Source organism: Panicum hallii, chromosome 6, assembly GCF_002211085.1.
Source record: "Panicum hallii strain FIL2 chromosome 6, PHallii_v3.1, whole genome shotgun sequence".
Taxonomy (NCBI): domain Eukaryota; kingdom Viridiplantae; phylum Streptophyta; class Magnoliopsida; order Poales; family Poaceae; genus Panicum; species Panicum hallii.
The window spans coordinates 42773118-42889973 of NC_038047.1; the positions used below are offsets into that span (position 1 = coordinate 42773118).

A 116856-nucleotide genomic window follows, 5' to 3' on the forward strand; every position below is an offset into this window, starting at 1 on the left:
AAGTACTTTGGAGGCTGTAGACGATGCGAGATGCATGGGGACACGGGCATGTGTGCTGCACAGCAGTGCAGGTGCAGCCATGCATCTTCCAGTAGGGCAGACAATGCAAGAATGTGCGCACACCATGGCAATGGTAGCTGCCTTTGGATGCATGGAGGCAAACCTGGGAACGAAAAAGGCGACGCATGGGAGTTGGGAGATGGACGTACCTGCACCGTGCGCTTTCCAGCAGATCACAGCACGTACGAACGGGGGCTGCTGCTTGTTGGGCCGCATGCACGCAGAGGCAGGACTGATGGATATGGTCTCCTCTCGCTTCCCTGATGGCTGGGCTGACCAGAGATGCCGCCGGGACGACGGTGGCCCGACCGATCTGCAATCATTCATTCGGCCAACACAGAGGGAAATAAGATCTAGCTAGCACCAGAGATCGACTCAGCGGGCGATCTGGGCCCTGGCCCATGGCTGAAGCGCGCGCAGGCAGGCTTCCTCCGAGAAGCAGCGGGCCCGTGACGACGGACAGTGCATTTGGCCCGGTTAACCTCGGCTTCCAACGGGTCGGGCCACACTAACCGGTACGATTGCCATTCGGCCCGGCACTGAGTTAGTCTCGCGCCGTTTCCTTTTCTGGCATTTTTTTTTCTTTTCATTTTGAAGGCGCGGCTCAAGAGAGGAGGGGGGGGGGGGGGGGGGGGGGCGGGGGGGGGAACACCCGGCAAAGCTGCTTCCGCGGCAGCAAGAGCGAAACCCCGTGCGAATTGCAGCGGCGCATCTGGATGAGCAAAAACCGGCTGCCAAAAGAAGAATCTCACACGCAGCACAGACAGTCGCAGCCGCTTGGCTCTGAACCTCCGCCGAATCCTGTCTGAACCTGTGAACCAGGCGAGGCGATGGAGCACCATCATCGGCTAGCAACAACTTGCCAACAAGGTCACCACCGCTAAGCACACGGATAACTAACTGATCAGCACATCCTCGTCGCAGGCCGGCCGGCCAGCGGCCAAGTCAGACCTCGAAAGTCGAAAGGGAAGCAGTGGCTGCCGTGCTGCCCCCGCGGCGACCGGCGGCTGAATGATTCAGCTGGGCCGCGCGTCTCGTGTCATGTCCACTCACTCGATCGATCGCTCTCTCTGTCTCCCTCTCTCCCTCTCACTGGTCGCAGGCCTTCGTATCATGCCCCAGATCTTCCAGGCAAATTCCGCTCGCTCTCTCCTCGACCCGTGCCGTGCCGTGCCCAAGAACCACGAGACCAACCGCTTCCAGCCAAGCCTTTCGTTCGCTCCCGCCAAATATCGCGACCAACCAACCAAACCGCCAAAAGAGACCACCCGCAGGAAGGCCGCTTTTCGTTCGTGGATCAATGGCGATGATGAAGCTGATGATGTGGTTGGAGGCGAGAGGCCGGCCGAGAATATCCGGCGAGATCCCCCCCCCCCCCCCCCCTATCTGCTGGACGGCGAGCCGGACGGCGACGGGGACCCGGGCCGCGCGCGGCATGTGACAGCAACAGCAAGGGGACAAGGGCAATAATATCGGCAGGCTCATCCCCTCGCGATCCGGGAGCGAGCAAAGGGACAAACGGCATCAGTCCCCGTCCCGTTTCGCCACGATTCTTCTTCAGGCCACGTCCATGTCTTCCATGCCATGCTGCCACCTCTCCTATTTCTTCCTCCTCCTCCTCCTCTTCTCCAGATCTGCAGCTCCGTTTTGGAAGAGGGGTTGGGTAAGATTGGTGGTGCAGGGTTCTTCCCGCCGATGCCGGTGCCCGCTCGCATCTTTGACCATCCAACAGATGCGTACAACGGATTTTCTAGGGCTGGGATATTTTGGATCAAAAGTGTGGGGGGCAAAAAAGGCCGACCAGTGACTGATCTCGGCACGTCCTCCGCTCAGCCGCAGCCGCACGTTCCGCCGAGATATTTCGTCGTCGGGCATCGGACTCTCAGTGCAGGAACCTGGCTTCCGGGACGAAGCGCGCCAAAGGGTGTCCATGTTATACGTCACCGGGATATTTCTTGCTAAGCTTTGCCCGGAAACATCACTGGAGCCGCGCACATATTGTTGCGGTGTCTAATCCTCTGTTTTTATTTGCATATTTTTATCCTAAGTTAAATTTGATCAACTTTGACCAGAGCGGCCGGTAGTTACAAGGTGGACAACCGTGACAAAAGATAGAGAAGACTGCAGCAGTCAGCAGGGACTAGCGGCTGACCTGTATTTGTTTTTGTTGGCGGCATATAGGCACTGATGAACTGCAGGCCAATTGAGAGCTATCTCCCATGCACGGCGTCCGGCCGGCCGGCGCGATAAGAGTAACGTAACGGTGTGCAGATTGCTGTACATGTTGGGGATAAGTGGGGACGAATTAAGCAAAACCATGCATGGGACGCATGTACGGGCCACCACCACCTCTCAAAACAGCTGCTTCTTCTCGTCAAAACCTCATCAAGCTGAAGAAAAGAGTACCACAAGTTGGAAACCCGGCTAGTCGACAAGAAAAGGCTGCACACCGCGCAAGTGGCGGCACGTAGCAACGTCTACGTGGTGCATGAAGTGGATAAAGCATGCGATTAAATTTTGATGAAGCCAAAACTAAAGTAATCACCTTTGTTTGGAGGCCGGCCGATCGCATGCATGCATTTACGGCAACAACCACAGGATGACGATGATTGGTGATCCATCGGTTGTGTCTTTTTCTGCCCTAGTGTGCTGCGTTGGCACCGCTCTCTCACTCCCAAGTCCCAATGGAAGCAACAGATACCACCCACGCACATGCATGCAAAAAGACACCCCTCATTTGGCCGCAACTAACACATACTATCTGTCACAGTTGTGTGTGTTTGCTTGCTTTAGCTAGGGATCGGATGAAGAATTTTGAAGCACAACTTGCACATTATAAATTGCGAAACCTGGATTGTGAAAAGATGACGGCCCAGAAGGACAGAAGAAGGTGATGTCTGCCTACATTGGTTCTAGCATGCTTACGGCGTCTTTCTCTCACTTATTACACGCTGGCAAAACAGCATGCATGCTAGTTAATAAGGTAAATATGCGTGTCACGATTTAGCAGAAAACTAGTGGACAGTGGAATGAACTTGTAGTGGCAGAGATCGTGAAAGCTGTTGGGATCGGGAAAAAAAAAGGATACTCCTTTATTTGTTTCCACTTCCGCTCGTAAAAAGCTGCTTTAATTTTCACGATCTCGCAGCTGCTTAGTAGTTAGCTAGTGTGGCGTTCTACCAGCGGCCGCCCCCAATAAGCATCATCATCATTATCAGCGACCAACTAGCGAGGATGCCTTTGTTAATTGCGGTTGTTCGCGAATCCTGATCTATCCACATCTATCCTTGACCAAAAACCTATAGCCCCACAGGGAAATTAAAGGGATTAATTCCTTTCTCTCTCGACAGCTCCACTGGGGCTCAAGATCGATCGATCGATTATTCAAACACGAGATGCCTAGAATATCTCTTTGGCCAATACAGGCAGGCAGGATAAGTTATTAACTTTACGACCACGCTTTAACTTTGCTTTGCCCATCTCGTAGCGTTTGACTTTTTAATTATAATACATGCAAAGCAGCATACACTACGTACCGGAAAGTCTGTCTTCAATCTAAATTCATCTGTGAAATTATATGGTTTTTTTTCACTTAACTTTTCCCAAACCTTGTGCATGACCAAGAACGAATAAATATATTTATCGCTAAGCACATATAAGGAATTCTCACGATTAGTAATTATCTTTTCAACAAGTCGGTAATGTCTGGGTAAAGTTCTGGTTTTTTCTTCAATAAATCCATAACAACCGCTAGGCGCATATCAGAAATTATGTTAATTAGTATCCGGTGATTTCCGCAAGATTATACAGAGCCACTTTTTGTTAGGGTCGGAAAAATTCAATTATACAAAAGTAAAATGGTTACATGACAGAAAACACTATCTGAAAGTAGTTTCTGCTTGTAATGCTAAATGGATAAGAACTTATTATGAAATATTTCTTAAGGGTTGTCCTTTAGAGTAACGCAATTCATAACCACTGGGTCGACGAAGCCCAAGTAAAAGTAGTCATTCTTCTTGCAAGTTTGAACATCCATTCTACATGATACAAAAGAAACAAAGAATCTATAGATTGAGAGCATGTAATAAGATTCACTAATTATATAAATAAAATTTAAAGGAAACCACTTACAGAAGCCAGGTGCTGACGAAACTGATGTCAAGGGCATCTTGATGGTATAGTTGGTATAATTCTTCAAAATATAACCACATCACATCCTCGTCACGAAAGTAATCTTCATCTTTAATCCGTACACCTAGCATGCAGCCGTTACGGTTAGACGCGAGCATGTAGTAATTATGTAGCCTGCGCATTTGCGTTGGAAGCACAAGCACGAACTCCAGGGGAACAAGGCTCTTGCGAAACTCATATTTCCCTCTAGCAACTCTGGGGTGTGTTTCAATTTCATCACACCCTGCAACCTAAGCCGCTGAGAGACGAGAGGTGCCCAGAAAAGCAATTAGCCCTTGTTGTTCCGTTGATAGCATGATGAGCGGTTCAATTGATTGCTTCTTTTAAGCACTAAGCTGTGGAACATCAGACGACCCAGCAGATTTCTTCTTCTTCTCGTATGACTTGGTAATTGAGCGGTCGTAGTCTGATGGTGGAATGAATTTCCTCCTATTTGCATCGGTCATTTTTAAGAAAAAGGCTGAATCTGCTGGATTTATGGGTACCTTCTTCTCTGGTTTCTTCGGTTTGAAGTGCTCGTCAACTGCTTTCTTAGCTTCCTCACGGCATTCCTCATAAGTTTTCTCCCGCGGTAGCTTAGCAGTCTCCTTAGCTTTCTTCTTTGTCTGCTTCTTTTTCTTCGGAGGAGGCTCTTTAACTGATGATTGCTTCTTCGGCAGTTGCTTTTGCTTCTTTGCTGGCGGCGGAGGAGGTGAAGGAGGAAACCGCTGCCTAGGGGGAGGTGACTGAGGAGAAACCAGCCGCCCAGGAGATGAAGCAGGTGACCGTGGACTTATGGTAGGTGCCCTTGAAGGAGAATGTTGTGGTGTAGATGGCGGAGACGGTGGACTCCTACTGTGTGCCCTTGGAGAAGGCCTTGCCGACCAGCGACCGCGAGGCTGCATGGTGCCCACAGATGCCAGCGTGGATCTCCAAGAGGAGTTGCTTGCCTTGTTGGGTCGAGATGCATTTCATGAGCATCCCTATGGGCGACGAGCTCCGCTTGTATAGCTCGTTGTCGATGGCGACTAACATCTTGGCGCACCAGGCGATCCTTCGCGCCTCGGTTCTGTCGGCTGGAAGGACCTCATCGAGGAGGTAGGCCAAAAGAGACGCCCTCTAGTCGGTTACCGCTGCATCGACTGCGGAAGTCGCGACCTTCATCACAAGGCAGTTAGAGCCCCCGAGTGCTTGGTCGGAGTCGTTTGTTCAAGGGAGACCTGGCTGGGCCCTTGGGTATCGGGTTGGACGGCCTTGGAGGCGGATCCGGCTTAATGCAGATCGAAGGTGCGTGGAGGTCGTTGGCGAAGACTCCACTGGGGGCGGGATCCTGCTGAGCTACCATCTTAGCGAGTGCATCTGCATCATTGTTGTCCTTCCACGGGACATAATGCAACTTGATTCCTCGAAACTTGTCCTCCAGTCTGTGCACCTCCAGGCAGTACGCGTTCATGAGGGAGCTCTCACAGTTGGACTCCTTCATGACTTGCTCCACTACCAGCTTAGAGTCGCCGTAGACGTCGAGCCGAGTGGCCTCGAGCTCGATAGCAATGCGGAGGCCATTGATGAGGCCCTTGTATTTGGCGACGTTGTTTGAAGCTGGGAAGTGGAGGCGGATGGCGTAGCGGAGCCTGTTCCCCTCGGGCGAGATCAGCACCACATACCCGGACACTATGCCATGCTCGGACACTATGTGCCCGAGTAGCTTCCCCTTTGGAACCCCGAAAGTGCATTTTTCGGGATTCAATTTGACGCTAAACCTTCAAAGGTTAGCAAACGTGACGTCTAGCGTGGCGATCAGATCTCCCGTGCAAGGTGCTTTCGCCACTGTGTCGTCCACGTAGACCGCGATCGTGGGCTTCGGTGGTTCGAGCTGGTCGGGCTGCTGGGGCAGGTCGATCTGATCAGCAAAACACTTCTGCATGCAACGCTGGTAGGTGGCACCGATGTTTTTCAGGCCGAACGGCACGGTGAGGTAGCAGTATGTGCTGAACGGGGTGATGAAAGAGGTCGCGAGCTGGTCGGGCTCTTTTATCGCAATCCGGTTAGTGGCTCCAGCCGGGATAAATGGGCCCGTGGGCCTCTAGTCCTGGGTGGAACCATCAATAGGAACAATGAGGGACTTTTAGTTCCGGTTGGAACCAAGTTCCGGTTGGTAGCTACAACCGGGACTAAATATCCCCCCACCCTCCAGACAGGCCCCTAGCCGTTGGATCCGAGACTAATGCTTTCGTTAATCTCAGATCCGAAACTGATTAGAATAAATGAGAAAGATGAAAGATGGTTTCTACAGCAGTTTACCCACACATACATGCCTCGACAAGAGCACGCCGATTATAATACTGCCTCGAGGGGATTCTCCTCCAGATCTCCGTGCCAACAACATTAGGCAGCGCACCACACCTAATACGCAGCACGCCCGGCCGGCTCACTGCATCTTACCACCAGCTGCTATACTCCTCACTAGCTATATATCCCAAAGGGCTACGTTGATTTTGATTGGGAGCTTTACTAGACGACGACCAAGACCTAAGCACTCTCGCTCGCAGATAATGCTACCACCAGCTCCATCTGGTCAACGTCGACCGACAGCATGGTGCGTGCCTGGACACGAGGATTAATTAGCGCTCGCTCGGTCGTTATCTCTAACGATCCATGTCGACCCATCTCCTAGCTGTAGTCATGCATGCTACAAAAATTATTGCAATTTTCTGGAACCACGCACCGTGCCGGGCAACTGGCTAGGTGTTTCTTAATTGCTAGCTGCTTGGTGTTTGTTTACTGGCCGGATAGCTCTGCCGAAGTTTACTTCCAACTTTGCTTTCTATTAGCGCGGGTTTACTTTGAGCCTCGCGCGGTCCATTTGGAGAGGAAAAGGAAAGGAGGCCAAACGGTTCTTTGAATCCTTTTCCTCCTCGGTTGGAGTACTCAAATTGATCCGCGTCGTCGTTCACCGTTACCGGTCGTACCATGTTCACCATTTGTCCGTACAAGTTTAAGCCACGTGCTCCCTGCCCACAGGTTGCCTAGTAGTATACCGGCCGTGGATCGCCGTGGCTGAAGCCGCCGCTCATTCCCCCCCGCCGGAGCAAACGACGGCGATGGATGGATACCGGTGAATAATCCAAGCGGCGGCGCCTGGAAACCTGTCCCCCGCCGTCGCTGTCTCCTCCTCCCTCCCTCGCTCCCACGTCAGGACGCACGCCACCGCACACGTCCACCCGGGCTCGCCACAGCCACGAACTCCAGAGGACCGGCCACGTCACGCGGACTGCACGCACACCACGTACAGATACGGCGAGGCCCGTACTGTGCATCGTATACCTACGTGTCGTACGCGGGCCGGTGGGCCACACCATACCATACGGAGCATGTGGAAATTTCCGAATTTAATGCTGTCTCGGGCTCCACCTGGCAGACCGGTCCAGCTCGCCTTTCCCCTGGGCCGAGCCCACGGGGCCATGCCGGGCCGGCTCCCCCCGCCCACCACAGGGGCGGGCCCCGCGCGGCAGCGGCGGCGGGGCCGACAGGGACGCGCCACCTCATCCCCCACCGCACGCGGCCGCGTCAGGCCCGCGCGCCCGCCTGGACCAGGTGCATTGCACATTTGCACCTCGCCGCCGGTCTCCGTCTCTCTCTCCGTCTCTCTCTCTGTCTCTCTCTCTCATCCGGCGAGTATACAATTCACCTCGGTGGTCAGGTCCAGCTCCTTATCCTGTCCCCTTTCCCTTCCCTCCCCTCTCTCTCTCTCTCTCCCTCCCCCTCTTGCTCGCTCGCGCACCGAGATTTCTTGTCCTGTGCTACCAGCCTGGTTCCGCGCGGCGTCGCTTCCTCCTGCCGCCGATCGATCCGGGGCGCCGGAGTCCGAGATTCGCCGGAGCCTTGGCCTGGCTGGGTGGCTGGTTGGTTGATTGATTGATTGTGTTGGTTTGGTTGGTTGCGGTTATGTCCACGGCGGTGGCGGCGGGGATCCCGCCGGCGCACGGCGGCTTCCGGGGGTCAGAGAAGGGGAAGCCGGATCCGGACGACGCGGACAGCAGGAGGAGGAGGAATACTAATGGATTCTTTGCGGAAGAGGAGGATGAGGAGGAGGAGGAGGAGGAGGAGGAGGAGGAGGAGGGGGTTGGTGAGGCGGCGGTGAGGAGGAGGGGGGACGAAGAAGAGGAGGAGGAGGCGCTGTCGGAGAGCTCGTCGATCGGGGCGGCGTCGTCGGACAGCTCGTCCATCGGGGAGAACTCGGCGTCGGACAAGGAGGACGACGGGGACGAGGAGGTGGAGAGCAAGGTCGAGGGGCTCGGCATGATGGGGCTCGGGACGCTCGAGTCCTTGGAGGACGCCCTGCCCATCAAGTAAGCTGCTAATCCCCTTCCTCTTTCGTCTTGATCTACTCGGTGACTCTGTTCCCTTCCCTTCAGTAGTAGAAAGCTGATACTCACTGATTTTTTATCTTAAAAATCTATTTTTGAGCGGTTAGTGTTCTTCTGGTGGAATTATCAAGGTTTAGATCCCAGTAATGGTAGAGTTAGCCTGAAAAAAAGGGTGTCTTTTCCCATCCTAGGTTGTACCATCCGTGGTCAAACTTAGCATCTTGTTGCCATGTTCATACTGATAAAGCTTATGGATTTGGTGTGTCAGCTACAAATGCAATACTCCTTTTGTATTAGCAAGCAATGCATCCCGAGCTATCTCGATCGACCAGATTCCTTTTGCTCCAACTCTGAACTGACCAGAATGAATCTGCGTGTGATGCGTGAACCCGCAGGCGCGGCCTCTCCAACTTCTACGCGGGCAAGTCCAAGTCGTTCACGAGCCTGGCGGAGGCCGCGGCGACGGCGGCGGCCAAGGAGATCGCCAAGCCGGAGAACCCGTTCAACAAGCGCCGCCGCGTGCTGGCGGCGTGGAACCGGCGGCGCGCGTCCTGCAGCGCGCTGGCCACGGCGTACCTCCCGCCGCTCCTCGCCCCCGACCACGCCGTGGTGGAGGAGGAGGACGAGGAGGGCGCGGACGACGACGACGACGACGACGAGGACCAGCAGCCGGGCGGCTCCCGCGGCGGGCTCAGGAGCAGGAGGCCGCCGACGTTCCCGTCCCCGCGGCTGAGCGTGCACACCACCGGCGGCCAGATGGGGAGGAACCCGCACGCGAGCTCGTTCAGGTCCCCGAGGTCCTTCTCCATGACCGACCTCCAAAACGCGGGCTAACTAGCAGCAAAGATTGGAGCAGCTTCCTCCTCCTCCTCCTCCTCTCTTGATCTTTAGGCGTGAGAGATGTTGTTACTGCTACTGGTGCTACTGCCACTGCTACTATATAATCAAGATATATATAAGAAGAAACTCCATTCCTTGTGCTTGTTGCCGGTCCGGCTGTTGAATGCCGATGAGTCCTCGCTACTGATTGAATCTCGCATGAACATTGCTCTGAACCAGTACCAAGATTCTGCCGAACAACCGGCATGATGTATGCTTGCTCACCTTGACATTAGGAGTGAGCAATCATGCTTGCTGAGAAAAAGAGAATATTTCAAGGGATGATGGCGATGAGCGGTTTGTTCCTCTCCTGTAGGTGATGATGCTGTTGTTGGTGTGTGGCCTTGTGGGAGCAGACAGAAACGGTGGGTGAAGAGTCTGTCCTAGGCCTAATCCAATGATCTGATCTGGTCTGATCAGCCATGGATCTTAGTAGCACCATCCATCCAGTTGATGGGAGGGGGAAAAACCTCTTTTTGGTTTACTTTACACCATAATTTAGCTCAACTTAAACAAATAAAATGAACGAGGCAGCGACAAATCTAAGCATGGAGCACGAGGAAAGGCCGAAAGGGTTCTTTTCTCAGAAGGTAGCTTTCGCTCGAAAAGAAGTCCCAAGCTGCCAAGCATATACAAGTATCAATCAAACAAGCAAGCTTCATTGAAATGGAACATGGAAGGTAGCTTCATTTCCACAAAAACAGAAGGTAAAAAAAAAACAAACAGATCGGCCTCGCAAGTCGCAACAGCGAGTCGCCACGTAAAAGAGTTGTTCTCCACGCAATGCGTGAGTGAAGGAACGCCAGGAGGATCCCCAGATCGCGGCCGCCGGCCTTGCTCTCGCTTCGTGTCCCGCGGCGTCGGTTCCGTCCCCGGAGGGGCGGCGGCGGCGGCGAGGTGTCGCGTGAGCGCCTCCGTTTTTTTAATGAGGGATTAGTACGATGATGAGGATGCTAATGCCGGTGCTGTTTGAGGTTTCCAAGGGACGGGACGAGCTCGGCGATGCTGCTGGACCGTGATGGGGGCATGGAGCATCCTATGACTGTACGCCAAACTGTTTTCTTTTTGCTAATGGCGAGTGCTCTGTATTTGGGTTTTGGTGTGTGGGCAAGTGTGTGTGTGGATTAATAAGAAATTTCTGCACAGTACGTAGTATGCATTTATTAGGAGAGAGAGTAGAGAGAGAGATGGGGATAAGATGTGGGCCAGGAGAGAGAGAGAGAGAGAGAGAGAATAGACTAATCTTATCTTATCCTGTTTCGCTAAAATATTCGGCATCCGTACGGCGGGCGAGCTGGGCGAGGAGGACTGAGGAGTCGGTCGCTTGCTCCGGACTCGCAGCCTGCCTGGCTCGGGGGCCCACCTGCCAGCCTATCTTTCCAGCCACGGCAAGGCAAAAAAAAAAAAGAACAATCTGCAAGCCAGGTGGGATTAGTAAAAAAGAAGCTTATCGTTCCCTCCCACTGTTTTTTTTTTGTTTTCGGCAACGAATTTCCATGCTTGCTACGTCTTTGTATTTGCAAATGTTTGAGACGTCATTTCTGGTCCGTCCATACAATTTTGGAGTGAAGAAAATAGTTCTACGAATTTTTGGCCGTCAGGTCAAATTTCTGCTTCCCGATCTACCGCAGCTTCCTCCTCTCGTCTTCCATAGTCTCTTATTTCAGTGGGCCTGGTGGTATACGTGCCAGGCTCCAGCCCACGACGCGCTCTCTATCTGACGTCGAGCAGCAACCAGGCCGAAGCCCAACCAAGCTTTCAGGCCCATATAACGCGGAGAGTTGGCCGTTGAGCTTTCCCATTTGAGACCCCTTCGGCCGCCCTCCTGAATTGGCAGCAGCACGCGTAGCCGTTGAGCTCCCCATTCCCGGCCACGAACCGGCTGGCGGCGTGCGTATATAAACGGCGGCGTATCTCCTCCAAATCTTGCAAAGATCCCCGGAAATCTTAGCGACACCTCGCGGCGAGATCCTTCGCGATCTCCGCTATATTCTCATGTCGTCCTCCGCCGGCGGCAATATGGAAGAAGTGGTGGAGCACCAGCAGCAGCTGGACTACGGCGGCGGCGGTGGCGGGAGCAACAACCCGCGGAGGTGCGCCGCGTGCAAGTACCTGCGGCGGCGGTGCGCCCCCGACTGCGTGCTCGCACCCTACTTCCGGGCGTCGCAGCCTCGGCGGTACGCCGACGTGCACGCCGTCTTCGGCACCAGCAACGTCACCAAGGTGCTCCAGGTAGTTATTAGCTACTAGCTACTACTAGTAGTTGATCATCGTCATGAGACAGGGAGAGAGCTAGCTTAACGGGATGTGACGGCTGATATGCGGGCGCCATTTCTGGGCGCTGCTGCTGTGCTTGTGTGCAGGGCCTGCCGGTGCAGGAGCGGGGGCGGGCGGCGGACACGATGGCGACGGAGGCGCGGTGGCGGGTGCAGGACCCGTTGTAAGGCTGCACGGGGTCATCGACCGCCTGCAGCAGGAGATCCGCGCCGTGAAGCATAAGCTCGCCAGGACGCGGGCGCAGCTCGCCGTGCATGCGCGCGGCGCGCCGCCGCCGCCGCCGGGAACGCAGCAGCCGATGCTGTCTCTTCCTCCTCCTCCTCCGCAGCCTCTTGCTGCCGCTGCTGCGGCGGCGGTGCACGCCGGCGCTCATGGCGTCGCCGTGCACGACGGCGACGACGAGGCGCCGTTGATGGACCCCGACGAGTTCCTCGACCTCGACGGCCGGTTCTGAGCTGTGGACGATCGATCAGGAGTGCCCTAGCTTGTAGCTTCCATTGGGTCGTAGCATTTTAAAATCAAATCGAAATACGTGACAGCAATTGTCTGGAGGTGCATGCAGCTATGCATGTCCATGTATGGCATGGCAATGCGTTTGAATGGCTTGACATATATAAATAGTAGATGGAATGACTGTCGTGAGCGAACACAAGTCCTACAAGGAAACTACAAATTGTTTGCCGCTCAGTATTTCAACTGCACCCTTCAAATAATTGGTGCTTCTTAATTAGTTTATTAAGCCAACAGAAGTCCTAGCTATCTAGTAGCTACATCAAAATTATCTGCAGGTAGAATCCTGAGTCAAACAATTTAGACTCAACATGTTTTGCAGATGTGCCGAGGCTGGCCTATCAGAGTCAAACATTTTGTGCAGGGATCAAAATTTAAAAGTGGTCGTCCACAGTTTCTACTTGATCAGCTAAAATTTTTTTTTAAAAAAAACACAGAGACAGCAGGCATCCCTTTCAGTATATCATATAATTTTATCTTTTTTTATTATTCTTTCCAATATACCTTGGTAATTCTCTTTCTGCTTTCTTTATTAAATGTCTATCACAAAACTGCAAGAACAGTTCATGATCTAAGCACACTTATAGCAAGTATATTGAGGAGCTTACATAGCAGCTATTGGCAAAGGTTTATTGATAGACTGCTAGAGATGCTCTTTGAGTGATACTATTTGGTAATTATACTATTGCAAAAAAGAAAAATAATAAGACTCTATTCAAGCTATGAATTAGCCACATTTCATGATTATACACGTTCAAACTTAATTAATGTCATCTAAATACATTTAGATAAGGAGCTAATGACCGTATCGACATAGTCGAGTGAGCTTAATGGCCGCAATTTGTACTTTTCTAAATATGATGGTCCAACTAAACATGAAAACAAGGAATGATGATTTATCTATTTTACTCTTTAGGTAAACCATCTTGTTTAGATAATCCATACTTAACTTATTGAGAGGGATTGAGGTGAAAATTAACTCATATTTCACTCAAATCCACGTGCATTGAGAATGAATGTGTTTGGGGGATCATATAATGTAGGTGACCTACTTTTTATTCACAAACAAGTTCACCAAGCAAATCAAAGGAGGGCAGAAGTGGACTATTAGTATGTCCATAAATAAAGATGTAAAAAATTATGAGCATAAGGAAAAGATGTTTAAAGATGAAAATTATAAATTCTTTTGAAACAAGTAAAAATATTCCAAGAAAAAAAATGGTTCCAAGAAATAGGAATGTTCCATCAATAATAGAAATTGTTATGAGACCAAAAAAAAATGCTCCATTCAAACAAGAAATTATTCTAGAAAAATAAAAAGTGTTTAGAAAAAACAAAATAGGATCTTCTTTTGGCCAGTCTTAATGGGAGTGTCATTAAGAATTTTATAAGCATTAAATAATATGCAACTCATCAATTTTATTGACTTGACAGTGTTATTATTAGGAGAGATAGAGAGTTTCATGAGATGAGAGAGAAGTTTCTTCCCTATAATTTTTTTCTCAAAACCGTAGGAGCACTGTGCATCAATATATTAAGAAGAAAGAAGGGGTAAAAACCTCAAGTTGTACAGATAGAGTCTGTACCATACCCATAAAAAACCCCGTACGCTATTACATATAACACTGAAAGGATGAGATCTGATCAGGCTAAGCTAAGAACTGGCACCTGGACCACCTTGGGATCCTAGGGCGAGGACGTGTGACACTCGTCGAGCCCCAGCAAAGGACCACTGGTGCAGATCTTCTTTGATGACCGAAACTACACAAGAAACATTAGGAATAATCCCATAGAAGACGTAGCGGTTGCGATGCTTCCAGATGGTCAAGGCTCTCAAAATAAGAAGGGAGTCAAAACCTTTTTTAACCAGGTCATCCACTCTGGTGCTAGCGGCTATCCACCACTCAAAGAAGAAAAAGATCATTTTCTGAAGATAAGGTTTGTACGTTACCAAATTAACTGTACATAAAACTATGCACTCAAGACTAGCCTGAGAAAAATAGGGTGTGGACCACGTGGTCGAACCACAACCACCCAAGCCCTTCTCCCACTGCCAGGTTGTTGCAGCCCCCTTGTGTTACCATTGAGACGCCTCGAACGAATAACAAGTTAACAAACAATAGCTCTGAATACAAAGATCAGTTGCTAATGCGTGAAGCAGGAGATAAGCAAACGTGGATGATGAAGTTTTGAGCAACGCTGAATTCATGCTGTGTTTTCTCTTTGGAGTTACAGTAAGCAAGTGTCGAATTTCCAAAGTTTTTCTGATGACGAGACCGCATAAGTCTTCAGGATTCAGTTTGTCAGTGTCGGAGATTCAATTCAGAGCCCTCCCAGAGCTCAGGGTTCCGAGTTCTCTGCTGCCACAGCGCTCGGCGTCGGCGCCGGTGCCACTGCCTCACTTGCTTGCACCAGCACCAGATGCTAGCTGACTAGCTCTGCAAGGTTGCCATCTCCGATCGCTGCCACGTTAGTAATTTCTTTTTCTTTCCACATCCAACACAAAGGGGCATGTAATTTCTGTCATGGCGTCTGTCGACGCCAAACCAAACACTACAGTACATGCAGGCCACAGGGATTAGCTTCTTTTAAACCTGTTCTTTTGACTGTATTTTTGTAAGGTGCATAATAACAGATAAATACATAAGCAATAGCATCTAGTAGCAGATAAGAATTTACAAATTTACAGTCAGGTTGCCAGAAAAAATGGTTAGATCGCAAGCTAGAGCTGCTTTAGGTTATACCGTCGCAAGTCCATACAAAACTAGTAGCTCCGATTGTGCTCGAGCTTTCGCTGCCGCATAGCATAGCACACCACCTGGTAGGCCAGTAGCCTAGAACAGGAGTTTGGCTGCTGTACAGTTTCCCACTGCATTTCCTGTCGAAGAAACTAGGAAAACTACCGGGCCGGCTTTGTTGGCAGCTTATACATTCTCCAAGCGGCTGCTCCCGTGGAACCAGTAGAATTTATCCTCTTCTTATGACATGGCTATTTACACTGGCTACTCGTTGCGCCCTACGTCTGTCCGCCTTCCTCCTCGTCTGCATTAACGATCAATTGAATTCCTGAGCTCTTTGGATCATAATAAACGCAGAGAAAGGTCAAAAGCTCGCTCATGGAGACTCACCACGGCGTGTTTTCCGGCAACAACGGGGTTTGAAATAGTCCTGGAGTGGTCTTACGGGCACCGGAATGAATTTTCCGAGATATGCTAGGGGCCAACTGGAAGCATCACATAAGAAAGAATCACACCAAAATTATTCCTCGCGGAATGAGCCCAACATTTAATTTCACAACAAAACTGCAGGCAATATGGAAACAGTGGATCTGATGTCATGCTTCTCAATGTTTATAAATGCATTTCAGGGTTCAAACTAGGAAGAAGTCTACATACCCCCCCCCCCCCCCCACAACTATTAGGGTCCGACCACATCACCATCCAAACTAAAAAACCGGATATTTAGCCCCTCCAACTTCGCAAAACCATTTACTTAGCCCCCTCAGCTGGTTTTGCACAGCGGTTTTAGCCACGTGGCTTGCTGAGGTGGACAAAGATGCTAATGTGGACCTGCTGACATGTGGGGCCCGCTTGTAAGTGAGATGCCCTTCTCTTCTCTTCTCTCTTCTTCTCCCCCTTCCCTCCTGGCTCCGGACCAGAGGGGACGACCGCAACCCTACGCCGCTGCTGGACCTGGAGCACGGGGGCCCCGCCCAAGCATGGACGAGGCGCCGCACCGGGCACGGCGGGTGCCCACGCCATCGACCTCCGCGGCGAGCTCAAGGAGGTGGAGCCGGACGCTAGAAGGGGAAGAGGACGCATGATGTCAAGAAAGAGGATTGGCGAGAGGGGAAGGGGAGAACAAGAGATGGTGGCGGCGGGCGAAGGGTCCGAGCCCCTCCTCCTCGTCGCCATCTTCTTGCAGTAGCCGGTCTTCATCCATGGCGTGGGTGCAACATTCGCCGTCGTTGTGCTCGCCGTCGCGGGTCGACTGCCCCTCCACCACTGGCCGCCGCCACCAAGGACGGGGGCGACGCTTCCCCCGCTAGGGTGGGCAGGGCGCGTACCGCGGCGTCACGGCTCCTCGTCCTCACTGCCGTCGGCCTGCACGGACTTGGCGCAGGGAGAAAGAAGAGGGGAAGAAGAAGAGAGGATAGGACATCTCATTTACAAGCAGGCCCCACATGTCAGCAGGTCCACATCAGCATTTTTGTCGAGCTCAGCATGCCATGTGGCTAAAACCGCTATACAAAACCAGCTTGGGGGGGGGGGGGGTTAAGTAAACGGTTTTGCAAAGTTGGGGGAGTTAAATATCCGGTTTTTTAGTTTGGGGGGTGATGTGGTCCGACCCCAATAGTTTGGGGGGGGGGGTTATATAGACTTCTTCCTTCAACTACTGTGTGGTGCATTGCATTTAAAGGCTTGATAAACTTTGCAAAACCAAGAAGTTGCTATGTTTAATAAGTGCATACCTTACAACGCCAATAGCAACTGAAACCAGCCATAGTCTCCAATCAAGTCTCACTGTTTTGAAGAACTTCCCCAGGAACTGAATTATCAGTATCTGCCAGAGGAGAGCAACTTCATAACTACCTCATGGACAAGGGTGTTTGAGAATACAGAGAATAAGTTCTATATCGCCTGTACCTGAAATATTGTTGTTATACCGATTATTCCCATGAATAGGTGGTTCTTTGTTACACCTTTGAAGACATTCCTCTCCTCGGGTTTGCGTGCATTGAACTCGTTGAAAATCTAGAGTCAAAAGCACATCAAAGTTAGCAAAAACATATTTTTCAGATATACATAGTCTCAACTCTGAAGTAAATTATCAAAATGATGTAAAATATTCAAGGTAACTTCGCTTGGGTTAGTCTGACTATACAGGCAAAAGCATTGTCAGTCAAGGGCCTAAAGTCCAGGAGTTTCTAATCGGTCTCGTTAAATTACTGGCACAGATAGAAATGCAAAGAAAGATAGCAACTCACTGAAAATTGATAAAAGAAAAACATTCCAGATTTCTCAGACCCTGATCCATTTTTGTCCAGGTACCAGGTCAAGATACATAGCTTAGAAACAATTTCCTTATGCCATACATGGAACTTGAATATGATCAAGCATAAATAGCCTATTAGAAGAGCTAATATGAGGTACAACCTCCATGGAAATATCTACTAGTTCCTTTTGTGGAAATATCAACTTCAAATTGATTTATTTTTTCTTTTGAAAATTGTCCACCATTAGTAAACATTTGTCTAAAAGGCGAGACAAGACCTGTCTCCAGCCATGTTCTGCTATGATTCTTAAATAAACAATCAAACTAATAACCCACCTGGCAAAAGACAAATGTATTAAAGATGAAGGTGTTCGTTATCCTCTCTGCATTATCTCGGCTTTCATTCTGCAGCCGCAGAATTCTTACTCCAGCAAAATCGAAGATGAGAAGAACTGCTACTTGGTAAAGGGCCTGCACGAAATTCTAAATGTATTAGAAAAAAAAAAGATTAAGCAGAATCCAATTGTATAACACAGGAATACTAACCTGGACAAACAAGTTTCTCCACATGATATTTGTAACAAGAGGTTCCCTGCAGAAGAATATTTTAAATTCAAAATGCATAGTACTATGCACTGGAACACATTACACACGATGTTGTCAACAATAAATTCTGACACTTTTACTTGCCTTCGACCAACAGGATTTCTCTTCATAAGGTTGTCAGTTGGTGGTTCGGTGGCTAATGCAAGAGCTCCCAATGTGTCCATGATAAGGTTCACCCAGAGAAGCTGAAAAGTGAAAGAAAGGAAGAATGAAGTACGAAGTACATGAGAGGCACAGCCTGGGTGCACAAGGGTCTCAGGGAATCTGGTGCATCACTGTTAGCTATATGTCTTGAGCTGTATATTAATTGTTTACCAGAAAGGTTCAAATTTCCAGTAATATTGGACATGATAGTAAAATTTTCTGCACATCTTTCATGGAACATGACAAGTAACTAATTTAATAGAAGCAGCAATGGCTGTAGTAGAGCAAATTGCACAAAACAAGGAAAACTGTCCCAACCTCAACAGCATTTAGGGGCACATCACCAGAGGACACAGCAGCAACCACATTAATCACAAGTGCAGCAACATTAACAGTAAGCTGGAACTGAATGAATTTCTGTATATTTGCATAGACAGACCGTCCCCAACGAACAACCTGAAAGGGAAAGAAGAGATTGAAATCCATAAATTTTAACACAAATCTCACCAAAAGCAGCGGTTATGCAACCATAATTATTGCCTAAAAAATGCACTTTCGTCCAAGGACTACACATGTGTCCGTACTGCCATGTTCAAGACTTGATTGTCAACTGGGATAATTTAGTAAGAAGCACAATATAACATCCTTAAAGGTACATTTATCAACGCAGATGGATAGCTGTAAGTAAAATTATTTACAATGAAAAAAAAATCACTCTTCATAGCAGTAAGCCAGTTAAGTTCTCTCTTCTATAATTCTATCTACTAAACAAACCTTGACAACTGATGTGAAGTCATCATCCAGGATTATAATGTCAGAGCTTTCTTTAGCAACTTCTGTCCCTGAAATGCCCATTGAAAGGCCTATATCGGCCTAGACGATAAATCAAGCAGCAATTAGGAACAATGAACTCATCAATGTCAAAAGAAGTGACAATATGTAATGACTCCTCAATGTCTTGAGCTAAACATGTCACCTCGTGCAATGCAGGGGCGTCATTTGTGCCATCACCAGTAACAGCTACAACATGTCCCTTTCTTTTTAAAGCTTGGACAAGCAAAAGTTTATCATTTGGAGATGATCTTCCCATCACCTGGAACAAGGTAATTAGATCTACAGCACTAAAAACTTTGAAAGAACTTAAGAACAGCTCCTGAGGACAAAAATTCTATAATGACATAAAAACTGCTCCTGAGGACAAAAGGTCTATAATGACAATGCATTGGAGGGAGGGAGGGAGGGAGTTACAATTATCTTGTCAGCAGCATCTGCTCTCCCACTTTCAGACATCTCACGGAACACTTTTCCCTCAATTACAACTGGCTCCGAAATAAGACCTTTTGCATCTAGTATTCCACACTCCAAAGCTATAGCCTTAGCAGTTTCGATATTGTCTCCTGTAACCATGCGCACCTGAATTGCAAGCACAGTGGCTTATTTATCAGATAATAAGAGCGGCATCATTTCCCAGGGGAAAAACAGAAAGACTATCCACCTAGTAATAAAACAAGATGGATGGATGTCTGGACGTAATCTAGCGCACAGTATTTGGTTAATGAGCAGTTACAGTGCTTAATAAGGTGTAAGTCACATAGGAGTGGACAATGACTTTTAGGAAGGGATTGCCGTAACTAACCACAGTGCAAAGGCTAGTATTTTTTTTCTTCATGCTCAAACATGGGTAGATAACATTTGTAATCCTTCTTTTTTTTGTCAATTTCTATATTATTATTATATAATTACGGTATGATCATTTCCTCCTGTTAATATTAGTTCCAATTCATTCCATTTTATTTGTTCTGTGAGTTCTAAAAAAACAAACAAAAAGCCTAAGCGATCCTTAATAATGAAAGGTAAGTGATACAGGAAGAATAAAAAACAATACAAGTAAAACAAACCTTTACACCAGCAGTAGTGCATAGTCGTACAGCATCCCTCACTCCTGGGCGACAGGGGTCCTACAGAACAATAAACTCTTTATAAACAAGTTACTGTTGAATGCTACCACCAATTACGCATTTATGATTAAATACAGTTGCATGGAGTGACTGAAGAGGAGGTATTATTATGCAAGCTCATGGATACAGGAAGAAAATCATTCGAAGAATGCCCTGGTGAATAATAAATAGTATACATAAGATTGAAGTACAGGATTGTACTGAGTTGGCGAATCATGCATATTATGTTTCCTCTCTTTGTTAAAACAAGACACCACGTTTATGAGAAAAGCAACTACGAAACAGAAGAACTCAGACTGTACTGCCTTATACTCTTTTTTTAGAGTACTGTCTTGTACTCAAGTATTTGAACATAGGGCTTGACTCCCTCATATCTGTCAAACACAGACCGAGTTGAACTTAAAATGAGTCAACATAATAACAGTAACCAACCTTTATTCCTACTATGCCAAGTAGAGTCAGGTCATCCTCAGGCAACTTCCAGTTTGCTATGTCTTCCTTTGGAATCATTTCAATGTCAGAAGCACAATATGCAAAAGCAACACAGCGTAATGAATTCGCTGCCATGTGTTCAATTGATTTCTTGTATTCATCATGCTGCAAATGCTTAAAAGTCCAAGTGAGTCTCACAGAAACCAGTACTTTAAAAATTCAGGTGGGTTTCAGAGTAACCAACAAACAAGTTAGGAGAGGATATTACCTTCTCAGCAGTCATTGGCTGAACTGAACCGTCGACAGAAAGCCAGCTTTTGCAAGAAGATAACACTATTTCAGCTGCACCTTTCCAGTGCACGTGAACACCTTCATCTGACTGCAATTCAAGGAATCAGACAGCACCATGATAACACAAATTATAGAAACAATGCGGCATAGAAGATTTCATCAATGCAAGTCATGAACAAACATGTTATAGATCTTTGCACAAAGACAAGATTAAGAAAAAACTATCCTGATGCAAGGATGACAAGGAAATGGGCAATGAAACCTAATGATTAAAACCCTGGAGGCAATTGACCGGTAAGCAGTCACCCACGCAAGGAGAGTGGTGTCTCCAGAACTGGCTGATTTAGAAATATATTACAATCCAAATTATGCTCGAAACACATCCTGAGGCAGTTCACAACTGGCTGGCAGTAACCATTTGACAAGTTTTTGCTAGTTTCAGCAGCAATCCACCCGGAAAACAATATCAGCCCACTGACAAATATGAAATGTTATCTAAAAATTTGCTGATCAACTCCCACTAGCAATGGTATTAAACATCAATTAAAGATTACTTGAAACATAAAAAATATTGCAAAAAATGTAAAAATCAATAGGAAAACTCAGGTGTACAATTTCAAATTATTTGATGCCCCCATGACAAGTGTTACATGTACTAAGATAAAGCAGTGGAAAAGAAGGTGAGTCAAAGATTTAACACAAATATTCATAGCCACATTTTTTTCTTGAACAACGCAGGAGAAACTGCGTGCCATTTCACTAAGAGACATAGGCACATTCTTCACGTTAAGGTCTGATATACACAAATTGCATACTACCTGTACTGCAACAGCACCACGTTTCTTCTCCGAGTTAAATGGGAAAACATGAATAATTGCAGATTTTGACCTCATTTCATGGAAATCCATCCCTATCTGTGCAAGGTAGAAGGTCAAGTCAACAAAAAAGCGGTTGAAGAAATACTGAAGACTGAAGCAGACTTTAGTAATAATACCTTAAGACCCCAAGAAAGAATGGCCTTTTCAGTTGGTGAACCCATAAGTTCCGCCTCTCCCCCATCCTGTACAAAGGAAAAGCATGGATGTAACTGTGTCATACATTGATTGGTAATTGCTATAGACAAGTGCTATAAATGATACTTAACAGTATCCCTAGACTGCCTCCAGGAGGCTGCCCAGTTCAAGTTTCCAAAATTTTAAGGGCAAGTACCAGTGACATTAGATAACCCTGATTGTTTTAGATCTTAAACTAGTGATGAACTTGTTGCCTCCCAGTTTCACACTTTAAAAACAGTGCTTGAAACTCATGCAATTTTCATTTAATTGGTCAAATTTACAAACCGTTAACCACTGACAGTGCTGGACACTGAACCTGTTATTTTCTGAACTATCAACAATGCAGACAGCCAGGCATGAGTTTCCATAAATGATCTTGATAACAAGGAGAGTTTTCTATACCTCAGGCAAAAATACAGTTCCTGTTGTGTTCTGTGCAATTCCTTCAATAATAAGTGCCACTGAATCCTCTGATATCTGGCTAAAATCATCACAGGGATCCAACTTTGTTCCAGAAAAATATGCTTCCACAACTGTCATCTGCACGTTCAATTTCATACAAGTTACCAAACAAATTGTGGTGCCATCGTTTATGAAATTTCACAACTAAACACATCAGAGCATATGCGCATTGTTATAGATGACAGTGAATATATGCATGTTCAAGCATTTTAATTAAATGGAAAGTCTTGAACAAGCATTATGTCAGCACAACATCTTGGGAAAATATCATGACCGAATTTTGAATGGACAGTGGACTGGTAAATGACTTCACAGACCTTATTCAGGGTAAGAGTTCCTGTCTTGTCGCTGCATATTGTAGTAGCTGATCCCATCGTTTCACATGATGAGAGCCGCCTCACCTATTTAGACAAAAGTAAAAAAATCATGATCATCCTCTTGTCAAACTTTTTCGTGAATATAGGCATAAAAGTGTTTTTTATCTACCAGCGCTTTGTCTCGCATCATCTTTTTCATTGAATATGCAAGCCTGAAAAAATTACAGATAGTCAAAGCTCTGAAAAATCAATATAATTCACACAAGGGATTCATACGTCAGAGTTACTGCCAATGGGAGTCCCTCAGGCACAGCAACAACTACAATAGTCACCTGTGGATAAAAAAAGAGAGAAAAGAATCAGTGAAGTCTTAAAAACTGTTCATGGTACTAGGTTTACACTAATGAGATTAAGAATTTAAGATTACATACAGCAATGGTCAAAATTCTAATTGCCCCCATAAATCCTTGTTTCACACCAGTAGACCCAGCAACAAATTGAGTAGTCCCATCAGGATTCTCGGTATGGCCAGTAAAATATCTGTAGTTCAATTTAAAGCCAGTAAGAGCAAGAGACATTTGTGATAATTGCAGTATGAAGTAAAAATAAAATACCTTATCCAAAGCACAACAAGTACTGCACCAGCAACAGACAAGCCTACCAAACCAATAAAAGTTGCAACACCATTCAGGCGAACCTAATAAGTACGAAAGCGTGAATCAGAAAAGGCTGTCAGTATTAGTCCATTCAAGAATATGGACTACCATTAAAGACAATAACCTGTAATGGTGTTTCTTCACCATTATCTTCTGAAAGGTTAGCCATCAACTGACCCCATTCAGTATTGATACCCACGCCTGTTACCTTTTTTTGATAAGCAAAGTTACAATTAGTTTAATTGGCAATATTAAAATAAATAATAAATAAGAAAAATTCCAGTGCCCAGTGACATGGAAGATAGGCGTGCTCGTTTCCAGATGTGTCAAAATCCTTGAGATTGCCGGACTCACCAGCATAGAACCATAGCCATCTGCAACCTTGCAGCCAGACATCAAGAATGGTGCCTTTTGATCCTTGTGAACCTAAAATAACACTGCATCATGAAAATCCAACAAAGGCAGATTTGAAAACAGCCACTGGCTCTTCCAATAGACTTACAATTTTTGACTCTCCAGTCATACTCGATTCATCTATTGCAAGAGAATGGCCAGATATCAGGACACCATCAGCAGGAACCTGGAGGTGAAAAAACTGATAAGCAGATTCTACACAAAAAATAAAAAAGCAGATGAAAAAATAATATACCATCTTACTTGGTCACCGATTTTGAGTGGAACCACATCACCAACAACAATGTCAAATATTGAAGCTGTAGATCTTTTACCACCTCTAACAACCTAACCAAAAGGGATAGCAAATCAGAAATACAATCAATGAATTGTTCACACTTGGTACCTAGAGCTACAAACGAAAATGGTCAGATGTGGTGGTCATACTCACCTCCACTTGTATGTTCTGTTTCTCCTCATTCAGATGTCGAAACTGAAGAGATTGTCTATAATCACTGATTGCTGGAGAAATGACAATGATAAACATTAGAAAATAGCACACAGCTATGCTACTAAAAAAAGATTAACTTGCAATCAAAATCCATTACCAGTAACAAGTATCACAAGGAAGACAGCTAAAAAGATACTTCCACCATCATACCATCCTTCATCAACACCCTAAATGAATAATGTTAAAGAAAAGCAAGTAAGGTAATATGTACTATAAAGGACAGCAGTATTTTTTTAGTTCAAAACTGCCAGGAGAGCGAGGAAAAGTGAAAATGCAGTCTAGTAGATGGTATAACATAATACCTCTGTGGTCATGCCCAATGTCAGTGATATGGCAGCAGCTACCATTAGAATGACAAGAGTTAAATCTTGGCATGCTTCAAATACAAAACGCTGTGAAGGAACACAATGGAATTAAAATTTGAAACTGCAAAAATTGGAGCTAAGAGATTCACGTAGTGTTACGAAAAATAGCAAATTTTGGTAGGACCATGTTCTAGTTTAATTTTACCATAAAAAAAAACGTCTACCTTGATTTAAGGATCAAGTTCCTCTCTACCATTGCTTTCGAAATATATCTCCTTTCAAAAAAATTCCTCCTTTTTGCCACTGAGCGTCCCACGAAATGTGGTCCCAAACCCCCTCCAGTGGCAAATAGGAGACATGTTTTCAATCAAACTAGGTGAAAGTTTAAGCAGAGAAATTATGTTAAATATATGTAGGATAAAAGGCTAAAAAAGAAAATTAAAGAACAAAGGCAACATACGTAAAAGTAGGGACTTGCAACCACATGAATTAATGGCAGGACATTGTAACTGTATATGATTATTTAAAATGCTTGAAAATAATATGTGAATCTTATGTGATTTACTTATAGCATACCAGTATGTTTTTCCTTTTCTTGCGTGGATATGTATTTGCTCCATAGATATTCCTCCTTTGTAACAATTCATCCTCGTTTGGACTAGCTCCCTTGTCTAAATTACTCTTCAATAAATCTGACAGGCCCTTGACCTGAACAGATTTTAGTGACACAAACGGAGTTTAAAATGAGAAGATGTTAACGAAAAAAAATGATAATCTAGCTCAGTATTAACTTACTCCTCCAACTTCTTGAAGAAGAACACTATCATGATCCCTGTTTAATGTGGTAAGCTTTTCCAGTTCAATTGGAAAACTGCGAGAGGCCGTTGCAAGATTTATACCACTATAAGCTTCTGCTTCGTGCAAGGACATTAAACATAACACAAGAATATAAATAAATTGTATGTAAAACAAGCATATAAATGAGCATACAAGCATTAAGCACAAGTATAAACAAACAGAGAAGCAGCAAAGTTTAGATAGTGTGAGTGGACTATCTAGTGTCCAAGCAGATATACCATGAGGAAAATACTATACAGCTGGAGGGAGGGAGAGAACCTGAATTTTATGAACAAATGGGATGGATTTTTAATGAACTAATGGATGGATTAAATAACAAAATGATTTGAATAAAAAATATTGAAATGGTAAAATTAGTGAAATGAATTATTATGGCTGTTATTGCAATGCGAGGGCATCATTACATCTTAATTGATTAAATAGAATTGAACCTTTGCTACATTGCCACCAGAAAACTGCTATGGTATTTAAGAAGGAAGCAGGAAAACGTACGTCACCCTTTTTTTATCACTAATGTTCAGTACAAGGATGGAATGAAGACTGATGACATGTTTACATGAAACATCCATCATGAATTTCACCAACAAAGCCCGACATATTAAAAGAATTAAAGTTACTCAACTTTAGAGTGATGTAATCATCCAGTTGGGTAAATATGAGCAGTAAAACGAAGTTTAACATAACAGTATGGAGTAGTAGCCATACCTCTAATATCTTTTTGACCAGCTTCTTTGAAAAGAAATGCTGCCTGGAGAATACAAATTTAGAATACAAAAAACGAAACAGCCAAAAGAGAACATAGAATATCTCAGCAGGCAAATGACACTGTACCCGTATAACTTGTGCATGGGACCGGATCTTCCTTCTTATAATCTCTTTCTCTTCCTCCTTTTTAAGGTCTAGAGTATATCGAAAGCGCCGTGAAGCATTGAGCACAAGAGCAGCTTGCTGAAAGTAGAGAATAACCATATTTGTTAGAACTCAATACTAGGAGCTTGTGTTGATCCACAATACACGATTTACTTCTATATCCCAAAGGCCTCATCACCCATCTTCATATTTACCACGACTAGTTCCCACATGAGCAACTTACCCTATTAAGTAAAACTAGTGGAGTCCCACTGTTGTAAAAAAAATGATGTTTCTCTTCATAATTTCCCCATTGTACTGACAGGGCAAACCAGTCAAACTACATACACTACCCTAGCTTGAATATGAGCATCAATAAATGGACGAATGCAAGGCAAACCTCTAGTGTCAGTACTCCACTTTCAGTTACCAATTTAGTAAGACTTGTGGCCACACGAATATCCACAGTAACAGAGGGGACCAGGTACTGTGTTTGTTGTCAAACAGACTACAATGCCTTTGTAGGAATCCAGAAAGAAAAAAATATACAATACGCAAAACCCAATCAGAATCAGCAATGCATCAAGGCATTCCACTGAAGTATAATTCTTCAATGAAATGCTAGAAAAAACATATTTCTTCAACGGCAAACTTGTTCATCACAAATGCCATTCCCCTTCTCTCCATGTGGAGCAGAGATTCAGGTAAACTGCCCAGGCCTCGAACCTCGGAATGGCAGCTCCACACTCCACTCCACACTCCAGTCACGAGCATCCATACATTGCTTGTTCTATTCTCCGTGCATACGCAGACAATCAGAGAACGGCACGCACGCGAACCATTTCCAAATCCAAGGAGAGCGCACGCATCACGCAACCCAGATCCCCGACCTACCCGGCCCGCCGAAGATCCAAATTCGAAGGGAACACAATCGGAGAAGGGCGAGTCGATCACGGACGTACCCTCCACCGGCGCAGCCGGTCGTGCGGCGCGTTCTTATGCGGTATGTCGAACGCATCGTCGAAGACCTCCTCCTCCGCCTCGGCCTCCGCGCCGTCCTCCGCGGCGTCCGGCGAGCGGATCTCCGGCGGTGGCGACCTCCCCAGCGCCATCCCGCCCGATCACAGCAGCAGCCGCAGGCAGGCAGCCCACCTTCGCCGCGGCCTTCGCAGGAGAGACGACACCGGCGCTCGCAGCTGCAGCCCCTGCGCGCCACACAGACGAGATGAGAGCGCACCCGTGTCATGTCATCACGAGATCGCCGTGGAGGCGGGAAGGTCAACCAATCGGCTCACCTTGGCTCCGCAAAGCTTCTAGAACATCCGGCGGCCGGGCCTGCTCAACCCCAGCTGCCTCGCCGCTTCGCCCCTCTCTCTCCCTCTCGTGCTCTCTGGGAAAGCGTTTTGTTCTCTTCTTCCTCTGCCCGGTTTTGCGGTCGGGAATGGGGACTCGTTCTCGAGGCTGTTGCGGGGGCGGCATGAAGCTTCCACGAAGCTTCTTGCGTGGCGTTACGCTGCCACGCGGGCCCGAGGCCAGAACCGGGAGCTCGCCCCCGCGTGACGTGGTGGCGGCCCACACGTCAGCGGGGGGTGCCGTATCTGGCGGGAAGCAACGACCGGATCGGGTGGACTACGCAGTTGAGCTTGGCGCGGCGCGTTTGAAATGGAGGTGGAAAAGTTCAGGTAGGAGTGGATACCTGGTATTACTGTCAGAGTGTCAGTGGGGGGAATTTTGGTCGGCGCCTCGCTGAGTTTTATAAATTAGGAAGAAGTACACAGGGCAATGGGAATCTGATGTGGGATCGTCGTGTGGTAAATATAGTATTCCTCTTAGGGGGCAAAAAGTAACTTTTACCTGATATTATCCTCATTTTGCTATGGTACTGAGCAACATTACGGCAGTCCTTTTGTTGTGAGGTCAGTGGACTGTGCTTGACGGGTACTCCTACATGTCACGCTTCTCACTCATTAGTGATGTCGACATGCCAACGTGCGAAGGGTTTCTTCGAGAGTTAATAATTGGTCTACGGGTCTTTAGATTGGCCCAAAATACTTGGGATTATTTGACCTGAGTTCGTACTCTTCGGAGAGCATCGCAGTCGGATGAATCCGTGTAAACATAGTTAAAGCCACACCTCATCTGCCATCAAGCACACAGACATACTGGCTTCTTCACCGAGTAGCACCAAGAAAAATGTTAGCACCGGCAGCAACCACACATCTACGGTTGCCCAGGCGCGGCGACAGAAGGAATGCTGACGGCGCAGCATCCCATCATTGGCAACATTATTCGATCCAATTTGATCCGTCCAGGATACCCCGCTGCGGTCAGTCCACGTTGCGTGCCCCCCACTTCGCCGCGAACCCGGGCTCAGCTCAGCTCACACGTGCTCCCACAGCTCCCCGCTACCCTCTCTCTCGCCTCCTTTTCGGGCCGGTCCACCTCACCGCTTGCTTGCACGCCGGGCGGGAGGACGAAAGCTCCGGCGACGCGGCAGGTGGCCGACAGCGGCCGGGGCTCCTGCGTCCTGCCCTGCCGCCGCCAGCCGGTAAGGAAGCGTGCCGCGTGCCCGCCCGTTCACCGAATCACAGTATCACACACACACTCAGCTGCGTGGTTGGTTTACAAGAGGAGATCCCAGGATGTCGCCCGAGCCATGCGATCACAGTCAGCACTGCTGAGTCAGCAGTGCAATTAGTTCCACATGGTTTCCAGATCCGGTCAGCAGATGCAAACAGACTAGCTAGACGGGATCGGGGTCCAGCAGGGGACTTGGCTTTCCGAACAGTTTCCATCCACGAGCTGGACCAGCACCAGCATCAGTATCTGCCCGCTAGCTAGACCAGCATGCTTGCCAGCTCCGGCGGATCAGAATTCTGGAAACAGCTTCAGGCACTGATAAGCTGCAAGCACAGGCACCAGATCCCAACCCCACTTGCCATTTGCATGTGCAGGTGAGTACTATGGAGTACATACAGGACATACACGGTGACCAACAGATCATGTTAGGGCTGACAGGGATCGAGGGCAAACGTACTTGGCACCTACGAGAACATAAAATGAACATCTTTCGCATCGTAGACATTGTACAAAGTTGCAGGTAGCACTGAAATGATGAGGTGGTTCCTTGTTTCATGGCCAATTCCTCTGTTTCATTTTACAGACACTGAGAAGAGACAGAGTCGAGACACAAAATGCCTACTAGGGTTCCTCCGCAGTAATTCTAGATGGCGAGGAGTTGCCCCGCTGTAATGTTACCTACAAGTATCAGGAGGCACATGGAGCGGGGAAGTCCTACAAGCTTCGGTAGTCCATGACAGTCACTTCGTCTTCAGGAGCATCAAGGTCTTGGTAGCTGCAATCAGGGTAAGACGAGAACTGGTGAAAAGGTGTACCAAAAAGACGAATAGAAAGTGCATGGGAAAAATATTTCTGAAACATCTATTGGTAGTTCCATCAACATTCAAATCCAGGGCGTAAAGCTTATACACACGCAAGAAATTTGCATTGTTAGCATACACAATGGAAGAACAATATCTGGAAAGACATCTCCTAGCCAAGCATACATATCATAATATCTGGAAAGGAATAATGATGTCAAAGAAAAGCTGGCAACAAATAATCAAGAATGCCTTTTTCTACCGTTCAGGATCTTCAGTTGCTATTGAACGCAATTCAGAATGTTGGAAATGAATTGTTTACACTGAATAGTAACGACTTCAGGGAAAACTTGTGCAAACTGCAACAAATTTGAGATATAAAGTACTAACCTTCGTATTCTTCGAGGATCATGCATATGAGGAGGCGGCGGAGCGCTGAAGATCGGGGATGGACCATGCATTGGGGGGCCACCACCCCTTCCTGCTTTCCTAGGATGTGGACCTCCAGCTGGCTCAAAAGGTGGTGGCCCACCCTGATCCCTCAACATATGCATGGCAACTTCCGGGGGTGCAGGAATAAATGGTCCTAGGGGACTGCAATGGAGATGAACTGACAATGAGTAAAACCAGTCAAATTTCAAAACAAGCAAGCTGAAGTTGCAGACTTACCCAGCACCAGGCACAGGCATTAGAATCGGGGGAGCAGGAATATCTGGAGGGAAGGCACCATGCATAATTGGATCACCAAATGAATCATATATAGCATCCTCAGGGTTTTCACCAGACCCATCACGTGGTGGTGAATCAACATTTCCGTCAAACCTACGATTCCCACGCTCATCTCTCAGCCGACTCTCTATTGGTGGCCTTTGCCTGCCTTTTCCCCTCTGAACATGGATCACTACAAAGAATTACACAAGAAAGCCACCAATTTGTAAGTGAGTACAAACTTAGTGACGAGGCTTACTGGAGCAGGTTGCTGCATGAGAGGTGTTCCACCAGGCGCCTTTGGATCACTGCATTCAAGATAAATGCCTCATAATCATCTTGCAATTTTAAAAACTGGCTTAATCAAAAGGATGAGAGTGCAGAAACATACTTCATATAGTTCTCAAAGTATATATCATCTCTCACTTTCGAAGTTAGCTCAACTACCACATCTGGATGCTTGAGTTTAAGATGCTTCTGGACAAACTCAGCAGCATGGAAAAGCTTAGTGCAACCCTTGGCTCCACAACCATACTTCCACCCATACTTCTCATCCCTTATTTTCCTCACATATGGATCCAAGACTTCAGTAGCAGCTGCATCAATCTTCTCCTTTGCTTTCAGTATTTCTAACGGATCCTGACCTTGAATCCTGTCTTGCCAGAATGAATCAAGTTTATTCTCCCATTCAGTTGCATTTGAGCTAGCCCCATTATATGTCCTCGCATCAGCTTTCACATGCCTAAGGCCTTTAGGCTCGTTTGTCTCAGACATACCATAATAATCCACACCATGAATACGCCATAAATAAGTAACAAGAGTGTCCAGCAACTCAGCACCTTCAAGACCCTTCACAGTAGATGATCCCCGTATTATAACAATTGGCCCCACTGAACCGTGTGACTTATCCCTGTCTGGCTTGTCATGGTCACTACTTGAGAGAACATTGTTCTCAATACCCTTCTCAGAATCAAGTTTACAAATGAGAGCTTGAGCTTGCTCAATGTCAATTCGGATTCGCCGAGCCTCGGAACTAACTGGGTGAGCCTTGGGAGCAGCATAGTATAAATCCTCAGGGCCATTTCCATGTTTCCCTTTTTTACCATCTGATGAGTCCACAAGATTTTTACTACTATTATTTCCCGATTTGCTTGCTGCCGAACCTGTTAACCCTGGGCCACTGCACAGTACCAAAAACGAATAATGATTAATACAAACTCTTGATGAGAGAGAGAGAGAGAGAGAATCTCACGTGTCCAGACTTCCACTCGGTAAATCATGGAAGAATTCATTTGCAGTAGTTCTTGCCAGTTCATTCCTTCTGTTTTGTAATAAAAGATAATTACAGCTCAGATGGGCAAGAACATCAAAGAAACAATATTGCAAAAATGCAGAACATTTGCACAAGGGAGACTAGAGTATGGCTGAAATAGACTAAGAAAGTAGCAAACCTTTCTATGACAACTTCAAGGTTTGTAGGATGGTACTTGTTTCTTAACCTAAAAGCACGGGAGCAAAATTAATAAGATACTGAAGAAAATAAGATAGTAAATCACAATGTTGTAATATAAAAGAACAGTTACCAATCTTCATCCTTATGGAGGTCAAAGTATGCTTTCTTCTGAGTTGTGATGTACTCTGACTTGTACTCCTCGTATCTATAAATATAATGAACTAAAATGTCAAACTGTTTCCACATCAACCATACATAAAGTGTACCACACACAGCATACATAAAGTGTACCCCACACACAGCAGAAATGATTCTTTAGATGAAAAGGGGCAAAGTCTGGTTCTAGTTGAAATATATGCCTGCCAGAAATTTGCACTAAAAAAAAGGAGGAAGTCTAGCACAGTGCACCTGCTTTGAGCTTCAACTGGTGAAACATCATCCTCGAGCTCCTGAATGAACTGCTTGTATGACATCAGACCTTCCCTGTAGAAACATCAGTGTTGCTCACTGGTTATTTCCCATATCGTGTTCGTGTCGAAATAAAAGTAATACTAGTAGCCAACAAAACTAAGGTAAAAATGTCAATTAGGTCCTCTGTTTCAGCAATACATTAATGTTGTTTCTCTTCTTTAAAATTAGCCAATTTGACACTACAATGCTTTCAAATCTGGTCCCCCTTCACCACCTTTAGAGAGATCAGAAACTAATATGCAAGTTCTATATGGTTGATCCAAGAGGAGTTGTGATGAGGATGAAAAAAATGAATTTGTAGTGTTTACGTGACATTGTCAGTGATGACTGATGACTATAAATCCTTTAATGCGACCATCTTTCTTCGATTATTTACTACAGACCGCATAGAGAGTAGACTGTCAAGAGTCCATTAGTCTTTAACGTTACAACAAATGGGATGTTTGGGTGTATACAGTATACTCCACCACATAGGTTCAAGTCCCCTTTGGCTCAAATTGGGTGTCTACTTTCCTCTCAATATGAAGTCACATAGTTCCTCCTAAGTGGTCTAGTCTTCTTTTTCACACTACACAGGCCAATCACATATTCACATGTACATGCATTACATCCAAAACTTCTTTTTGAGAGCTATTACATGCTCGGCTGCTCGTCGCTTCAATGACGGACCAATTAGTTCTGAAATGGTAAAATATGTAATATAGTGCAAACCATCATGTTGCAGGGTTTGTCGGCATCACCTCACACCACATAACATGGTGGCATCACGCTGTTACAGCACAGCAGCAGAGGGACTCAGCTCCATCATTCTGGAAGCTTGTTACTATCTGGGAGCACCGGATCATATGTGTTTTTGGGGGTGCGACATCAGATGTTTGAGCAGCAATGTGCACAGCATACGTCCTTGGTGCACAGTGAGTGCTAAGGAGTTATCAAAGCTTCTGCTCTGATCCTGCTGTTGATTTTTTTTCTTTTCTGTTGTGTGTGTGTGTGCGTGTGTTGGCATGTTTTTCTTATTAGTGTGTGTTTTTATGCTTCCCTTCTCCTTTCCTTTTTTTAGCAGCTCTTCTCACCCTTGTACTAGAAACTTAGATTCCTTCTATTACTGTGTGTTTGAGGAAAAGATATAAAATACATGGGTGGCACTTAAACTTGTCACACTGTGAACTCTAGCTCCACGATTCCCAAAATGCATCTTTGCCCCCCTAGTCGTGTCAAGTGATGCACCGAGCTCCATACCTTCCATGTAGGCACTTCTCAGCATTTTCTTGCTTGTGTGGCACCAACCTGGCATGCATTCCTCCTCTACTCCCTTACGTTGCGGCAAACTGGGAGGCCACTCATTCTCTCCCTCCTTTCCTTTTCTCTCACATCTCTAGCCACCCGGTAGTGGCGGCAGCCATGGAATCAGCCAGCATGGGTGTGAGGGCCAAAGGATCAGATCTGCCTGTTGCTGCCCGGTACGAGTCAAATGTGGCAACATGCAACGAATGGCCGTGTGGCGGCTCGTGGGGCTGAGGGGGTGAGCGTAGCACGGGACCAATTGAATGAGCTCGGTGGCACGGGGCGGGACCTAGGGAACGAGCTCGGTGGCACGGGTGGTCCTCACAGAGGCTGATGGAGCGATTCGGCGTATTTGGAATTGCTTTCCCTCATACTTTTCCGCGCCGTAGGGGTGTAGGGAACGAGTGCATGCCACATTGGTGCCATAAGCAAGAAGATGCTAGATGTGCCTATGTAGAAGGGTATGGACCTATAGTGCATCACTTCACAAGATTGTGGGAGGTGGGGGCAAAAATGTATTTTCAGATTTCATGGACCTAGATGACATAGTATGACAGGTTTAAGGCCCACCCATGTATTTTACTCAGAAGATAATATTAGAGCATCTCCAATAGGAGTCCTAAATTGGGTTCTATCTTGAAATATAGGGCTTAAGAGAAAAAAATAGCCTCCAACAGGAGTCCTATTTTACAAAAAACTGGCAAATCAATTTATGACTCAGTCTCCCAGGTCCTAGATATAGGACTCAATTGGTTGGGTCCTATCTCCCTTTTGCCACGAAATCTAACTGATAGAGACTTCTTTCCCCAATGCCTCCGCTCCAATCTTTCCCCAATTAGTTGTAAATGACATGATTTGAGACCCCGCTGTTGGAGTATAAGCTTTTTTTTGGGCCCTAAACACATCAAATATGTCCCTAATACAAATTATAGGACCCAAATATAGGACTCATGGTTGGAGATGCTCTTATGCAACTGCAAACCATGTACAATCCTGACAGGAGTTGCTCCCCAGAGGGTATATTTTCTCAGCAAAGAAAGGAAATAATAGAAGTACATGAAGCCAATCCAGATTTATATATGTACCTACGACCGTTCCCAGGGCCTTCATTCCACCCACCACGTCCAGAATCCGACCAATCTATACAAATAAGATTACAATTAAAGGAACATCACAACTAAGAAATTCTGTCCGTACATACTAAGTAGCTTGAACTGATAAGATACTTAGTAGCACATATGCTTTACTCAATGCCAAATTGTGTTTCTAATACCATATACATTTCAAGATTTTCTTAGAAAGAAACATGTGCTATGAGTTATGATCCAGCCCAAAGTGTATATATTGTGTTGTATGCTTGACAGACTTGGCAAAGATAACGAGAAGAAATCATATCAACTACAGGTATAATGAACTAGATCAATGCTACCTTTTCAATCTCCTGTTGAGCTTACAACTTAGTATCTGTATTAAATATGACATCTAGCTGATAATGGTAAACCCAGCTCATTAATTCATACCTGGTGCACGATTCACATATCGACCATCACCACCTCTTCCTCCTATGCCACCATGACCGTTTCCATACCTAGGACACAAAAGGCAGCAACTTCAAAAACTGACACAAAACTCAAATCAATGGGCAATAGAAAAAATTGGAGACTAAGATTTTTTTTAAAAAGAGCTACCAAACATCTACAATAGTTGCAAAAAATCAAGAAATATAGTTGCTTCACATGAAAAAAGGAGCACCATAAGCATTTGAATACACAAATTATTAAAAGTACATTCAGTTGACTAGAAAGCATTGTCATTGCAGGAAGCTTCAGCAATTGATGGAACTGTAGCCATTCAGTATAGAAACCACAGAACAGTCTCCTAATGTAATGAAGCAAGGCCCTTAGCCAAATAGCCTAGAAATCGTAAAACTGTAACAGTCATTTTCTCTTACTTTACTCTAATTCTAACACCACTGTTACAACAAATAGCACGCACGGAAACCTCATGTCACAGTATCGCGCTGCAGCGTCCAATCAGCATAGCTAAACCAAACAAAAACTGCAATACCAGTACACACCAACCGATTCCAAGTGACAACGACATGCAATGCACCTAGAAAGCTCTGATCTGCTCATGTCAACTATCAAGCTAAACTCTCCATCCGCCCACTCTCTTCCTATGCCACCATGATCATTTCCATACCTAGGAGAGAAATCTCAACAACTACAAAAACTGCCACAGTGCTCAAATCAATGTGCAAGGGGGGAAGAAACCATCGGACAACAAAAACATCAAATATTTTACTTCCTTTTTGCTTATAGCTACAGACCGCCTAGAGTTCTCAAATGGGGAAAACAAAGCCATGCAGACAAGGTTGTGAAAGGATATTACAGTTGCAACGCATCAACAAATATGCTACCTTCACGTTGACAAAAAAGGGGAGGGGGACATCATAAGAATTTGAATATACAAATTATTGATGGCATATTCAGTTCAACAGAAAGCACAGTCACTGCAGGAAGCTCAGGTCACTGATAGTGTTAAAGGGATACAGGAGCTAAAACAGAGGAACTAAGAATCCCTAATGCGATGGATCCTCACATCGCAAACTGCAAAGCCGCAACCTCTAATCAGCATAGCTAAACCAAGCTAAAACAGTGATTGCCAATAAGAACCGACCAACTACGACCGACCGCAACAAGCAGAACACCTAGCAAGCTCTGATCTGCTCGCTCTCAGCTACCAGCTAAAACTCCCGAATCCGCCCACTCACCTCCTGTCGTCCTGGTCGTGCCCTCCTCCGCCGACTGGCCCGAGCCGGCGCCGGTCGAACCCGCCGCCACCGCCCTCCTCCCTCCGATGCCTCTTGTGCGGCCCCGGCGGCGGCGGCCCGGGGGGCGGCGGCGGGAGCACGGGCGAGGCGTGGCGGCGCTTGCGGTCGCCGCCGCCGCCGCCGGTGGGGGGAGGGGACGCGTCCGCGTCCTCGGCCATGGCTGCGCGAGGCGGGATCCTAGCTAGGGCAGCCTCGCCTGCCTCGATCTGGAGGGAGAGCCTCCCGGGTCGGGTCGGCTCGGGAAGGGAACCAACCGGAAGCGGAAACGAAGAGCCCGGAAGAGGGTGGTGGGTGGGGGTTCTGGGGACGCGTAGTGAAATGTCCCCTGAGTCGTGTCCGCGCGTGGGGTCCGGATTGACTTGCCCCGGTGAGGCCTGCCGGTGGGCCCGCTCGTGTTGTGGGTCCCGGTTGGCAGAGGGATGCGACTTGGTCTCACCCTACTTGGCCTTCATGGTTTTGGTTGAAAGAAAACAGTGCGGACGGCATATGAAGATCTTTCGCATAAAGTATAGAAATTCGATGCCTTTATCTTTATCTTAGTCTGAAGTGTTAAAGTGTCTTTACGACAAGCCTACGTAGGAGTAAAAGGTTTTGCAAAGGTAGATAATTCTGAACCTAAAAAGTTCCATTTCGACTTGAGGCTTCGTTTGGAACATGTGAATTTCATGACATTCTTTCAAGTTTCAAAATATTATTATGTTTGCTGCAAAACTTCACAGTCTTTTCCAAATGTTATTACCTGAATCTAAAACATTCGTGCAATCCAAACAGCAAAACATGAGCCGACTTTTCGGCGGACTACGACTCATGGACCATGGGTCATTGCAGGTGGGTAGCACCAACAAGGCAACACTATCATTCTCATGGAGAAGAGACAGCATCACCGGTGAAGGAACTTGTTGCATGAAGAGCTCACGGACAGTGTGTGCTTTGATGCTACCGTCCTGCTCAAAGATGCCCCCAGTTTGCATTATTGCGAGCTGGGCCCGTTTGAGAAAGTGCACGTGCAGCAGTATTGCAAACTTGCCAATATTGTGGACACGCGAAAATTGAAAATTATTGCCAATTTCACTAGACATCGGAACAAAATAGCATAATGATAACATCAAACATCTAGTGAACCAAGGTGCGCAGTTTTCTTAAGATTCAAAAATCTATGCTGATAACCAGCCAGAAAGCCAGAAATCGATTATTTCCTCTACGCCAACAAGATTGTCCAATTTCCTCAAGCAGCAGCCGCATAATCATCATTATTGATATAGCAACACGGGCATACATACAATCTTTGCCGCATGTGGAGAGAGATTATCATCTCATTATTAGCAACACAGCCGCCGTTTTCAGTTCTCACCTATGCCTGCTTATTGCTACATTACATAATCCCCAGTCCTTATCCGATTGCAATGAAACCTTACAGCATTTGAAAATTGAGTGAAGCCAGCTTCTGCAACCTTCTTCACTCTATTTGCTGCTCGTCTTGATTATCTTGTGGAGTGCTCTCTTGGCTTCCTCTAGAGTCAGAACCTTGTCAGGTACATCAAATGCTAGCCTCTGAATATTGAACTGCACAGAAGAACAAATTTAAGAATTTGAAGAAAAACAAATGTTTTTAATTGGGAAACAGCAGCCTCATGGTTGGCAGTAAGAAACTTTAGCATATATTTTACCTGAGCACCCTGGCGAACCCGTATATCTATGCCTTTGCTATCTACTGATATAACAGCAGCGTCATCAACCTCCCCTTCTGATGACAAGAACTCTCGAAGTGGTTTAGAGAAAATCGCATTCAACTCCTACATGAAAGGTATGCATCAGAATCGCTTGAGATTTTACTGTTCTAACCAATGAATGGCATGTAGCTAGCCAAATGAACAGGATAACTTCCTGTGATCATTATACCATAAACAAGGTATCAGTGATCTGGTATCTACCTTTAAACTTTGCTCGGCACCATCAACTGCTACCTTGTCAGGTTGAGTAGTTTCGTACTCCTTAACATCTACCCATGCAACAGTTCCAAAGCCTCCAATGAAGTATATATCACTGTAATTTGTGTGTATAATTTGTCAAAACTACTAACTTAAACATGGCCAATGACAATCAAAAGAAAACGCTTTTTGTTGAACAGGGAAGCACATATTTCAAGATGTGTGTTATAGAAACTGCAGCGCTGAACTCAAATGATAAATGGATAGCAAAACACGCAACAATAGATAACATAACCAATCAGAAGTCCAGACCTTATGTTGTGCATCCTGTAATAGTAAAAATTTCCCCACTGTTGTGATGCCCACTGCTGATGTTTTGCTACATATTGCTTATGGGCCCATTCCTAATGATCGTGAATAATCAGTCAGTTCAACAAAGTTCTAAAAAAAGAATGGAAGAAAAAAATATGACCCAACACTTCGCATTAACTGTTTTGAAGACACATCCTACATTCCGAACTCAAATGTCTCAAGAGCATGAAAAAGCAACTACTCCCTTTACGTCCATGAGAAAGTGTTACCGAGCCAAATAATAACAACTCAGCAGGAGTTACCAATTAGGGGCATTTGACGTTGGAAAATCTCATAGTCCAGTTGCTTCACAACAGGACTCAAATGTCAGAAACCACTATCATATATGACTAGAAATGCCAGTAATCAACGGAAAAGTAAATACGTAACTGATTGCAATGTCAAACAATAAAAGACAGTTAAATAGAAACCTGTTGGTCAGCTGGCAAAGGGTAAACATCACCAAATATTGTGACTCGTGCATTCGACAGTCCACTCCATCCAGGCACCTGTGAAGAAGGTACACATGGTATTACAAAGAAGGACATTATACTCCACATCTCCAATAGGAAATATTGAGAAACCTCATACCTGGACAACAAGCGTGCATCTTGGATCTGACAGCAAGTTCCTCGTATGGATCGCTAAGGGTGACAGCGAAAATATTGGGTCTGTAAAATACACCAAAAAGTTACCTACAGGGATCTAACAGAATGTATCATTACTATCCAAAAGTCAGCCAAGGAGGCAACTCACGGCCCATTGAGTCATTAGCGAAGTCGACAAGTGAACCAAATGGATATCCAGTGCGGCGATGATGCATGCCAGACATGACAGAGCACAGGTGAGCAAAGCGTGCCTGGTACACAAAAGTCAAGTAAATAAGAGAAACACGAGACTTCATATGGCGTAAGAGAAAGCTCAAGAGGTTTTCTAGTATAAGCTACCTGTTCCATCAAATTGCGAACAGCCAAAGCCGGTGGGGGCAAACCATGTGCAAAAGTCGCGCTCTGCACGCCACCTGATATAGGTGTTCTAAACAGGCCTGCTCTGGATCCACTCGAGTCAGTGCTAGTATTGGTTGATGAAGCCTTCTGCGACTTGTCAGCCGTGATTGGTATAACTCCATTTTGACTTGAATCACTCTTCAGCTGTCAAGCTAGAATAATCAGCTATGCATGGCAGACCAAATGGTGAATCGAACTGGATATTGACTTGGTGCAATGCTGCTCTTTTCGCAACAGGACAAGTATTTCTTGTAAAAAAGAAACTCCACCCGGGTCATCTCGTAAACCCCACGAACCAGTTACATTCACACCGAGCTATCCAGCATCTAACAAAACAGCCTAAACGCAAGCCAATTTCTTCCAGATCCGTCCCATCCAGGCTACCACCCATACACCCGGGAGAACCACTGACTCGTGTCAGCGCCTCAGGGGAGACTATTATTCACAGGCTCAGAGCAGCTGTTACCTTAAGGACGGGTGACCCGTTGGCGGCGGGGGCGGCCTGGGCTTCGTCCTTGCCGCCGCCGCCGCCGCCGGCCGCGGCGCGGAGGGGAGCGCAGCGGCTAGGTCGGAGCGCGAGGGACTGCGGCGCCAGGCGGGAAGGCTGGTGGCGAACCGGGAGAATGGAGGAGGAGGGGGCGGTGCCCGCGAGAGCCTCCATTGGGTTAGGGAGGAGGAGGGGAGAGAGAGAGAGAGAGAGAGGAACCTTCAGAAAGGCGGCGGGCGACGGAGGAGAGCGAGAGTTCGGCGAGGCGGCTATAGAGAACACGGGGAAAGGGGTTTGGCTTCGGGATTTTTGGAGGTCGAGGTCGCGACGAAAAGGGCGACGTGTCCGGTCCGGGAGCGTTGGATCGGACGGCCGGATGGGGACCGTTCTTTCCCTTCTTTTAAGCTTCAACTCTCATCGTCTAGGGATTCTCACGTCACACCCATTCATCACGTTGGCGAATCGCAAGTGGAAATCTCTGAAAAAGAATGGCAATGGTGAACTGGGACGTCCACTGACCATTAGGTCGTCTCCAGTGTCCTTTCAAATTATTCTTCTAAGAAATTGCATACATTAGACTGTAGGGATTCTACCCACAGAGACAGCACAGGCGACACAGCCAGGAAATCTTCCATTTCCAAGGTGACCAGCAAAGACTACCCACACAGTCGATAGCAAGGAAATCGCCGCATCTGTTCCCGGAAGGGATTCGATGGGTGCACAACAGGAACAATGAAAGATCTGGTACAGTACAGCTAACCTACAACTTCACTGAACGTGAATTGGGATCTCATCAAGCAGCAACAATTAGAGGTACAACATCTGCTCTACATTATTCGCTACACTAGTTATGCACGGCTGGTTCGGAGGGTTATTGGTGAAGTCATTTGGCAGCTTCTCCAGATTTAGTATCCGCCCTTGCACCATCGTCGCCCTGCAACAATTCATCCGTTAGCGAATGCGGATGAATTAAATGGAATTACGAAGAGTTTAGGAGATGAGTTTGGAACATTCTGGGAAGATAATTGGAGGCTAACCTTCACACAGACGTAGATGTAGTGAACATCAGGTTTCGGTCCGAGAACCGCAACCACTGATGTGCTATCATCGTCTAAGGGCAATGGTTTTGTCAGTTCCCATTTATTCTGATTCGAACTTTTCTCCCATCTTTCTGCAATAATCCCAATGTATTAAATACAAGAATTCTATAACAACTAAACGGAAACAGAGCAACAAGGTTACAGTGCTTGGAAAAGGCAAGGAATGCATTCATGGGTCATGAGTCTAAAAACTACTTTGTACATGAACAAGGTTAGTGTACAGTTAAGTTGATCTGGTGGTCAATATAACTAACCTATGACATGGAGCTTTACTGTCCAATTTTCCATGTCCTTCAGGAGACGCAATCGATAACTTGGATCCCCATAAGTGATCTATGGCATTACGGGACTCAGAAGGTTACAGACACCAGAGAATATGAAAGAGTTACATATTTCAAAATCAAATAGTTCATGTTACCAGCATGTAGACACCCTTTTCCTTGAGGATTCTGCATATCGGAGGAATAAACAGAAGCTATAGTCAATTAAGAAATATGTATCACAAATAAATAGACTACTCCTCACCTGTTGACCTCCTCTAGCATTTTCGTTGCATTCTCTTGCGAATTTTGGCCGCACTGAAAAACAAGACACGCAGTTGAGTATCACACTGGGAGAATATCAAAGTGTCCTGGCAAAATCTTGACTCACCATAATAGAATCTAGGGTTCCTGCAAATAACAAATGGGGTTAGAACCCAATGCCATGTTGCCTATGCATGTGCAGATGTTAACAATTGCTTCCATAGTGCTGTCAAGTACTGCAATGACAATGTTACCTTTGTCAATAACAGCATCAAATGAACCGGACTCAAAATCTGACATGTCCTTTACATCCATCTTCATGTCTGTGCCAATCAAGGGAAATAAATGATATTAGATCATGTGGGACATACTGCAGAGGCATTCAGGAACAGAAGGCTGCAAACAAAAATTATACATTTAAGTCGAGGCATATCATGGTATTTCTTCTTCATTTGCTCAATTACCACTGAAGATATATCGATGTTGACAACATCTTGATAGCCATCATCAACCATATTTTCACCAAAGACTGCAACAATCAAAAGAAGCTAAACCATATAAGTAATGTCCACTGGACCGTGAAGTAATGTAGTAGACATCATGTGGACCATGTTACAGAATTGCCAAATTTCATAACCGCCATGGCGGAGGATTGCTATCTGACTCGCTGAAACATGAGGGCATTCATTGATTCCTCAATTACAGAATTGCCGTGGTGCATGATCCTTATCGCAGTATCGTACACACCGAAATGCCCAGCTATTTTGCTGTTTTCTCTTTGGTTACAGCCGAACGTTGGCATGCTTGAACACAAGCCACACCAAACCAGTTCCTTAAAAGGTCCAGGGAGGCTCTTCTGTGGTGCAATCGGAAGGATTATGCAGGTCGTACGAGAGAATTAGGCCGCTCATTGTATTGCTTTGATTAAGACATATATAGTGGTGGTCAAGGGACGACCTTTCGATAAAATTTGATTGAAGCGCTACGTTGCAAAAGTTACCATCCAGGAACGGCTGCATTGCGCAGCACGCTGGTCTAACCAACAGCCTCCAGCCTCGAATCGCGACAGGAACAATGGATGAGCAAGCGCCCGCGCTGACCGCCCGGCCACGGCCAGCCAGCGACTCCCTCCCCCTCAGGAGAATCCAATCAATCCCAGCCCCGCCCACCCACCCGCCAAGGCACCCGACTCACCGGAGTTCCCGCAGCCGACGAGGAGGAGGCTGTGGTGCGGCGCGAGGTAGAGGCGGAGCAGCGGCGCGAGGGCCGGGTACTTCTGGTACCAGTCGAAGGGCCCGGCCTCCTTGCGGTACCGCTCGTCCCAGTACCACGCCTCCCCGTACGCCTGCGACGCCGCCGCGCCCCCCGTCATCTCGCCGCCGCCGCCGCCCTCGTCGGATCTGAGCCGGGGATGGCGGCCTCGGTGGCGCTCGGAGAGAGGAGGAGAGCGAGGCCTAGAGGATTCCGGATCGGCGGGGCGGCGGGGGTGCTGGCTCGTCTCGCGATTCGTGCGACGCGACGGGTTGCGGGGCCACCGGAAGGGGAGCGGTTTTAAAATTGGATAAGGATCGCTCTGATCGCGAGGGTGTACGTGTGTGGTCTGGGGCCTGGCCCACGCTCCTATACGTACTACTGCGGACCGGGCCAGGCCCATAGTATGGCGAGTCGGGCCAGGTATTGTGGAGGCCATGCGTATGGGCTTCTCGGCGCCTCTCCCGGGTCTTTCTTTTCGACTCACAGAATCACAGATGCTGCCGTCAACCATCAATCTTGCGCGGTCGATGGACTTGCCATTGGCAAAGCGAAGCAGAGGTTGTCAAGATTCTTCTAGAAGCTAAGGGAGCACCTCTTGTATCCCTAGGCCAGTTGGGAACGATCACGCCATCGGATTCCAAACTGATCCGCGATGCCTTTGACGATCATGTCGCCTAGGCACGAAAAAGCTCTCTACGGAAGTCGAAAGGTAAAGTCAGTCCCCGTGGGGTTCTGTTCGGACAAAAGCTCTCCTCATCGGCTGATCGGCTGATCCTATAGTTCAGCAAAATCAGGCAGAAGGAACGCGACGAAGCACGCACTAGCCGGCCTCACGGCGACCGGCGCTCCCCAGGCCACGCTTTTCCGTCCGTTGCTTCGCGGTTTCCCTCTTGGTTCTGCGTGTACGTGTAGGTTAATTAATCCCGGCGCCGGAAGCGATCTGATGCGTCCGCGTGCCGTGGCTTGGAACCAAACCCGACCGACCGGTCGCCGTCGCCGCCGGCGGGGGGCAGGGTGAGAGTTTATGTTTGTCAGCCGGATACGTCGTTCCAGGGGATTCGGCTTTGTCGGATGGAGGGAAATTAAAGGTTAGTTTGGATCCTCCAGCTAATAATAGCTAATGGTTAGCTAGCTAGATTTAAATTCAAATAGATCAGTTAATGGAGTACTTAATGACCCTCCAAACAGGTCAGTTAAACCCAGCTAATTCCAGCTAAAAATATAAAAAGATCGGTCCTTCTATCAAAATCCCTACCTATCAAATTCCCCTACCTGCACTAGTGTCGCCAAAAAAAAGAACAGCATGGTCCATCCATATTAACAATTAACGATTAGCTGATGGATCCAAACACATCCAGCTAATTACTAACAAACTAATGTTTAGCTGTTGACATAAAATACCGGCAGTCAGCTTCCTGCGTGACCCCATATGAGGACCTGTGAGATTTGCTTCACTCCGGTGCAGACACCAAATAGCTTCTTAAAGTTCGGGGCGTACCAGTCAGTTTGACCATTCAATTGACAAGGTGCGTAGCGATATTGTATCGGCCAGTTAATAAGATCATAATGCTGAGCTGATACAACACTTAGATAAATAAAATATATGAAAATCTGTCGGCTAGATAATAGAATTGAAGTACATGGAACCAACGATCAAAAGCGATAATTAAGCATATATGCGCCCATCGGCCGTAGAATAGAATTAACAAACTGAGGGATCGCCGAACAAATGAATTATTATAAATAAAATCACCGAGCTTGTAACAATTAATCTAGCATCACCACCAGTCGGATCACACCTAACCGAGACAACGCTAGCAGGTGGGTGATAGACTTAAAAGTCACTAGCTGATGAATCTAGATGCATGTAAGGAGATAAGAGTTCGGTAAAAACTCATTAAAAAACTATCGACTACTAAAGCACACCCTGTTGAATTTTTTATAATATGACAATTAAAGCAACGTAACAGATGTATAAGATAAACCAGCCGATAGATCTTATTCAAGACGAGATAAATTGATTCTACCACATCTAGCACGAGATCAAGTTGATACAGTCTTACGAGATAGGTAAAATCGATAAGACGAAATCACAGCGATGCGCCTGTGATTAAACCCTAGAGCACCTGATAGACGAAGACCGCGGCGAACTGGAGATCAAAGTGATGCAGCCCAGCTTGTTGAAGAACTCATCGGAAATCTATATTACTCCTACTCCTAGGGTTTGGCGTGAGAGCCGAAAAGATAAATTATGTTTGATTGATCGAGAGATAAGAAGTTACAATGACCGTCATCCCTTTATATTTATAGGGGTGGCTTTGGACCTCAAGCAGACTTAAACTTGCTTAAAACCAACTATAACTTAACTATCTTAATTAATGCCTAAATAAAAAGAAATATTAAGATAAATGGACTCTAAATTCTCTTATGCAGAGTCCTTATCAATGAAGCTTCCCTGTCCGACTTGTCCGTGAAGAAGCTATTCTGCTTGTGTGATTAATTTGGACTTGTCCTTCTTATACGGCAACTTACACTTATTTTATTCTAATGATTTTGACATGCACGTGCTGGTTTTGCCCTTCCTTTATTTGTTCTGCCTCTATTACTAACAATAAAATAATCCAGGTAGGGTGCTAATGGTATCTGATTAACGAAGCTCTTCACGTATGACCTAATGTATGTGCATGTTGCAAGTCTTCTTTACTTTAATTATCCTGCCCATGAGCTTTCCTTCTCTTGCTCGTCCCATCCGATGAAGCTAAGCCAATATTTAAATAAACCTCCTAAGCTCCAGCATGAGCATTAAATTCCAACGCTCTCTGGACAAGTCAAACATGTAAATCATCAGTATGCATGCCCGCTCGTCGTATGTGATCCCTACCGATGTATACTAGTACCCGATGATCTCCATACTTTAGATTACATCGGATTTACTGACAAAATTCGGTATCAACATTAGCCAGCTAATATAACTCATTATCAATTAGCTAGCTAATCATTAGCTGTGAAGGATCCAAACAAGACCTAAAAAAACGAGGAGCCCATCAAATAGAAAGAGAAAGCACGTTAACCGTCGGATGAAAGCATGGCATGCGCCTTCATACGGGGAAATTAAAGGGCAGGAGAGAGTAAGCATCTCTATGGAATATATAAATTTGATAGGAAAATAATGGATAATAGGGGTCAACAAGGGTTTATTCATTTAATCCACGAAGCAACTCCAGCAGATCCTCTAAACAGCTCATATCTTAAGTTTAGAGGGTTAAGCTAAAAAATACACTCCAGTAGACCCTCTACCAGGTCCTTTATTTTGGAGAGGCCTCCAAATCCTTACTTCCATCCTCCATTCCTAGAGGGTTTGTAAGAAGCCCTCTATTATAAGTTAGAATTAAGGGCTTTTGAGCAAATTTTAAGGTCATTAGAAAATAGAGACAACCTCCATTAGCATTTGGAGGGTCTGATTTAGAGGCTATTGCTGGATTTGCTCTAACAAGATAGTAAATAAATAAACATCAGTGTAACATGTATGGGCAGTGAACATGTCCCGATGACCAAGTGAATTGCGTCTGTTGGTGGCTGTGTCCACCAGCTTGCTTGTCGACCTCGTAGTCTTTTGGAAAGAAAAAAATAGAGGAGAGAATCACTTACAAAAGGGAAATATTTTCAGTCTATACCAAAGCACATATGGAATTACAGCAAGGTACCTTCGTGGCTCTGCGCGCGCGCACGTGCACCGCCCGTCACCCGAGCTAGGCAGCGTGGTACCTTGCTGCAAGCGCGAGCTGCCACAGGGCTCAAGCATCAAGGTGCTACCTCTTCCCTCCCCCCAACCGTTGGTGCAGAGGTCCGGGCTGGGGCTCATGCGGCTGCAGGCCTTGAGTGGTGGCTTGCTGCATGCGCGAGCTGCCAAGGGCTCAGGCAACATGGTACGTACGGCTCCTCGCCCTCGGCCGTAGTGGTCGCGACGCGGTGGCGCAGAGGCCGAGTATGGAACTCCTGGGGCAGGTGCTCCAATCCAGTGGGTGCAGTGCCCCGTGGCTTCAACCGGCTGCGCAGCAAGCTTCCCACCGCACTTTGTTGTTCGCGCCTTGCTGCTCATGCGAATCACTAAGGATTCAAAAAGTGGGGTGCGGCCTGAGCGCGGCAATGGCCAACGGTGGTGTGCCTAGCTGCATCGCGTGAGCCGCTGAGGGCTCAAGCAACGAGGTACATCGGCGCGTCCCCTCCACCGTCGCCACCCCCTCCTTCCGCCCTCCTCTCCACCTCCTCGCCGCCGGAGCAGGGTACCGGAAGCCCGTGTGCTTGCTGGGAAGACGCGGCAGGGCTTCTCTCGTCTGCGGGCATGGAGCGCGAGCAATGACGCGCCAGCACCAGGCATGGCGGCGGCAGTGGCCCGGGGCAGTAGATCTGGCGTCCTGGGGCCGGGGGGCTGGATCTGGTGCCCCTAGGGCCAGATCTATGTGGTGCGGCGGCGGCTTCCCCCACGCGGGATCGTCTGTACTGCTCGTGGTGGCCGGCGGCCGGATCCGGCACCCTCAAGCCCGGATCTACGTGGTGTGGCGGCGGCGGCGGCGGCGGCTTCCCCCCAAGCAGGTGGCTCGGGCGGCGGCTAACCCTAGCGTCGCCACGAACCTCCACCTCCACCCTCCTCCAACTCGCCGCTGCCGGAGGGGGCCGCTGGAAGCCGGTGCAGGCTCCAAGAAAGGCGGCGGGCGAGGCTCTCACCCTAGTTGGCCGCGGGTGCCAAGGTCTCGCGCGGGCAACGACGCCCGACGGCCAGTTTGGCATCATGGGTGGGCGCGGAGGGGGTCGCGGAGTGGAGCCGCGGGTGCGGATGGGCGCTGGAGGGCAATGGCGTGTCCCTCTATGGTGCGGCGGCGGCAGGAGGTGGAGCCAGTGATGGCTCGGGGCGCCAGATCTGGTTCCCTGGAGGGTGGAGCCGGGCCCCTGAGGCCTAATCTGCGTGGTGGCACGGCTGCCGGCGAGCTGGCCGTGATCTGGTCCTGTGAGGGTGCCGCGCTGAGGCTGGTACGGCATGCTGCGGCCGGTGGTCGGTGGTCTTTCTGCTGCCTCGGTGGTCGGAAGGTGCTTGCTTCTCCGGTGCCGTGTGGTTTAGGGTCTCGGGGAGCTCCAAGCGAAAGCCATGCCCGACATGCTGTCGGTGCTTGCGACAGCGGCATCCACGGACGTCGTTACCTCCCTAGAGGCATCGTGATAGCTCTCTCTACCCTTCAGCCGCGTCGCCATGGAGGAACCATGGATTCTCTTGCTAGCCTTGCTTTCTCCAGGTGAAAACCTAGATCCAGCTCAGCCGGATCGAGCAATGTTGGCGTCTAGACGTCAAGTCCTCGTTGGAGGCATTGTCTCGGAGATGGGCATCTTGAACTTGTGCATGGTGCCAGGCTCTCAAGGTGAATCTCAACCACCAAGCTCATGGCATTGTTGGTGGTGCAGTGCTGTGGCTGCGCAGTGGTTACTCGTGGTTAAGCCGCAATTTTATCCTTATGCTAGGACATGGTGTTGTTATACGTGGTTATGCCACAATTTGCCCTTGTGCTAGGGTGTGTTGTATGAGGTCTAGTTTAGCTAGGTAGATTATCAGGGTTTTAGCCCGGTTTAACTAAATTAACCGTAGGGTTTTGTCTCATTTCCTCAAAAAATAAGGCCTTTGATATGTGGTCTGCCACACCATTTGAATACAAATTCAGGTGGTGATGCTCCCCCTGATCATTCAAAAAAAATGTAGATTTGATTGCCAACGTGTACGGGTCAGCAGATGTTAACTAGCCAACAAGAAAATAAGAAAGGTCCAATTTACATGTGTGGAAAAGAATCAAACATGCACGGATGCACCAAGAACTGACCTGATGCTGGCGACCATGCACGGGTGGGTGGAGGGAGGCTTCCGTGTAGATCGATGATGTGAGGTCGGTAGCCGCGCTCTCAGCCTCGAGCAAGCTGAGATATCAGGTATGTGTGTGTATGCTTTTTTGTTTTTTTTTAAAAAAAATAAATGCGTGTGCATGCTAGTAGGAGTACATGGTCCCACTCCCAACCCAACGTGAAGCTAAGAGATCTAATGCTTATGATGTTCTCTTCCATTGCGAATTAATGTGATCGAGTTCGTGGCACTAGACGTAGTGAGAATGGTTTTAGGTTTTGATTCTTCTATACTGGTATATTTCTTTGTGCTCTGCTGTTGAGACACATCTTCGTCATGTGAGTTCGTGTTGTTCGGGTTTAAGGTTTAAGGAGTAAAGCGGAGAATATTTTCTGGCTGATCTGTTTGTATATGGCGGATTTGGGCCCCAGTCACTAGCATGGAGTTCAGTTCCTAAAAGAGATGAGTCTGAAAAAGTTTGCAGTATATACATGACCAAGGGCACCAACCAATTGTGATACTTTTATTTTCATTTTTACCTTAACCAACTAGGATTTTGGATGATAAAATTTTCTTCTATTGGAATTGGATCATCGACAATCTGGTTTATTGCCTGTACACACTATTTGTACGAGGCTCATAACTATCTTGGGCTAGCATGCCACTATGTTAGGTGGGAAAGATGAAGTTCGGTTTGGTGATCTAAAGTAGTGAAGTGATGCATATGTTGCTTCAACGATTTGGGGCTTTGTTGTCTGATAGCTCAACATGTTTTCCACTATGCTTAATTGTAGATATCCTAGGAGGTCAGGACCTTTAAAAGACATATCTTGTATCTTCACCACACGAGCAAGCTGCATACAGTGACTGTTTACAGGAACATTTGCATATCTTCACAGATGCACATCATTTCATCTTGAAATAATGCATGACTGTGGCTGTACCAGCTGCATGCTTATTGTATGTTATGCCTCGTAGTTAATTCTCTTTGTATTGAAGATCATTTACCAAATGTCCTATATTTTTAGTGTAAGTTATAATTAACTCATCTTGTATTTGTTTGCTTCTGAAAGTTGAATCCATATTAGAGATGTTAAGATTCCTCTATAGGGATTAGATGCCCTGTTCATTCTGTCCAATTAAATGGAAGCATATCCTCTTACTGGGGGGCCTCATTTCATGTTATATTTCTTTATGCGTCAAATGCTTGGGCAGCCTATGATTAATATTTTATTTGTACTTTTACTACAACCTATTTCTTTTACCCTTTTTATCATCTTCTTCTCTTACTTTTTGCTCTTTTTCATCGTTATCCTATTTTATTTGCTAATTCACTTGCAGGGATATTATTATAAAACTCATGTAACTGTAAATTAACTTGATTGTGATGTATATTATATTATTGTTGTTTATCTTTTTTCTATGGTTTCTTAATCTTCGAGGGGGAATCTTAGCCTTTGATTAATATTTTGTTTGTACTCCTACTACAATCTATTTCTTTTACACTATTTATCATCTTTTTCTCTTACTCTTTGCAGTTTTTTCATCACTATCATATTTTATTTGTCAATTCACTTGCAGGGATATTAATCTAAGACTCATGTAATTGTAAGTTAACTTGATTGTGATGTATATTATATTATCGTCCTTTTATCTTTTTCCTATGATTTTCTTAATCTTTAAGGGGGGAGTCTTGTCTGTTCACCTAATTTGGTTCATTCTACGTTGTGTGCTAAGTTCAATGCTGCAATTGCTGACATAACCACTAAGTTTGAGAAGCAAGTCGATGCTATGAAGATGGGACTGAAGGACTTGAAGCACCAAGTTGATTTTTTCCCTCTGCTTCAACACTTGTTTGTTTCTTCTAGTCTAAGAACGATATTACTAGTTGATGGTTGCATATATAATGCTTGCAGCATATTGACAATCGTTAAGTACCAAAATCGCCCGTCAATTTATCCAGAAAGAAGGAGGAATTAGCATTTCTTACACACATTTATAAATAATGAAATCTCCATATTTCCAGATGTCCTTGGAGATTTTTATGCATCGCAGGAATTTGGCTAAATAAAGAGAGAAAGTACACTCAAATGGCAGGGAAACACACCTTTAACAAATCAAGACTTGCCATATGGACATCATATGGATCAAAGGGCCCACAATCAAGGCAAAACCGCCTCAACTCAGTGCGGGACACCGACCAACAACCAAAGAACCCACTTGTCAGCGACTTAGCGAAAGGCGGTGGCGAGATCCGCCGCACCGATCGATGCCATTGGAGCTGGTCGCTTCTGCGCCACCGCCGGAGTCGCTCACCCCTGTGACTCCCTCCAACACGTCTCCAACGTTGCATTCGCCGCCACCAACCCCCGTCGCCCTAGCTTCGTCAAGCATCGGGAGCCGCCGCCGCCGCCGCAGGCCGCCGGATATTCTCCACGGCCCGCGGCATCCGCCGCCTTGCCGCCCCGCCCACGACCCGCCACCACCATCCGCAACCTTGCCGCCGCCGACCTCCCTCTATGGTCAGGCACGCTGGAGATAACCTAATCCCGGCAACCCGAACCCCGGAATGTGGCGGTGGTGAGTGGAGGAAGATAAGCGGAGGAAGAAGACGCGACGCGTGAGAGGAGTTAAAAGGCCGTCGTGGACCGTAGAAATCGTACCGGGCTGAATTTGGTCGCCAGGCGACAGTTTGTACCGCGGGCGATGTATAGCCCCCGCCGTGCTCCCGGGCCGGCCACGCTTCCGTTCGTTGCTTCGCAGTTTTCCTTTCTGGTTCTGCGCATACGCGTCGCTTAATTAACCCCGGTGCCGGAAGCGATCTGATGCGCCGCATGCCGTGGCTTGGAACCAAACCCGATCGGTCGTCGTCACCGCCGGTGTGCCCCTCGTGACGTTCTCCCTTCCCGTGGCATTGTGAAATCATTGATCGCTTCCTTCCGGCGCCCGCGCGCTACGGCGACAGGCAGGGGCAAGCGACGCAAAGCCAAGCGGCACAGGAAAGAAGCATGGGGGCGCGTGCTCGTGCTAGCGATCGGCGGCACATCATGGCTGCTGAGACTGTAGCAGCACGCTGGGGTCGGTAGCGAGGAGACGCTGTTAAGGATGGCGGGGGCAGGGTGAGAGTTTAGGTTGTCAGCTGGATACGTCGTTCCACGGGGATTCAGATTTGTCGGGGGGAGAGAGCGCGCGCACGTGAACCGTCGGATGAAAGCATGGCTAGTAGGAGTCAACAAGGGCAGACTCGCTCGTTTAATCCACCAACAAGAAGTTAATAAATAAATAAACATCAGCCTAATAATATGTATGGGCAGTAATCATGTCCCGATGACCGAGTGAATTCCATCTTTTGGAAAGAAAGAAATTAGATGAGAGAATCATTTACAAAAGGGAATATTATTTCCAATCTGTACCAAAGCACATATAGAATTTATAGATCTGATTGTAAATGTGCAGGGGTCAGCAGATGTTGACTAGCCAACAAAAAAAATAAGAAAGGTCTGATTTGTGTGTGTAGGAAAGAATCAAACAAGCACCGAAAACTGACCCGATGCCGGCGACCATGGCTGGGTGGGTGGAAGGAGGCTTCCATATGGATCGAGGTCCATCGCCGCGCTTTCGGCCTCGAGCGAGCTGAGATATCAGGTATGCGTGTGTGCATGCTTTTTTTTGGAAAAAAATAAGTAAGGAAACATGTGTGCATGCTAGTAGGAGTACATGGTCCCACTCCCAACCCGAAGCCAAGAGATGCTTTCACACGGCCACACGGGGGGCCGGGCGACCGGGACACGGCGAAGATGACGTCACGCCGGCCCCAGACAGGCAGACAGAGAGAGAGAGAGAGGGGGGGACGGTCATGCGAAAGAAATCAGGATGGATATAAATAGACGCGCGGCCGGGGGGCCATGGATGGAGCTGCCAAAGAAAGGAAGGCGAAGGGGATCGGCGGGGAGGAGGAGCTGAATATCTTCGCACCATCGCGGGCAGGCTTATTCCTAGCTACAGCACAGCGCGCGCAGAAAGAGCGAGGGAGGGATCGGAGGGGATCGATCGGTCGATCGGTGGTCGTCATCCGCGCCGGCACCTTGCTTGCTCTCTTGCCCCGAATCGGATCATCATCCTCACCCGCGCGCCCAAATGGTACGCCTCGCCTCCTGCCTCTCCGGTCGATCGATTCGTTTTTTTTTTGAAAGAAATCGATCGATTCTTCTTCATTCGAGCCAGCACGCATGTCGCGCGGTCTGATCGAGACGGGAACCTCCGGCCGCGTGCGTCCATCCCGGCGCCGGCCACCGCCACCGCGCGCCGGCCGTTCCGGTTGAAGGTTCCTCCCGCCCTGGGCGCGGCCGGCGGCCGCGGGCGGGCACCTGGCGAGCTGCTGCCTTTCCCTCTCGACGATCGCTAGCTTTCCGACTTGCGTTAAAGAAAGAAAAAAGGTTCCCTTCACACAATCGCTAGTGCGCGGCTGGCGTGCTCTTCTCGTCTAGTCGCCACGTCGTCCTAGGCTGCACCGTCGACGCCCGCTTTCCGCCGCCCCTTCGCTTGACCGCGCGAACGGCGCGGCGCAGGCCGGCCGGCCGGGCGCGGCGCCGGGGCACTTTCCATGTGGAGCCAAGGGAGGGACCGGAGCCTGCCCCGCGCGCGGAAGGAGAACCAAAGGCGCGTCCTTTCAGGGCTCTCCGTCGCCGCGGCTTCCTTCCTTTTCCTTTCCTTCCCTTTCGTCGCCACGATCGCGCGACGGGGCTCTTTCCGAACACTCGCACCCCTTAATTTTTAAGCAACTCCAAAAATTTTTATATATTTTCTTATTATTAGAAATAGAGAATCTAATAGAAAAATACCATCCAACAGTTTCTCTATATGATCATCTAAATTCCATTCCGTATTTCTCGCCAGTTAAAGATAGATAATAAAAATAACTTTCTAAAGTGTATAGAAGCAAACTGTTGGGCAGAAAAAATATATAGAAAATAATTTTTATATAGAAAATTTTTCAAATGATAATTTAGAGAATAAAATTTAGAAATTTTTTTGGAGATATGTTCTTAGGCGCGCCCAGCTCCTCCAAAAAAATTAGAGCCCAGCTGACATTAGCGTTACGTTCTTCTACCACTAGTTTATACACGACTTCTGATTTCTTAGCCGCGTTAACAACGCCCGATGAGCTAGAGGCCTAGAGCCCGCGTGGCCGCTCGGCTTCATGGCCCGTCCGCTGACACGCCGCGGCATCCTACCGCCGCACGCCCGCCCGGCCGGCCGGCGCTGACGTGCAGACGCGCACCTGTCGACGACGCAGACTCGCCGCCGGCCACGGCGATCACGGCGCAATCTTTAATTCTTTATCCGCGATCCCTGCTCCATGTTGTCCTTTTCCTTTCCTTTTTGACTCGTACAAGCGTACACCATACTCTACGCATGGAGGTTTCAGATTTCTCGGTCAGCACACACGCCGCCGGCGGGATCACGAGGCGGCACTGGCACGGTTCTTGGAACGGCTGCCCCTTCTGCTAGCCGTTTGCTGATGATGAGCGCCTCGAGAGCAACGGACGCATGCAGGGGCCGTTTCTTTACGGTGCCATTTGGAACCTTCGCACGCCCGGCCAAATTTCTGTCTCGCTGACCATGTACAGCTTTTGTTTTGTTCCTTTTCGATGATGAGCTCGGCGGTAATGTCAGCTAGCGTAGCGCCTCGACCGGCGGCGCGCCGGCATGCTTGCAGGATCTCGAGGAGCGTGCCGGCCTCGTGCCCTCCGCTGCCACCGTTTTCCCTCCGACAAATCCTGGCCGTCCGTGACCAAGATTACGATAGCGTAATACTAGGGGCCTGTTTAGATGAGAGCGCAAAAACGCAAAAAAAAATTTTCAAAGGAATCTTACCAATTTAAAATACTAAATGAAGTCTATTTATAAAACTTTTTGCATAGATGGGTTGTAAATCACGAGACGAATCTAATGATGCTAATTAATCCATGATTAAGCAATAATTAGTGGATGGTTACTGTAGCATCACTGTTGCAAAACATGGATTAAGTAGGCTCATTAGATTCGTCTCGCGATTTACAACCCATCCATGCAAAAAGTTTTTTAAATAGACTTCATTTAGTACTTCAAATTAGCAAGATTCCTTTAGCATCTTTGCGTTTACAGCTTTTTTGCGTTTTTGCGGAAGGAACTAAACAGGCCCTAGAAATGCAAGCATATGCTTCTCTCCTACATAAAAAAAGTCAGAAAAACTTAAAAAAAACTACTAGTAATAGCTGCTTCTGAACCGGAACCTGACGGTAACGCGACAAGTCAGCCCGGTCACTTGCGACGCTAGCCGTCAGCCCGTGAACGCGCGCCATGCCTCCCAATTTCTATGGCTAACCGCGTCTTGATTGGTTACGAACCGGTGCAGGTGGAGTCGGAGGGCGAGCTCGAGGCGGCGCGCGCGGCGGCCGTGCTGACGCCGCCGCTGTCGCTGGAGGGCGGCCTGGCGGCGGAGCTCCGCCCGGCGAACCTCGCCCGGCGGGTGCTCAGCCTCTTCGGCAACGTCAGCCCGGGATCCGACCTCTCGCACTTCCAGGTACGATTACTGTTTCCAAAGGCCCAGTGAACCGAACTTTGAACTTAGGGCTTCTCCAGTGGCCGAACCATCAGCCTACGTGGAGACGATGAATCGATGCATAATCATTGGAGCTAGCCGGTTCATGGAAGAGAGAGAAAAAATTTGACTTATGTTTGGGAGTCGACTCATGCTGAGTAGAAAAATCAATTTGAACGATCACTGCTATGCTTGTGAGTAGATGCGATGGGCGGATGCAAAAAGGAAACTGATATTTTATCTTTTCAGCGGGCCCATTTCGTGCTTACGTGGAGCTCATGAGTCGATTCACCACTGCTGATGCCTTGTACACATACGCAATGCAACCGATAACTGGATTAGCAGTTGGTTTTGTTACCCCTAATTACTCTAGGCGGTTGTGATTAAAAGTCGTGGTTTACACATGTCCATAGTTAATGCACATGTAGTTAAATTGGAAAAGTGGCGCCAACTAATCACACTATTGACGCCATACATACACTTCTCCACGCATTTTTTTTATTGCTGAAAGTGTTGCTCTAATAAGATAGATCTTAATGCCCCATTATATTCATTCGAGATTGGCATCATGCACTTCTCCATACGTTATTCTTTTAAAAGCGTTGCTAGGCCCTGCCTAGTTGGTCTAAGGTCACCGGAACCATTACTTTTCCTAAAAAAACATAGTTGGTCTAGAAGCTAAAAAACTATGGTCTTTAATTCGTGGAGTAAATTTTGAACACCAGAAACATACTACCTCCATCTTAAAATATAATAACTTTTAGATTTGGTTAAAATCAAACGTTTTCATTTTTAACCAATAATATCTCTAAAAATAATTGCTTTTATTTAGAAAAAGTTACATGTTATGTTATGATAGTTGGTTTCAATATGAATAAACTAATATCAATTTTATGTTGTCAATCTTTATGGTTCGTTGTAAATGTTTAAAAGGTTTGCCTTGAAGAAAATCTAAAAATAGCTATATTAAAAATAGCTATATTGTAGGACAGATCTAAATATCTATTTTGGAACAAATGGAGGAGCACTTAACCCAGTTGCTTCGAGTAATTAGGAGAGCACTAAGCTGTGACGAGTACCCTGAAAAGCAGCACATAATAATTTGGGGGCTGACAGTGATGGAGTAGCCGATGGCATTTTGCATGCGAGAGAAAGTGAGGAGTAGGTTAGGTACGCTGGGCGCCTGGTCAGCTGGGCAACAAAATGAGTTTCAAAATGGTAGTAGGATGCGCGTCCCGCTGACTTTGAATCTGGACGTGATCATCGTTTCGTCTCACCTGACGGCGGTTGCGGACGGCGCACCACCGCGTCAACAACGATGATCAGTTTCATTTCGCTGTCAGGTCTCTGTGTTAATCCATGATGTGAGATTGATCATTATTTCTAGTATTTTATAAGAGATAGTTTCTGCAGTGGGAATGTCCTGCAAGAACGAACGATCACAATCATTAGCCCGTTTCAATCAACAATGATGAATTGAATCACATACCGACGAAAATGCTGTTCTTTCTCTAAAAAATTCCAGCTGCCGGCGACGTTCAACCTGCCCAAGTCGCAGCTCCAGATGTACGGCGAGGGCGTGTACTGCGCCGGCGAGGACCTCCTCGGCCGGTGCGCCCGGGGCAAGGACAGCCTGGAGCGCCTCACGGCGGTGGTGGCCTGGAGCATCTCCACCACGCGCCCCCCGATCTTCGGCTTCGCGCCCTACAACCCGGTGCTCGGGGAGACGCACCACGTGTCCCACGGCCCCCTCAACGTCCTCCTCGAGCAGGTCTCCCACTGCCCGCCCGTCTCGGCGCTGCACGCCACCGACGCCGCCGGGGACGTGCGGCTCGTCTGGTGCCAGAGCCCCGTCCCCAAGTTCCACGGCGCCAGCATCGAGGCCGCGGTGCGGGGCCGCCGGGAGGTGAGCCTCGTCCGGCACGGCGAGCGCTACGAGGTCGACTGCCCCAACCTGCTCATCCGGCTCCTCCCGGCGCCGTCCGTCGAGTGGGCCGGCGACGTCCGGGTCGTCTGCGCGGACTCCGGGCTCGAGGCCGAGCTCAGCTACTGCCGCACCCGCTCCTTCCTCGGCTTCGGCGGCGACGCCAGGTGTGTCAGGGGCAGGGTCTTCCGCTCGGCGTCGCGGGAGGAGACGGTCTACGAGATCGACGGGTTCTGGGACAGGACAGTCTCGCTCAAGGACGTCGCCACCGGCGAGGTCTCCGTGCTGTACGACGCCCAGCAAGCCATTACTAACCTCACCACGCCGGCCGTTCAAGACCACAAGGTAATTGGGGAAAAAATGCAGCATCAATCGTTTCAATCTGAAATCTGAAAAACTTAGTTTGACATGGTTGCTGATCAATGATCATGTTCGTCTTAGGGAGTGGCGCCGTCGGAATCCGCCGTGGTGTGGGGCGAGGTCAGCGACGCGCTCCTGAAGAAGGACTGGGAGAAAGCCCGGCAGGCGAAGCGGCTGGTGGAGGACGAAGCGAGGAGGCTCGCCAAGGAGAGGAACGAGAAGGGGGAGGTCTGGACGCCCAAGCACTTCTCCCTGTCGCAGAACAAGAACGGCGAGTGGGAGTGCTGGCCGTTGGAGGAGTCGGTGCCGCCGGCTCCCATTGTTGTCCCTTCATAACAGTAGAGAGTACCTGACATGTAAAGAGCGTTATACGATCAACCTGAATTTCATTTAAATTTGTCACTAGCTGATTATCTTGATTCTTTTCGTCTGCTACTGCTTGAGAATTATGATCCTAGTGATGATTTCTTCAAAAATCTGCGGGTGAACACGAGCAACTGAACATTCGGTGAAGGCCACAGTTGGGCTCTGAAACCTGAAAGTCGATGCTAAACAAAGGAACTGAATCCCAGTTTTTTTCTTTCAAAAACAAAGGAACTGAATTCATGAATGAACGAACAATATATTTTATTATCCATAAACTACGTGAGCTAATTCAGCCTGTACATATTTCCATCTCAGTTGGCTATGATGGATTTTATCACTGCTATCACTGCTACAAGAGCTGTGCATGACAACGTTCATGGCGAGAATGACCAGAGGAGGAACAAGAGCACTGCAGGCAGCACAAGCCACAGCTGGTCGTGTAGCGTGCTGGCTGACGATAACGTCATCCACGGCGGCTGATAGGTGCTTCCAGCGCCATCGCTGGCGGCCGGAGGCGGCTGATCAGTGCATCCAACGCCATTGTTGTCAGTGCTAGGAGGCGACAGGTTGGTGCTCCCGACGCCATTGTTGCCAGTAGTAGGTGACGGCGGGTTTGTGCTCCCGACGCCATTGTCGTCAATACTAGGAGGCGGCGTGCCGCCGGTCCCGTCACTAGTGCTCTGCCCGTAGGCCGGTGGCGATCCGACGGGAACGGCGCCGGGATTCTGCAACCTGGGCAAACAGATAAGGATATGAAGTCTGAACTTTTGGCAGGTTTCAGAGTATACGATCTGTGACTCTGACTAGAACACATTTCAGGGCTTGTGGATTCTGATTTCTGATCAGAAGTTACTGGCAACGTTCAGTGAAGACGAATGGTGAGGCGTGAATGTGATTACCCGGAGAGAGCGAGGCAGAAGGCGATGGTGTAGTCGGCGGCGTTGCCGCAGGTGAAGGTGCTGGAGCCGTCGTCGTAGGCGTAGCTGTACGCGCGCGGGCACGCCGACTTGAAGACGGACGAGTACGCCGTCGGGCGGCACGTCGTCGGCGTCGCGTAGGCGCCGCTGCAGCAGTACTGGTCCTGCCCGAACGCCTCGCACGCGCTCCGGCACGCCACCGTGCCGCCGCCGCGGTCCACCTGCAGCTCCTTGGGGCACGCTGTCGCACACGTGTCAGATGGAGCAACAAAAACTTAGTAGTTAGGACTTAGGACACGACATGGACGCACATACAGCGGTTGAGGTCGGCCATGCAGCCGGTGGCGTTGCAGCCGCCGCCGGCGCCCTGCCGCGCCCGCGGGACAGCGACGACGGGCAGGTTGTACCCGTCGACGAGGCTGACGTCGTAGTAGTCCAGGTCGCCGGCGCCCTTCCCCAGCGTGACCTCGAACAGCGTCGCCGGCGGCGTGGCGCCGGTGCCCGCACACTCCATGCGCCCGCCGCAGTCGCCGGTCTGGCACGCGCCCTTGCCGCCGGTGTCGAACGCGCAGCCCGTGCGCGCCCATAACCGGCCGGACCACCCCGGCGGCGCCGGGACCTGCACGGTCTGCCCCGGGTCGAGCCTGAACCCCGTCGTGGGCAGCTGCGGCGTGCCCGCGCCGGCGAGCGTCCCCGGCCAGATGGGCTGGGAGCAGTAGTTGGATATGGTGAAGCTGCAGCTCGCCATGGCGATGCTGCACCAATGGGCCAGTGCTAGCACAAAGATCAGCAAGCGTGGTGAACTGCAGCTTCTTGGCGTTTCCATGGTGTGCAGGTCTTGCAGTACTTCTGACTAGGGTTTCACTGTCACAAATTCACTTATGTTCCTGATAGGATTGGAGAGAGTTGAGAAGAGATCTCGGACATGGTTGCAGGCTTTAAAATGTTTTGGGTTGCAGATGTGGAAGACAAGGTTACTTGGTGAGATTGCTTTAGCATTTTGCGTGCATGGGGTGGCCTCAGTGAGAAGAAATACCTTATGTAAAATGCAAGGGATAAAAGTGAAACTGGTACTAGCTAGGGATAGTAGCTAGTCTACTACTAACACTTGCTGGAATGTATATATACTTTAATTCCTGACTAGATATACGTGTTGCATTGTATCAATCTTAAACAATCCTCATTGTGCACAACTCAAGAGCCATGGTTTCAGAAAATGGCTATGTTCATGTATGGTCCATGTGATACTTGCATAGTTTTACAAGTCACTAAGACCATAAGACCACTCCAATCAACACACAGATATAAAAAATTCGAGCACTGAATTGAATTAAATGAAGATGACACTGGAATGTTTTCTACTCATGGAATAGAAAACAGAATTATCATATTTGGGCCATAACATATGACTCTGAACATTGCTTCCAGGTAGTTAAACTTGTCTTGCAGCAATAAGACCAGTACAAGGAAAGCATCAATCTCAACACACACTGTGACACTATGCACTTGATTCTACTTCATATGACTGCACCATTTAATCGGTATAAACAAACAGCATAGGTATCTAAACAGATGCCAGCTGCTATCTTTGCAAGACCAGAAATTATATATCATCATTCCTACCAGCTTGGATAAAAGCATTGCTTCTGATTGAGTATGACAAGAAAGAATAACCTTTGTTCAAAAAAAAAAGAATAACCATCCTTAGGCAACAGCCGAGCAGGTACCAAGTATCTACCTCGCAACGAATTGACGAAAGTGGAGGTCTCAAAATTATCACATAATCATACTCAGCATAAGCCTGGCTTAGCCCTCACTCTATCCTCAAAAAGGCTAATAACAAGCTCATGACAATAATAAAAAAAGCATACAACTTTCAAAATTCCACATGCAGCCTATAAATAAATAGTCAACAAAGATAAATCTGAGCAGTATCAGGTCCACATTCCACAGAGGTATGGTGAAGAATATTCAAGAAAAAGAAAAACTAGAAGTTTTTTCATAACTAAACTTCAGATGCATAATGTAATGATTGTTCAGAAGTCACTTGTCAAAAAGTTCTCAAATTGTGCAACAGTAACAAGCTAGCAACCCAATCCGATGGGCATAAATGCTAAAACAACTCTTATCTAGCATAGTTATACTAAAGTATAATACTATCATGCCCCGTTCAAGCCGTCTTTATCATGCCCCGTTCAAGCCATCTCCTCAATAGATGCTCCATTTTCACCATCCGGCATATTAGGATTATCAACAATTGTGAGACCTTCAATGTCCAAAGGCTGTCCAGTCATCGGATCAATAGGCTGTCTGTCTCGAGGCCCGCCCTTGTGTGCCATAGCTAACATTGGAGGTGGAGGTAGAATTCCCGCACGAAAGAGTATGCACTCAACAGGATCTGATGGCTGTGCCCCAACCGACAACCAATACCTGCAGCAAGACGGTAATTACCTGAGAGTAAGTGAGTCTGTGATTGACAACCTAATATCACTTCAATTACAATCTTGCAGCTTCATTCCATCTTCTAAGACAAATACATGTTTTATGGATGATCGCTGTCCCTTCACTCTAACTTGTCAAAGGCAGCATAACAGATATCGACCAAAATAATGAACTCAAAAGTTGAAAAACATCAGGAGAAGCCACAAAACTGGCTACCTATACAGCAGCTACTGAAACTTTGAGAGAGAAAAAAAATCTACTGTAACTCTTAAAATTCGGTCATACAGATATATAATTTTTCCCATGCCATGCCTATTATGCCTATGTATAGTCAAACAATTTCAACAGCAGTTCACAACATGCTATCATGCTCCAGATATTATTTGACCATGTAGATGGAAAGCCTGAAATGCTAGAATGAGGATAAAATTTTCAAGTTGGCTTCTACCGACTGATCTCAGGTTGATAGGGTTCAAAAAAGGTATATGGTTGCATCACTGAAGATAATTACTTCCTGCAAACAGGCATTCAGAGGATGCACAACACTACAACAGGGCATGCAAAATCCCAAGCACTAAGTAATGCAATGCAAAACATGGAAACTAAGATTTAACAGTTATCAACCCTGGATTTGGAACTTTTGAACAATACTATGGACAGGCGAACAAATTAAAATTTGACCTTCTCTCCATCTAAAAGGTTTAAATGTCAGATATAAACAAAACAGTTACTAACGAGTAAACTACTAGTCATGTAGCTAGCTTCTGACTAAAATAAAAAAATTTAAGACAACTCAGATAGCTAGTTCAATAACAAAGTAGAAAAGGAAGGAGAGGTAATTCCAGGAATGCTCTGCTATTCTGCAATGCCAAGTTCTTGGACAGTTTGATAACCAGATAACGACCAGATAGTTTTATAACCACTTTTACTATAACGAAAGGACAATGTGCGCCGGTGTACTCACTTCACCCGGTCAAATTTTAACCCCATCCTCTTGCCACCATCCTTCCCTGCAAAACAGCGCACACGTCACTGCTCATCCTTACCCATTCGCAAGGCTAGGTTATTCGACCTTAACGAATCAAAGCAATTTGATGGCGGGGAGCACCGCATTAGGATTGGACGATACCGGGGAGCGGGTTGTAGTATCCGAGCACCTCGAGGTGCTTGCCGTCGCGCGGGGAGCGGCTGTCGGCGGCCATCAGCCGGTAGAAGGGCCTGTTCCGGCATCCGAACCGGGCCAGCCGGATCCGCACCACCATCCCCGCTCCCTCCTCGCCCCTTCGCCTTTGCGGAGCTGTTGGTGCGGTGGGCGAAGGCGAGGGTTTTGGGAGAGGGATGGAATTTTTTTTTTTTGACACGACGGGAATGGAAATGGAATGGAGGAAACGAGGAGGTGGAGCGGAGGAGGTAGGTAAGGTAGACGAAGGGACTAGGTCCATGGGCCGGTCAATTGCATGGGCTTTTATGAGCCCAGCACATAGTTAATCTTCTACTTTTATTTCTTTTCCTCGCTCCTTTTTTTTCGTGGTGCTCAGCGCAGGCAGATGCAGCGGCGGTGTGGCGTGCTCGCGCCGGCGAGCGCACAGGCGACACGGCCAGCGGAGGCTAGCTGGTCCAAGCCAGCAGCAGCCGACGCGCCACCCATTTCTCGACCTGGTGGCCAGAATGGCAGCGTGGGGGGCGACTGGGGTCGCCGGCACGCGCGCCGGCCACAACAGCGGCACCGACTGACGCTGGCAGGGCTTCTCAAGTCCGGCGCGCTCGCGCCGTCGTGCGCGTGCTGCATGCGGCAGCCGCCGGACTTTGGAGTGGAGCCCCGGGTCTACCTGGATTCCGTCGCCGACGCCGAGCCTGTCCTGCGCACCGATTGGCGTTCGAGCCCACGACCACGAATCGCCGCGGCGCGACCATCGCCGATTCGCCGTGCCGCTGGGCGGCAACGCTGGCCGCCGTCGCGCTCTCGCCTGCATAACGCCAACTGCAGAGCCCGGACGTCCGCCTGCGGCCACCGCCGTTGACCCGCCGGAATCTCACCTCGGGACCCGACGAGGGACCTATATGCAAATATTCAGGTCGCGCTGAGGGGTCCTTTTGTAAATATTCGGATCGCGGTTATGGATCGCGTTCCTATTTAGGGGGTTAAATGTAATATACCAGGAGTAGTTTGCAAATATTCGGATCGCGATTATGGATCGCGATCCGATTTAGGGTGCTATCTGCAAAGAACCTCCGCAACGGCGGCAATGGCTTCCGCTGGCCGGAGACGTCCTCCCCTCCTCCACGTCCACTCCGTGCATTCTCCCCCTCTCCCTCATCGGCTTCGCCGTTCTCCGAGCCCCGACTCGTTGCCGCCATCCGGCCCCCGCACTCGCAGTCCCCAAATTCGAAGGTGGTTTGAGATTGGGGGGGAGATGGTTTCCGTCTTCCTCCTGAATTTACCAAGACCTCGATGTCTTCCATGGATCGGACAGACGCACAGCTCAATACGCTTCTGCTGTCAACAGTAATCGAAACTCAAATTCATATGCCACAGTCAGTGCAGGGCACCGATTCTGGGAAGAATTCTGAGGAAAGCTCGCAGTTATTCACCATGTTTCGGTTACTATACTGTCATCAGAGATTTCAGATTTCCTCGTTGTGGTTTGTGCAGTAAAACCCTTGGCTGCAATGCCTTCGCAGGCGACGAGACTGAGGGTTTCCATTTTCCATTTTGTTTCAGAGCTCAAGCACCACAGATTTCAGAGCAACGAACAGCAGCAGTGCAGGGCAGCTGGATCGTCACATTGCGTCTGAAGAAAACTTACAGGCCACAGTGGCATTAACAAGCACCTCCTCTCGCAAAGGGCCGGCTCATGCCGGAAGAAATGTTCGAAGAGTAAAAAAATGAGGAGCAAACTAAGAGCAACAACATTCTGTCCACCCCGCAACATTCCAAATATCTTGGCTATACTACTTGTCAGGCTAATTGGTCCGTAATCTGTGACTCCTTTTGCTTCGACCCTTTTGGGAATTAGGCCCCGTTTAGATCGCAAATATTTATAACATTTGGAACTTTTTGGTACTGTAGCATTTTCGTTTGTATTTGACAAATTTTATCTAATCATGGACTAACTAGGCTTAAAAGATTCGTCACGTGATGTACAATTAAACTGTACAATTAGTTATTTTTTTACATACATTTACTGCTCCATGCATGTGTCCCAAAATTGATGTGATGGAGAGAGAGTGTAAAAAGTTGGAATTTGGAGTGCATCTAAACAAGGCCTTAGAACAATATATATGGGCAGAGTTCAATAAATTGAAGTGTTGGTTGTGCTGATTGTAGAAAAATCGCACTGCAAGCTTAAGATCTTCTTTAATGATTTCCCTACAGCACTTGAAGAATTTGCTAATGAACCCATCTGGTCCCGGTGCAGCTTCTGGTTTTAGGTCAAAGATCACCTCCTTAATTTCTTCTTCTGTAAATTCTTCTTCCAAGAAATGCAGGTCATGTCTCGGTATGTTCAGAATATCCCAATTTAAAGTTTCTGATCTATTCTCCTGATTGCCCAATGCTAGCTTGAAGTGTTCAGTAACTGCTTGCTCTTTATCTTCATGTAAATGTACAGTTCCCCTTGATGTCTGCAGTCTGAATAAAGTTTCTACTTCATCTTCCATTGACTACTAGGAAGAAAAATTTAGAGCTGGCATCCCAGCCCTGACTTGATTGCTGCCTAAGTCTCAGCTTCTCAATAGCTGTCAGTGCTAAAAATCTATTTTTCAGGTCCCCTTTCAACAGTAATTCTTCCTGGCTTAGATTTCTGAATTCCTGTACCACAAAATATCCATATTAATTGCTTTAGCAGCCAGCAAGAGCAGTCTGGTACACCCAATATTTGCTCTTGCCCATCCTATCAGCTCTTTTGTTGTATTGTACGGAGTACGCTGCATTTTTGTGTGCAGCCTCAAGAAAGGGTTGTGTAAGTTTGGTATGTCTACTCCAAGCCTCTGCCAAACTGCCACCTCGTCTCTGAATCCCTCTCATTTCTGGCCAGAAAGATTCAAATCGAAATCCTCCATATTTTCTCAAATTAGAATCCCCAGTCAAAAATAGCAGGCGGTGATCAGAGACTAAAGAAGATATGGATTGCAATCTGCAATTTGGCAGCATGACCTCCCAATCTATGGTGCAGAATGCTCTGTCGATACGTGTATGAGTGATATTATTTGTCCAAGTGAATTTCCTTCCTCTAAGTTGTATCTCCTTCGGTTCTAGATCATTCATGTTGTTCGAAAAGCTCCCGTTAGCCTTATATTCAGATTGTTGTTGCTCTTATCTTCAGTCTGCAGGATCATGTTGAAATCACCCAAGAGGAGCCAGTGATCAGACACCAAGGTCCTGATCTGCTTTATTCCACTCAAGACCGTCCGGATAACTACTGCATGAGTCAACTCTGTATAATAATTCTAAACCCAACAAGTTATTTTTTTAACGAACAGCCATGAGAGAGGTCTATTTTATTTTTCCTCCATTGAAGAAAATTTCTCATCCAAGTCTCAAAAATCCCTTTCTCCGGGGCTCCAACTCGTGGTGCTGGTCTCCGAAAGTTAAAAAAATTTCTTAAATTCAGATAATGTGGAAATTTGGATGGATGGATATTGTTTGAATTTAGAAACAAGAATCATGTGGATCGGGATTTGGACGGGTGAGGTATGTGCTTGACAAGGTTCGACTCCAGTTAACTATAAATCGGAAAAATAAAAAGAAACAAAGACTAATGTATCTGGATAATTTGATCACAGGCCTTAATCCAGTGGCAAAATGGATGGTACGTGTATATGGGCTTGCGAGCTGCGTATTCGGCTGCAGGCCCATCCATTGTTTTGGGCTAGAGAAAAAAAACGGCCCGGATTTGAATCGTGTCAGCCGTAGGCTGCGGCGGAGGATGACCGGAGGTCGCCGGGATCGGAGCTTCCCGCCACTATTCCCCGATACGAGGGCAGAGAGAGAGAGAATAGGAGAGGGACTCCCGGCTCCGCCATTGCTGGTGGAGCTACTGACCTCGACCTCAAGGTCGAGGCCTTATATTAGTTCCATTATTCCTGTTACTGGACTGATGGCATCCAGGCATTCACAGACAGTTTTCCGATCCCGATTAAATATTATATATATAGACCAAACCATCAATCCGTCTGAGTGGTAGGCAGATCGGTTTCAGTTCGGAGCTATGTTTTCCCGTGCTCTGTTCAGAACCGCTCATCACCAGTGCAATGCAATGATTCGTCACGGATGTTATGCATTGTCTGCAGGATGCTTCTCGTTGACTTGTTGGAAACTATGAATCGGTCTGGTGTGGCAGAGAGATTCGCCCATGGACATGCGCATGTTCTTCAGTTGTTCACGGCAGCCGCAGTCACTTTCCAGTGTTTATTTGTTTTCTTAAGAAAAATTCCTGCAGTCGCCCATTAACTCAATAGTTTCTAATGATAGGTGAATTTTGGAACGTGAGAGGCCTTAATAAGGCAGGGAGGCTTAAATGCATTTCTGATTTTGTTGCTGACAACAAACTAGATTTTGTGGGTTTCCAAGAAACTAAAATGGAAAAGTTTGAAGAGAGTTTTCTAAGAGCCATTAATCCTAACTTTAGTCGGCATTGGCTCCCAGCTGTGGGCACTGCTGGAGGTGTCCTGGTCGGTTTGAAAGAAAATGCTGTCGAGATTATAGGTTGGCAGAACATGTCCTTTAGTATTTCTGTTGTGATTAGAAATAAATGTGATAAGTTGGTTTGGACGCTTGTGGTGGTGTATGGCTCTGCCTATGACGAAGGGAAACAGGAGTTCACTGATGAATTCCATTCCCTCTTTGATAATTGGGATGGCCCAATTTTAATTGGGGATGACTTTAACGTTGTGAGATTCCGAGCTGAAAAAAGTAATGGTGTGATTGATCACCGTTGGTCGGATGGCTTTAATGACTACTAGTTTAACAAATGGGGTTTGGTTGAGTTGAAAAATTCAGCAAGGAGATATACTTGGTTTAATAACCAAGATTGCTCTATCATAGTGGCTCTGGATAGAATAGTAGCCAATACGTTACTTGAACAGCGATATCCTCTGGCGAGTGTTAGAGCTATATCTAGAGCCGGTAGTGATCATACCCCTCTGCTAATTGACTTTGGTGTCAATAAAAAACCAAAGCCCAACCCTTTTATGTTTTGAAAATGGTGGCTGGAGACTGAGGGTTTTAAGGAGATGGTTACTAGAGTTTGGAATACTCCTTGTGCTTTTACGGATCCTCTAGAGATCTGGCAATTTAAAGTCAGATTGGTGAGGAAAAAGTTGAAGGGCTGGGGCCTAAATATGAATGGTGAACTTAAGAAAGAGAAGCAGCCACTAATTGCCAAATATGATATCTTAAATATCAGATATGAACAAGGTCTCTTGAGTGAGGCTGAAAAAGAAGAAATGGTAACCACCATGAAATCTCTTGAGAGACTTTGGAAAATGGAAGAAGTGAAGGCCAAACTGAGATCGAGAGATAAAAAAAAATCAAAGAAGGAGATAGAAATACAAGATACTTTCAGGCAGTGGCTAACCAAAGAAAGAGGAAGAAAAATATCAGCTCTCTGGAAGGCCCTAATGGTTCCATTGAAGAAACAAAAGATATGCTAAATATTGCAGTGGACTTCTACAAAAATCTTTTTGGCAAGGAAAACAGACTAAACAAATCTTTAGATAATAATTTTTGGAAAGAGAATGAGAGGGTTACTGCTGCTGAAAATGACTTTTTGGGGGCACCATTCACTGACTTTGAGGTCAAAGAAACTATCTTTGTGTCATATGCTGAGGGAGCCCCTAGCCCTGATGGCCTTCCTTTCCTGTTCTACCAACAATTTTTGGAATGCATCAAGAATGATCTGATAGCAATGTTCCAAGCTTTCTGGGAGGGGAACCTGAATCTGTCCAGACTGAATTATACCACAGTTATACTGATCCCAAAAGAAAATGATGCGAAAACACTAAAAAAAATTCAGGCCGATTAGCCTTTTAAACTGCAATTTTAAGATCTTTTAAAGGCCCTGAATAACAGATTGATTAAGTTGTGTGATAGATTGATTGCTTCTAATCAAACCGCCTTCATTAAAGGCAGGTATATTTTGGAGAGCGTAGTGGCTGCACATGAATTGATTCATGAGGTGGCCAGAAAACAAGAGTGTGGTGTGATCTTAAAGATTGACTACAAAAAATCTTATGATAGAGTAAATTGGGATTTTCTAGAAGAGATGTTGATATCCAGGGGTTTTAGCCCAAAATGGATCAACTGGATTAGGTTTGTGGTGAGAAATGGTTCTCTCTGTATCAGACTTAATGAAGAGGATAGTGGTTATTTTAAGATAGGGAAGGGGCTCCGGTAAGGAGACCCTCTCTCTCCCCTCCTCTTTAACTTGGTAGCTGATGTGTTTTCTAGAATGTTGATGAAAGCAGCTGATCATGGCTTGATTTCTGGGCTACTCCCGGAGCTTTTTGAAGGAGGAATTATTGGCCTCCAATATGCCGACGATACACTTCTATTCTTAGAAACGAATTTTGTGGCAGGTTTGCTCTGAGCTACTGGGAACACAACTAAACAACAACTTTTAGTCGGTTACAATCATGTGTTCTAACATGTGTTCTTCCTCTGCTCTTTGGGCTTTATGGAAACTGAGAAACGCTATGTGTGTTCGTGGACAGGTGTGATCGGATGTGCGGGTGATGCTGTACATGATAACGGGCCTTACTTTTTGCATTTTGGCCTTTTGTGAAAAAAATTACATTTGGACCTCCAGAGAACGTATTCCCAAATTTGAATCCTGGAGGTCGGCACCATGACTCACGGCGCCGAGGTAACACATCTCGGCGCCGTGAGCCATAGCGCCGAGGTCCCAGCCCGCGAGCTGACTTGGCGCCGACGTGGTAGGGACTTCGGCGCCATAGATCATGACGCCGAGCTCAGCGCCACAAATCTCGGCGCCCAGCTCGGCGCCATGGTCTATGGCACCGAGCCTGCTTGCAAAATAACTTACGACGTCTTGCCGGCCAGGCGGAGGAGGCCGCGCGCCGGCTCGCGGGCACGCCGGTGCTCGCGCGGCGGCCGAGCGGAGGAGGCCGCGTGGGGCCGCCCTCGCTGCCAGAGGAGGCCGCGCAGGGCCGCCCTTGCGTGGTGCCAGCTGGAACAGGCGGGCGGCGCCCCAAAAGGCTGCGCGGGGGCCGGCCTGGAAGAGGGCGCGCAAGGGGAGCGTGGAGGCCACGTGCCTGGCAAGCGACGGCAGAGGGGCGGCCGGCAAGGGAGAGGAAGAACTCGCGCGACAGAGAGCGGAAGAGCGCGCGGGGAGAGAGACGGACCGCTGCGTATGGATAAAGCTCGGCGCCAAGATCTATGGCGTCGAGCTAGGCGCCATGGATCGTGGCGCCGAGCCCTTGTCAACGTCAGCGTTAAGTCAGTTTGCGGGCTGGACCTCGCGCTATGGCTCACGGCGTCAAGACGTGTTACCTCGGCGCCATGAGTCACGGCGCCGACTCAGGGTCCAAATTTGGAAATATGTTCTCTAGGAGTTCAAATGTTATTTTTTTCAAAAAAGGACAAATGTGATTTTTTTAAAAAAGGCTAAATGCAAAAGGTACGGTGATAACGGGCATGCTGAGAAGATGGAAAGTCCTTTACAAGGAGCATGTGGCGCTACAGATGGATGTTCTGGTGGCAAAGCTGGAGGACAGGGCAAGAGAACCACCGAGTCTCGGATGGCTGGACTCTGACCCAGGAGCAAAGCTGGGAGACTCAGGCTCCACTGGGAGATTCATGAAGTTTTGGCATAGCTCATCTGTTAACTGACCGTGAGAAAAATGTGTGTGAGTTTCTGTTTGAACTATGCTGAGCAGGCGCACTTCGAATACGTAAATGCTTTGAACTTGTGCGTTTTATCCGAGATGGAATAAAACGGGGGAAACCTTCGATCTAAAAAAATCCATAGAGAGCACAAGGTTTTATGCATGCATGTCCGGGCATAGAATGCATCCGTGATGTGACTGAGAGAACGTGTTGCCACCGTCGGATCGGAATCTCGGCAGGACAGAAGGAAAGAAACAAACGGAAGCTGAAAACTACGCCATGTGACAAAGCCGTGTCGATCTCGATCACCGGAAGCCGAAAACCCTAACCAAGTCGCGTTCGATCACATTGACTTGAGAATTGAGATCGCCGGAAATCCATGACGGTTTCAGGCATCTGAACTGAAGAACATATCGGAGTTAAGTTGTGTCAAGAGGTCGACCGGTTACTGTGCGCGAACAAATCATGCGGTAGGTAGAGGATGATGATAAGCTCAGCTGATCGTCGTGTACAGGGAAACCGGTTCCAGCACGGGCATGCATGCATGTGGACGGTGAAGTAGGCACACGATGGTGCAGTTATCAGCCCTGGATTTGGAACTTTTCAACAATAATATGGACAGGCGAACAAGTTACGATTTGACTTTCACTTCGTCTAAAAGGTTTAAAAGTCAGATGTAAACAGAACGGTTGGTAATGAGTAACTACTAGTCATGTAACTAGCTTCTGAATAAAACAAAAACTTTTAGATCCCGTTTGGATCCTTTCATTTTGAAAAATTGGAATGTAAACTATTTATCTTGGAATGTGGCATTTCACAACTTTTCAAAGTATAGATATAAATTTATCTTAAATTCATAGAGGTGCGAGATAAAAATTGATTCTATAAATCCTCATGTTATGTTTCTAATGTACAACTTATAGCACACTCTTCGATTCGCTTCTCTATAACAGAAATGTCGTGCATAAGTATCTCTCCCGTATGGCTAGCAATAATATATAAATATATTACACATAATATTATCTTAATTAATTTATAGCTAAATTATGATAATTAGAATGGAATTCAATTCTAAGGATCCAAACGGAACCTTAGGAAAAGCCAATAACAAAGCAGAAAAGGAAGGAGAGGTAATTCTAGGAGTGCTCTCGCATTCCGCAATGCCAAGTTCTTGTTCTTGGACAGTATGATAACCAGATAACGACCAGCCAGTTTCATAACCACTTTTACTATAACGAAAGGACATTGTGTAATCTAAAAAAAATTGAACTCCGGCGTAATCACTCCACTCGGCTAAATTTTAACCTCATCCTCTTACCACCATCCTTCCCTGGAAGGTTGCAAAATAGCACACATATCACTGCTCGTCCTTAAAAGCCCATCCTCCAATTGATCGGCCCATGGGCCGGTCAATTGCATGGGCTTTTACCAGCCCAGTACATAGTTAATCTTCTCCTTTTATTTCTTTTCCTCGCTTTTCTTCTTCGTGGTGTTCCGCGCACGCGCAGGCAGATGCAGCGGCGGCGTGCTTGCGCCTGTGAGCGCACATGCGACACGACAAGCCTACGGCTAGCTGGTCCAAGTCAGCAGCAGCCGACGCGCCACCCATCTCTCGACCCGGTGGCCAGAATGGCAGCGTGAGCGGCGTAGAGGGCGACCGGGGTCGCCGGTACGCGCGCTGCCACAGCAGCGGGCCCGACGGATGCTGGCTGGAATTCTCAAGTCCGGTGCGCTCGTGCCGTCGTGCGCGTGCTGAATGCGGCGGTGATTCGGGCCGCAGGCCGCCGGACTTTGGAGTGGAGCCATCTCGCAGTCGCAGAGCCCGACCATCCGCCTACGGCCGCCACCGTTGGCCGGCCGGAGTCTCGCCTCGGGACCCGAAGAGGGACCTATATGCAAAAATTAGGATCGCGAATAGGGGTCTATATGTAAATATTAGGGTGTGTTCTGCAAACAAAACTCCGAACCAGCGGCGATGGCATCCGCCGGCCGTCCCGTCCGGAGACGTCCTCCACTCCTCCACGACCACTCCGCGCACTCTTCCCCTCTCCCTCATCGGCTTCATCGTGCTCCGGGCGCCGAGTCGTCGCAACCAGCCGCCCCCCGCACTCGCACTGCCCCCAAATTCGAAGAAGGTTTGAGATGGGGGAGAGAGATGGGTTCCGTCTTCCTCACGAGTTCACCCAGATCTCAATGTCTTCCATGGATCGGACGGACTCGCAACTCGATACTTGCTGCTATCAACAGCAATCCAAAGTCAATTTCATCTGCGGTGCCACTGGGTGGCAACAACGCTGGCCGCCGCCGCGCGTGCTTGACGCCAACCGGCAACCGCCGCCGCGCGCTGCCTGGACGAGTTGTCGGCGTGGCCGCTGTTCAGCTTCAGCACCACCAGAGATGATCCGGGTTACAGGCAACAATGGCATGAACAAGCACCTCCTCTCGCAAAGGGCCGGCTCATGCCGGAAGAAATCTTCGAAGAGTAAAAAGCGAGGAGCAAACTAAGAGCAACAACATTATGTCCATCCCGCACCATTCCAAATAGTTTGACAAAATTAGCTGGTACCAGACATGATTTAGCAGGTCTGGTGTCTGCTGAAAGACATGATTGACATTTTAGATGTTGAAATGTATTCACCCTTTTTATCTCTTTATACATTTCTAAGGATTGTAACTATTTTTTTTGGAAAGAAACTAGGTTGCCTGAATTTTACTGCCAAATGGAGACACATATATACATAGAAGAGATTGTAACTGTATGTCTTGAGCACACAAAAACTGTTGTTTCTTTCAAATGAAACTTCCCACACCATTCCATTGTCACCTCTAAAACTTGTAAAGACAAATCACTGTATACGCAAGATCATGTGATGCGGCTAGTAGCAAAATATGTACTCTCTGCTATCAACAGACAAAATTTTAGTTACATGAATACATGATTGGTGTTTCTTTCAGCAGTACCCTCTGCAAGAACACCTGCCTCCTTCAAAATGGTGAAACCTGTTTGAATCTCTCAAAATGATTTCTCTGTTGCACATCTTGGATATGAACTTGGCAGCCTCATGGCAGTGGCTACAAACCCTTGAGTTCTTCGTCACGCGGATTGGCCTCCCTTCTGACAAATTCAGCACGCCGAATGCGATGGCGAGCTTCGAGCTGTGCCCACAAAGTGCCTCGTCATGCACCGCATCGTTGGCACCCATCAGAGCATACTTTTTCTTAGGATCATGGCCTTCTTTCATCCTTGTGGTAACATCATCCAGGAACCCTGCGATCCTGCTCCCCTGTGGGTGATTCCGGTTATCCGCGACAAAGACATGAACCTTGCCTCTGACCTCAATCCAACTACAGCCAGTGTTCTCACGGAGTCCTCGACCGCCAATCTTGATTTTAAGCTTCTTGGCAGCCTCCCATCTCTCAGCCTCAGCGTAGATGTTGGCAAGAAGAACATAGTATCCTGTGTTCTCTGGTTCCAGCTTGAATACCCTGTCTGCCACCTTCTCTGCAAACTTGACATCCCTGTGAATTCTACATCCATAAAGCAATGAGACCCAGATGCTTGAATCTGGTCCAATTGGCATTGACTCAATCAACTCAAAAGCCTCCTTCAGATTTCCGGTATGGCTGAGCAGGTCAACGATGCAGGCATAGTGCTTCAATTTGGGCTCTATCTTGTGTTCATTTCGCATAGCATTGAAGAATCTCCATGCCTCGTTTCTAAGACCTGAATGACAGCAAGCATACAGTATGGCACTGAAAGAGGCTGAATCTGGCTCAACACCACTGCTTTTCATCTCTTCAAAGAGGGCAATGGCATCTCTTCCACAACCATGCATGCCATATCCAGCTATCATGATGGTCCAAGATATGAGGTTCTTCTTAGTCAACCGGTCAAACAAAAGTCGAGCTACCCGTAACGCACCACACTTAACATACATGTCTACCAACGCATTGGATGTATAACTGTCTTCCAGATATCCTCTTCGTAGTGCATAAGCATGTATCTCCCTGCCCCGTTCCAAGGATGAAAGGCTTGCAGCAGCAGGAAGGATGCAGGTCATGGTCACTGCATTAGGTTTGAATTGTAGCAGCATGTCACTGAACAAAATGAAGGATTCATTGGCAAGGTTATTTCTGGAGTAGCCTCCTATCAGTGTATTCCATGAGATAATATCCTTATTCGTCACATGATCAAAAATCAACCGTGCTTCTTCGATATTCCCGCATCTCACATACATTTCCATAAGTGCATTGGCAACAGGAAGAAGTTTCTCCATTCCATTTCTGATGGCATATCCATGGACAGATTTGCCTTGTTTCAAGGATTCATCACCAGCAAATGCATGAAGGGCACTGGTGACTGCAAAGACATCCGGCCTGATACCATCTAATACCATCTCTTCAAGTAAACCAGCCACTTTGTCAAACAGCCCAGCCCTGGTATAACTCGTGATCATTGCTGTCCATGACACCACGTTTTTCTGATCCATGCTTCTGAATATCTGATTTGTGCTATGCCAATCTGAGCAATTTGAGTACATATCAATGAGAGCATTAGCAAGAGATGTCTCCCCAATCAATCCTGTTTTCACCGAATAGCCGTGAAGCCCCCTTCCTAAAAACCAATAGCGTGACTGAGAACATGCTGGCAAAACACTTAGCAACGTAGCTGAGTCCAGCTTCTGTCCTTGTATCCACATTGTTACGAACAGCTGAATAGCTTCGTTCTTTAAGCCATTGGAAGTGCATCCGCTAATTATTGAATTCCAAGAAATGATATCCTGATGAAGCATTCCATCAAACACCTCGAGTGCATCCTCAATCCTGTTTGATTTTCCATAGAACGATATCAGTGCGTTGCAAACTGCACACTGTGCCCCAAAACCCAACTTTATGAGATACCCATGAGCCACCAAGCCATCCCTGACACGAGACAAACTAGTGATACACTTCAGAAGGCACGAAATGGTGTGTTCATCTGGGGTAATGCCAAGCCCATGCATTTGCTCAAAAAGTAAGAGGCTTTCTTGAAATTCACCAGCCTTTGCATAGCCACCGATTAACAGATTCCACACATGCAAGTTACTTTTTGATGACATCACATCAAACACCCTTCTTGCAGAGGCCATATCACCACATTTCACATGCAAGAATACCAGTTTGGATCCAAGAACATCATCTATTCCTCCCTCTAAAGATTGAAGCTCCCAGAGCAATCCAGATTTCACAGAGTATCCATGCACGACTTTCCCAACAAGATCATAGCCTAACTCCGCACAAGCAGGCAAAACACTGACCATTGTCACCGAACTGATCTCCAAACCCTCAGACCACATTTTGCTGAAAAGATCAACAGCCCTTCCATGCCATCCATTTGAAAAGCAACCGCTAATCATGGAATTCCAAGAAATGGCATCTCGGGGATGCATACTCTCAAATACCTGCATCGCATCCTCCATCCAGCCACACCTTGAGTACAACGCGATGAGAGCATTAGCAACCGCACATTCTGCCCCAAGACCCAACTTTTCAAGTAACCCATGAACCACCTCGCCGTCCATGATGCTGCCCAAACTGGCAATGCACTTCAGAACACAGGAAACGGCGTGCGCATCCGGACCAACCCCACAGCAGTGCATCTGCCTAAACAGCAGAACGCCTTCTCCGAAGTCACCAGCCTTCGCGTACGCGCTCATCAGCGAAGTCCAGACACGGACATTGGCGACCTGAGGTGGCATTTCATCAAACACCCCTCTCGCACTCCCCAGGTCGCCGCATTTGAGGTACATTAGCACTAGCCTCTTCCCGAGAACGCTCCCAATCCCACCCGTTCCACCACCAGATGCGCGCACCACGGCATGCGCTCTCCTCCCAGCCTCCAGAGACCTCTCCTCCCCGCAGAGCTGGATGGCCGCGCAGTAGCCCCGCACATCAACGCCGTCGGAGCCCAGCAGCCTCACGGCCTCCGCGAGGTCGCCCGCCCGACAGAGGCGCTGAATTTGCAGGTTCACGTCGGAGCTCGGGACCCGGTTGGGCGGGCAACTGGTGCTCCTTGGACCTGGAGCAGCAGCGGCCGTCTGCAGGGCTTGACCGGCCGGCGGCGCGAGCACGCCGCACCGGATCTTCATCCGTGGGTTGGTGGCGTTCTTGGGAGGCGGCCATGGCGGCGGGGCGCGGTGGTGGGTGGAAATGGTGGAGAGCGGAGGCGTCGTCATGGAAACGGGGCCGGGAGTTCAAAACCTGTCGCAAAATGCCGTGGCTTTCTTCTTCATGCTGGTTTGGGTTTGCTTGGTTGGATGCAAAGGAGACCGGTGCGGCGTCGCGCTCCGCCGCCCCAGTGCTCAGAAGCGGCAGGAGAGAGCGGGTAGCGCGGGCGGCGGCCGCGCGGGAGAGAGACGAGGGCCGAGGGGGGAAGCAGGGAGGAATCGAGCAGGAGGGAATGGGAAAGGATAAGATAAGTAACTTTCTTTTCGTTCTATTTCCACGTTTGATAACTAGGGCGCGAGTCAAATCCGTGGAGTATAATATTTTATTTATTTTCGAGCGAACAGCCATGAGAAAAAAACAATGGCGAATCTGGATAATTTGGTCACGGGACTTTAATTCAGTGGGAAAAGAGATTTTGGGCCTATGCGATCCTGCGAGCTGAGCTGTGCATTGGGCTGCCGGCCCGTTTGTATATTGGGCCAAGAATCCCTACAGGGATTACACGCCTGATTTTTTTTTTGGTGCGTATGGCTGCATGCAAAGTCTTTTTTTTTTCGAAGAAAAGAGCTTTTCGCTGGCCACCAAGTCCTCAACACAACTAGGACAGCCATTCCATACAAGGTCGACTTTCTGAGGGCACATACGTCCCAACGCAGCAAGAGCATGAGCAACTTTCAGGCTCTCCCGATGAAGCCTGCAGGTGTCTGGTTGCTTGGAGATCAAGCTAAGCCTGACTCTGCACATGCAAGAACGAGGGTTGGCTCGCGGGAAACAAGAATGGAGCCCGTTTCCACGGGCCAGGCTTCCTAGATGCAGGTGGCCACCGGCTAATGACGGTATTAAGCATGTGATTAGTGTATATTAACTAATATTAATATTTTTTTAAAGATGATTAATGGCTAATAATGTAAACTATGAACTATCGAAACGTAACAATACTAAATAAACATTACCATGCTACTTGTTTATAATATTTTCTCTCTTTCTCTCACACGGCATGTCTCGTACGGGCAACCAAACAACATCTGCTAGGCTGAGCAGAAAACCAATCACACCTTTTGTTACAGTTTCTAACCACAAAGGCCACCTTCCACTTGGTGTGTGGGTGATGACCGGTACATGCACTTAATAATCACGAGTTTTAACCTCCGCATGCATGCATGCAATCTGGCACTTAATTAAGGAGGAAAAATGCATGCATGCAAGGCGCCCGGCCGGAGATTTCAGCAGCCGTGTGGCGTGATGGCGGCCGACGGGTTGGAGCCCTGGCTTCTTTTTTTTTTCTTTTTCTTTTTTTGAAAGGAAGGAGCCCTGGCATTGCTTGGCGTCTTGCTGCGCAGGTGTTCGTTGCAGGCACGGTTCCTTACTTCCTTTGCGGTACGTACGGTCGACGTAGGCAGGGGAAAAGAGGGATGCGAGCCGAGGTCACGTACAGCAGGTCATTGCCATGCACAAGCACCCTACCTGCTATCTTAGTGCTAGAGCTAGGAAGAATTAAGGAGGATCAGTGGATCACGATCCGTGCCGTGGCAACTGGGGTGAGACGAACCAACGGACATGCAGCCGGCCGGCAGAAGCTAGCATGCAGCTAGGGGGCGGATCGGCGGAGTAGTGCCACTTCCGACCGGCGCCGGCGCGGCGCCCACACGATCGCTCGAGTGCAGGGCTGTGCTGCGCAGTGCCACCGACCCGGCGGACCTTTGTCGATCACGCTGTGCGGGCGCTGGTACGCGGCCGTTCCGGCGTGTCGCCGTGGGCGTCGCTGCTTCATCATATCATGGTCAATGCACTGGCTAGGTCTGCATTGGAGTAGCACGACACTGAACAAACTGAAGGACGATCCCCATCTTTTGCCTGCAGCCTGCAGCACCTGCAGCCTGCAGCACCACCTTTCCAAAACAAAACAAACAAAGCAAAGCACCGCACCCCCCCCCCCGGCCAGCTGGTGGCTGTTTGAACCCACGACCATCCATGGGATTGGGGCTTGCCGTTGTTCTTTTTACTTTTGATCCCTTGAGATCTTTTTGGAGCCAAATCCTCTTCGAATAGTCCAAAATGGACAAAGCTTGCTCTCCTTTCTGGAATATCCTCCCCCCCCCCCCCAACACACACACACACCCCATTTCCATTGATCTGGCTGTTGGAGACCTGCCACGCCACAACGACTTAGTTCAAATGGACAAAGCTTCAATTATTTATAAATAATAAAAAGTAAGAAAGTATGATAGCTATTAAAAGAAAATATTTGGAACTCCAAATGTAAGCAAAACTACTATAATGCATATAAAAAAACTTGCAACATTAGTACACTTATATTACCCATGTAGGAACACAAGAACGTCAGGTTATTTTTTTTTAAAAAAAATAGAACATCTTGCTATGTAGACATGCTGGTGAGCGATGATTTGTGGCCATATCATTTGAGGTGCTTTGATTTGTGGCGAGGAACATGACTGGTGAGTGATGATTGTCCTGACATTACATTGCATGGGTCTGTAAAAAATGTTTTGAGACAATCATTTCAATTCTTTTAGCTCCCGGTAAGAAAGCACCGCTCATGGACTGAAAAATTGATCATCGAGTGATTCTGCTAAATGATTGTACAGATTAAATTGGGGAGAAAAACATTGTGCACACAAAGTATTTTGCGATTTTCAGGAATAGAACATGAAGAATTTGTGAACTCATTTGTACCTAAGAGCTTATATTCTCCAATACTGTACACAGACATCCATATTATAGTTTGTAGGAGGATTTACCATGTCCTCAAGATACTTTTGCTCTTTGATGGCAAGAAAAGGAAGAATTGAGGTATCTGTTACCTCTAGAAGTAGGTACGAGGCTTAATAGCTTTTTTGGCACAAGGCAGTACATGTATTTTCACTTCGGTAATTTTTTTTTTCTAAACTTGGTATTCAAGAAAGCTCCCGTTTCCACTTTTCTTTTTAAAAGAAAGCGGAGGGGGTTCTTTCTTCCTGACCAAAACAAACCACCCCTGCCAGTCTAACCACCCCCTGCGCCAGTCTGCCAGTCCGCTCACGAGGGGACGAGGGCATGGCGGACGCGGAGTCCAAGTCCGTCTTGGCCTCGCCGGCGGCGTCCAAGACGGAGCGCTCGGATGACGCGCTGCGCGGCAACGGCGCGCCGCCGCAGGAGGATGCGGCGAACGAGGCGCCGCTCCGAGGGGAGAAGGAGCCTACGGAGGTGCCGCCCAAGGCCGAGGAGGAGCAGCCGGCGCCGGAACTCAACCTCGACACCATCATCGTCATCGCCGCGCGCCTGCCGAGCAAGGCGGCGTACCGCTGCTCCGTCCTCTCGAAGCGCGTCCACAACCGGCTCCGGGAATCACCTTTTCTCGGTCGCCATCTGACGCCAAGGCCTGCGTTCGGCGACGACATCCCCGAGGCCTTCTTCCTGCAGCCGGCGCATGCCGCGCATCGGCAGGTAGAAGGCTACACCCACCTTTCCATCTTCCAACGCCACAAGATCTACAGCACTCTTCGGCTACACGACGTGGACGGAGCGGCCTACGACTTCCTCCACGACCTGGACGTTGCGGTGCCGGCACCGAGCTTCTTCCAGAAGACGGTGCGCGACCTGGACATCCGCATCGCGGCCTCGTACGGGCGGCTCCTGCTCGGCCGCAGTCCGGCCAGCTTCTACGTCTGCAGCCCGGAGGAGGACCGATGGGTCAAGATCCCGCTCCCCAACACCCTCCCACCGTCGCGCGACACGGCCGAAGCCCTTGAGTACCACTTCGACGGGGCGACGGGCCTGATGCAGTTCAGGGTCGTCGTCCTCGTCCGCCTCAGCAACAGCCGGCTCGCCGTGAAGAGCTTCTCGTCGTCGGAGGCGTGCTGGAACACGATGGAGGTGGAGGTGGAGCACGATGCGGCTTCATCCTTCGGCGATGATGGTGTCGGGCCGGGCATCTACGCCGCCGGCGTCTTCTTCTGGAAGAGCAGGGTGAAGTGTGGCCCCGTCATCTGCTACGACCTCGTCGGCGCGCGTGTCTCGGTGATCGCGCAGCCGCCGCTGGAGGAAGGCTGTATCAGGCGTGCCGGAAGTTCTCTGGGAACCACCGGTGGAGAGCTTCGTCTGTGCACTTTTGACGTCGACGCCCAGGAGCACTACGGGTTCGAGGTGGTAGCCCTGGACGATGGCGTTCTGTCCGTTTGGGTGAGGGAGGGCGTTGCTGCTTCTTGGGTTAGAAGGTGCTGGTGGGTGATGCCAGCTGGATGTATCTGATCTTTGTTGGCTTTGAGATCCCAATCGATTTCCCTGGTGCAAGCTTCAGATGGATTATAGTGAAGAAGAGTAGAGACCTCATCCTTCGCCGTGATCTAGTCACCGAAGAGATAGAGTTCATGAGCAACCTCTACCGTCGGGAGTCGAGTTATCTGAATAGCTTCTACAAGAATGCATTAGCATTAGATGCCTTTCCTCTGTTCCTGTGAGTGTGTAGCGCGTCGTGTGCCTCAACTGTGTGCGGACCCCCCGCTAGGACTGCGGAATGGCCGGGCATGATCTTGTTGCATGTGAATAAGGATAGCAAAGAGTTACTCGGTAGCTAGTAGTGTGGGTGTCCATGTGTCCCAAGTGGAAATCCAATAGCTGATCAATGCTAATGCCTGTTTTGTTTCAAAATTTGAGTTGAGTTGAGTAGTATGTTGAGTTGAGTTGTGAGCAAAAAGAAAGAGTTGAGTTGATTCTATTTTCAGACTCATCAGTAGTTCTATCTGTACCTGTTGAAGTCCTCGTATTTTCAGACTATAACTGTAGCGTCCTACTCGTATCGTCCGAATTTTTTACTATCCATCCGGTTATCAATTCGATTAATGATGAAGTCGTCATGAATCAGCCTCTTTGTGCCACTACTACCATACTGATTCTCTGTAGCCTTCGTATTGTACCTGTATTTCCGTTTTCTCATGAATTTATTTACATGCGATTCTTTGTTACATGAGTGAAGCCTACTTGCAGACCTACTCGCAGTCAGAGTCTATGGACAAAAAAAATACAAACTGGAATAGATAGGCAGACGTAGCACGCCAGGACCTTCTGTGACTTTACCTGATTTTTCTTGGGCTTCAAACGCCTTGACAGAGAAGCTGGGCCACAGGACCTTCTAAACTCGCACTGGTCCGATCTGAACTCGTACTGGTCGGTCCGATATGAACTCGCACTGGTCCGATCTGAACTCAGTTATTTCTTCTGAATGACTGATGCTAAAAAGATGGAATGACTGAGGTCTAAGATAGAATGACTGAGTTTGTTCAAATTTAACAAATGACTGGATATACTCAGTAATTCGCCTGAATGACTGAAGCTGATGATTTGTGGATATATATGCAATGCCTCACAGGCGGCGACCGTCTTCTTCTGAACTTGCACTGGTCCGATCTGAACTCGCACTGGTCGGTCCGATCTGAACTCGCACTGGTCCGATCTGAACTCAGTTATTTCTTCTGAATGACTGATGCTAAAAAGATGGAATGACTGAGGTCTAAGCTAGAATGACTGAGTTTGTTCAAATTTAACAAATGACTAGATGTACTCAGTAATTCGCCTGAATGACTGAAGCTGATGATTTGTGGATATATATGCAATGCCTCACAGGCGGCAACCGTCTTCTTCTGAACTCTCATTGGTCGAATTGTTAACTGGATGGATGGATAGTAAAAGTTCAGACGATCGGATGACGATACAATTGTAGTCTGAAACTGAAAATACGAGGACTAACTTCATCAGGTGCAGATAGAACTACTGATGAGCCGCAGAATAGAATTGCATTGCATGACCACATATGAATGAATGTCCCTATGCCCCGACGACCTTCACCCTGAGCTCACCGAGAATCGACGGGAACTTCTGCACCAGCTGAGCAAAACCATCGGTCAGCACGGCCTTCTTGAAGTTCTTCCTCAGCTCCGGGCAGTTGTACGTTTCGGCACAGGCCAAAGTAGCAACAATCGTATCAGCGGACACATCATCCCACAGCTTCCTGGCACACAGGGGCTTCAGGCGGTCCAGCGCGTAGCGGTCGGCCGCGGCGAGCAGATCTTGAAGCTTCTCCGTTGGAGTTGGAGCGTCCCCGGCGAGCAAGCAAGGAATGCGTCGGTGTACGTGGAACAAGCTAGGAGGTGGTGTTCGCCTCGCCCTTCTTGGACAAAACTAAACCACGCACCTCGATCTGCGACGCCATCCCCGACCGGCAACTGTCGCCAGGGACCAACGCGCGCCGCATGTACCGCCAAGCTAATGAGATGCCTGCCGTTCATCATCCTGCAGCTTTCTTATTGACAACCAGCGGCTGATGCATGCGGCGGCAGGGGATCGCGGCTGAGCAGCGCTCGTACGTGTTCCTTGACGTACAAGAAACGTTTCCGACGCCGAGGCCAACGTGGATAGGGACACGCCACGTGGCAGCGGTGCACGAACTAATTTCTACGTTTCGGTGTGTCGTCGAGAAGCTAGCAACGTCGGGATCGAGGGCACGTACATACGGCAGTACTCCGTAGTCTACAACAATACAAATCCTAGCACGTTACGATCATGCATGGTTTGTGTATATATATGTCGAAAATTATTAAAACAATCATAATCTCGCTCTCTCGTGTATGCCTGCAGGTATCTATGGAGAAACATGACTGGGCAGCACTGCCCCGCGACATCCTGCTGGAGATCCTGGGCCGGCTCCGGCAAGTTGACGTCCTCCGCGGCGCGGGACTCGCGTGCGCGTCGTGGTGGCGCGCCGCCGTCGAGGAGCCCGCGCTGTGGCGGACTATTGACGTCGCCTTCAACGAGGAGGATCACATCAACCAGCAAGCCTATGAGGCACGTCTGGCCATGGCGCGGGCTGCCGTGGACCGTAGCGCCAGCCAGTGCGAGTCCTTCCGCGGCGTTGCTGACGGCGACCTCCTAGCCTACCTCACCGCCAGGTCATACATACCAGATCCACTACTCAGTCGATCGATCTATATGGAACTACAATTAATTAATTAATAAATCTTCCTAACTCGTAGACAGTATCCATGCACGCAGGGCGCCGTCGCTAAGGAGTCTCCACTTGACCGGCCGCTTCCTCTTTTCCACGCTGCTCGGGCTTCTCGAACAGTACTGCCCCCGTCTCGAGGTGCTCGACGCCGACGACTGCGTCACCGACGAGCCAACAGGGTGGCGCGTGCTGTTCAGGTGGCATCGGAAGCTGAAGGTCTTCCGTGGGCCGTCACTGCCGTACTTCTTTTCCATGGCACCCGTGGTGGCATCGGCAAAGTCAAGGATTATATGAAAGCTTGTTGGGTCTTAATGTAATCAGGATTATGCATGATTAGTTGCTTAAGAATAATCGCTGTGAGTCTGTAGCCATCTGCTTTAGGGGATATTTGTGGGTGTAACAATGATAGTTATGGAAACAAAATACGAGGATTTCATAGAAGCACAATTCATCATTAATCGAATTGATAACTGAAACTGAAAATTAAGACGAGGATTTCATCAGGTACGGATAGAACCGGTGACGAGTCTCCGAAGAGAACGAATTGCATGCACCGCATACGATTGAATGCCCCTATGCCCCGACTTCGACTTTCACCCTGATGTCGCTCTCATGTTGAAGGAAGATAGATAGGTACTCGCCCTTGTCCTCTTCTCTTTCCCCACGGGGGTAGCAGAGAGGTGTCCCCCGGCGGAGATGTCGCCGGAGCTGACGAAGTGCCCGATGGCGACGTGCTTCGTCTCCTCGAAGTTGAGCTTGAACTGATGGGTGAAGCTACGCGAATCGAACAAGTTGTCGCTCATCTTTGCAGTAGTTGGACGGGATTGCAGAATGCGGATTGGGGTGGCCTGGGGGTAGTACTGCTTGACAAAATTGTTGGAAGCGGTGACCTTCCAAGAGGGCCGCACGTTTCATTATATTGTCAGGACTCAGGATGTCAAGATTTTATACAATCGTGACAAGCACGGTTACAAGAGTTGTGGTAGGACACAACTAGGAAAGTAATCACAATCCTATATCTTCTAACAGTACTCTCCTACTACCCTTCTTTGGATCCTCTAGCTAATGATTAGCTAGCTAAATTTAGTGGTTAGAGATCCAAATAGACTAGCTAATGGAACTATGTAATCCTATTAGCTGGTTAAACTTCATTGTCCTCAGTGCTTCTGTTAAATACTTAATTTCCCCCTGCCCGCGCTACTGGCGCCAAAACAAGGAAGGGCTGCGTGATCTATCCATGTTAACATACAATTAATAATTAGCTAATGGATTCAAACACATCCAATTAAAGATTAACTAACTAATATTTAGCTAGATATTACAACTTATTATCAATTAGCTAGCTAATTATTAATCGGGAAGGATCTTTATATAGTGCTAAGTGCTGTTAGTAGGATGGTCAATGTGTGTACAGAGAAAAGAATGTGTGCGCCGTGTGTACAGGAGGAGCCTGGCCAATGCTTTAGTTCCGAGCCGCGGAAGGGAAAGTTCGTCTCGGAACAAGAAACGACGTACGACGTAGTAATGATCAAAATTCGACGGCATGTTGAGCAAGTAGTAATGATCAAAATAAAGAGAGGGGATCGAAGAGGGATCGTCGTCTCGATCGTATTCCTTTTCACATGAGTAAACCAAACATGCTCTCTGATGCTGCTGCCATTGATGCGTGACACGTACGGTAAGATGACTGAAGCTCGTGTCGACGACTGTGTGCGCTCCCAGCTTCAATCCGTGGCCCCCGTTCCCGAAGCGGACGACGACGCATGACGGCCGTGATTGGAAGATCCATGGTTGGTTATTGAGGAGTCATGTTTTCAGCTGGGGGTACTCAGATCACGATCAGTTGCGGCAGCGTCTCGTCAGATGGAAAAGAGGAGGAGATTATGCAGGATTAAGCTGAGAAGAAGGATGGATGCAACCAAAGCCCTGGCGACAGGTGACGGCTGGCCACAACGAGCCACGCGTTCAGCGCACGGGAGCAATGAGGCGACCAGGCTTTGGGCCGGGTCCAGCGAGCTGATGGTCTCCTTAGGCCAGTCCCGTCGGAAGTTTCAATAACAATTTTGTAGCATTAAATTTTACGTCACATCATCAATTTTCAATTTTGCTGATATGGCAAAGAAAGGAGGAAATTTTATAGAATAAGATAGGAGTTTGTAAGGAACATGATCCCCTTAGACCATAATTATAATTTTGGTGATTGCGTGATAATATAGTTAATAGGACTAACGAGTTTGTGAGCTTAAGATTGTAGGATTTCTAGATCCCATGTATGAAGTCCAATCGATATACAAGATATCCACGTTATAGTGAAATTGCAGAGACATTCAAAAGACCGGTTAAACCGACGGTCCTAGTTCTGAACTGAGCGGTGCATTGGTGTTGCAGCACCGGTTGAACCGAAGTTTTATGAAGGGAGATATCGGTGCAATATGGAGAAGATATGGTAGTCAAGTGAAGAAATGCCAGAGGACCGGTTGAACCGACGGTCCTAACAAGAGGCGTCGGTGTAAGCGTGCTGTGGTTACTCATGTTTAGGGAGAAAATTCACACATGGGATTTCTCTATGAGGAAAATAAAGAGTGCGGCGTGCCAGTGTACCAAGTACACAAAAATAAATAGACAAAAAAGATCAAGAATACACAAACTTTATTCATATTTTAAAAAATACAAATATCGGTTCCCTGCATGTGCGCTCCATAACCCGCCGTAGAGCAGATCTGACTTGGGCGATGTGATCTTCTAGTTTCTCGGGTCTCGGAAAGCTCCCGGTTAATTACCTCTGTAAGATCGGCTTATCGGAGTACCTCCGATTCTGCTACTGTGGTCGTCATCTTCGGTCTTCGCTTCAAGTTCTCTATGCATGATGGTGGTGGTGTAAATGTGGGCGTCGGCATCATCCATGACCTCGTCGGTGTCCATGAGCCGGTGTAGCGCATCTGAAACATCAGCGGCACCCGGCCGGGTGTCGTCCGGCCTCGTCGGTCGCGAACGGCGCGGTTGTCGTGGTAGTAGTAGGTTGAAGATGCATGGTCGCGTGAGCTGGACCGAGTCAGATGCCGTGGCAGCCCGGTCGGGGTCGAGATGATCTTCGAGATGGACGGTTCCACTGATTGGGATACCTTGAGGGCACGAGCTATCTGGGCAGTTGGACGGTGCTCCACTGGTGAATGCCTTCAATTACTGGTATTGGTCCTTGCTTGCTTGCTCGACGTGCATGTGCATGCATGAGCATGAACACATGCAGCAGCCCCGTCCAGCGCACGTACACGTCCAGAGGCCGTCCTCTTGCCAAGTTCCGAGCGGACGGCAGCGCGGCGCCATCCACAGACCTTGACGTCGTCGCCGTTGTCTTGTCAACGCAGTCCTGCGGATGCTTGCCCGCCATCGGAGGCGTTGCTCGCCGTTGAAGCGCCACCATGAAATGAGTCGTTGACGATCACATGTGACTCGGCCGTAGTGTCGGTGTTTGGAGACGCCATTCTGCTTGGGCATGGGCTCCTTGATAGACGTGGCTCGGGCGGCGAGCCTCGATCGAGATGAGGCCCTGTTATGTGGCGACGGTGGGCGGCGCTAGTGGCGAGCTCAGTTGTGGTCCGGCAGCGTCTCCATGAACGGCCGCCGTGCTGGCCGTGCCATGGGTCTTGAACATGACAATCTAATGTCTGGCATCGAGATCGGGAAGACATCTTTAGGGGCAGGCCTGTGCTCCAGCCCCTTCCGATCCACGCATGCTGCTAAGAGAAACAAAGAGAGGATCAATATAAAAGGTGCTCACCCATGAATGTAGTGCAGGCCATCTTTCTCCTCTCCTTCACGTCTTGTTCCTTGTAGATGGATTCTTGATCGAGGAGTGGTAGACGGATCTCGATCTACGGCAGTCTCGTCTGCGTGCTCGCCGAGAGCCGAGGTGGACGTGGATGACGAGCAGGGCCGAGGTGGACGTGGATGACGAGCAGAAGCGCGCGCCGCCGCTCTGCTCGGCGGCCGGACCAAGGTGGACATCGATGGCGTAGCTGTCTTGCTGTTCAGCGTCGCCGGGCGTCGATGTAGTCGTGGTGGTTGGGCTCCGGGCTCCTTCCTCCGTGAGAGCTGATGGAGAAGCAAGAAGGGCGCCGGCGGCTTGGATGACGATGGATGCGAAGAGGACGAGCACGTCTCTCCTGCTCCTCCGTGCGCCGGCTTTGATCGAAAAGAAGAGCGCCTACCAAAACTACCGGAAATATTTCTTGGATGGACCATGGTCTTATATAGGCAAGGACTAGGGCAAGCAAGATGGACCCAGGCTATGCGTCGAGCGCCGCCGGCTCGTGGAACTACTCCGCGCAGATCACGCACAAGCTGTTCAGCGAGATCACGTATGTTGCTTTTGTTCCAAGTTGGATGCGCACACGCCTGGTACTATCCTCTAGCCGTACGTCGGTGTGGAGCTCATGTCCACTGAGCTGTGGGGCTAGCTCAACGTAACCCCACCTGTCAGCTTGAAATCTTCTACTCTTGTCATGGGCATAGTTAGCACACCAGCGGCTGACAAGCGGACCCAGCCTTGTTGACGTCCGTCGTCTTTTATACGCATATACACGGCGTACGTGAGTTTGGAGACAGGATAAGAGCATGCGTGCGATACGACGACGCCATGCATGCTGGTTGCCACGTAGAGGAGCTACCAATTGTTTCATCTTGTGCACAAATTATCTATGCGTTGACTCGATAACAAGTATGCACAAAGTTGCATGTACACCCTAATTGGCTTGTCACGTACATACGTAAATGCCCGTGCGACATGCTAGCTTGTTCCTTTTTTCTTCCTTGAGCACACATGATCCATATTAACATATAGCTCATATGGCACAAAATCTCGTCAAATAACTCAGTACGCATTGGTTCCAGAAGGGTTTTCAAGTAAAATCTTCAGCACCGGTTAAACCGATGGTCGTCAGTGCAATGACGTCAGCAGAACAAGAACGTTGGAGTTCAACAGCTAGCATGCAGGATCAATGCAACCGGTTAAAGCGACGGTGGCGACCAGTTTAACCGACGCTTTATACTTTTCTGAGTAAAAGCAAGTAACGGCTACGAGCTGTCCTCTAGCCTATACAAAGCCTCACCCCAGGTCATTTGAGGAGCTGGAGTTCGTGAGAAGCTACCCACACTCTCAAGAAATTCTTCAAGCCACTCAAAAGTTCATTAATCACATCCTTAGATTTAGCATAAGCTTTAAGACTGTTAGTGTTAGGATTAACTCTATGAGAGTGTCAGTGATAGGATTAGTTCTAGAGAGAGTGAGAGAGCAAGGTGGTGCTGCCTTGTGTATTGGTTCTTGAGTGGACTACACGTTGTATCTCGGTGTGCCGGCCCCTTGGAGTCTTGGTGGCTCTTCGGCAAGTCATCGACCCCCAAGCTTAGTTTGGAGTAGCGACGACAGCTTTGTGCGGAGGACGTGGAGACCCCATCCTTTGGGGAGAAGCTTCTTAGTGGAAAGCGGCATCAAGGTGATCGGGGATTTGGCGAGAGTCTTGGTGGCTAAGCTTTTGTGGCGAGTCGAGAAGAGTTCCGGAAGAGATTTGGTGACCGGAAAGTAATACTCTTAGTGGGTGCTTCAATAACGTGGACTAGAGGTAGCTTTGTGCCTACCGATACTACGGGATAAATCTTCGTTTTGAGAGTTTGCTTCCCCTTATCTTTTTCTTCTAAGTTTCCGCATTTCTTATTGCAATCTTACGTGCCTTTACATTCTTTGTGTAGTATCTTTCTAAAATTTGCTATAGGTTGCAAAATTGTTTGGGATGAGATTTTCACGCTAGTTGAACTCTAATTGCACATCTAAATTATATATTTTAGCTTATATTTTGTGCTAACTAGTTTGAACTATAGGTTAAGGTTTTAGAATTGCCTAATTCACCCCTTCCCCTTTTTAGGCTACGAGCACCGATTTCTCTTAGAGTTTCATTATGATAAAACTCTACCGACACAGTTACCTAGTTCTCAGTGCCATAAAACTGTACACTGGAGCTAGTCTTAGCCGTCTATATCCTTGATCTTTTGTTTTCCTGGTGGAGGAGCACGTGCCCTGCCCCGGCCAGGCCAGCCTCCAGCAAGTAGCCATCCGCCTGCTCGGGATTTATGCGCACGTCTAGCTCACAGTTACAGACCATGAGACGACCTTCTAGGAAGTAACCTCTTCTGTCTTAGGTTGCTGCTCTTGTCGACTGCCGTCATGGCTCAGAATCTCCTCATTCGTCAACTACAGGAGCACATGCCGGCTTCGGTTGCAGTTGCAGCTCATACAGGTTAGCGGAGTATGTGCAGGTCAAAGCCATTTTTTTTTCACACACGATCATTTGAGTACGTATGCTTTGAGCGGGATGTACACAGTTCAGGCCAGCGGAGAAGCAAAGAAAGCAAGCTGCCCGGCCCAAAACAAGAAGCGGCCCACAAAGCAAAGGTCACGACAAGCCCACAACAAACCAAAGCGCGCACTCGACTGAAACGTATACAGAATAAATAATCTCACCCGTCCTGTTTTCTTTCAAAAAAAAGGAAAATAATGGACCGGAGGCTTTGTAAATAAAATGGTTGCACCTAATAATGAAAAAAGAAATACTCGAGAGATCACAGAAGTAGCATTAATAGGAGGATGAGAAGAATGACATCACGAATGCCCGGCCCGCAAAATAGTTCCAACCACCGCCGTGGATGAGCGCCAAGCATCCCGCTAATCAAAAACAAGCCCTCGAGCTGTAAGCATGGAACGACATCACGGGAGCTTGAGCTTGTTGGCCAAGCATGCAGCACGCCACTCATTCTGACATCGCATCGGCACCCTGAATCTTGACGGCTACCACCTGATCAGTTGTTCGTTAGGGGAAAAAAAGCCACATCTCATTTGCTGCTGTCATGTCGATCGCCGACCTTCACCAGTCAATCATGGCGGGTTCTCAACTTCCCTCTTGCCGGCCACGACGACGAGGTGACCGGGGACGATGATGTTAGCTACAAGGAATTGGGGGGAATTGGAAGCAAAGCATAGAGATCAGAGGAAGGAAGAACAGGGGATCGACGGACCCTATCGGGCGGGTACGATGAGAAAACAGACAGAGAAGTATACGAGGACTATGGTCTATGGAGTTCGCCGTGGTAGTGACAGAAAGAATCAGATGTTAACTCGTAAGCGAACTGTTAACAATGACTTCGTAAGCGAACTGTTAACTCTTCGGTAGTAAAAAAAACATGGAAAAAGGTAGGCGACACAATTGTAGAATCCCTGAGTCTCAAAATAGTCGTGCTTCAAGAACTATATGCATGTAGGTTGCCATGTGTGCATGTCTCTAAGCCCCGACCTTCTCCCTCAGCTCAGCAAGAATCGACGGGAACTTGTGCACCAGCTGAGCAAAACCATCTGTCAGCACGGCCTTCTTAAAGTTCTTCTCATCCGCAAAGAAGTCGATGCACTTCTTCTTCAGCTCCGGGCAGCTGTACGTCTCGGCGCAGGCCAGGGTACTAGCAACTGTATCCACCGACGTGCTATCCCACAGCTTCCTGGCACACAGGAGCTTCAGGCGGTCCAGCGCGTAGCGGTCGGCGGCGGCGAGCAGATCTTCAAGCATCTCTGCCGGAGGGCCTCCAAGCTCGTCATCATCATCATTCATCAAACACATCGTCAGTGAACATGAAGCGAAGCATGGTCTTGAACGTCGCGGGCGCGATGTCGTGCAAGGTGATGGATGCCATCCTGGCGGCCGCCATGGATCCCAGGAGCAGCGCCTTGAAGACCGGCGAGCGGGCAGCGAGCACCGCCCGGTGGGCGGGGAACTCCTCGCCGCCGACGACGAATGACACGTCGGAGCCGTCCGCGGAACCCAGCAGGGCGCCGAGGTGGCGCCGGATGTCGGAGGGCGGGACGTCCAGGGGGTCGTCTCGCACGACGATGACCACGCACATGATCGTCGCCCGGCCGCCGTTGGTGACGTAGAGCGACTCGAGATCGCTTCGCTTCACGAACTGAGCGGGGTAACCCTCGGGTGGGAAAAACCTTCATGAACCTCTTTGCATCGGACGAAGATCGCTTGTCGTCTCTTACCATCATGAAGACATCGAAGATGGCTTTGACGTTTTTGGATTCGCTTATGAGCTCAAGGTAAATGGATAAGTACTCGACATTGTCCTCTTTCCTGAATCTACCACACGGGTAGCACTTCATCCTCCAGAGGTGCCCTCCGGCGGAGAAGTTCTCGGAGTAGACAGCCTCGCCGACGCCGAGGATCTTGGTTCCCGAGTAGTCGAGTTTGAACTCGAGGGAGCCAGAGTCCAACGACATCTTGAGACGAGCAGGGAACTTGCTCGTTTGTAGGGTTAATTAGTGAAATCCTGCACCATCAAAATTGGACGCCTTTGTATATATAGTGGCCAGGCTAGTGCTTGTGGCCCGCTGGACTGAAGTCTTGGACGAAGACGAACCATGGAAATCTAGGGTCTGAAAGGCCTCTTCGTATAGGTTCAGACTTCAGAGATATGGAAGGAGAAGAGATCGTTGCGTGTTGTTCAGTTGGGTGGAAGAAGTAACCTACTCTGTATTTAGTCCTTGTCCAAGACTATATCGTAATCTAAACGGACTCGGATATGATAAGAAGGTGAAAACATAATGAAAATTGTGTTGAAAAAAGATCAATCTTAGGAAAAAAAATTAACCGCGACACTCGCTGTGCCTAGACCCCATACGATCCTTTTTCGGTTTCACGCTGACCGCATCACGCACATGTCCTGGCGATGGTGTGGCTAAGGTGCTACACGGAGCTCCTGAGTCTTTGGCCAAGGCTTGAGCTCATGCATCGACGACACAACAATAGCCAACAGCTAGGGTTGGCCAGAGTTACAGTCACACAGTATGTAAAGGCATATTTATTAGTTAGTCTTTTAATTCCTCAGCATGTATGTAAAGGCATATTTATTAGTTAGTCTTTTAATTGCTCAGCATGTATGTTTCACTTAACCCTGAGAGTTACATGCTTCACTTAACCAGGAGAGGAAGCCATCTGAACGTGTACTGTAGTATGACCGTGTCCGTCCACTGCCATCCGCATATGAGTATGAAGGCGACACGTATCGCTGCCATCCATCCAGTGATCCAGTTGTTCGTTTCACAAGCTGACTGCCTACCCACCACCCCTCATGCTCGAGACCTCAAGTGCCCCAGCATACAACCGGCCTGCCTTGTCAAAGTTTCAGCTCGAGAGCCGCGAGACATCTCTCTTGTTCATTGCAGTTCAGAGAGACTGCATGCAGTGACCGTTGGTTAGCAGTATTGCTACCCATGTACTCTCATACTGTCTGCAGGCTAATGATGTCACGGTTTCTCCTCAAAAAAGAAAAATGATGTCACGATGGCAGGAGACAAGCCGGTTGGCATCACGAATGCCCGCATGCAAATACTCCTGGACTCCTAGTTCCAACCACCGCCATGGATGAGCGAGCACGAAGCAAGCACCATTCTCACATTGGATCGGCGCCCTGAAATTCAGTGCCTGAATAATCTCGACCGCTTTGCCCTTGCTTGCATCGGTGGTTAGTAGTCAACGAGAAGGCTTTGTTTATCTGCGCTGCGCATCTCACTTGCTGTGGTCACGTCGTCGCCGTCCTTGGTTCACCAATCATGGCAGGTTCTCATTAGCTTATTCGGGCAGGTCCTTTGACGTTGAGCGGTCATGACATGCTCGATCGGGAGCTAACAATCTTTCTTCTTGTGGGTTGCCCAGCCCAAGACCAAATCCTGGCGGCGTCCATTTGACTCTGCAGATGCCATTTGTGCAGGAGCTAACCAGCGAGGATCACGTTGAGTAGTGCACGGAATCGTCTCTCCTTCCGCGTCAGCTGGATACGCCGGCGATCCGGTCAACTCGGGCCCCCTTTCGCATTTGGCTCTCTCTTTTCTTCCTTAGCAAAAGAGGAGGTACTAGAAAACCAGGAGAGACCTGCCCGAGTGCCAGCTCGGATGCTCCGTCACGCTCCATGGCGTAGCACACGGCAAAACGCAACACGTGGCCCCGGCCTTGCAGGACGCATCAGGTCTGCGCTGTCAGGCGTCAGCGCCGGCGCGTTCGTGGCGCGGGTAGAGCGTCCTGGATCCGCAGACGTCAGGGTGGGGACAGGCCGGGCCGCCAGCCGTGGGGACGAGGCGGCGCGCCCGATAAAACTAAAAGCCGGCGGCCGGTGGCACGGCGTGGAAGCGTGGGGTCGGAGCACCACCCGGCGCGCGGCACGTCGGCTCCGGCCTCCTCCCGCTGAGATCACCACCGCGCCCGCCGGATACGCTGACCGCACGCCGCGGGCGACGCGACAGCCGGCCTAGCCGTTTACCCCGGCGTCGCCCATGCCCAGCCCACGGCGACCCGGGCCCCGCACCGGCGCGGGGCAGGGCGGCAGGCGATTGGCCCGCGCCGAGCCAGGTGGCGCTGGTAGTTGGGGGCCGCTCCAGCTACCAGATAGCGACGGGCGCGCGCGCGCTCCGCGCCAGCCAGCCAGCCAGCCGCGGCACGGCCGCCGCCGCATGCCGTTGCGTGCGCTAGGGACGCACGCCCGGCGCGTCGCGGCGACACGTCCGTGCGGGTGCGGCTCCCGGAGTCCTCGGTTGACCTGCGCGGCCACATCGCGCGGTGAAAGCTCCTACCTTATTCCCCGCTGCAACGTGCGGGGTCTAGTCTCCGCTACACGGACGGTGCCGGCGATTAGGATACGGGTAGGGTGGCGGCGCTGGCGCCCGGCTTTCGGCCTACCACTACACCTGGGTTTCCGAGTGTGTTTTAGCCGAGATAATTAAGCAAAAGCTTCTTCTCCTTCCTCTCATTTTTTTACTGCCAGTAGAGTGTGATGTGAGTGAAAGGCTGTTCACCGCTATGCAAAGCTGGGTGCTTTGAGCCTGTGATCGAGTGGTCGGTAGCCGACTACTAGCTACCTAGCCGCACAGCTCGGCTGGCCTAGCTCGTCCTTTTTCCTTTCTTTGGGCACGCAGGTAGCCGTAGGAGGAGAAGGTTGCTTCCAGCTGAAAAAGACCGTGGCTCCTCACGTGGAATCGTGGTACAGTACAGTCATGTCATCACTCACTCATGCCATCGTGTGTACGGCCAGAATTAGTTATCTGAACAGGCACCAATAAACAAGAGAATTCTCTCATCGTTCCAGCATCGAACGGTTGAAGAGAGGAACCAATTATTCTCTAAGATAACAGCATTTCCTGCATGATTGATCTGAATCGAGTGCGCCTAAAATCATCTTCCAATAATTTGCAGGGCCCTCAGCCATGGCCCATCTGTGCTGCGCAGTGTGCAGCATCATCCTGATGCCAAGGCAGCGTCACGGCCAGATCGGAAAAAAGATCAAAAGCGCCCCGGCCACCGAGGTCCACAGCCCCACGATCTTCCCGAAGACTTTTTACCACCACTCATCGATGGCTGACAGCCACGAGTGGAGACGTCGAGCGAGCGGCCCTCGGCGCCCCAAAGCCGCCGGCCAGTGCGCAGCGCGAGGAGGATCCGCCGCCGCCCGATCACGTCGCACGCGGGCCGCCCGGCCGCCTTGCTCGCGGCCGTGGAGGGAGGCAACAACCTGTGCTGGACGTCACTTGAAAGGAGACGAGGAGAGGTCGTGGCTGCGTCCGCCTTAATGGTGGTCGGCACCTGCTTACTAGTTTCCATTTTTCCCGGCGAGGCTGACCTGACAGCAACCCGGTTCTCAGATAAATTCGGAGCGCCGGGAGAACGACGACGACGACGAAGGGGATGAATCGGGAAAGCCAACTGTCGGGATCCGGTTCGTTTAGCCGGATCCGTGGGGGCAACCGACTTACCGAAAGCGAGAGGCCGGCCGGGAGGCGGAAAGGTGAGATCGATCGCCGGCGTCGCCGATGTGGAAACCACGCAAGTGGGGGCGCCGGACGCGCCCGGGCTCGCCGGTGCGGAATGTCGGTGGACCTGGTCTAGAGCCGCGACATGGACACGATGGATAGCCATTGTCAGGTGCTTGGAGCTGGCCAGGGTCAGGTGCTTGGAAGAGGGTAGCGAACAAAGAGCTCGGCGCGGTTAGGCTTGGGGAGATTTGGAGAGACTATCGTTTTTAGTAGAAAACAAATGCGTGCAGGGATTCTTCTTTCGAGCCTATGACACTAGGCTATCTCGGTGTGATGGGGTTATTGACTTATCCTAAAAATAAAGTTGCGTAACGCAACTGATGATAAAAGGTAATGTTAGGGATGGCATCCGATCCGTCGGACGTCCTAACCACCGTCTAAATCGGACCCAACGCGTATCTCTGTATCTCTCCCCTCTCTCTCCCGTGCAAGCTGGAGAGCTGGGAGGAGCTGCTCTAGCCGCCGCTCCCCTGCGCAGGGGCGAGCCACGCCGGCCGCCGTGCGGGCTCGAGCGCCGGGGCATGGCCCCGCTCCGGTCGCCGCTCCCCCGCTAGGGGTGAGCTGAGCAGGCTGTCGGAGGAGCTCCGGGCGGCGGCCACGGCGGGCAGCTCCATGAGATTGCAGAGGAGGAGTGAAGGCTGTGGCAGGGGGAGCACCGGGTGGTGATGTTGCAATAGGTGTATCATGATATTGCAGTAGAGATTTTGGTATGTTGCGATAGGTATCTCATGGTGTTGCAGTAGAGATTTTTGGATGTTTGGGTAATATTGCACGAAACATGCGTTCGATATTGCGGCGGGAATTTTTTCCTCAAAATATGCTGTTTACATTGAACTATTTTTTCATATTTTTTCAATATTACGATCTTACATTTTTCATATTTCAGATATTTTATTTTGATGCTGCGACGGAGCGTCCCATCAATGAGACGTCCAGGGGCTAGCAAGGCTGTTGGTAGAATCTATAGGGTTTTAGCAATCCAAGCGTGTATAGACTACTGTCGTATGGGCTAGGTATTATTTTTTTAATAAAATCTCGTTTACAAAGATAGTAGTCTGTCGTCTTGTGTATCGAAAAAAGTGAGACTAAATTTTAAATCGGAGGGAGCAATTTAAATATCTCCCGCCCTCTATTTCGGATAGAAAAGCATAGTGTACAAAGAACGTCTTGTCCATCAAAATTGGTAAATAGAAATATTCATTATTTGCACATGATAAGCTAGCAACATATGAGACAACGTTTCCAACGCCACAATTTAGGACCAATAGTTTCCCCGGAGTAACATAGTCGGACCTTTTCCGGAAAACATAGCTTTCCGGCTCAACGCTTGTGATTTTGCTTCAAATTTTTACGACCGGATTCTATGAAATTTGGGCCAAATTTTGGATAAGAAAGATGAGCGTTTGTAATTTTTTTCAGACAATAAGTAAATTCGGTAAATACTGAAAGGCCGAAATTTCGGACCCTATTCCGGCTCTGCACTCCTGCACCTTCCATTCCATCGTCACGGCGAAGAACAGAACATGAATTGCGTGCTCAAAACCTTGCCGCCGCCGGGCGGGGACCCTGCCGTGCCCGGTGCCCATTGGCCGTGGTCCCGGTCCACGAGGCATCCACCCATATAAACCCGCGCGTCCAGTCCACGCCCTCACAGTGCCCTCCCCTGCACGCTGCACGGCCCCGCCCCTGCCTGCCCCCTCCGCTCCCGCAACGGGTGGCCTCCGTTCCGAACCACCTCCTCCCTCTCCGGCGCTCGCCTCCCGCTCCTGCCCCCCTCGCCGTCTCCGTCGTCACTCCCAAACCCCAAAACCCGAATTCGGGCCTCGATCTCCCCGACAGCAGCGCGCCCGCGCGGCATGGAACCGGACGACGACGCGACCGCGGCGGGGGCGCAGCGGAAGGGCGCGGGCGCGTACGGCCAGCCGCTCCCGCGCGCCACGGAGTCCGCGCCCGCGTGCGCCCGCCACGCCGCGCCGCGTGTGCACAGCTTCGGCGACGGGCCCGCCGCCTCCCCGGCCCCGGCGCAGCGCCACGACCCCGCGCGCTGCGCATCGTTCCCCCAGCGGCACGGCGCCCACCGGCACGCCGAGCCGGCGCACGCCCCCGCGGCCTCCTTCGCCGCCTGGGTCGGTGGCGGGCTGGAGCGGGCCTTGTCCGGGTACGGCGGCGCGGGGCTGCCGGAGTTCGTCGGCGCGGGCGGGGGCGAGGGCATCTTCCGCGTGCCGCTCCGCGCCGCGATGCACCCGGGCCGCCCGCCGCCGCTCGAGGTGCGGCCCCACCCGCTGCGGGAGACGCAGGTAGGCGCGTTCCTGCGGACGCTCGCGTGCGACCCGCGGCGGCTGCAGCTGTGGGCGGGCGCCGAGTCCGGGGTCCGGGTGTGGGGCCTCGACGAGGTGTTCGACGGGTGGCCCGGCGACGCCGCGCGGCGCCGCGGGGACGAGGAGAGCGCGCCGTTCAGGGAGTCCGTGCCGGCGCCGCCCGCGCTCTGCGCCGCGGTGGACAGCGCCAACCGGCTGGTGTGGACGGGGCACAGGGACGGCAGGATCAGGGCGTGGCGCATGGACCTCGCCACGGCCGCTGGAGTCGGTGGCGGCTGCGGAGATGCGCCCTTGTTCAAGGAGGCCCTCGCGTGGCAGGCGTTCAGCCGCACGCCCGTGCTCGCCATCGTCGTCACGTCGTACGGTGAGAAGCTTTGCTTTACTTGATCATCTAGTTTGATTTTGCCTTGAATTGATTGCTTCTAGCAATTAGGCGATCCCACCTTTTTGGTGCCAAAAGGTGTGCCGGAATTGGAAATGTTTAGTTTTAGCTGGTTTCACGTGACTGAATGGTGGTAGCTTAGCGAAGACGTTTGGGGACTCCTCCTAGTCAATAGTTATTGACTCGATACTAAATGAGAATTTTGAACCCCAAATTAGACGGCCATGTTGCCACCGTTAAATCTTAGGTATACTTGTTGTCTTGTGCTGAATACTGTATGGCCAAACTTTGTTGCTTTGTATGAGGTGGGGACATCTACATATAGAATACTAGTGCTACAAGTTATTCTCGAATGGTGTCATTCCCTTGTCTTTTGTAGGTGAATATGCATGGATTTGGCGCATTTGGCTGGAGCAGTTTTGGTAGGTAGAAGTAGCCTTTGTGGTGTATTATCACACTGAAATGAATTAGCCTGTGAAATCTCAAACTCTCATTCGTCGAGAACTAATTTGCATGATCCAAATAAGTCCTTTTTGTTGCTAAGATTTCCAGTGATGTGTTCCATGATCTATATGGGGGCTGAAAGTTATCCCAATTAATTGCTTCACTAATCTCTTGGAAACAGGTGAAATATGGTCAGGATCCGAAGGGGGTATGATAAAGGCATGGCCTTGGGACGCCATTGCTAAGTCCCTCTCTCTGACATCAGACGAAAAACATATGGCTTCCTTGCTGGTTGAGAAAGCTTATATTGACCTTAGGAACAACGCTACAGTCGGTAACATGTGCTCGTTGCCTGCTGCTGATGTGAAACACATGCTTGCGGATCATTGCCGAGCGAAAGTTTGGAGTATAACAAGCATGACATTTGCTCTTTGGTATGCTCTGATAGATATAGCTATATTAAAACAGTTGTCTCAAGTTCATTGGCCCATAGTTACTTTCATATTCTTTTTACAGGGATGCTAGGACTAGGGAGCTGTTAAAAGTATTTGGCATTGATGGCCAAGTCGACTTAGCTCGGCTAGAGGCTCCAGTGATGCCAGAACAATTCATAGAGGAAGAGATCAAAGTAAAACCCACAAAGAAGGAGAAACCACAAGGTTCTTTCACATTTTTCCAGAAATCTAGGAATGCCCTGATGGGGGCGGCCGATGCTGTACGCAGAGTTGCAACGAAAGGGACATTTGTGGAAGATAACCGGCGAACAGAAGCTGTGGCTCAAGCAATGGATGGGACAATTTGGTCAGGTTGCACGAATGGATCTATTATTGTGTGGGATGGAAGCGGGAATAAACTGCAAGACATCCATTACCATAGTTCTTCTGTTCAATGCATAAAGGCACTTGGAGAAAGGGTGTGGGTGGGCTATGCCAGTGGCACTATTCAAGTCATGGATGTTGAAGGTAACCTTCTGGCAGGATGGACCGGACATAGCTGCCCAGTCATAAAGATGGCAATCGGTGGTTCTTACATCTTTACTCTGGCACATCATGGTGGTATTCGAGGATGGCCTCTAACTTCCCCAAGCCCTCTTGATGATATTCTACGAACTGAATTGGCTAACAGGGAGCTGTCATATACAAGGATAGAGAACATTAAAATACTGGTTGGAACTTGGAATGTGGCGCAGGAGAAAGCTTCTTTCGAATCACTTAGGTCATGGTTGGGTAGTGCTTTGTCTGATGTTGGATTAGTGGTTGTTGGCTTGCAAGAGGTCGAGATGGGTGCTGGAGTTCTTGCCATGGCTGCAGCCAAAGAAAGTGTAAGATTACTTTACCTCACCTTGGTTATCTCATTTCTTGTTACGCATTTTAGTTCAATCAAGCAGGAATATATTATCCAGGTATGCAATGGTTACAAGTAAAAACTGAAAAAAGGTTCTGCATTTAACAATTTAAATTGCTGCACTCCATCCATTTCATATCTTAGACAGGATACTTCTTCTTGCCTTGTTCAAAAATATATAGCCTCTTTAAAAATAGAGGTACTATTTGGTGAATATTTTCCACCTAATACCATTAATTCACTAAACTATTTATTTTGTTTGCACCATATTATGAAATGGAAGGAATTGTTTACTTGTCTATTTTCTTGTTCATGGTCCTCAGCATCCAATGATTTATCTGTATTTGTTTGTACCATGTTTTTTTTTTGCATTCTTCTTGTAAGTGTTTATTCTATATAGAGTTTATATTTCTAATGTTGCCAATAGGAAGGAATTTTGCACTTTTCTAAGCATGAGGTTTCATCACCAAACTCTAGTTCTTAGACTTGTCTTTACTATGCACTTGGATTGTTGATGTGTGATGCTACCTCCGAGAACTGAAAGGGAAAATGACTAGGTGTACAATTTCCCTATGCATTACTCCATCCATTCTCTTTTGATAGTCCTATTTTATCTTGGTACAGTGACCAAGAAGAAGGACTTTGCTTATCATCTCATTAACTATGACTCCTCGATTTCGATGTTATCTATACATGCACCAATCTTTTTTCTAGAAAAGTTACTCTGCACGGGAATCGAACAGCCGTCTCTACTATTTCCAAGATATCAACTCAAATAGGACTATCAAAAGAGAATAATTTAATTTTAGAAATAGGACTATCAAAAGAGAATGGAGGGAGTACTATTTTTCTATATGTTTATGTTTTTCCTGCTGCTTTCAGTCCAATTCAGATGTGTGAACATTATCAGCTAACACCGTTTACTGCAGTACTGTTTATTGCTCTTTTGTATAACTTATCTAAGGTGAATGTTAGATTCAAAATATCTTGCTTGTGGCCTTAGGTAGGGCTTGAGGGCAGTGCCAATGGGCAGTGGTGGATAGACAATATTGGCAAGACACTTGATGAGGGGATATCCTTCCACCGAGTTGGTTCAAGGCAGCTGGCTGGATTACTTATTGCTGCATGGTACTTACTATTTATGAAATCATTTCTCAATAAGGGATAACAAAATTCTGTTCGCATGATTATTAGACATTTGTACTTTCATACTGTTCTCATATGATTTTTACAAATTTTACATTATGACTATCTGAAGGGCTAGGAATGACCTTAAGCCACATGTTGGTGATGTTGATGCTGCTGCAGTGCCATGTGGCTTTGGACGAGCTATTGGCAACAAGGTAAGTGATTGTTGAGGCATCCTCACTTTTTTGTCTTTGAAGGTACCAGTTACCATTTTTTTTTCATGTGTGTATTAGCATTCGCCAACCCCTAGGCTCTTTGCTCTGTGTAATATCAAATAACAAATGTTTCGGCTGGAAAAGGGGAAGCAGCAACTGTCCACAAACATTTATTTGAGTGATGGGATATTTTTTCAGTTAAAAGAATAATGTGCTCCTCCTTTTATACTTCTACAATAGAGAGCATTTTTTCTGCATGTGTTAGGACAAAAGAATTCAACTAACGCTTAATATGGAAGGTTGGAAACTCAGCAATCGGCAGAAAAAATTTCCTTACAAGCTAATAATATATTGAAAACCAGTAGTTGCTTATTATATTTTTCACATCTGACTAAGTTGTGCTCCAAATTTCATCTGCACTTGGCAATGTATAAATAACAGGTGATACTTCTTGCAGGGTGGTGTGGGATTAAGAATAAGAGTCTATGATCGCAGGATATGTTTTGTGAGCAATCATTTTGCTGCACATCAAGAAAACGTTAGCCGTCGTAATGCTGACTTCGACCACATTTATCGGACAATGTCTTTTAACAAACCTCATGGTTCTACAGGTATTTTGTCGTCAAATTCCCTCTTGAAAGTATTGTTGTTTATTACATTACGACACATGGCATTTATAACACATTTTCTCTATTGTTCTACTACAGCCTCCGCGACATCGGTCCAGTTGCATAAAGCAGTGAGTGTATGTAATCATCAAACTGTGTTACCGAACCGACTAGGTTTTCTTATGGAAATTATGTGTATTTATGAGTGCATATTGTCATAATGGCAGGCAAACGGAAATCAAGCTGATGAAGATATACCTGAGCTGGCAGAAGCTGATATGGTTGTCTTTCTTGGTGATTTGAACTATCGACTTGATGGCATCACTTATGATGAAGCAAGGGATATGGTCTCTCAGAGGAGCTTTGACTGGCTTAGAGAAAGGGATCAACTTCGAGCAGAAATGAAGGCGGGAAATGTGTTTCAAGGAATGCGTGAAGGTCCTATCAGATTTCCTCCTACTTACAAGTTCCAAAGAAACCAACCGGGTCTCTCAGGTATTCCCTTTTATGCTTTCAGTACTTGCCAGTTAGAAAAATCTATTTTTGTTACATGGGATGTCCTTTTCTTTTTTCTTTTTTATTTTTTTGCATCCCAGTTGATTCATACAGAGTACTTCAGAGTTGAACTTGTTCCACCAACTCCATGTAGGTTATGATTCAGGCGAGAAGAAGAGAATACCTGCTTGGTGTGACAGGATACTGTATCGAGATAGCCGTCCTGTATCAACAGCTGAATGCTCATTAGACTGTCCTGTTGTTGCTGCCGTTACAGCGTAAGATTATGCAGAACCTAGCCTTTGAATTTTTTAAAATTTATGTTTTGACGGAGAGAATTACAGGGCTTATTTGATCCTTCTGTAGTATATTCCTCCGGAGTCCAGACTTGATATGCTGTTTTTGCTCCTTTGGTAGGTACGAAGCTTGCATGGATGTCACAGATAGTGATCATAAGCCAGTGCGGTGTGCATTTAGAGTTGATATTGCAAGAGTAGATGAGCTGATAAGAAGACAAGAATTTGGGAAAATAATCGAATCTAACGAAAAAGTGCGCTCTTTGCTCCGGGGGTCACATATTGTTCCAGATACTATCGTCAGCACAAACAACATTATATTGGAAAATCAAGAAGATGTTATACTTCGAATAAGTAATAATTGTGAAACAAGTAAGGCTGCTTTTGAAATCCTGTGCGAAGGCCAATCGATCACAAAGCATGATGGAACTAAATCTGAGCTTCCTCCAAGGGCTTCCTTTGGCTTTCCACTTTGGCTCGAGGTAGAACTGATCTATTTACTGTGTGTACATTAATGTTTGTTTTTTAAAGAAATGATTGGTCCTACAAGCATCCTTGTGCCACACCGCACTTCCTACTCGTGGCCTTTTAAATTATAAAGTTAGATTCACACAACATTTAGCGAGGGTATCTGTGACACTTACCCTGTATTCATTAGGAAAAAATATATATACAAAGTTTGGTCCATAGTTCTTACAGAAGAACAGTGTACCACCTCTATTGAATGTGTTCTGTTTCCACCCAGATTGTTGATCATTCTTTTGCTTGTAGGAATTATTGTGCCCATTACTCATTCAGTTCTGAAGGCCATTCATAGTTATAGGGGATGTATTATAATTCTATGAACAGAACAATTGTAGAACAAGGAACATGTTTTACTCTTATATGAGGCACATTTTGCTAACTGAAGCTCTCTTGGGAACAATTCATGATTTTTCTCATTCTAAGAGAAGCAAAATCTGATAAAAGAGAAATTATATCAACTTGTACCAAAACAGTTACTGAGATGCTCATGTTTGGTTCATCTGTACCATTTTATTTGAATAGTTATTTTTGCAAAGATATACCATTGAACCAAACCACTATGCAAATACAGCAATGTATATTTAAAAAGAAAAAAATCTTTGTTTCTATGTTATACCATCTTATTGTACCTTTTCCGGCTTTTATAATAACAATAAATTCTTATCTGACCCTGTAATGTTATATAGGTTCAACCGTCAGTCGGTCTCATTGAACCAGGGGAAACAATGGAAGTTGCAGTCCATCACGAAGACTTCTTCACAGAAGAAGAATTTGTCGACGGAGTACAGCAAAACTGGTGGTGTGAAGCCACCAGAGATATGGGGGCTGTTCTTTTGGTTAATGTTACAGGCAGCGCCTCGACTGAGACCATCACACACAGGATCAATGTCCGGCATTGCTGCCCGGTGCCCTCAGCTCCCCCACCCGTTAACCCACGCTCCGTTACAAACGCACCCAGTGATGCTGTGTCAGGTTCCAAGAATAACCAGTCGAATCACTTACAACGTTCTGACTTTGCAAACTTTGGCAGCTCAGAGGTGCATGACTTGTGCGATGTGCCAAAGCGGAACATGTAAAATTGAGTCCAGTTTCTTTCTTTTGATGCAGTAGTTGTTCTGTCCAAGTGTTTAGCCTGGTGGAGTCTCGGATTTTTCTTGCCTAAGTTGGGGCAGAAGTGTCTCTGCTTGTCATCCTGCTGTGTACATATGCCCCCTTGATCTCTCACCATTCTTTGTGTAGCAAAAAAAAGGACAAAAAAAGAAAGAAGAGATGCATAGTTACTAGCAAATAGCAATTACCTGTAGTTAAATTTGAGTTTCCTTTTTGATTTTGAAGTAGTACATGTGGAATTGAAATTATGTTGTTAGAGGGTGAGTATAATTGTAAAAAGGAAATTGTGAGCTCTGTTTGATCAATAGTCTGTATAACATACTTCACTGCATCGCCGTAGCATGGTTTCTACATAAAAGCCATACATGTAACTTTTACAGGACAATGTCATTGGTAATGAGATTTCTATTTTTTTGTGTGCAGAATCTATACCAACAATGTTCTTTTTTCCCCTCAATCCCACAAAGCCCAGTTACAGCTCAATCTCACCAGATACTGCAGGGCTTTCGGTTCAGAATTGTTGGGAACCTGAAAGCAGCATCCAAGCTGTCTGCTGTTGCTGTCGAGTTGCATAGAGTGAGCTGATGCTTTGCCGCTACTGCACACGCGCACAGTTGCGATACAGCTCAACGAGAACTGCAGCTGCTGAGCTGCTCCTATTAACAAAGCCACAGACTCTTCTCCATCGCACTCATCATGAGTCATTTGAGGCTTGGTAGTTACTTCAACCGACCCTTGTCAGGCAATACAGCTCACCTCCCCGTTTGACCTGCAAATTGCTTCAGAGTTGGTCTGGAAACTTAGTTCTCAAATCCTTCTACCCAACAACACGCCAACTGAAGGTGACCACTTGAATGTTTTGTATGTTTGAGGTAGATAGAAGTTGAGCCAAGTGCAAGCCAAACAAACTCTGCAACTCCCTATTGAATGATGGGTCATACTCACATAACCAAATTATTCAGCAGTCTAGACAACCGAACAGCTTTCGTTTGAAGCTTGAACTTGACAAGTTGACAGATGATGTCAATTAAAATAGAATAGGAGGGATCCTCATGAGCAGTTAGGTTAGGTCAAATCTTTAGACTGATCAGTCCATGCTCAGTGATGGTTTGGTCAGAATTTGGTGTACACCAGTCAGTACAGCTGCTTCTCATTTGAGGTACTAGTAGTTGGGTTTGGCCAAAGCTCACTGAACTCGGCTCCAATGCTTAGGTATTTAGGTTGTGGAACCACTACCGCTGGAAACTTTTGGAATTTGAAGAAGGTTTGAGTTGGCAGGTGATTACAAGGGTCAAGGGAGGCTCCTACCATCTGGAAAGTGAGGCTTATACAACTAGTTCGCCGACATGAAAATATACAAGCATATCATCTTGTCTATCTCTAAACTAAAAGTTCAGTTAAATCTGCAAAAGCTTTTTCCATTTGAAAAAAGAGAGTAATATCTGCAAAACATATGAGCTACCTCACCATGTTTAACGGAAAGGTGCTCACAAAAAAAAAATGGCGAATGATGCAAGCAGAACGATCAAGTGGAGGCACAAGTACAACTGGTGTTGATTGCACCCGTTGCAACTGCTTGCAATGTTTAGGACAGAGTACCAGATTGGCAATACTATTTTCGTGCGTGAACCACCAAATCCTATCTATCATCATCACGCCATCAACATGAAAAGGGTATCTTTTTTAGTTGGTAGCTGCAAAGATGAGTTCTGCGACCTGTATGCTACGCTGGAACATGCAAATTCCGGCGAGATATCTTAGCTTGTACGGCCGCACAACACCGACCCGACGGGGCCGGCCGCCGGCGGCCGGCGCCGAAGCAGAAACATGGTTGCTTTGTCCTGGCGTGGTCCATGCTATCTTCCCCCTTCCAGCAACACGGAATCCTTTTCCGGTGGTCTGTGCGGCGGCGCGACACGCCGATGCCAACGCGAGCGAGTAGCGCGCGTGCCCCCAGCCTGAGGCGCGCCGGCCGCCGCGGCGTGCGTTGCTGCGTCGCGTAGGCGTCGCGACCTCGGCGCGCGGCGGCCACGCGCGAGGCCGGCTGGCGAATCTGCACGAGGCGTGGGGCTGATGGCCCTGCTGCTGCTAAACCTTGGCGCTGGTCGCACGCTTCCGTGGATTTTTCTCGATCGTCGGACCCAGTCTGCTTTCCGGCCCTTTTTCCTGTGGATCGCCACGCCTTTTTCCTCCACCAAGGAAAAAGTTTGGCGACCGACTCGCACTGGATTGAGCGCCACAAACTCTTCTGCAGTTCTCACTGCTGGAGGGAACACACGCTGCTGTTCTTCCCGGAGAGTCACACTCACGCATCTATAAATTCGTGTGAAAGCTAAGGTGATAGGGGGAACAAGGGAGCCAAGGGCATCGCAACTGGAGCAACAAAAGATCGGCAGATTGAACGGGGAGGTTGACACTTGCAGTTTTTGCATTCTAGAAGCATGGTGCCGTTGTAGAAAACCAACCACCATCACACTGAATGACAGTGATCTCTCTTGCCTGACCTTTTAACCGCCATTGAGGATCAGAAAAATATAGGTAAAATGTAGCAAGCAGTACACTCGACGTTTTCTAGCTGTTTCGCTTTTCTAGAAGAATCATGCTTCCACTAGTGGAGTTGTACGTGTGTCTCTTCTTCTCAGCTTCACCAACCACTGGGTACACCTTGCCATCCTTTTTGCAAAAGGTGCAGATAGCATGGCCCCAGAACACAAGTGCATGATCAGCTCAGCATTCACAACAGAACAAAAGGCAGGCAATGACCGATGCCACTAGTATCACTCATGACTCATCTCCAGTATAATTGTGCAGTATACACACATCTATCATACAAAAAGAGAGATTAGACACTACGATCACAGGAGCTACAGCCTACATCTGCACACCAACACAACAGTGAAGATAAATGCAGGCCAAAGGGACCTGACTATGGAGTCATTACATGGATAGCGGCAAGTGGCCGTTCCCGTTGCCATTGTAGGTCTTGCTGTCCTCTTTCCTCCGCTTCAAGACGATGCCCCATGTAACGACTTCCAGGATGAGGGCGATGGCGCCCAGGATGCAGATGGCGATGATGTAGGCCGTCTTCCACTTCTGGTCGACGCTCAGGATGGACATTCCCTTGAAAATGTTGATGATGCCCAGTATGATGATGGTGTAACCGATGGAGTGATGGTAAACGTTCCAGTAGAACCGGTACTTGTGATCCTTCTTCGGCCTCAAGAAGAGCGCAAAGATCTGAACAGAAGAAGCAAATGTACATAAAAACTGTTACCATTGGATTCAAATTTCAGCAGGTAAGCAAGCGTCATGAGAAGAACTTAGTTAGTGTATGTACCTGCAGAGTACCAAGAGCAAATACTGTAATCCCAATGTTCCTGTGAACTGAATAGGTGATTCCCTTGGACATGTTTCCAAGATGAATCCCAGTTGCCCAGCCAGATACTCCGACGCCATAGCCAATCAGCTGGCACGCGACATGGAGGTAGAACCATGCGGGATCGGCCGATTTGAATGTCTTGAGATATCTCGCAAAAATGGCTCCCATGGGCAGCAGGAGACCCCAGCTCACGGCATTCAGGACTCCATGGGTCTACACAAAGAATTGGAGAAATGAGAATGTTTTAATAAAACCAACAGTACTTAGATTTGCCCAACGCAAACTCAGAATGTAACAGCTGTTTGGTGCTAAATGACAATAATGATGTTTTTTTATGGAAATGGAAACAGTACTTTCTTATTGAAGACTTCCGCTGTCACAACTCACAAGGCACCTACCTAGGCACCACCGTTACAGCTAGAATTTTATTGTGAAATCCATATGTCAACGATCATCTCGATTGTATAGAATTGCCGCATGTTAGCAGCACATGTCTATTACTTTGAATGCTTAAGAACATGTGCATCAAGACACCAACAGTTAGACTAATCCAAGCTGAACTGCTGAAGTCCACCAAGGAAGGATAAAAACTGACTCGGCTTGAAATTTGCAGCCTGGATGCATCAAAATTCAAAGTGTACGGATATGACAGGAATTTGGTGGTGGTATGTCACCCATGAAGCCACAGTCAACAAATGCCATCCGCCGTACAGGACAAGTACAGTTGATTAGTATGTTTGAATCGATTCAACGGGGCAGGACAAATTAGTTAGGGCAATTGCCAAGAGTTTTTTCGCCTACATACATAGACATTCTAAGCCTGAAATTAAAATTAATAGATTCCCCACGTTCTTACCACCACATCATCATGCACCAAACTTAATTTATGCGGTTAATCCCTTTGCCTTTTTTTAGTGGGAGGAATCATCTTCCCCGTAGCAGTAACGCTTCACATGCAGACATGAACTCATGTGCAGCACAAGGCCGAATAGAAGAGCTTTTTGTTGGAAAAAAGGTGAATTTTTACACACAATTTGACAGGATTCCAATATGAGAGTTCTATGGTTTTTGGAATGAACTTGAACCGGTGCCAGCGCACAAGAATTCAAGAAACAAGCAAGGCATTCAATACGAACAGGTAAATGTAAAATCAAATCCTTAAGGCCTGAAATTGAGTAACTCACATTTCTCTTCCTGAGGATGCTGTTCCCTCCGCTGGCGGCGGTGCTGGCCCCGGTGAGGAGGTTCAGCTTCCCCTTGGAGTTCAGGTTGTCGGCATTCGTCGTCGAGTGGATACCGATGGCCCCGCCGGAGGATGGGCCTACCTGCCAGACCTGGTTCACCTCCCCGGTGCCGTTCTGGAGCTTGAGCGTCCCGAAAATCCGGACGCGGCCGTCGCTGCCGAGCTCGGCGGCGAGGTCGTCGGACGTCTGGTAGGAGAGCGGCCCCGGGGAGCCGAGCGAGTACCCGGAGATGCTGTACGTCTGCACCTCGTACGCGCCGCTGCCCTTGGGCACGGCGACGAGCGCCTGCGTGCCGCTCATGCCGTCGCCGGTGGGGTTGAGCCCCCAGGCGACCCATCCGCCGGAGGGCGGGGCCGCGAGGAACGCGACGGACAGGGACGCCGCCGCGGCGTCGTAGGTCCAGTGCACAGACGCGCCCAGGCGGGGCAGGTCGGCGCACGCCGCGAACGCGCGGTTGCCCGAGAACCGCTCCGCCGCGCAGGCGGCGGCCGCGCGGCGCGGCGGCGCGGCCACCGCCGCCGCCAGGAGGAAGAGGACGAGGAGCCGCGGGAAGGACATGGCGGCGGGGGGGTTCTCGCGTGCGGGGCGCGCGCGCACTAGGCTCCAAGGAAGGGGAATCTCTGGTGGGGAAACGCAGAAAGGCTCCGGATTTTGGGTGCGGGCTTGGAGCTTGGATGCAGCCAGCAGCGGGTGGTGTTGGACTGGTGGTGGGGCGGCAGGAGGGGAGGGGAGGGGCGCGGTTAATAAGGGCGCGGCGGAGGGGACGGTGGACACGTGGGGGCCTGCAGTTGGGCCCGGGGTGACGCGGTCAGCTGGCCGGAGACTCGCTTTGGAAAGGTACACGTTCATCTTTTTTTACAGCGGTTGTCTGGCTGAGTACCGCTAGGACAGTTGTAACAAACCACGCCGCTTGGCATGCACCCAGCCTAAGTACGTTGCTGTATGTTAGAGGTATCACAGGTTATCTTATGCAAGTTTACATAGAATTTTGGATTAGGTGGTAGAGAGAGGGGTGCAGAGAATAAGGTGGTTGTTTCGCGAGACAATCGTCTTATAGGCTAAAATTTAGTACTATAAGACCACTCTCTTATCATTGTACGAGTTGTTGTTGTCATGCAATTTATAATATTTTCTTTCTCTGTGCACAAATTGTGAAATTATGTATTTACTATAAAAATAATTATAAGATAACCTATTGTATGTATTATCTGTTACATGTGGTAATGCATAAGATCGTTCTAGACCAATATACTTGCCCCAAGCGTTTGAGGTTTCCACTTTAATGGATTAAAAAAAAGGTTTGCTCTTTAATCCGGAGTAGTAACTTATGGAGGTTCCGAAGTGAATGCAGCATGCTAAACTGATGATTCATTCCATCTGGAGAGAGGATCAGGAAATGCACAATTCAAACGTTATTCATGGATATGGATACAGGAGGATATTTCGTTCCCCAATTTGCGATGACCGAACTTGTGATCTTCATTTAGGCTGATCTAGTTACGGAATAGCCACGCCATGGATGGGACAGCATTTAAGAGCGTGTATAATGCGTTACCACACCATCGCCTTCACCGTCGGGTCGTGTTCTGCTTAGATTTTGGCCGAGAACCAATCGCTTAAATAAAATAAAAAATTGGCAGGTATAATAGTTTTTAAAAGGAAAAGATTATTTTTACTCTCTTCAATAATTCACTTTGTCCGCTTAACCTCTAGCAAATTTTAAGTTTAATTTACTCCCCCAACAATTGCAATCAGTACAATCTACCTCTAATGATATTTTTCTTCTTTTTTTTCCCGCATACAAATTGAATTTTAAGTTCAAATTTTATGAGTGGGTAGAGAATATGATAATCTATGTTAAAAAAACACACATTAAGAATTTTTCATGATTATTTTCATAAGTTGGAAACATTTAACACAAAATTTATCATAAAAATACAATTCTATATAAAAAATATTCATGAAGCAGTCCCTAGTTCCTAGTTCATTCCGGTTCTTTTTTTGGCCATCTGCAGCAGTCCCTAGTTCGCACGAGCAACGTGGCCTTGCCATTGCAACCACAAGTAACAGCAACAGCATCCAAACCCAAGGCGTGCGTCACTGTCATCGTCACCCTCCCGTAATCACAGCCTCCGTCTTGCTAAAACCCCAAGGCAGCAGCCGCTGCCGCCCGGCGGCCACATCACGCATGACACGAGCCGCCGGCGCCACTAACCTTAAGATTACGCGGAGACATGCAGCAGCTCAGCTCAGCTAGCTTGCACATGTCGAGGCCAGTCGATCTCTCTCTCATGATCTGTCCCACGCACGACGCCGCGATCGGTGCCATGCAGCCCGAAAAGAAAAAAAAATCCTTCCAGAACAACGCCATGCTTCCTGGACCAGGTCAGTGCGTGCTTTCGCTGCCCCGTCTTGTGGGGGCGCCGGGCGCAACCAAGGACGGTGGCCGGAGTAGAGTCATCCATCCATCCCGCGGAATCTGAGCACATGCCCCGGAGCGCGTGGCGCGCCCGGTCCCTTGGGAGACTGGTGACTGGAGACGCGGTGAGCGCTGGGCGGTGTGGCCGCGGCCAGTCCACCCGTGCCCGTTCTCGGCCTCACCGGCAAGGAGTTTACAGCAAGCGGGTCCAGAAAACTTGGCAGCGTGCTGCCAACAACCGCCGCCGGGGACGCGTCCGCGGCAGCCGCGGGGAAAATGCATGCGGTCGACGCGGCGGCCGCGGCGCGCTCGGCCGGACCGCCCGTCCTCTGCGCCGCTCTGGGCGGCCGGCGGCGTTTTCGCTGACCCGCGGGCGGGTCACCGCCGGGCAACGGGCCAGTGACCGACCGACCTGCGGGAGTTGACTCGCGACAGGGGGGGTTGGTGGGTGGCTCTTGGACCGGGCGCTCCACCGTGCCCGCGGCTCGCCGCAGTCCCAGCCCCCGGCCTGGCAGTTTCCCACCGCGGCGCCATGACGCCACCAACCACGTTCGCGGCGGTGACTTCGGTGGGGTCGTGGGGGATGGTTGGGAGCCTTGCCTGGTCGGGAGGGCGGTCTGAGCGGAGCGGAGCTCCATTTTCATTTCTAGGCAACGTTGTTTGGAAAGAAAAAAAAACGTACTCGCGCAAGCCGTGACGCGCGCCGCGGGTCGTACTCGTACGCTACGCACCTGTGAGCTCTGGAGCGAGCGACGGCGAGCGCGGCGTACGCGCCAGCGTTCAACTCAACGGCCCGGAACGCACGTCAGGGCGTGGAAATAGCCGCTGGCTGGTTGGCCGCCGGCGACCGGCTGCACCTCTGGCTCTGATCGAGGTTGGCGACGGCGGTTGTCGACTTGTCGTCCCGGCAAGCCGATCGCCGTCGCCGCGGTGCGCGCGCGGTCCATGGAACGGTTGCGCGCGCAGGTCACCGGCGTAGTGACCCGATCGACCCGCCGGCGTTTTCGATCGTTCTCACTCCCGTGACCCAAGTTCGCGCAGGTTTCGTACGTGGACACCGGAGCTCGCATTGAAGGGGATCGAAGGTGACGCGTGCGATGGAGACGACGAGTGTATGTGCAACACGCACCATCAGCAGCCTGCAGTGTGTGCGCGCTCCTGTGAACACGAAACCAAACCAAATGAGGTGAACCGCTCGCGTGTGCGCCCATCACGCCAGCAGGCTCCCAGGTCCGTCCCATGGCGTCACGGAGCATGGACACGACGGCGGAGGATTCGGGATGTCAACCACCACCAGATTTCGTGAAAAAGGCAGGGACAGGTAGACGGATCATGGCCCTGCCGAGGCATCCATTCATACCTCCAAGGTTAGGCTACAACTCCGGCACGGCGAAGCAGCCATCAGTCTCGCGCTGAGCTCATCGAGCCGAACACAGCCAGACTGATGGATCGAGCGCCGGGCGGCGACAGAATCGGCACGCACCTATCGCGTCTGTCTGGCTGGCCGGTAGCTGCCGCAGCCGCACGGGCGTCGCCGCCCCGGCGCCCGGGCTACGTTCAGACTTGAGACCGTTACACGCCCGGACACGGACTGAACCAAACCAGTTCACATCGCCAACCTTTTTTCATCTCGTCGATGTGGACCGGGAGCTGGCTGGAGCTCGTCCGCAGCCGCAGGCGCGTCCATGTCGCCCCCGGGCCGACGAGACGGCCGGCTGCTCGCCTGCTCCGTTCGCGCACCGCGGCCACGGCGCGAGAGGGGGTCGGAGGAGGGAAAGCGACGGGAGGGAGCCAGAGCCAGAGCCAGGCGACGACGGGGGGGGGGGGGGGGGGGGGGGGGGCTGGGTTTTGGCGCGTGGCGGCGATTCCGTTCCGTGCGGCCGGAGCCCCGGGAAAAGGACGACGGCCGGTGGCCCTACTGGTGCGTGTACCTTTGGTCCTGCGCCGGACAGCGACCGGGGGGGGGTGGGGGGGGGGCGCTCCCCTGACGCCACCGTGACGGCCGCGTGACGTGCCTCGGGTCGGGTTTGGCTTCCACGGCCGAAGCCGAAGCCACGCCGTGCAGCAGGAGCCGCGTGGCATGGCACAGGAAGATGGCGGCTGTACTGTGTGTGGCGCCGGCTGGACAGTACAAACTAAACTGGCGGCTGTACAGAAAATAGGCACCAGTTTAGTTTGTCCGCGCCATGACAGGTACGGCACCTGCAGCAGAAACCCTTTGCAGTTTAGTTTGTCCGCGCCATGTCAGGTGCTCGTCTGCGACAGAAGTTCATCAGGGCGAAAAACACCACGTGCGATCGATCGACGCCTTGAGCGGCAGTTACTACGGCGATCGGCAGGCACGAGAGCCCGCCGGTTGACACGAACTGCCCGAGACTGAAAACTGTCACTGCCGTGCTTGACGCATTCGCGTCCGTGCAATACAAGTGCAGCTTCCAAATAACGACCTCTGACCAAGAATTACGCGAGCTGAGCACCCCTTGGCTACTGGCATCAACCAACGTTCAGAAACTCCAGTCGCCGGTCGGCGTCGTAAGCTCGTGTCGGGATCTCGGGACTCGGCGCTCTGCTCGGTCCGGCCCCGTTTCGGACAGGGAAGCGTTCCTGATGCTGAATCTTCTCGTTCGCATCGTGCAGTCCACGGACAAGCAAGCTATGGACTTTAGTTCCATGTCGCGTCATCTTCGAGCAGGACCAACTCGAGCGGGCAAGCTCGGTTGACACTTGACAGTGCTCTGTGCCTCTGTCTGTGGCCTGGTACGTACTGTACTACTAAAATCTTCAGAGTTCTGACGACGGGCCGATGGTTCCGGCGAGCCCACGCCGCCGCCGCCGCCTCTTGAAGCCTCATGCGTTTTCCTTTTCCGATTCTCAGTTTCCCATGCTAATTTAACACGGTATGATAGTATCCGTCTCTGAGGTAATCTACAGTGCTCACCTTTTTTATGTTTTGTCCCCCCCTGACCAGGTTTATCAGCAAGAAAATGGAGGCCCAATTCTACTAAAACTTTCCAAGGCCGACGCTGATCGTGCGAACTCGAGTGTACGTCGGGGGCGTTGGAGCACGGCCCTACTTCGTCAAACCAGCCAGGCTTGAACGGCAATACGGTTGAACGGCAGATACGCTCATGTCATGCAAGGAGGCAGGGCCGGCCTCCGCAGTCCCGGTTTCACATTCCAGCCGGCCGGCCTGCACAAGCACAGCACTCCAGTCCACGAAATCTAGTGGTCGGAGTCAAGTGTCAGCTTTGTTACTGCACAAGTTTGTGGACTTCGTGTCAAGAAGATGGGCATGTTTGGTGGCGGGAAACAGTACACTAGTTTGTCCAGGATTTCTTATGTTCAGGAATTCAGCTCCTGGACTGTCCTTCAACCACGCTCACTTGACCAGATCGAGCTGCTTCTGTTCGGCCGAAACCCAATGGCAACGCATGTGGTTACCCGGCAAATGGACTCGGTCCGCTACCACTTCTGATCCTGTCTTCTCTGATGAGCCAATTGGGACAAAAACCATACTCAATTCAAGCAGACAACTTGGTTACGAGTTCAGAAGGTTTGCATGCAGTGGAAAGTCCAAACATAATTTCAGGCATTAGCCCAGGAAACCCGGACCAAAAACTAGGCCTCTTCAGGTTTTCAGAGCGGCCCCAACAAACCGCAAACGCCCTCATATTGCAGGGTTTGCTGAATGCTGATGGAGCCTGAAAGCTGGGGATCACGCCTAACATGCACAAAAGGGGTGTGAACTTCAACTGCCGTGAAACCCAACCACCCAACAAAGATGGGAATCCTCCGATCTGGAAAAGGTAAACAGATGAGCTTTGCACCTGAAAGCACCGTCCGCGCAGCAGCTTTTCATCTGCCTCTTCCTTTTCAGGAGCATGATTTTGTATCTTGTACAGTAAAGTTCGGTGGTCTTTTCACTCCAGTCCATCTGCGTCTAGAGTTGGTAATGGTATGCGAGACAAAAACATGAAGAGATAATGCCACTAGGCGTGCATGGATAGCCGTTACCTAATCCGAACGTACTCTAAATAAGCTCCACATTGTATCTAGAACTTCTTCTAGCTCCAGTTGGGATGTGGTCGCCACTCTCTCTACTAGCTACACCCTGTCAGAGACGAACAGAGATAGAATAAAGGCGTAGCCCCGCCGGCACGGCCATGGCCAAAAGCGTTCAGATGAGATGACCATCATCACATGCTTCCCTAATCGCTACTTATAATCTAATCTATATCGTCTGATCGTCTCGATGATCGAGTTGCTTGCACACAACGTTCTCGTACCACTAAAACACATACTAGTACCGCCATGACACTAGGACATACAGGGACCTCTGCATGCACTTTGGCCTGTTTAAACTACAGGCCTGATCCTGCCCGTTTTGGCTCTTCCTCTCGCCCTTCGCCTGCACTGACCTGCAAACCATGCTTGCACGCAATAATCAAATCCAAAATGCAGCTTGTTTTCTTTTCAGATTCAGAAACGAAGCCTGATGCCACACCTCCCAATCCAAACGCGTTGCCTGGACATTTTTGTATTGGTGCTCTGATCTGACTGCCGAGCTGAACATTTGGCAGTGCGTGCGGGTGGTGGCATCAGTAGCGGTCACGGGTGCTAGCCGTCTCGAGGTCAGGATGTGCAGTTGCTGCCAAAATGAGAGCTTGTTCTCTTGCCCGTTTACAAGTTTGTTAATGTCCGTTTCAAAAGGAAAAAAGTTTGTTAATGCATCCGGCCGGTGCAATTTGCAGAGAGTAGATGGGTACCTTGGGAATACTATTTGTCTGGTCAGGGACGCCAACGCAGGTTCACGAGTGAAGCGACACGCAGGAGTGTCAAGTGATTTTCAGTCTTTGGGACAAATGAAACCACGGACTGAAAGATTCAGAGCTGCCGTCGCCAGATGGCGGTGGTCGACGGGGACGGTTCCAAGGTGTCTGGATACTCCTGCGTGTCTACGTTCGTGTGTATGGTAAACACTGAAGATTGGTCGAGGTTGAGGGCATGCCTTTTTGAACTGGTTTCTGGATCTTCTCCAGATCCATTCAGACTGGAAAAGAACACGCACATCGCCATTAGTCTGCTCCCACATGCATATGTTTCCAATCGACCCAATCTCCTGCATCCACGTTACTTCATTCTGGAACATGTGAGCTCAATCATACATTCAGATGCTCTTTTTTTTGAAAGTAAATACATTCAGATGCTTGCAGTTGCTGCTCTACTACCTGTTCATCCAATTCAGGGCCTGTTTAGTTCAGTTTGCAAAAATGCAAAAAGCTGTAAACGCAAAGATGCCAAAGGAATCTTACTAATTTGAAATACTAAATGAAGTCTATTTATAAAACTTTTTGCATGGATGGGTTGTAAATCGCGAGACGAATCCAATGAGCCTACTTAATCCATGTTTTGCAACAGTGATGCTACAGTAACCATCCGCTAATTATTTCTTAATCATTGATTAATTAGCATCATTAGATTCATCTCGTGATTTACAACCCATCCATGCAAAAAGTTTTGCAAATAGACTTCATTTAGTACTTCAAATTGATAAGATTCCTTTGCAACAGTAAAATTTTGCAAAAACGCAAACTGATTCAGAAGAAACCTAGATTAGATGATGCTGTTCAAGGGCCAAGGTTGCATCATC

The 116856-nt window shown here is 48.5% G+C and overlaps 12 protein-coding genes and 1 pseudogene across 17 annotated transcripts; 4 read left to right on the top strand and 9 right to left on the bottom strand.

Moving 5' to 3' along the window:
- Positions 1–7932: 7932 nt before the first annotated feature.
- On the top strand, positions 7933–9642 carry LOC112897804 (neurofilament medium polypeptide-like). The gene is made up of 2 exons (XM_025966196.1): positions 7933–8579; positions 8993–9642. The coding sequence occupies exons 1-2, from the start codon at positions 8176–8178 to the stop codon at positions 9429–9431; spliced, it is 843 nt and encodes a 280-aa protein (XP_025821981.1). The 5' UTR covers positions 7933–8175; the 3' UTR covers positions 9432–9642.
- Positions 9643–14841: 5199 nt separating this feature from the next.
- On the bottom strand, positions 14842–27551 carry LOC112896662 (calcium-transporting ATPase 5, plasma membrane-type-like). Of its 3 annotated transcripts, XM_025964712.1 has the most exons (35): positions 27391–27551; positions 27058–27300; positions 26078–26194; positions 25952–25994; positions 25184–25299; positions 24965–25096; positions 24386–24475; positions 24181–24250; positions 24024–24094; positions 23837–23920; positions 23682–23759; positions 23534–23605; positions 23304–23387; positions 23138–23220; positions 22955–23063; positions 22800–22855; positions 22693–22735; positions 22524–22607; positions 22147–22284; positions 21684–21749; positions 21508–21603; positions 20667–20777; positions 20399–20563; positions 19907–19966; positions 19257–19421; positions 18985–19101; positions 18783–18881; positions 18327–18464; positions 17949–18049; positions 17805–17850; positions 17595–17729; positions 16910–17017; positions 16735–16826; positions 15392–15486; positions 14842–15305 (listed from the first exon to the last, which is right to left on the bottom strand). In XM_025964712.1, the coding sequence occupies exons 2-35, from the start codon at positions 27205–27207 to the stop codon at positions 15280–15282; spliced, it is 3240 nt and encodes a 1079-aa protein (XP_025820497.1). In that variant the 5' UTR covers positions 27208–27300; positions 27391–27551; the 3' UTR covers positions 14842–15279. The 3 variants fall into 3 exon arrangements, with proteins under 3 accessions (XP_025820497.1, XP_025820499.1, XP_025820498.1); XM_025964713.1 differs by lacking the exon at positions 14842–15305 and having other exon boundaries at positions 15430–15565; XM_025964714.1 differs by lacking the exons at positions 25184–25299; positions 25952–25994; positions 26078–26194; positions 27058–27300; positions 27391–27551 and having other exon boundaries at positions 24386–24423; positions 24965–24999.
- A 1581-nt stretch (positions 27552–29132) lies between these two features.
- Positions 29133–36542, bottom strand: LOC112896663 (serrate RNA effector molecule-like). The gene is made up of 12 exons (XM_025964716.1): positions 36165–36542; positions 34912–34979; positions 34477–34531; positions 32045–32119; positions 31767–31841; positions 31635–31682; positions 31436–31504; positions 30575–31363; positions 30443–30491; positions 30145–30362; positions 29866–30069; positions 29133–29450 (listed from the first exon to the last, which is right to left on the bottom strand). The coding sequence occupies exons 1-12, from the start codon at positions 36380–36382 to the stop codon at positions 29390–29392; spliced, it is 1929 nt and encodes a 642-aa protein (XP_025820501.1). The 5' UTR covers positions 36383–36542; the 3' UTR covers positions 29133–29389.
- An 839-nt stretch (positions 36543–37381) lies between these two features.
- On the bottom strand, positions 37382–40275 carry LOC112896664. The gene is made up of 9 exons (XM_025964717.1): positions 39977–40275; positions 39451–39654; positions 39260–39362; positions 39095–39174; positions 38935–39012; positions 38465–38556; positions 38156–38267; positions 37892–38017; positions 37382–37787 (listed from the first exon to the last, which is right to left on the bottom strand). The coding sequence occupies exons 1-9, from the start codon at positions 40169–40171 to the stop codon at positions 37686–37688; spliced, it is 1092 nt and encodes a 363-aa protein (XP_025820502.1). The 5' UTR covers positions 40172–40275; the 3' UTR covers positions 37382–37685.
- Positions 40276–40488: 213 nt separating this feature from the next.
- LOC112896665 (methyltransferase-like protein 13) lies at positions 40489–43151 on the bottom strand. The gene is made up of 9 exons (XM_025964718.1): positions 42816–43151; positions 42037–42150; positions 41876–41944; positions 41749–41768; positions 41623–41675; positions 41516–41546; positions 41352–41430; positions 41035–41168; positions 40489–40931 (listed from the first exon to the last, which is right to left on the bottom strand). The coding sequence occupies exons 1-9, from the start codon at positions 42991–42993 to the stop codon at positions 40881–40883; spliced, it is 729 nt and encodes a 242-aa protein (XP_025820503.1). The 5' UTR covers positions 42994–43151; the 3' UTR covers positions 40489–40880.
- Positions 43152–52650: 9499 nt separating this feature from the next.
- Positions 52651–58069, top strand: LOC112897267 (oxysterol-binding protein-related protein 4C-like). 2 transcript variants are annotated; one of them, XM_025965534.1, is made up of 4 exons: positions 52651–52896; positions 55154–55321; positions 56865–57608; positions 57705–58069. In XM_025965534.1, the coding sequence occupies exons 1-4, from the start codon at positions 52894–52896 to the stop codon at positions 57957–57959; spliced, it is 1170 nt and encodes a 389-aa protein (XP_025821319.1). In that variant the 5' UTR covers positions 52651–52893; the 3' UTR covers positions 57960–58069. The 2 variants fall into 2 exon arrangements, with proteins under 2 accessions (XP_025821319.1, XP_025821320.1); XM_025965535.1 differs by lacking the exon at positions 52651–52896 and having other exon boundaries at positions 55211–55321; positions 56753–57608.
- Positions 58070–58210: 141 nt separating this feature from the next.
- On the bottom strand, positions 58211–59868 carry LOC112897268 (thaumatin-like protein 1b). Its single transcript, XM_025965536.1, has 3 exons — positions 59222–59868; positions 58889–59147; positions 58211–58721 (listed from the first exon to the last, which is right to left on the bottom strand). The coding sequence occupies exons 1-3, from the start codon at positions 59730–59732 to the stop codon at positions 58364–58366; spliced, it is 1128 nt and encodes a 375-aa protein (XP_025821321.1). The 5' UTR covers positions 59733–59868; the 3' UTR covers positions 58211–58363.
- Positions 59869–60864: 996 nt separating this feature from the next.
- Positions 60865–62729, bottom strand: LOC112897209 (30S ribosomal protein S16-2, chloroplastic/mitochondrial-like). Its single transcript, XM_025965455.1, has 3 exons — positions 62478–62729; positions 62313–62358; positions 60865–61336 (listed from the first exon to the last, which is right to left on the bottom strand). Exons 1-3 carry the CDS (start codon positions 62608–62610, stop codon positions 61102–61104), a joined length of 414 nt encoding a protein of 137 aa, XP_025821240.1. The 5' UTR covers positions 62611–62729; the 3' UTR covers positions 60865–61101.
- Positions 62730–72977: 10248 nt separating this feature from the next.
- Positions 72978–76652, bottom strand: LOC112897076 (pentatricopeptide repeat-containing protein DOT4, chloroplastic-like). Its single transcript, XM_025965269.1, has one exon. It carries the CDS (start codon positions 76409–76411, stop codon positions 73148–73150), a length of 3264 nt encoding a protein of 1087 aa, XP_025821054.1. The 5' UTR covers positions 76412–76652; the 3' UTR covers positions 72978–73147.
- A 6387-nt stretch (positions 76653–83039) lies between these two features.
- On the top strand, positions 83040–83694 carry LOC112898360 (F-box protein SKIP19-like). Its single transcript, XM_025966691.1, has 2 exons — positions 83040–83344; positions 83448–83694. Exons 1-2 carry the CDS (start codon positions 83040–83042, stop codon positions 83692–83694), a joined length of 552 nt encoding a protein of 183 aa, XP_025822476.1.
- A 7034-nt stretch (positions 83695–90728) lies between these two features.
- Positions 90729–91717, bottom strand: LOC112898361 (annotated as a pseudogene).
- A 5224-nt stretch (positions 91718–96941) lies between these two features.
- Positions 96942–104586, top strand: LOC112896407 (type II inositol polyphosphate 5-phosphatase 15-like). Of its 3 annotated transcripts, XM_025964367.1 has the most exons (12): positions 97753–97981; positions 98379–98421; positions 98625–98877; positions 98960–99764; positions 100791–100915; positions 101046–101130; positions 101588–101741; positions 101838–101875; positions 101966–102233; positions 102388–102511; positions 102651–103011; positions 103741–104586. In XM_025964367.1, the coding sequence occupies exons 1-12, from the start codon at positions 97901–97903 to the stop codon at positions 104128–104130; spliced, it is 2727 nt and encodes a 908-aa protein (XP_025820152.1). In that variant the 5' UTR covers positions 97753–97900; the 3' UTR covers positions 104131–104586. The 3 variants fall into 3 exon arrangements, with proteins under 3 accessions (XP_025820151.1, XP_025820150.1, XP_025820152.1); XM_025964366.1 differs by lacking the exon at positions 98379–98421 and having other exon boundaries at positions 96942–97981; positions 101838–101869; XM_025964365.1 differs by lacking the exon at positions 98379–98421 and having other exon boundaries at positions 97156–97981.
- A 2320-nt stretch (positions 104587–106906) lies between these two features.
- On the bottom strand, positions 106907–109511 carry LOC112896409 (cytochrome b561 and DOMON domain-containing protein At4g12980-like). The gene is made up of 3 exons (XM_025964368.1): positions 108728–109511; positions 107502–107756; positions 106907–107401 (listed from the first exon to the last, which is right to left on the bottom strand). Exons 1-3 carry the CDS (start codon positions 109343–109345, stop codon positions 107102–107104), a joined length of 1173 nt encoding a protein of 390 aa, XP_025820153.1. The 5' UTR covers positions 109346–109511; the 3' UTR covers positions 106907–107101.
- Between the last annotated feature and the right edge of the window lie 7345 nt (positions 109512–116856).

Excerpts from the sequence above, each read along its gene's own strand:
- LOC112897804 (XM_025966196.1), top strand. The coding sequence starts at position 8,176 with ATGTCCACGGCGGTGGCGGCGGGGATCCCGCCGGCGCACGGCGGCTTC. Across the intron at positions 8,580-8,992 it reads GAGGACGCCCTGCCCATCAA|GCGCGGCCTCTCCAACTTCT; the intron begins GTAAGCTGCTAA and ends GTGAACCCGCAG.
- LOC112896662 (XM_025964712.1), bottom strand. The coding sequence starts at position 27,207 with ATGGCGCTGGGGAGGTCGCCACCGCCGGAGATCCGCTCGCCGGACGCC. Across the intron at positions 22,856-22,954 it reads TTAGAATTTTGACCATTGCT|GTGACTATTGTAGTTGTTGC; the intron begins GTATGTAATCTT and ends TTTTATCCACAG. Across the intron at positions 19,967-20,398 it reads TTGGCATAGTAGGAATAAAG|GACCCCTGTCGCCCAGGAGT; the intron begins GTTGGTTACTGT and ends ATTGTTCTGTAG.
- LOC112896663 (XM_025964716.1), bottom strand. The coding sequence starts at position 36,382 with ATGGCCGAGGACGCGGACGCGTCCCCTCCCCCCACCGGCGGCGGCGGC. Across the intron at positions 34,980-36,164 it reads CACGACCAGGACGACAGGAG|GTATGGAAACGGTCATGGTG; the intron begins GTGAGTGGGCGG and ends TTTGTGTCCTAG. Across the intron at positions 30,492-30,574 it reads TACTTTGAGAACTATATGAA|TGATCCAAAGGCGCCTGGTG; the intron begins GTATGTTTCTGC and ends TCTTGAATGCAG.
- LOC112896664 (XM_025964717.1), bottom strand. The coding sequence starts at position 40,171 with ATGGAGGCTCTCGCGGGCACCGCCCCCTCCTCCTCCATTCTCCCGGTT. Across the intron at positions 39,363-39,450 it reads TTCGCAATTTGATGGAACAG|GCACGCTTTGCTCACCTGTG; the intron begins GTAGCTTATACT and ends TTTGTGTACCAG. Across the intron at positions 39,175-39,259 it reads CGCTAATGACTCAATGGGCC|ACCCAATATTTTCGCTGTCA; the intron begins GTGAGTTGCCTC and ends TGTATTTTACAG.
- LOC112896665 (XM_025964718.1), bottom strand. The coding sequence starts at position 42,993 with ATGACGGGGGGCGCGGCGGCGTCGCAGGCGTACGGGGAGGCGTGGTAC. Across the intron at positions 41,945-42,036 it reads TGATATGCCTCGACTTAAAT|ACATGAAGATGGATGTAAAG; the intron begins GTATAATTTTTG and ends TGATTGGCACAG. Across the intron at positions 41,169-41,351 it reads AGTAAAGCTCCATGTCATAG|AAAGATGGGAGAAAAGTTCG; the intron begins GTTAGTTATATT and ends GGATTATTGCAG.
- LOC112897267 (XM_025965534.1), top strand. Across the intron at positions 55,322-56,864 it reads CCGACCTCTCGCACTTCCAG|CTGCCGGCGACGTTCAACCT; the intron begins GTACGATTACTG and ends AAAAAATTCCAG. Across the intron at positions 57,609-57,704 it reads CGGCCGTTCAAGACCACAAG|GGAGTGGCGCCGTCGGAATC; the intron begins GTAATTGGGGAA and ends TGTTCGTCTTAG.
- LOC112897268 (XM_025965536.1), bottom strand. The coding sequence starts at position 59,732 with ATGGAAACGCCAAGAAGCTGCAGTTCACCACGCTTGCTGATCTTTGTG. Across the intron at positions 59,148-59,221 it reads CATGGCCGACCTCAACCGCT|CGTGCCCCAAGGAGCTGCAG; the intron begins GTATGTGCGTCC and ends CGTGTGCGACAG. Across the intron at positions 58,722-58,888 it reads TTCTGCCTCGCTCTCTCCGG|GTTGCAGAATCCCGGCGCCG; the intron begins GTAATCACATTC and ends CTGTTTGCCCAG.
- LOC112897209 (XM_025965455.1), bottom strand. The coding sequence starts at position 62,610 with ATGGTGGTGCGGATCCGGCTGGCCCGGTTCGGATGCCGGAACAGGCCC. Across the intron at positions 62,359-62,477 it reads ATACTACAACCCGCTCCCCG|GGAAGGATGGTGGCAAGAGG; the intron begins GTATCGTCCAAT and ends GCTGTTTTGCAG. Across the intron at positions 61,337-62,312 it reads TTAAAATTTGACCGGGTGAA|GTATTGGTTGTCGGTTGGGG; the intron begins GTGAGTACACCG and ends GTCTTGCTGCAG.
- LOC112897076 (XM_025965269.1), bottom strand. The coding sequence starts at position 76,411 with ATGACGACGCCTCCGCTCTCCACCATTTCCACCCACCACCGCGCCCCG.
- LOC112898360 (XM_025966691.1), top strand. The coding sequence starts at position 83,040 with ATGGAGAAACATGACTGGGCAGCACTGCCCCGCGACATCCTGCTGGAG. Across the intron at positions 83,345-83,447 it reads CTAGCCTACCTCACCGCCAG|GGCGCCGTCGCTAAGGAGTC; the intron begins GTCATACATACC and ends CCATGCACGCAG.
- LOC112896407 (XM_025964365.1), top strand. The coding sequence starts at position 97,156 with ATGGAACCGGACGACGACGCGACCGCGGCGGGGGCGCAGCGGAAGGGC. Across the intron at positions 98,878-98,959 it reads AGCATGACATTTGCTCTTTG|GGATGCTAGGACTAGGGAGC; the intron begins GTATGCTCTGAT and ends TTCTTTTTACAG. Across the intron at positions 101,742-101,837 it reads CAAACCTCATGGTTCTACAG|CCTCCGCGACATCGGTCCAG; the intron begins GTATTTTGTCGT and ends GTTCTACTACAG.
- LOC112896409 (XM_025964368.1), bottom strand. The coding sequence starts at position 109,345 with ATGTCCTTCCCGCGGCTCCTCGTCCTCTTCCTCCTGGCGGCGGCGGTG. Across the intron at positions 107,757-108,727 it reads GCATCCTCAGGAAGAGAAAT|ACCCATGGAGTCCTGAATGC; the intron begins GTGAGTTACTCA and ends TTCTTTGTGTAG. Across the intron at positions 107,402-107,501 it reads TTGCTCTTGGTACTCTGCAG|ATCTTTGCGCTCTTCTTGAG; the intron begins GTACATACACTA and ends TCTTCTGTTCAG.